This window comes from Peromyscus maniculatus, chromosome 19, assembly GCF_049852395.1.
Source record: "Peromyscus maniculatus bairdii isolate BWxNUB_F1_BW_parent chromosome 19, HU_Pman_BW_mat_3.1, whole genome shotgun sequence".
Taxonomy (NCBI): Eukaryota; Metazoa; Chordata; class Mammalia; order Rodentia; family Cricetidae; genus Peromyscus; species Peromyscus maniculatus.
Window position 1 is genome coordinate 41,570,076 of NC_134870.1, and position 144,179 is coordinate 41,714,254.

At 38.3% G+C, this 144,179-nt stretch overlaps 1 protein-coding gene and 1 pseudogene across 1 annotated transcript; one reads left to right on the top strand and one right to left on the bottom strand.

The window, feature by feature from the left end:
- Nucleotides 1-10,320: 10,320 nt before the first annotated feature.
- Nucleotides 10,321-48,604, top strand: LOC102909623 (mitochondrial dynamics protein MID49-like; annotated as a pseudogene).
- Nucleotides 48,605-130,856: 82,252 nt separating this feature from the next.
- On the bottom strand, nt 130,857-132,112 carry LOC102928446 (pseudouridine-5'-phosphatase-like). Its single transcript, XM_006987471.4, has one exon. The coding sequence runs from the start codon at nt 131,968-131,970 to the stop codon at nt 131,269-131,271; it is 702 nt and encodes a 233-aa protein (XP_006987533.1). The 5' UTR covers nt 131,971-132,112; the 3' UTR covers nt 130,857-131,268.
- Between the last annotated feature and the right edge of the window lie 12,067 nt (nt 132,113-144,179).

Here is a 144,179-nt window from a genome sequence, read left to right on the forward strand (position 1 = left end):
CACCCTTCTGTCTGTAGCAAATTGAATAAGAGATAAATCTTTATATTGAGATGAGGAGAACAGCATCTAGTAATTCAGATCCTCTGATGGACCACAAGCAAGGCTAACCTACTAATAAGTACTTGAAACATCATTTCCCTAAGTTTCTTAAGTTATTCTTCATGAGACATGGCCTGATGTTAACGCGTGTATGTCTAAAGTCATCTATGAATTGTCTCTTGGCCCAGTTAGCCAGATACCAAACTGTTGGTGAGGATAGCATTTTACATTTGGTTTGGAATATCTTCAGGCTAAGCAAGCCTGCCTCACTTCTTGGCATTCCTTCCCACACTCCTGACTCTCTTAGCAAGCTGTGCCTCATATTATTGTGTTTTGGTGGTATTTGAGTTGGAAAGCTTCTGCTTTGCAAGAGAGTACAAAGAAGGCCCAGACACACAGGGTTCAAGGAAAGGCCAATTAAGTGGGTAGGTCACTATGCCTGTGTCTCATAAACACATCTAATAAAAAACAAACTGTACATTATGCTCTTTCAGGCTTGACATCCACTATTGCAAATTTATACCACAAAACTATAAAGCCATGATTGCTTTTTCTTATAAGATATGAAAATTCAAAGAATCTTTTCTGTGTGATTCACAGTATCATAGCATATATCCATCTGCTTTTCAATTTATTTGTTTAATTTGAAATACCTCCCTTCAGCATAGCATAATAGATGAAGTACTTAGAAATCCTGACACAAAAGTATCTAATATTTTTGTTTCAGCTTAGCAATGTACAATAAAACTACAGACAGAAGCATTAGGAGCTGAATTATTCTGAAATTGGTCACATAGAATTTCCAACTACTTGTCAGAAGATTTTGAGCAACAGATTAACCAAGCAATGCATATATTTACATGAATCTGAGAATCATTTTGTAGCTTCCTGCAGCTAAATATACAGGGCCATAACAAGTCTTACACAACACTCAGATCACTTCTACAATTTAAGTCCCTATTTTCAATAACTCCAGACAATAGCACAGACACCAAAATATCCAATCTGTGTCAACAGCAAAGAAATTCCATTATCCCTCTATTCAGAAGTTCTTGGTTGCAAACACACTAGGACACTGTACTATCTCCTAGGAGCAGAAAATATACTTCATTAAAGCATGTAAGCCTCAGAATCTCTAGGAGAGCTTCAGAGACAAGCTTGAAGGTCATTCTCCCTAGGACAAGCTGCAAATGACAGAAGACCATGGTAGTGCTAGCAATACCATGAGGCACAGAACCACAGCTTGCACCGAGGTGACTCCTTCAGTTCCCAGCACAGTGCCTCTGAAGGCTATCCTTGCAGTCTACCAACCAATGAGGATCAGATTATACCCAGTACTTGCGTTCCACTTTACTGTCCTACAGGGCAAGACTCTATGGGGTGGTATATCTGATCAGCTGAGCCCAGACAATGTGTCTACATCTGGCTGCAGAGGGTAGTAATAGAGAAAGGAAGTTCTGGGGTTCTACTAATATAGGAGGTAAATTCATAGGTACTGTCCCCAATACAGAAATGTTCAAAGATGCAGAAGAGCCAAGTAAATGACTAAATTGTGCAACAATCCACTAGGCAATAGAACGAAAAATGGTGGGGAAATATAAAAACCATGGCTTAAGAAACACAATCTTGTAGACTTTGTAGTCTGGTTAAGAAGTAGGACAGAAGTCTACATCAGCAGTCACATGATGTATGTAATTACCGACTTCGTATGTGGCACAGAGGAGATCAATACAGGTCCCTGGGGGCTGTACCAACAGGAAATGCCATGAACCGGAGGTCCTGAAGGCTTCAGGAGGAAATGTCCAATTTGACATGTGAGGAAAGAATGGGAGTTCAATACGGACGAGAGTTTCCTGTGGTGAGAGGAAACACATGTGATCCTGGTCTGTGAGAAAAGAGAAGGCGGTATGTTTGAGAAGGTAGAGAGAGCTAGGCATGCTCTTCTAGGTTAAGGTCAGAAAGTTGGGGCACAGGATGTTAAATAAGTTCAAACAGTAGGTGATGCTAGATCAGAGATGCCTCACATCTTCATCTTGAAAGCAAATGTGGAAGGGTTGTGAAGGAGAACTCTCAGACACTCCAATTTGTTCTTTTATGCACTCATTCCAGCTGCTCTGTGGCCAGTCAGCACCAGGAGACTGTGGGCACTCGGCGGGTCAGTGAGAGATGGTAGTGCAGAAAGCCAGGGCCACTTTGAAGTGGGTTCTGTTGTCCTTTCATCAGTATGTAGGTTCTGTTGCAACCTGCTTTTCATACCTGTTATTTTGCACAATTGAACCATGCACATGCCTAAACATTATTTTATGATTTTCAAGAAGCTTAATGCCATAAATGCTTCTTTTGGAGGGAGCCTGGGATGACGCTGCACAGTGTTTGGAGTCCACAGCCTAATGCATTTGGACAAGCTGAACCCTGAAAATTAGAGTTTATTATAAAAATGCATCGTGTTTTCCAAGCAGTAGTGGATGACTAAGGAATTGTGTCATTTATCACTTCTTTTCATACTTCCATCTGAACACAGCTTTTCTCTGGTTGTCATATCTACTAACTCTCTACCAATTAATTCTCAGTTAATTTCTGCATAAATAGAAATTGCTATGAGAATTTCATTTTTTTTCAATGACTTGAAATTCAATTAGTACTGGAGATTTCCTTCCACTAAAGTAACCTGAAATAATGGATGAAAAAGTGAGGTTCGGAGCCAGGAAAGCAGATTTTAGTTCTGTGCTTATCACTTCCCTGATAGACAACATTTTGACAGTTATTCGGTCTCTCTAGGCTTTGGTTTCTGAACTGCAAACGAACATAATGAGGCCTCCAGTTGAGCTGTGATTATATAAGAGGTGTTTCATCAAAGCAATTTGCAAACTGGAAGACTATAGGAACACATTACTAAACTTGAAGATGATTTACAAAATAAACAAGGGAGCTATGCAGAATTCCTGGGTGCAGGACAACAAAGACATCACCCAGAATTTCGGCAGGATGATGATATGCACAAAAGCAGAGTCCTGAATGGCTTTGATCTTTCCTATTTTCTGTCTATGCCAGAATTTTCTTGCTGGTCTTTGATCTCAAAGCCTGTGAAAACCCCATATCAGTCCACAGCAGTCTCCCTGATCAGTGGCATAGTCCATAGGTGAGTCACGGTGGTAAACTTGATGGAGAGACAGAGTGAATGAGGCATACCTCTTTACGGAACAGTGATACTCAGGTGCCTCTGACACATTGTTAGTTCTGTTACATTTTCTTTAATTTTTCATCAGCCAAATGGCAACGAATTAATAATACTCACTTTCAGGCACATGATCATCACTGATCCATGTGAGACTCTATCACTTTGCAAAGTGCTCACAAATGTGATTTTGTACTTTAAACTTTGAAAATCTGTGTAGATCTCAACCAGTCTCTAATTGTTTTGGACCAAGCACTAACTTTTATTTATCTATGTACGCATCAGTTGAGTGTCTACCTAATGTCCTATGGAATATATTTTTCCAAGTCTTACTATGTACTCTATCCCAATTGCTACCCACTGTAAACAGTATTGTGATGAATATCTTTTAATAGTCAATACTATAAACACATCTAAAAATGTTTTTGAGATAAATACTCGGGCATAGATTTGCTAAAGTAGAGTAAACATGTTTGCTTAACATGCCTGCATCATGCTAGACTGTCCTTCAGAATACCAATACCAGTATCTTGGTCCATTACACTTCTTGCAAGGTTGTCTGAGTCAACACTCAGCATCGTATGATTTTATAATTTCTGACATTTCAATATTGTTAATTTAGCTTATATATCTATCATCCCCATGCCTTTGGTTACTTGCTGGCTTGGAATTTTCTTTAATTTCCTTGTTTAGACTTTTTACCTGTTTTCTTATGGTGACTGACTTATCCTCTCATAGGAAGTTCTTTCTCAATAATGTCTTGATAGTTAAAACAATAAAAAAGCAATGATTTTAGTAAAAACAATTAAAAAGCCAAATCAGACTATAAGGATTTTCAAAATTTAAAGCAAATGTCAACAACCACATAAATCACATTGGTAAGTACTTTAGCAAAGGAATAAATATCACATAATGGTTGCCTTGGAAAAGGGTAGAAAATGGAAAAATTAAACTTAAAACCAGAGGCTCTTACATGGATTGGGTTTAAGTGTATGGCTGTGGATATACTCCCCAACCAGTCATCCATTACCTTGGCCTGTGGTGTTCTTCATGGAATGGAAAGCCTTAATTTTGATGTACTCATATTTCTTAACCTTTTCCTTTACGGGTTTTCCTTTAAGTTTTTGAAGTATTCTCCATTCCTAGATCATAAAGATTGTCTCATAAATCTACTTCTATTAGCTTTGTAAGTTTCCCCCTTTCTACTTAATCTTTGATCTATCTGGAGGGCATACTTTATGTGGGTTATATTGTGTAGGGCTCCAATTTCATTTTTTTCTCCACATCATCAGGCAGTTTTCCAAGAAAATAGCACTTAAGATATTTCCATTGATTTTTGTGGTATTCCTTTACGGTTTGATTAAATTCCACGTATGCACAGGGATTTGAGGGTATATGATTTTCTCCCATTTACCTCGGACCACCAGCACATGACTTCGATTACTTTAGTCTTCTAGAACATTGTAATATCTGGCAGACCAAAAACTCTCCTTCTTTAAGACATCTCATCAGATAATAGGTAGCTATGGACTCCGTTGCTCTCTATAAACTCTCTGTAAGTTTATTGAATTTTTCAAAACATCTACCTGAAATTTTTGTTGAAATTATATGGCATTTAGATACCAAATTGAAAAAAAAAAACATCATCTTGTATCGTAAGGTTATTACATCAAGAAGCATGAAATGTCATCTCTTTATTTAGATAATCTTTTATGTCCTTTACTATAACTTTAACATATGTTTAAAGAATGATTTGAAATTTGCGAATGAAGTTAGACTGGTGGACGGGGCATTCTTTTAATATCATGTGGGAGCAAAGGCTATGCAGGATTGCTATGAAATGTGCTTTGTTTGCAACAGATAAAATGTCCCAGAATTCATGAAACTATAGGCTAGAGGTTTGTGTCTACTGGGACAGATAATCCCCAACCACCAATGTGCCAGATTTATTGTGTTTCTCTGTTGAATCATATTTACATGCCTTACTTCTTAAATTCTCTTTGACTTGATTCATCACATTCATTTGCCAGGGTTTCTTTTTCCCCTTAGAACTAATATATATTTTTATATTTACACAAAGATCATGACTATTTTTGAAAATTATTTTTTAGCACTTTTTCCATATAGGTCTTACAGATCATATGCTTACTGTAACTCTTGTGTACTTTATCTTTTATTGTGATTAGGAACAGCAGACTAGCTTTCTGACTGCTGCTGCTGAAGAAAAACGCTATTTATTCTAGTAGGTTGATAGAACCATCACCTTTGCTAGACTATCATATTGCTTCCCCTTTTGTCATCTCCAAATTCTGTTAGCACTTTCAGGTAGAAAGCCATTGTGAAGGGCTGTCTACAAAGGGTCACAGACTATTGATTAAGTAGCTCAAAAACCTAGATAAAATGTACAATGTTACAGAAAAATGTTAAATGCTAACATTACACTTGATTTTAGAGATAGTTCTCTTGACTTTGGCTGTTAGTCAAAGTTCATATTGATGGTAATAAAAGACTTTCATTTTGAGGGCTGGTGAGATGGCTCAGCAGGTAAAGGCATTTGCAGTCAAGCCTGACCATCTGTGTTTGACCCCTGACATCAATTTTGATGCCCGACATCAATATGGTGGAAGTAAAGAGTTGAGTTCTGCAAGATGTCCTCACCTCCATATGCACGGTGACATGCAAAGGCCACCTCCCAAACACAAATAACCGAACAAAAATAAATAAATGTAATACTTTGATATTGATTTACCATTATTTGATACTAATTTATACCATCTGGTGTAACATGCTTCGGAAATTACAGGACACAGACACATCAAGAATGAGGGCACTGTGTGAAGTCACACTTGTTGGAAATGGATCCTTAAGAAAAATGTGCCTTGAAATCCCATGTAATTTTCAGAAAGTTTTACTAACTTCAGAGGCAGGAGAGATTCAGATCCCTTGACAAGGAGTCAGGGGAACGGAACTGAAGTGCTAACATCATTAATCCTGCTGTTCTGATAGTTTTTAAACTCTCATTTTATGTTCTTTGTGTTTTTTTATTTTAAGCCTAGCCTTTAACAGCTGAGCCATCCCTCCTGCTCACTTTGTCCTTTACTCATTTTCAACACACTGATGTGCAGTCAACAAGCTAATATCAGAAAAAGAGTCACCTTGAGGAGGTAGGATGAAACCCTCTGGTGTGGATGGATAGTTGAGCTTCTTTGGGTCTCTTTTGAGCTAAATCAAAACTTTAAAATTATGATTATCAGTACAGTGTTTGAATTAAAAGCTACTTTGGTGCCTTTTCCTGACTCTCTCTCTTTATGTGTGTGTGTGTGTATGTATGTATGTATGTATGTATCTATCTATCTATCTATCTATTTAATCTCCATTTGTTTTTTGAGAGTTTTATTTGTTGTTTCTTTAACTGTATATAGTAAAACCATAAAAAGCCTTACTAAAAGCTTAACACTCTATATTCTCCCACCACTGAGATAATAAAAGTCAGTGCTTGGTGTGAATCTTCTCATATTTCTGTCTTTCTCCTTATTTTTCTCTTTGTCTTACACACATAGAGTTATGTTTTTGTTGCTAAGTTTTTTTGTAACAAAAATATGAAGTTATACTATCCCTAACTATCATTTCTTTAAAAGTTTGGATAAATTTTAAGCTATATAAATAGATAGATCCAAATGTAATTCTTTTTTTTTTTTTTTTGATTTTTCAAGACAGGGTTTCTCTGTGTAGCTTTGCGCCTTTCCTGGGATTCACTTGGTAGCCCAGGCTGGCCTCGAACTCACAGAGATCCGCCTGGCTCTGCCTCCCGAGTGCTGGGATTAAAGGCGTGCGCCACCACCGCCCGGCTTTTCATTTTTTTATTTTTTTTATTTTTTTTATTTTTTTATTTTTATTTTTTTGTAATTCTTTTTAATAGTGCAAATACATTTATAATTCAACCACTCTCCTGCTGATGAAAAAAATTTAATGACTTAGAAAAAGAGTTTAGTAAATCTGGCCTGTTGTCCATTTTTATGAAAAAATTTCTATTAAAATATTGTTGCATTACTCATGTACATATCAAATGGTAGTTTGTCATAGAGAACCAGAGATAAACTTCTACAGAAAATATATAGCTTTAAAAGCTTAAAATCTTTTCTTCCTTATTCTTTAAAGAAAATCTTTGTTGACACTTGACCTAGGTATTGTCTTCTGTCACATGACATAATAAACCATTTTATAATATATACTTATATTCTGGCATTTTTACATCTATATTAAGTTAATTCTATAACACTTACCCAATAATAAGTGACAGAAGATTCGATGTTAGTGTCAAAGGTGCATGTATTTTGTTTTTTTCTTTTTTTTTCCTTTTAAATTTTTCGAAACAGGGTTTCTCTGTCTAGTTTTGGTGCCTATCCTGGATCTCGCTCTGTAGATCAGGCTGGCCTTATACTCACAGAGATCTGCCTGGCTCTGCCTCCTGAGTGCTGGGATTAAAGGTGTGCACCACCACCGCCCAGCCTTTATTTTGTTTTTTTAAAAATATAAAATCACATTTTTCTTTCAAAAAGGTATTAGAAATTATTATTATTATTATTATTATTATTATTATTACTTTGGTTTTTTGAGACAAGGTTTCTCTGTGTAGCTTTGGAACCTATCCTGGAACTCACTCTTAGCCCAGGCTGGCCTCAAACTCACAGAGATCCGCCTGCCTCTGCCTCTAGTACTGGGATTAAAGGTGTGCACCACCACTGCCCAGCCTAAATTTTTTTTTAAAGATTTATTTGTATTGTTTTTAATTAAGTGCATGTGTGGAGGGGGTGGCATGGTGTGTGTGTGTGTGTGTGTGTGTGTGTGTGTGTGTGTGTGTGTGTGTAGGGGGGATATGTGCATGACTGTTTGTAGGGGTAAGTGGAGTATATGCATGTCAGTGTGGTGCCCAGAAATAACTTAGGGTCCCCTAGTTGTAAACTGCCTGGTGTGGGTGCTGGGAACTCAAACCTGGATCTACTGTAAGAGCAGCAATATTCTTACCTGATGAGCCATCTTTCCAGAACCTGGAAATTTAATTATTACTAACAATTTACACAGTGTTTAATCTGTCAGCACAGGATGCCATTACTATATATTGTTCCCAGTTGGGTAAGTAAACACACAGCTTGACACTGCTGTTTATGTTAGATTTCCCTGCAGATAAGATAGCTCTTGCATTTCAAGAATATTTTCCTTTCACTTGTGTGATTGAAGTATTTTTTTTATCTACTCTTTGCTTTTGACTTGATTTAGCATGTCTTTTCGATTCTTTTGCATGATTGTTTTATATGAGCTGCACTTCAAATCTACAGCAGAAACTTTTGTGTGTTCCTACTCATCCTACCAGATGGCTTTCCTGATTAATTCATTCAAAAATGATATCACAAAAATAAAATTGATAACAACAAAGAACTATTTCCCAGATAACAGTGTAACTGTTCTCATACAAAGTTGATTTCTCCATACTTGACTTCAGAAAGGAAGAGCAGTTTGCAACTATGCAATATAAAATGTGACCATTCATCAGTGCTCTTGGGCTGTGGATGGCACAGCCAGGCTCTTGCAAGTGACTTAAGCAATTTTAAAAAACTGTTTGAGGAAAGGTTGTCAGGATGAGGAAATAAATACACTTACATGTTCAAATTTAAGTGAGGATAAATAGCAAAGGCTATTTTGGTATAAACACAGTCCATGGCATCTTTGGGACACACTTACAATAAAAATGATTATTACCTGAAATTTAAGTGTAATTGCATATTAAGTATTTTCTCTGGCCAGTCTTAGGTAAAAATGAATATTCATTTACTACGAGCGAAGTAGCTCATTTATAAAAAATTTTATTATTAACCTATTGCACTCCAAATGGTGTAAATTACATACTTATTATTTACTGACAGATATTATTTCAAAAGATAGCCGTTGTTCTCAAAACGCATAAAGAATCAAAAGTTTTATGGCAAATATCTTTTACAACCAATAATTTAAAGGCTTTAACCATTTGCTTTTCAAAAAGAAAATCCAACCTAGATAAAGTAATATAAAAACCTACTACTATAGAAACTTTCTAATATATATATATATATATTATAATAAATAAATTATATATATATATATACAGGATGACTATATCCCTATTGGTGGCTAGCAAATAAAAAGCCCAATGCTAGGAATGGGTTACATCTTTTGGTGTTGTTGGCCAGTGAGGTCCAATAGACCTCTCTCACAATACTATTGCCATTGCTCTTGGTCCCACCCCTAGCAGAGGCATTATTGGTAATTGATAGCTGCTGGGAGAGGGAAGGCTAATTTTGTTTAGGGGTCAGGCCCTACATATGACCATACCAGTAGATGACCATATACCAAAGAGTATGTGGGCAACACTAATGGGACATGGTTAGTTTTAGAAGAAAATGAAGACATAAATTTGCTTGTCTATGAGATGGTGGTGAATCTTGGAGGGGTTGGAGAAGGGGGTTGAATATCAAAATATAATGTATGAAATCTTAAAGATTTAAGAAAAATATAAAAAAGAAGACTGATAAGAAAGAGTCATCTTCTTAAATCAAACTTAAACTAACCGACTAATTTATGATTCAACTCATCACTGGAAAAGAATTTGTTAACTCTGTATATTATAGTCTTTACAGCAACTTTGGAAGATGATTAATATTTATCCCTTAATACAGATAAAGCAGAGATATTAAGAAGATTATTCAAGGGCACCAGGGTTCAAAACAGGTAAACCTGACCAAGTCTGTCTGAAGTGCATGCACTCATCCCACCTTCTACTACAAATGGCCCTGTGTGCTCGATTCTAATTTTTATTTAATTCTGATCCTTAGCCATCTATTTCCATGTTTTACCTAAAGCAGAGGGTTTGAGAATTGAGGTCTCCCTTTACAGCCTCCATAGCAGCTGGAGCAAGTCACAGGATACTGTTCTTGCCAGAGAAGCATAAATATGAGTCATCAGGGGCCTCTAGGAAATCTGTTTTCATGATCAAAGGGATCAATGTGAATTACTCTTCTTTCTCCTTGGAACTCAGAGTTTGTGACAGGAGACAGAGCTCTTGCCTTGCGACTATGAAGGAAACAAAAGCCATGGGGGATGCTTCCAATCCTCATGTTGACATAGAGCAGAACCTACCTCTTGGCTTCTGTGAGGTGAAGGTAAAATTACTTGTTCAGCTCTAGTCTATTAAGGTGTTAATTGGCCTTTCAGTACAAATTATTTGGATACTAATAATTCTTAATAAATTAAAACCCAGCTACTAGGTACTGATACTTAATATTTTTACACTTGTTGATAGAGATGTTTCATAATTTAACCATAAAACATCTTTGTGTGGTAGGAGTTCTATGCCCACTTGACATAACTAGTTCAAAGAAGCCCAGAAGTTTATTCAAATGCTAGGTAAAGTTCATGGTAAAGTTGAAATGAAATATTTATTTATTAATTGTAATTATTTTGCATTGTTTGAGATTGATTCTCCTTATGAAGTCCACATTGGCCTTGAACTCAATTTTTTTCTGCCTCAATTTCTACAGTGCTGGATGATAGGCACATGATATCAGTCTCAGCTGGCTGATCTCTTTCAAATATGTGGTATCATTTATGTAATGTTGAGATAATGGTCTGCTCATGTAAAAGTAAATTTTTGGGATTTTTGGGGGGGGCACAACCATTTTATAAGAAAATTTCACTTACCCCTTATATTTATATTGTTTAAATTCATTGAATACATTAAACTGGCTGTGGGATTCTCATTTTATGTAGAGTTCTCTATGATAGAGAAAATAATTCATCATGGAGACATGACATCATAAAGTCTTAGATCCAAGGAACATTAAAAGCAAACTATCAAACAAGAAAGTATAGAAATGCTGTGTTATAAATGTCAATAAATGCAGACTGTGATAGCAGTCGTCAAGTCTCACAAGGGCCAAGGATGGAAAACGTGTTTCTGGAGAATTTCACAAATGTGATTTAACCTGACTTCATAATACTGTAGTGGCTGGCAATCCGTCTTCATGCAGAGAGTCCTCAAGAAGAAGAAAAGAAAAATAAGTTGTCATCTTAAGAAAAAAAATGTACTATGGGAAATAAAACAAAATTGGCAAAGGGCATCATATTAACACTTTCTGCAAAGGCATTACAAAGTCAAGAAGACTGGGTAACTGTTCATTTGCCCACGGTCTCAATAGGATACATTCCTCCCGGCTCTAAAGAGATAATGAGTATGCCAATTATTTTTTTCAGGGAACAGGAGCAGAACAAGGAATTACTGCTGTTTTCAGATGTAATAACGACAAGCTGAACAACTCAGAAATGTCATCCTCCAGTAGTCGCTCTTATTTGAGCAAAGAGATGTTAATCACAGGTGAGTCTTGCCAATGGCTCTCCGCGGAGTGAAGTCAGAGTTCGTTTGCAGTTCAAGCATGAGGCTCTCAAATCAAATCTGATATTAACGAGGTACCACAATAAGGAGACTGGCGGCCACCATAAATCTCTTTTGATTCCCAACTCAGTTGTCTATTTGTCCTTGTAGGTAGAGAGCACGTATTTTCTCTGCTTTCGGGACAAAGTAATTCAACTAGATGCCAGCGGCTGAGGAAGATAATGCTGATTCATGAGCTGCTGTGGCCATGCAGTAGGCCTTCTGACATAATCATTTCTGTTTATTTTGTACATTAGCAATAATTTCCCAAGCATCACATTCAGTTCATATCTATTAAACTTCTGGAGGAAGTGAACATAGGTATTCTCCTGGCTTCAGTAGTACTCCGTAGGTCATTTTTTTTTTTAAATGGTGGCTCATCTTAGGCTTTTGCTTTAAGAATTTAAAAATATACACAAAATTTTGGAAGAGGAGAAAAATAAACAGCCACAATCTAGATTCACTAAAAGCATGGTTTTGCCAAACTTGATTTCATTTCTCCCTTCCCCTTGCTAATTTTATATTTGTACAAATACTTATTTTCAAAGGGCTCATCAAAGTGTTACACTGTTACTATAGTGTAACCTCTAGATATTGATTTATTCTTAGATCATCTACTAATAATACAGCTTTTGTCTTATATGACCACAATGTCTCTTTCATACATCACATTCAAATTTCCTCAAATGCTCCAAATTATTTTGTTAAGTTATCTTATTTCTTTAATGCAGATGCACATATTGTATCCATGTCATCAGCATCTTTACTTTTCATGAGAATACTCTTGTCTTTTGTATTTTTCTGAGCACAGTAGGAACCTCAGGGCACCTGTCTTGAGTTCTGTGCTACACTCTGTGTTGGATGGTCCTTCAGTACTAGATCCATGTTACAGATTTTGGCATGCATGCTATGTGGGTAGTGCATATCATCACATCATGTACAAGTGCTAAATATTTACTGTCCTTGAGAATGAAAGTTCACAGAGGAAGAATACTCTGCTGTCACATGAATGTTTTGTTTCCTCAGTAGCATTTTATGTAAAAGCTTTAGTATTCATAAATGATGTCACCTCGAATCACCTTTAGCTACAAGTCAGTAATTTACAATTATATATTTTCCTAAATTAATGAAGCATAAGAAAGAGCTTTCTTCTCTCCTTTCTTCCCACTTCTCATTAAGGATTTATATTCAATGTGATATAATCTGGTACCATCATGTTTTTGTTTTCAATGCTCAAACTCTCCCATTTTGGCAGGTGGAAGCTGTAGCTGGATTCTTAAAAGTTCTTATTAATAAAATCAAACCTGAGGCGAGTTATTTGGGTCCATGCTGGTAGATCAGAGAGACAGAACAAGCCACAGCTATCTCACCTCGCTGGATCCTCATCTGGTCTTGTCTCCTAGACTGGAGGCCTCTGAGTCCTCATCCGGAATGGGTCTCAGCTGAGCTGAACTGCTGCTTCAAAGCCTGAATGCTTAACCAGCCAAATGCTACTAGTTTCTGGTCCTCACGCCTTATATATCTTTCTGCTTTCTACCACCACTCCCTGGGATTAAAGGCTGGCTTTCTTGGATTAAAGGTGTGTGTCACCATGCTTGGCTATTTCCAATGTGGCCTTGAACTCACAGAGATCCAGAGGGATTTCTATCTCTGGAATGCTAGGATTAAAGGTGTGAGTGCCACCATTTTCTAGCCTTTGTATCTAGTGGCTGTCTGTTCTCTGACCCCAGATAAATTTATTAGAGTACACAATATTTGGGGGAACACAATACCACCACAGGAAGCCTTTTCATCCTCGCTTCTGCTACTCTTTTGACACGAGCCCATTGGTCTTTCTGAACTGTTTTGCTTTAAGGCTGCACAGAATATTCCTTATTTAGTTTGTACTTTCTTGCCTCGGCCCTGGAGTCAGCCATATAACCCCAGTTATTCCTTGAAGTGTAAGCTAACGTCTCTGTACTAGACTCTGAATAAATATTCTAAATTTGGTTGGACCGTCAAGGGTGATAGCACACTGCAAGAGGGTGTGAAGGGATTTATTCCTTACATGGTGAGGTTTTGAAGGGAGAGCACAGCAGTTCTCCCCAGCTGCTCTCAGAGTGACTGGGTAAAGCAAACTGGTGTAGAGTCCTAGAGCGCTAGAGGGGTGAGCATGGCGTATGGGTTGTTAGACACAGTCAGGAGCTTGTGTGATTAGAGCTTTCAACTACCAGTGTGGGGTTTTTTCATGAACCTGTGTGGAGATGTTCAAAGTGGGAGATGGGAAGGTGTCCAATATCAGCAGGCAAACAACAGAAATAGAGTCAAACTGGGCTACATTTCCAGTCTTTACTTCACTGCTAGGAGACAGGCACCTGGAACACAGGTGCTATGTGATCCTCAGTATCCTCACAGGGAACCTGCTAAATATATTGAGTAAGAACATTGGGCCGGGCGGTGGTGGCACACTCCTTTAATCCCAGCACTTGGGAGGCAGAGCCAGGCATATCTCTGTGAGTTCGAGGCCAGCCTGGTCTACAGAGTGAGATCCAGGACAGGCACCAAACCTACACGGAGAAATCCTGTCTTGAAAAACAAACAAACAAACAAACAAAACAAAAGAAAAAAAGAACATTGGAATTTCAGACTCTCTAGAAGAATTATCATCCCTCTATACATACATTGCCATCCAGCCATTAGTTTCCTCCAAGGTACTTGACATTTTCACATTGCTTCTAAATCAGTTATGGACAGGGCAATCATTTTTCTGTTTATAAAATCAGCTATGTAAAGGCCATGTGCTCTTGTGATGTCAGAGGTTCACCATAAGGTCACAATGTAAATTTGTCTTTCAGTCAGGACATTACGATGACTTTTAGAGCCTTTATAGTTCATAGGAAATGTTAGATTACAATAGCTCATCATTAAATTTAATAGAAGTATTACATATAAGTACTCAGAACATAAGTCTGTAGATCTTCATAAATGTAATTATGATAATAACAATATTAATGGAAGCTAGCACTTATACATCTTCAAGTCCCAGGAACCTTTCCAACTATATTACAATCATTCTCATAACAATTTATTAATATTAATAGTGTTATTCTAGTTCTGAAGTAAGGAAACTTGATAACCAGAAGGTTAAACCATGTTATCACACCTCCAAATGGAAGAGGATTGAGGATTCAAACACAAGACAAGGAGACAACACTAAAAATTTAACATTTCAAAACCACATATTTTAGTTCTAAAAAACAGAGTACAGACTAGTTTTACTCAAGCATAGGAAATGTCTGGTTCCCTCTCAGTTTAGTCAGGATAAACTTTTATTCTATTCTACTTAAAATTTACCTCAAAATATAAGAAGCTGATCCTCTGAGAATACAAATAGCCCAATAAACTAAACACTGGCTAGACAAAGCTTTTGTACTTCTGTAAAAAATTGAAATTCAGTCATGACTGCCTTGCTGGGGTCTCAAGGGAAGTAATTTTTTTTTTCTGTTGAAACTCAGATACAGTTTACCACATAGTGAGATAAGAGAGGCATTGATTTCCAAAGCAGCCAGAAGGGATTAAAAGAAAATGTGTTCAACTTATTTTTTTCACCTTCAATTTTCGAGATTTCTCAGTATCATGTACAGTACACAATATTTATATGAGCCTTAATTTTTCTGGATACTTTCACATTGATAACTTTTAATTTCTGCATTAATCCAGCGCTGTTGACAAAAAATTCCCACGCATGCACATACAATCAATCTTTTATGGGCAGGCAGTCCTCACACTGAAGGACTGTGTTAGCTACTTTTATAGTCTGTCCCATTTCCCCTTGGCCTACTGCTCTACTTGTGCCATTGATGGCAACCAGCTGTGCATCTTGCATTTGACAAAATGACATCTCAGGAGTGCTGCCTTTCACCCGAGCTCTGCTCCTGGTCACTCTGTCCACTAATGTTTGGCTCACCTGGGTCATGTGCAAATGTGGCACTGAGGGAGCACTAGCAGCCCTGAAGTGTTAAGATCAATCCACGTGAGTCTATTTAATGGGTAATAGGGATTTATTAAGATATAAATTGAGGAAATACACTCACGAATACAGAACTGAGTGAACAGCTGAAGTCGTCCTTTCTTCTGTCTGGGAGCAAATGCATCTGGCCGTCCAATCATGCCAAGAAGAAGGTGACCCCTCTCCCTTTCCCTTTAAGAGCTCACATATGAAGGAAAGAAGCACAACCTCTTTTGGGCCATATAGCCCAAGGTCATGGGCAGAGCAAATACCACTCCACCAAAGCAATCCTTGATCTACTGGGAAGTGGAACATGTTTCCTTTGTTCCAAGAAGATGACTCTGAAGTGTATTCTGTACAGATCCAGTGGGACCCTGGGAGCATTGAGTCTCACCTCCCCATTAACATGCCAGTAATAGTGTATTCTTGAACATCATTCCTTCTTCCTATTTAACACTGCTCAATTATTTGTACTCAATGGGTTTTATTGTATTTGGCTGTAGTCATTAATAAATAGTCAAAATTTATATCAAAAGAAGTTTCAGGGGAATGATTCATCAAGTCTTTGTGGTAGGATTTGTTTAGGAAGAAATTCAAACCAAGCCATAGAATTTAAGAAACAGACAGTTTGTGTTGACAATACAATTAACCAACTAGGTCTTTTCTCTACTTATATAAACTAAAAGCATAGGTATCTTAAGACAAATTCACCTGTATTTGGCATTAATTGACACTAATATATATTTACATATATATAAATATATAAAAATCACGATTTTTATGAAGCTCAACTTTTAAATAAAAATGTTAATAATAATAACTATTAATCTTTATTGAATGCTTTTATGTATAGACTCTTTTATTGCTTTAAAGCAGTGGTTCTCAACCTTCCTAATGCTGCGACCTTTTAATACAGTTCCTCATGTTGTGGTGACTCCTGACCATAAAATTATTTTATTACTACTTCATAACTCTAATTTTGCTACTGTTTTGAATCATAATGTAAATATCTGATATGCAGGATATCTGATATGTGACCCCCAAAGGGGTTCTATCCACAGGTTGGGAACCATTGCTTTAACAACATATGTTGGCCCATTAATCTTATGATCTATATACTATAATTGTATAATAGATAAGAGAATGGGATATAGAAGGGGCTTTATTTTCCAAATCACAGAACCAGTGAGTGGCACTTCAGGGTGTAACCCCCATAACCATACTCTTGGGTTCACCCACTTCAGTATTTCTGTTCACTGTTTGATGCACTGGAGGGCAGTGACAGTAGAGGAAAAGAATAAGCATTTCATACAGCATCTGGTGGACATGAAATTGTCATGAACATTATCAACAACAACAACAACAACAAAAAAAAAATGAAAAATGTAATTGAATTCCAATGGAAAAAATGGCAGCAAACACTCCTTTTCTGTTTAGTCTCTGTAGGTTCTTTTCTTGGACCCTGCCCTTGCATTGCTCTGACTTGTTACTGCTTTCTCTCTCTGTCTTGTTCCTGGCTCCCAGTCATCAACTTGTCCCATTTTTTCCCTTCAAACCTCATTTTTCTCAATGGCAAAGCCGTTGACAGTCCAGCATGAGAAATGTCAGAGATAGTTGATTCTCATGACGTTCCCTTCAGAGTTTCACTAGAACAAATGTTGTTTGTAGAGTTTGGGGCAAAGCACTCCAGAATACATGCATATGCTTAGCGTTCATCAGATCCTTCGGTACGTGAACAGGGGCTTCTCAGCAATCCCAAGGAATGATCCAAAGGGCCTCCCTGCCACGTTTTCAGACCAGGAGGGTATTAAACATGGTAGGTAATGTGGGTAAATCACCAAATAAATCAAACAAACACTTTCTTTGAATCGTTGAAAAGACCTTCTCTTACTTTATAATTAAAATTCTAAATGCTAACTGGTTCATCTTAACCTTTCATTGCAAATGACAACCACTGAGCATAATTTGCATATTCCAGAGAATCCTAGAGAGAACTTTCATTAAGGTACCTGACACTTTCTCTGATCATTGTATTTTCCACAGTGGCCAAGAAATGCCTAACTATAGTCTGTATGTCTTTGTCAGTGTGGAAAAGTAGTGCATGTAAATAGTTGAGTGACTGGTGATTAGGAAGGCTTCTGAATGGCTGGTGGTTATGAAGGAGTCTGTAGATGGCATGTAGAGTTTCAGAATGGGTATGCTTTGTCTCCTTGGTATAGACAGAAGTCTGTCCCACCCTGTCACTCAGCTGTTCAGTCCAAATTAATATATATATTATTATATATATATAAATTATAAACTGATATATATAAATTATAAACTGTTTGGCCTATTACTCAGGCTTATAACTAACTGGCTCTTATGCTTAAATTAACCCTTATTCTTGTCTTTGTTCAGCCTCATGGCTTGGTACCTTTTCTCAGTCCAGCATTGTCATCTTACGTCCTTTGCTTCTGGCTGACGACTCTGTCTCTGCCTTTCCTCTTCCCAGCCTTATCGTAGTTTGATCACCCAGCCTACACTTCCTGCCTGGCTACTTGCCAGTCAGTATTTTATTAAACCAATAGGAGTGACAAACCTTTACAGTGTATAAGAGCATTATCCCACAGCACCTTGGTCAACACTAAATTATCCTAAGTTTTAGGAAAATGGTATCAATGATGCTTTGACCCTTCTTTAAAATGAAGCACATATGAATTAATTTAACATCATGTAAGTTAGGTTGTTTTTACTAGAGAAACATTCTCAGACATTGTATTTAAATCTGCAATTTAATATCCTAAGTAGGAATCATTAAAAAGTGGTTGGTCCATTGACCTGCCTAGTATTTGCAGTAATTTTAGTCTCACTGTGGTCAGTTGCCCATTCTGGTTTGTGAATAATAGTCAATTAATAAAAAAGAATCTGCATATAAAGGGACTTTAATGTATGCACATCTCACACTGAAATATCACACCAGCTGAAGAATTTACATTTTGTTTATGGCTTGTTTCCAATGAGTAACCAAAGAAAAGGTCAAACCCTCATGGCTCATAGGGTTGACTAGTACCCAGAATAAATGGTATATAGATTTGCCTATTGTCAAGAATACTAGCATCCTATATCTTGGGAAGTACTATTCTCATAGTACCAATCCATCTCAGTGATAATCATATGATTAGGCCACAGTTTTAACCTTATGTTTCCTTTAGGTTTAGTTAACTAAAAAAAAAAAAAAAACAAACAAACAAACAAAAAAACCAAACAAAACAAAAAACCTGATCCTATTAAACATTATGAAACATTGTGCTGCTCATTTTTAAACACTTGATTTGCACAATACTTCAAAGAATGAAATACAATTCTTAAGAGGGGACATTTTTTTAACACCACTTGAAGAGAATGTTCTTGGTACAGAAATCTAAAATATCATCAGGTTTTCCCCTTCCTTTAAGTGACTCATTTTTTTTTGTTAATAGTTATAGGTTTAAACAAATTTCTATTTCTTGCTTAGAGAGACCTGTACATATATATCTCTTCACAATGACATGACAGTTCTTCATTGATTATCAGCAAAGTCACCCAGAATGTGTCTCAGAATACTTTATACTAATCATACCTATCCATGATCAAACCTATTAAATCAATTTCCCAAGCTCAGCTGGTCTCAAATTCTCACATATAAAGCATTTTGTGAGGTCATTTCTCATATTTTATCTCACTGTTCAACAGAATAGACCTAAAAGGACTTAAAAAGCTTCCTCCTATGAATTAATCATGAGCATTCCTGGGGACAAAAGAGAATTTCACAGGAGGACAAAACTAAGTGTAAAAATGGCCACTTGGTAGAAACTCTCTAGCTAAGAGATGTACGGCCACTTAGTCATGGGAAGCTCAATTCACTAAAGTTCAAAAATAAGTGTTTACCTTAAAAACCCAATTCAAGATAGTAACAGCTTAATAACCGTCAGACTGCAGGGGTGATGTACAAAAGCTAAACAGGAGGTCTAACAGAGTAGCTGGTATTTGGGGCCAAAACAAGGTCATCAAGCAAAGATACCAGCAAGGGGCCCAACAGGCAACCAGATTAGAGGATACCTACTCACCTGGTGTGACTCATCCCCCCTGGTGGGCAAAGACCGATCATGGCTCCCATGTCTGGCAGGGAACTTTCTGAGGTGATCAAAGCTTTCCTTCCAGAAGCTTTGATAGCTATCTAATTATGTGTTGTGTGGTGATATTTTATTTGTGCTGAAATGTGGTGATATTTCATTTGTGCTTTAATAAATAAAGTTTGCCTGGAGATCAGAGGGAAAAGGCCAGCCATTATAAGTAAGCAAAGAAGTCAGGCAGTGGTAGCACATGCCCTTAATCCTATCATTTAGCAGGCAGGGACTCTGTGTTTTCAAAGGCTACACTGGAAACAGAACCAGGTATGGTGGCACATGCCTTAATTCCAACATTAGTTAACCATGGAGGGCTGGAGGTCTGTACAGACAGAAAGTGACAGAGCTGTGTAGGAAGAGGAAGTGATGTAGCTGGACAGAGAGCAAATCAGATGGCAGAACAGCAAGGCATATGTGCGTGGGTAGACAGGAAGTAATTCACTTTGGAAGCTGTCGAATTGGTGAGGTAAGGTTGGCTGGCGGCTTCCCCTATTTCCCTGATCTCTCTAAGGCTTTCACCCCTATATTTGGCTCCTGTTTTTTATTTAATAAGACCATTTAGAAATTCATCTACAATTGGGGCTCACCATGAGCCACATAGACCTAAGAAAGTTTAAAGATTCTGGATGTACAGAAATGGAGCCTCACTGGGCTTCCTAGTCTCACAGTCTCATGCTAGCAGCAGTGCAAACTGCTGCTGGAGAGATGGAGCTGGCCACCAGCCACCATGAGCTAAGCCAAATGGCTGCGGATTCCCGCCGCAGTACACAGAGGCATCTCCAAGCTGCACAGTGTGGTGCATGGTGGATTTAGCCTTTGCTAGTACAGACAGAAAAAAAAAACAAAAACACACAACCAAAAAACCAAAGATTTCTGGGCTACACGCTGCTTTAATGGAGGCACTAGACTCACTGCTTCTGAGAATAGGTGGTATACATGGCTCCCAGAGGCAGAGCTGGTGATAAATGTAGTTCTACCATGTTGGAAAGCTGAGGTAAGTGGAGCCAGCAGCCAAAGCTGCCATTTCTGTCCTAGTCATGCTGCAGTTTAAAGCAATGGATTCACAATAAAACAGATTCAGATGAAATAAAACCCTAAACAGTTTACAATGTGTGTAAAAGTATACGTAGGCTTGCAAGAAAGAGGATGGACAGTTATATAAAGAAATAAATAGTTTTTAAAAATAAAGTCTTTAAAGATACAGTAAAAGTAATATAAAAAATAAGCCATGTAAAAATGGAAATCACACAGAGAGTCTGGATTATATTGTCTTTGGGATTTTTAACTGCAGAAAGGCATTTGATTGTAAAAGCTGTTGAGTTAAGCCAATATATACACCATATATATATATATATATATATATATATATATATATATATATATATATGTATATATATGTATATATGGTATCTGGACTTCAAAGTTTATGTCTAAGGATATATTACTTTGGAAAAGAGGTTTTGCTTTTGCTTCTACGGAGGATGAGGACCTGTGGATTGCTTCCAGGCTAATATGGTTTGACCAAGAAAGACCCCCTGAGAGGCTCAGATGATCCAACATCCAAAAACAGCATCTGGCTCAGAGAATACATCATCACAGACTATTCCAGTAAGGACATGACCATAATTCTTAATTTTCTCAGGATCCCATAGGAATACAACACCCTCTATCAGCAGGAAGTAGCCTAGAAAACTATGCCCACATTTCCCAAAAAATAGATTACAGATGTTTGTCTTTGTTTAGGTAGTTGGTTACAAATTGTTATTGGTCATAATCAATATCTTTCTAAAAGAAGAAAGGGGGATATGGTATGGAAATATATGATATAGATATGATAGGATGAAAGGGTAGATTATTGAATCTACTTTTAAAGAGCAACTTGTTTCACATTGCTATCGATTTTAGTTTATTGATACAAATTTAGAGTTGATTTTGTTTCTCTCTCTCTCTCTTTCTATATATATATATATATATATATATATATATATCCTACTCTCATTTAAGGTATTATGTTTATGTTACTCATTTAAATTATAATGAATAATTAAGAAATACATATTAATAATTAGTCTTTTAGGATACTCAAACTTATAGTCATGTTAAGTTTTGTAGGTATACATAGATATAATTCAGTTAGGTAGGTAATCTCCAAACACTTCAAAGACCTACAGAATATGGCATTTAAAATGTTTTAAAAACTTAGACTTTCTGGACAGTGTGACACATCTGCTCCTGACAGCACCGACTTACTTCCAAGAGAAAGATGGGCATTGGAGACACTTCATATGGAGTTTATCTTCTTCTTGGCACAAAATGGCCATTTGGGCAAGAAACTGTTCTTGCCTGAACTGCTTGACAAAATGTTGTATCAACTGGACATGCAGGACCCATAGGAAGGTGACCACTGAACTTTGCAAGGCGAGATGGTCCTTCAGGTTCCTGCTTTGCAGAAGAAACTGCCAGACATTCTACAGGATACAGAGAAAAGTGACTGAGAGACTCTAGGGCTGTAGGCTGAAGAATGGATGTTCCAATGTTACAGAGGAATTTTGGATGGCTGTCCAGGCAGACAGCTGTCTCTGTCATTGTAGATTTTTGGAAGTTGCTTACAATGCTCTTCCTTTTTACTTAGGTAATATTATATCCTTCTGGGGTCTTTCATGTAGTTGAAAACTAGATAGTTATAATTTTCCTTGGTTATGATAAAAGATAAATTATATATGAAGCTTTAGACTCACAAATATATGATAGATAGATAATTTTCTTTAATTTTGCCAAATACAAATAGACTAGTTTAACTGTAATTCTTGCTTGATAACTGTTTTTGTTATATGTTTTACTATGTTAAAGTTAAAACCTTCCTTTTTAATTAGACAGAAAAGGGGAAATGCTGTGGGATAATGTCCTCATACACTGGTTTAATAAAACACTGGCCAGTATCTAGGCAGGAAGTATAAGTGAGTGAGCAGACTAAAGGAATGCTGGGAAGAGGAAGGCTGAGTCAGGAGTCGCCAGCCAGACACAGAGGAAGAAAGATGTAAAGGCAGAACTGAGAAAAGGTACCAAGCCACATGGCTAAACATAGGTAAGAATTATGGGTTAATTTAAGTGTAAGCACTGGTCAGTAATAAGCCCGAGCAAATGGCCAAGCAGTTATAATTAATATTAAGCCTCTGTGTGATTATTTTATAAAAGGTTGTGGGACTATGGGTGAGAGATTTGTCCTGACCGTGAGCCAGGTGGGACATAGAAAATCTTCCAACTACAGTGTTGCCTAGACTCATTCTGGGTTTCTGGATGGCAGACAGATGACAAGTGAGGATGAGACTTCCATAGCTATCTTTCTTAACTGTAGACTGCTGTTACTTACAGGAACATTCTAAATAGAGCTTGAAGTCACCTCATAGAGGAGCACCTACTATGTGCTGATATGTTGTGCTAATCCATATGGGTTTAGACTTAGCTGTACTTAACTTCATCACCTTTCTGTAACACTACTACCTTTTGGTCATGTCTGTCAGTATGACATATCCAGTATTACCAAAAAGGTGCCGGAGTTGCTGGTCCTAAGTGATTTAATCCAGCCCTGCTTAAACTTTAATGTGCACACAACTTTCCTGGGAGACCTTATTGAAATTCTGTGAGTCTGGGGTGAAGTCTCAGACTTTGCATTTCTGATAAGCTCCCGGGTAAGAATAAAATTATCCCTGGATATTTGTTGCTCCAAGGACATAAGACGACAGAAAATTCCTTCAGACCACCAATGATCTCACAGAGGTGACACACCAAGGCACCACCTGTTTGTTTAGCATGCCTTTCTCAAGCCAGGAAACAGGATGCACCGTAGCCAGAATTAAAGAGGAAGAGTTTGTCATAACTTATCGCCAAGCTGTATCCAGAGGAGGGCTAACAGCACCAGACCAAATGCATCCTGAATCCTGTTAATTAATCGGAAACAGAAAATCTTCAACAGCAACATCTGAAAATTTTTAAAAGCTAGATTTATAATTCTAATAACTTTTGATAATTAATTGAAAATCAAAATAATTAAAAATAAACGTGCTTCTGTGATATAACTGACTCACGCTGAAATAACGTGATGGTTCAAAATACATAAAAATTACCTGTTTGAGTGTATACCACCCACTCTCAGCAGACTCTCTAAGATCAGAATCTAAGGATATTTGACATGATTTTTGTCTCCTTACTTATTCTTCCAGGTCTCGGATCTAAGCAGTTCCCTAGAGTTTGAGATTCCATGCTCAATGTCTCACAAAGGCCAGTTGGATTTGCCTCAGAACTCCTTAAAAGTGATGTAGAAGGAGCACACCAAAATAAATGTAAGGAAATTTGAAGTAAATAAATTATCAAAATTCAAAGAGGTAAGTATGAAGTATGGAAGCAAAAAACACATCAGAGGCCACCAAAACAAAGTTGTTTTGTTGAAAAGTTTCATGAACTAGAGGAACTTTTGGAAAAGCATGTCAAGGAGAAAGTGGAGGCGATCCAGGCCTGTGAGATGGCTCAGCAAGGAAAGCGCTGGACTCAGGGGTCTGACAGCCTGAGGTCCACCTCTGGGTCCCACATGGGAGGAGGAGAGAACCAACAAAGCAGTCCTCTGACCTCCAGAGCTATGACTTCTAATGAGCACACCTGCACACTACACCATACACACACACACACACACACACACACACACACACACACACCACACCACACACACACACCACACCACACACACATACACACACACACACCACACCACATGACACCACACCACACACATATACACACACACACCACACCACATGACACCACACCACACACACATACACACACACACACACACACACACACACCACACGACAGCACGCCACACCACATGCCCCCCCACAAGACACATATACACATATCACATGTTATAGATGAAAAGGAAACTAAATACAGGTGGAAATTTTAAAAGTAATAACATACAATTATGTTTAATTAATTTATAAAATTGGTATAGTCTTACAATATTAATTTCTAAAACAAAAACAGTCTTATAATAACTTAAGAAACAAAAGTAGCTATTCTAAATCTTCCACTCTAATCCTCATGCCCCACCAGAAAAAAAAAAGCTTCAGCTCCTGGAGAGGTTGTGGAACTAGGGGAACTCTCCTCCACTGCTGGTGGGAATGCAAGCTTGTACAACCACTTTGGAAATCAATATGGCGCTTTCTTAGAAAATTGGGAATCAATCTCCCCCAAGATCCAGCTATACCACTTTTGGGCATATACCCAAGAAATGCTCAATCATACCACAAGAGCACTTGCTCAGCTATGTTCATATCAGCATTGTTTGTAATAGCCAAAACCTGGAAACAACCTAGATGCCCTTCAACTGAAGAATGGATAAATAAATTGTGGCACATATACACAATGGAATACTACTCAGCAGAGAAAAACAATGACATCATACGGTTTGCAGACAAATGGATCGATCTAGAAAAAAATCATCCTGAGTGAGGTGACCCAGACTCAGAAAGACAAATATGGTATGTACTCACTCATAGGAAGATGCTAGATGTGGAACAAGGATGACTGGACTGCTACTCACATCACCAGTGAGGCTACCTGGAAAACGAGACCCCAAAAAAGACACAGAGAAATGGATGAGATCTACATGAACAGCCTGGTCATGAGTGGGAACAATGAAGGGCGACGGTCGAGGGAAAGAGAGTGGGAGATCCTAGCTGGATCAAGAAAAGAGAGGGAGAACAAGGAATAGGAGACCATGGTAAATGAAGACCACATGAGAAGTGGAGGAAGCAGAGAGCTAGGGAGGCCCACGGAGATCCACAAAGATACCCCCCACAAAAGACTGCTGGCAATGGTCAAGAGACGGCAGGAACTGACCTACTCTGGTGATGGGATGGCCAGACACCCTGTTAGTTGTGCCATAAACCCCATCCAAGGAAGGTCTGAGGAATCTGGATGCAGACATCCACGGCTGGGCCCCTGGCGGAGCACTGGGAGTCTAATTAGTGAGAAAGAAGAGGGTTTATATGAGCGAGAATTGTTGAAGCCAAGGTTGGATAAAGCACAGGGACAAATAACCAAATGAATGGAAGCACAGGATCTATGAACCAAAGGCTGAGGGGCCCCCAACTGGATCAGGCCCCCTGAACGGGTGAGACAGTCATTTGGCTTGATCTGTTTGGGAGGCAGCTGTGTGTTGGTGCCGGGTCCTGGGCTCGTTGCATGAGTTGGCTGTTTGAATCCTGGGACCTATGCAGGGACGCTTGGCTTGGTCTGGGAGCGGGGGACTGGACCTGGCTGGACTGAGTCTACCAGGTCGATCCCGGTCCTGGGGGTAGACCTTGATCTGGAGGAGGTGGGAATGGGGGGTGGGGTGGGGGGAGGGGGAGGGGGGCGAGAGTGGGAGAACAGGGGAATCTGTGGCTATTATGTTGAACTAAATGGTGTTGTAAAATAAATTTACTAAAAAAAAAAAAAAAAAAAAAAAAAAGCTTCAGCTCCAAATGGACTCATAGATTCTACCAAAGTTTCAAGACGCCTAATCCCTATCCTTAGTAAATTAAAGAAATATTTGTCAATTTAACTTATGAGATTAGTACTTTCTGATATCAATTGAAAAAAAAAACGTATGCAGTGTCTAAAAATTTCAAAAGGAGGGCAAGAATAGGATTCACTCTTCCTCATCTTATTCATCTCTAGACCTTGCCATTATAATCAACCCCACAATCACTTTTCCCAGCAGCCATTTGCCTGAGAACCGTTCTACTTACTAAGCTCTGCTGGTCCTTCTAGTTAATGAAGCTCTTCTCTTTCTCACTGCTTCTAGCTGGCTCCATATCCTCATGTCCCTCATTACCCAGTTTAGATTCCATAGCCTCAATCACTCCCCAGCACACACTTTCAAATCCCACCCCAGCAGTGTGGGCTTTGCCTGTCCTGAATAGCTGCCACAAAGCCTTTCTTCATTCAAAGGAAAAGCTTAAAGAACTGGAGGTGGGAAGGCAAAAACATCAACCCTGATCCAAACCACAGCCACAGCAACTGCTCTACTTAACTGAGCATCCCACCTGCCCTAGATTGGGGTAGATAAATAATCATTAGTTTCTAGATGATACCTTTAGAGATAAAATAGATTGTACAGATAGAAAATATAACCACTAGTAAACAGTGAATAAATAGATACAAAAGAAGGTGGTATCCTGTGGCTATTGAGCAAACCAAATAGAATGTTACTGTTTACAACAGACAAGAAAATCATGTAACTAGAAGCCAGCATGACACGCTCAATTCCCCAGTTCCACAGCCTGCTTGCTGACTCTCCGTGTGTAGCCTCACTCCAGGCTGTACATCAGAGTCTATGTGAGTGGGAAGCACATGTAGCAGTGAGGTTAATAAAGCTGTACAACATGAAACTTAGCAAAGAGTGGGACAACCAAGATGATCCTGTCATCATAAAACACGGTGAAGAGACTCAATATAAAAAAATAATAATAAAGGCTACACAGGAAGCAAAAGAATAGGTTCAAATGACTCTATCAAAGCTTAAAACTTTAGCATATAAAATGATAAAATCAATGGAGTGACCAAGGAGTCCATAGGAAGGGGGAATATGTTCCACATTTATATAGAATAAAGGTTAATATCATAGAATAATGATGACTCATCTCATGAACAATAATTATACTCAACAACAATAACAAAAAACAATTAAAATATGGGCGAAATATTTAAAGAAGCATTGCTCTAAAGAAGGTATACAGATGTTGACCAACAAACACATGCAAAGACATTCAATACTACTAATCATTAGAGAAACACAAATAAAACAACAATGAGTTGACATTCACAAACATTAGGTAACTGCTATCTAACAACCAGAAAGTAGTTATTGGCAAGGATGCAGGGAGATTTTGGAAATCTTGTGGGTTTTGTGTGTGTGTGTGTGTGTGTGTGTGTGTGTGTGTGTGTGTGTGTGTGTGTGTATGAGAGAGGTGGGGGAGAGAGAAAATGTAAAATAGTTTGACCACTGCATAAAATAGTACTTAGGCTCCCCCCAAATTTAAAGATAAAATTACTACACAACACAGGAACCTCTGTGAATATACCCTAAAGAACAGAACAGACAGATCTCAAAATGGACATAATATTGCCATTCACCAGAGTCAAAGTGTAGTGTAACATAAGTGCCATTAACAAGTGAGTGGATAAACAAAGTGAGGGAATTACATGAATGAAATGTTATTTCTCTGTCATTCTGATGCGTGTGATAGTATGGATGAACCTTGGAGACATTATGCAAAGTGGAAAAACCTCTCATCATAAAAAGACAATCGGTGTGTGATTCCAGCTGCTTGGAGACCTGAGAGAAGATGAACAACAGAAAAAAGTGGGGTGGGCCTTCTATAGTCTGCAGCAAGGGGAGAGTGGGGTGATTGTTGAGTGGCTTTTCACTTTAATAACTAAAGAAAGTGTGGAAACAGGTGGGGGTGACATCTCCACCTCAGTGTGAATGTTCTTAAGGCTACTACACTGTACTCTTAAAAAAAAGGGTGAATGATTTTAATGCATATTTGCCAAAACTTTTAAAGTCATCTTTTAAAGACTAAGATGTGCAGATCACGAAAGAACACTGACCCATTTGTCTAGTGAATCTCATGAGATGCAGCCAGACGAACTTAACACTCTTCTCCTTTACCATGTCCTCATAGTTCATTTGGTAGACATGGGAATTTGTGATCCATCAAGGTGACAGAATTTTGAGTGTACTTGCTATGGAATGGCTAATCCTAGGGATTCTGACCTGGGAAGAGACCAGGAACACGGTAGGATGAACTCATTATAAAAGGGGATGAAAACTAACTGCTACATTTTGTGAGAATGGAGTCTCCAGATTACCAGGATGAATGGACAGGTACTGGGGATTGTGGAACAGATATACATAGAGAGTCTGAAGGATAGACTCTGAAGCACACAGCACTGTCCATGGACACTTAAGCAACCTTGTAGCTTTTGCATAATGATAACCTTATACATTTTAGGACTGCCTCACCCCACTTCCTCTGGGGAAAAAAAGATTCTTTTTGTTTCTTTCATGCTTCATGGTCATTGCCACCATCAAACACCTTCCTTCCTTCCTTCCTTCCTTCCTTCCTTCCTTCCTTCCTTCCTTCCTTCCTTCCTTCTTTCTTTCTTTCTTTCAAGCTACAATTTTTATTAACAACCCTGGAACTGATACATTAGTAATTCTTTTTTGTTTTATTGCATTTTATAATCTCAGAATAACTTTCAGACACATCAAGTAAACCCTCAAATTATCCCTCTGAAGGTATTATTTTCCTTTTCTCAGTGGGGAGAATGAAACTCAGAGGTAAAGTGAGGTCGCAGTGGGTAAATGATGAACCAGGATAAGCACTTAGGCCTTCTGATGTTCTGTCTCTGAGCATACTCAGTGACATCCATTCTGTATAATACACATTTCTCCTGTGATATCGATCAGCTGTGTCTTGTAAGTTTTTATAACCCCTCTCTCTATTACATGCTTAAATACTTGAGTTTTTATAAGATATTTCTGCCTTGTCACTAGACTTTCTCACATGTACCAACCATCATCCTAAGATAAAAGTCACTGCTGGTAGGAATGCAAGCTTGTACAACCACTTTGGAAATCAATATGGTGCTTTCTTAGACAATTGGGAGTCAATCTCCCCCAAGATCCAGCTATACCACTCCTGGGCATATACCCAAGAAATGCTCAATCATACCACAAGGGAACTTGCTCAGCTATGTTCATATCAGCATTGTTTGTAATAGCCAGAACCTGGAAACAACCTAGATGCCCTCCAACTGAAGAATGGATAAATAAAATGTGGTACATATACACAATGGAATACTACTCAGCAGAGAAAAACAATGACATCATGAGGGTTGCAGGCAAATGAATGGATCTAGAAAAAATCATCCTGAGTGAGGTAACCTAGACTCAGAGAGACAAACATGGTATGTACTCACTCATAGGAGGATACTAGATGTAAAACAAAGATGACTAGACTGCTACTCACAACTCCAGGAGGCTACCTAGAAAACAGGACCCCAAGAAAGACACAGGGATCACTCAATGACAGAGAAGTGGATGAAATCTATATGAACAACCTGGACATGAGTGGGGGTACTGAAGGGCGAGGGTCAAGGGAAAGAGAGCTTAGAGGAGCGGGAGATCCCAGCTGGATCAAGAACAGAGAGGGAGAACAAGGAATAAAAGACCCTGATAAATGAAGACCACATGAGAATAGGAAGAAGCAAAGTGCTAGAGAGGCTCACAGAAACCCACAAAGATATCCCACAATAGACTGCTGGCAATGGTCGAGAGACAGCCCGAACTGACCTACTCTGGTGATAGGATGGCCAAACACCCTAACTGTCATGCTAGAAATCTCATCCAATGAATGAGGGAACCGGATGCAGAGATCCACGGCCAGGCCCCGGGTGGAGCTCCAGGAATCCAATCGGTGAGAAACAGGAGGGTTTGTATGAGTGAGAATTGTTGAGACCAAGATTGGAAAAAGCACAGGGACAAATAGCCAAACGAATGGAAACACATGAACTATGAACCAAAGGCTGAGGGGCCCCCAACTGGATCAGGCCCTCTGGATAACTGAGGCAGTCGATTAGTCTGAACTGTTTGGGAGGCATCCAGACAGTGGAACTGGATCCTGTCCTCAGTGCATGAGCTGGCTGTTTGGGACCTGGGGCCTATGCAGGGACACTTTGCTCAGCCTGGGATGAGGGGACTGGACCTGCCTGGACTGAATCTACCAGGTTGAAATCAATCCCCAGGGGAGTCTTTGCCCTGGAGGAGATGGGCGGGAGGGGGGAGGACAAGGGAATCCATGGCTGATATGTAAAATTAAATTAAATTATAAAATAAAAAATTATATATATATATATATATATATATATATAAAGTTACATTTAAATTTTGAGAATGATTGCATATAAATCTAGGTTATGGTATTGTTACCAGAATTATAGAGAGCCAGAGCCATGACAATCCTAACAAGCTAGGCTTAGTCAACCATATTCCACAGACCAGTTAAAGTGATAAAGCAAGGAAAGGACATTTATTCTATGTGGCCAGTTTGGAGAGAGGGAAAAGGGGGTTCAGTGACACCCACCCCCTCAAAGCCATCATCTTCATGTTTTCTTCTCGATGAGTTTGATTCATCCCCCAAGGTCTGTGATGAAACCGCCCTGGTGATAATAGAATATTTGGGGGATCTAATAATTGAAGGACTTTTCTTCTTTTTTTTCTCCTTCTCTTCCTCCGTCTCCTCCTCCTCCTCCTCCTCCTCCTCCTCCTCCTCCTCCTCCTCCTCCTTCTCCTCCTCCTTCTCCTCCTCCTTCTTCAACATTTCAAAATGCAGTTGTAGGAATTGGTTTGGCAAGTGTGGACTGAGAAGATTCAGTCTATATTTGAACGTTATCTGGTCACTGATCCTCAAGTTGCAACTTTGTTTGAAGCAGGCACTATTCATGCTGCTCTATTAAGAGTGATAGATCTACTAACAGTGCCAATATGTAAGTGAAGAATGAGTTCTCATTGGTTAGGTTCCATACACACACACACACACACACACACACACACACACACACACACACACACACACAAACTGAGGACTTCAGCTTGTAGTTTAGAGCTGTTAAGCTGTATCTGCCAGGTGGAAGTCTAGGTCCTGCAAATGGCATTATTAGTGACATAGTAGTCTGATATTTCAATAACAAGTAAAAAGAAAATCAAAGTATATTATTTGATTTGTTACCCTTGCTTCCTACTTGGTGACTCCCATAGCCTTCAGGGTCTGTGTTATCACAAAAGCATTTCTTATAGGGAGCTTGGGAGGTACCATCTTGCTTGAGTCCATACTATCTCACCTCTCATCATAGCAGGGGAGAGCTGAAATGCATGTCAAGGTACTGAACTATCAATGGATAGTGAATAACAGAAAACTAATAATGATAAAAATATATCAAATATGGCTCTTGTATGAATTAAGAATTTTTAGTGACTTCACATCAATTAAGACAAAATACAAACAAAATAGTCTGGGAAGAGCTTCACAGTTTTTAGTTGCAAATGTCAAAAGTATCTTTCAAAGAGAGATTGTACCAGTTTTGCTTTTGACAAGCTTTAAATACATAAATGTTCAGTTCTTGATGCAACATGCTGAGAGCAGAGTCTATGCTTCCGGGATCATGGACATGTCAAGGGATCAAATCACCTGCTGTGCACTGTGTCTGAGGTGAGTGGTGAAGGAAGAAGATCCTGACATCATACTCCTGGGAAGTAGAATGGAAGGTCTCCACAAAAGCAAGGATCTGCCAATCGAAGCCATCAGGCAGCTGCCATAGATCACAGAGGAGAACCTACTACCATCACTTTACTAGATCAACATAAATTCCTGACTGTGTTCTAAATACTTATCCTTGGAACATGGATAAGTGTAGCTCTGATCCCTCTTCAAAGAAGCTTTTCTTTGCACCATAAGGATACCATCACAGAGAGCTGCAATTAGGGAAAATACGGAGAATAACTGACCGTGATACCCAGCCCCTGCTGATAACATTTACAACACAACTCCTATACTCAAGACACAAAGGACATCATGGAAGAGGGTACGGAAGAGGGTAAGCATCAGAGGTCCAGGAAGCTGCTGTGAGATTGTGCCATCTAGCTATGATAGGGAAGCTGCACCCATAAAATCTCAACAACATGGCTCCCTAAACAAGACCTGAACAATTCCAATAACAGTTAACAACACAATGTAGATAGGGAAAATATCATTGGGCCTCACCCCTACATGCAGAGTTAACAGGCAATTATAAACTGCTGAGAGAGGGAGAATCAGGGTTTCCCAGGAATGAGACCTCTGAATGTTTATCCAATACCGAGTAGTCAGCCCTAGAAATGCAGATTCAGGCAATGCTGAATGTGACAGGGGGAGTGGGGGGGCTCAGCAGGTTGTGTTTATATGTTGATTTGTTTATAAGGATATGTAACAGCAATGGTTAAAGAAGTGGGAATGAATTTGAGAGGGAGGGGTAGATATGAGAGATAAGGATCGAGAGAAGAGGAGAGAGAGAGAGAGAGAGAGAGAGAGAGAGAGAGAGAGAGAGAGAGAGAGAGAGAGAAGACATACAGAAAAAGATTACTCAGTTTTCCAGTGTTAGGTCTTAATGATCTTTTCTTATTTATTAAAAAAAAAAAAAAGCTTGTATTTGATGAAAAAGGCACAGGACTATGGGAGCAAATTTCTGTTCCTAAGAATGCCTTTCTTCTCTATATTATTTCTTATTTTTGTTAAATTAAATGTGTTTTGAGATCCAACCCCAAGATTTCTTCTACCCAGGTTGGAAAAACTTAAAACAAAAACAAAAACAAAAACAAAAACAACATGGTTTAGAATTTGTGCCAGACAAATGCTGTAGGGTGATGACTTCTGCAATGGGGTACACGGGCTCCTGACCTTGCTTGTATTTCTTCACTTCTCTAAGTTCAGTTTCCTGTCTCTAAGAGGATCCTCAAAATGCTTACCTCTCCTAATTGTTGGGAGCAAGCGCTGTGTCGAATCTCTATGAATACACAGAATATGCCATAAAAATTTCAAAGACTGGAGTTAAAGGAATTTAGGAACATTTACAAACCTTCATTTGGTTTCCTGTATATGTTCTGAGAAGGAGGAAGATGGGGAAGAAAATGAAAAAGAAAAGTATCAAAGCACAGTGCGCTAACTTCATAGGTTTCTTACAATATGTAGCTACTTTCATAATGTCATTTCTAATATTGAGACACAAATTGTGATAGAGACAGTAAATTAAGTACATTAATCCATCTCATCAAGTAAGTATTACATGGCCCCACTTAAAGATGAGAAATCATTTTCTTAACAAAGGAGGAACTTGAAGTCATTTCACTGCATTCTCCAATGCATGGGTTAATGGATTGCCACCATATCTTCCTCTCCTATTCACTTGACATAGGCCCTGTTTCAAACTAGGACTTACTTATACCATTTAAATCTTTTCCAATTATGATTAGATGAAAATAAACCCATTGATATATTGGGTCAGTCTTCTGGCCTATCTTTAAGGAAAATTTACACATGCCACCACAAAAAGGTAACTTCACATGAGCTCTGAAGACTAAGCTGTACCAACTGGCAGGTGACCAGCTCAGTGACCAAGCTCAGTAGCTTGTAGGAGAGACCAATGTTTGTTATTAGAACATGAAATGTTTGAAAAGATGGTTATCAGTTAATGTACCCAGCACAACAGCACCTGGAAAGGCAAATGAACTCAGAAACCAAAGAGCCATTACAAGCAACCAGGGTTATTGCTTGCATGTTCTTGCTTCTTTCCAGAACACTTAACTTCCATCGTGTAAGAGTTCAACCCTTTCTAGTTCTGGGAGACTTGAATGCCTCTAGTGAAATGCGAAGATAAATGAAAATTTAATAGCTTTCCATCTGCAACACCTGTGCAGATAAATTGTACAAGGTTTCAGACGAGTTGAAGAGCCTCGATGTGTTACAGAGGAACAGCTGGTCCAGTCAGTCCTCATTTGCTGAATGGATTCTGTGATCCCAGCTTGGTGTGGAAATGAATCTCCAGGAAGGTGCCTAACCCAGGGCATCCATGCAAAAAGCATCTGTCATCTAAGCAGCCCAGGGGACATGTTTGCCCTCTTGGCTCTGGAAAATGATGAGAAAGGCTGCCACCTGACAGAGCAATGCTGCTACCCAATATGGACTTTCTGAAGTGACACAAATCTCCATTGCCAGCAGATCTGGTCCAGGACCAAAGTCATGTACCCAACATATTCTTTGTAATAAGATGAATATTTGGTTGGTTGTGATGCACTTTGCTTCTGTCTCACCAATAGGTCCTTAAGCATTATTTTATTTCTTGAGAAGATGCATTCTAGGTGATTGTTCTGTTCTTTCTTCTAAGTCTGTAAATGTGGTCCAGAGTAAGAATGAAATAAGAAAGAAAAATAGGCCTTGTTTATGAGGAGAATTAGAAACTTTGAAATAACCTAACTACATGCACTGTCCTTGCTTCCTCTAACAATTATCACAGTGTATGCTAACACATGTTACAGAGATAGAATATTTTTTAAAATAAATATCTCTTTTGTAAGTACTAATCTAAATATCATCACCATCACAACCATCCTCATAATTTTAACTGAAATTTTTTCTGAGATCTACTCTTTTACTCCTTTGCTAATTTATACTCACTAATTACCAGTGAACCAGACTGCCACAAAAGATCTGTGTCAGGAATGCCCAGGAAAAGCAGGGTAACTACACATACATAGCATGTGTTCACACTTGCTCTTCATAACTAATGAACCATACACCTGCAAACCCATATAAGGATTACCTCTATACTCCATTCCACCTGTCTTCACATTGCCTTACTCTTCTTGGCTTCATCGTCCAATTCTAGATCTGTTCCCATCCTTTGGACTTATCACCCGAGGAAACCTTTCTAGGCCCCTCTTAAGTCTCTATGATGGGATTTCATATTTCATAGTAGGACAAAATTAAATGGAAGAATGTCACCAAAAATTTTGGTTTATGAGTGCCCATTCCTAAATGGGACAACCGTATTGGTTCCACTACCACTAAGGCTCAGGGAACATGGCAAAAAAAGAAGCAGAAACAAGGTAGGGGCCAAAGAATGGGGAGGCTTGCCATGACATGATGTCTGATGGACATGATGAGGCTATTATAGTCATGAACTCACACAAGCTGTGGTTACCTCAAAAAGCCTACACAAGATCCAGCCAGCCAAAATTCTGGCATTGATGGGAGAGAAAATTTCCAGGTCCTGTCATATGCTGAGGAGGTATTGGCAATGAGCAGTTTCTGCAGGGTGGGATGGAGAATCATTTCTTTGAGGTCACTGGTAGGTATCCCATGCTCTAGTACAGTGGTTCTCAACCCATGGATCGTGACCCCTTTGGCGGGGTTGAATGGCCTAAGACCACCTGCATATCACATATTTGCATTACAGTTCATATCAGTAACAAGGTATAGTTATGAAGCAGCAACAAAAATAATTTTATGGTTGGGGATAACCACAATATGAGGAACTGGATTAAAGGGTCATAGTATTCCGAAAGTTGAGAACCACTACTCTTATATATGGTGCCTCACCCATGCACAATGGTCAGAACTAACTGAATTTTGTGAATTTTGAAAATGAAAATATATGGAGTTGGGGGAGCTTGTTTAGATGGACATGGAGATTTGCAGGGGGAAATGTTACTAGATATGATCATATTTCACTGTGAACATGTATGAAACTCGCAAACTTGAAGAGAAATGAGAAAAATCAGCCTATGTTAGACTATTTTTAAAATTACTGTTTGATAAAAAGTATTTTTCTAAATGATGGTTATTTAAAATGATGATTATGAGAGAATATACATTTTTAGCGATAAGCAGATGACACATGGTTTTCTATGCCTCCACTAAAATCTGCAAGTCAAATAGTTTAGTATTTGATAATCAACATAATGATCTCAAAATGATGGATAGATTATTATGGATGTCTTTCATCCACAACAGTGACCTCTAATTTTTACCTAGTGCTATTCTCACTACTTAACGATTATTCCTACACCAATCTTTATACTTAACTTTTAAATTATTATTTAAGCATTAGATACAGATTAAGAACAAAGTGGAATAAATAGGAAATTATATCTCACTACTGTTTTCGGACAACTAATAGTTCCCACTTGAACAAATTGGAGTTTACTTAATGCCAAGTTCAATAACAGTGCTCTTGTCCGGAACTCCAACGTCACGCTCTACTTACTAGTTCATTAGATTCCTGGACTTCAGCATGCAGAACCTGAGTTCTGTCATTGAATCACTGTGACATTAGCTTGGATTGGCTCAAATTCCTTTGAGAATTTCTTAGTGTTATTTATTGTTTGCTTTGCTTCCATTTGATAAAGTGGCAATAGTTCAAATCAAATCTGCAGGTGGATGTCTTCATTTTAGAATTGGACTCATTTAAGTATTTATCTTCAAGTTACATTTCTAGAAGTTCTAAATTTTCTGAGAATTGTTTCAAATCTTGCATCTGGCTCATTCAGTGCAAATGTTAAATATTTAATGTACATTTTAGTGCTTTAGGAATATACCAGATGCACTAACACATACGTGTTTTCATAAGAGTCCAATACATTTTGTTAATATCTTTCCAAGATATTTTGTGGTTACTGCATGCTTTAGTTTATACCTCAGTACAAAACTCTTTCTGAAAATTTATATGTGTGAACTAATATCTAAAAATGTTATTTATTTTTTAAATGATTTTATTTGTATAGGTGTTTTGCCTGCATGTATGTCTGTGTGCCATGTGTACACCTCTTGTCTGAGAAGACCAGAAGAGGGAGTCTGATTCCTTGGAACTGGAGTTACAGGTGGTTGTTAGTTACTATGTGGGTGCTGGGAATTGAACCGGGATCTTCTGGAAGTTAAAAATCAGTGTTCTTAACTGCTGAGCCATTTTTCCAGCCTCTGTGTTTTAAACATCCGAGACTGACTTTCTTATTTCTAAATATTTGTAAGCAAGTTTCCACATATGTGGAAGGTTCTATGAATGTCTATATGCTAAGTGATGCACATGGTTATTCTATAACATGAGAGATGGTCCTAGTGGTGACAATATGATACAGAAAGCTTTTAGAGCCAGGCTGTGAGGACTGCTGGCCTTAATAAATGGGTTACACATGTGTGCATGTGTGCGTATTCCTGTGTTAAGGATATACATACATACACTTGCACTTAGGTATTTGTAGGAGGTCTTGGAGAAATCATGTGTTTAGCAACTAGTTTTAAGAGGAGAAAACATTAGAAAGCTCTTCTGAATTAAAAATATATGATCTGCTGTGAGGTCTTATCATAACCCCATTGCCTCATCGAAAACCAGCCCAAAAAGTATTCCCCTGTGTTGTAGGGGGACAGGATTGCACACACAGGTCTGGACCAGAGAGAGATTCGTGTGGAAATTTACAAGTATTGCAGTCCCCTCACTGTTTATTTCCAGAAAGTCTTTCACTTAGTTCAGCCTGACCTGAAACTCAAGCTTCTGGGGTCCTCTATCACACCCAATGTGTTTTTTCTACTTCTAATACCCTGTGGCCCATTTCTCAGGCAGTACAACCCACTTGATCATCACTGATACCACTTTAGAATTTTTCTCAAGATAGAGGAAAAAACTTGTCTAGGAAACCAAACATCTGAGATGGAGGTTTTGAACTTGTGTGCTCAAATAATCCTCCCCAATGAGTCTCCCATTAGATTCATTATATAATATGTCTAATATATAGTTTCTGAAGTATTTTACTCATGGTTTTGCTTAACCTTAGACAGTTTGGGAGTCCATTCCCATTATAATTTTGTGGATATTTATTTGGCTTTAGAAAGAATTATAATTTAGTTAGAAGAAATGTGTTATCTGCAATTATAATTTTAGGGTTAAATTAATGATGACTTTGTTTCACATGATATCTACCTTCTGTCATGTCCATATTTGTTCTTTTCATCTAATCTACAATTTAAAATTTTTACCAATTTATCACTTTAATAAATTACATAGTATTATTATTATTATGCTTTAGTGTCTAAAAAGATCTATTATGGACAAAAGCATTAATGCACATATGCAAAATGTCAAATCACTTGAGTAAATTTTTAAGACATTAAAATTCCATATAATTCTTTCTTAAGGAAATATTTGACTTTTAAAAAATTACACATTAGCAAATCTACAAATAAGTAAATAGTGGACTGAGGATATAATTCTGGTAAATATATAGGGTAGAACTAGGTACTTATCAATTTATATAGAGTGATATCCACAGCACAAAGAAGATCTCCTAATATTTGGTCCAGTGTTTGTATAAAATTGCGCTTTTGTCATGTGACCAGATTTCCATATCTTTAATTCACACAGGACTTCCTTTGGATTTTCTTCACCTGTACTAGTCATCATTTCTGCTGTCATTGTATGTATCCCCTGCTCATTTTTTAATTCATTAAACAATACTGGCTGAACCCTTGTGATGGTCTAGGCAGTAAGTAAGGCACACTGAAGTTAGTAGTGGATGGCAGGGCAGACTGCTTCCTGGGACATAGATCTTCCTTCTGTCGTTCGATAGTACTATGGAGACAGATTCCTACCTAGATGAAGAGTCCAGTGGTTGCTTGCCCTTCTTCTTTATAACCTGATCTTAGCAATGTGCTTTTTAGGACACAGCATATCCAGTGTACACTGCTGTACTGCCCTGGTCAGGTGATTGGTCGCCATATGGACTCCCAATGTCACCCTCATTCTCATTTGAAGTCCAGTTCTTGTCAATTCCATAATGCTGCTGCTCCCATATCAGTTGGCTGACAGCCTTGATAGAAATGATTTTTATCGGCCGGGTGGTGGTGGCGAACACCTTTAATCCCAGCACTTGGGAGACAGAGGCAGGCGGATCTCTGTGAGTTTGAGGCCAGCCTGGGCTACCAAGTGAGTCCCAGGAAAGGCGCAAAGCTACACAGAGAAACCCTGTCTCGAAAAACCAAAAAGATAGCTACATCTTGTCTTTGTTATGAGAATCTTCTGGCTATTTACCCAGGAAAGGGGATTCTGTTACTACTAAAAGTGTGTATTCCTTAGGATTGACTCTAACCACTTATTCCTGATAGTTTTTATTAAGAAATTTTTTATTCCTTTTACATACCAACCATAGATTCCCCTCTCATCCCTTCTCCCACTCACCCCCAGCCTCCCCCACTGCAACCCCCCTGAATCTCCTCCTCTGAAAAGGTAAGGCCTCCCATGGGCAGTCAGAAAAGCCTGATATATTCAGGTGAGGCAGGTCCAAGCCCCTCCCCTGCATCAAGTGGAGCTCCAGGAGTCCAGTTGAAGAGAGGGAAGGGGGATTCTATGAGCAAGGGGCATCAAGATCATGATGGGGAAACCTACAGACACTGACTTTTTCTTGTACCTCTGTTCCATTGGTGACACATCTCAGAAGCTGAGGGGCAGCATGTATTCTAACACATATTTATTTGAATGCTGCTTTGGTAATCTCCGCTGATGAAGTCTGGAGTACATCCTTTCTCTTAGGTCTCAGCATCAGTATTTCATGGAAATGATGAGCAGCTCTTGTCAATTTACTTGGGAACGTTGTATTTCTGTTTAAATGTTTTTTTTTTTTTTTTTAAGAGTTGCTCTGGTTATGGTGTCTCTTCACAACAATAGAAACCCCAATGAAGACAGGAGGGGGAGGTAAAGGATAGCCATACTATACAGACCCTTAGAGGCCTGGTAACAAGAAGAGCTAATGGGGAGGGCATATAGATCTCCCAGGATAAGGGAAATAGAAGAGAGCTCTGGTGGGTGGATTGGGAGCAAGTGAATGTGAGAACATGAGGGATCTGGTTGGGGAATAGATAGAGGGGGAGAGTGCTGAAAGAGATGACCAGAAAGGTGCAATTCAGGGTCAGGTAGAGACCCAGGGCAAGAGAAACTCCAGGAATCTACAGGGATAACCCCAGTTAAGACTCCTAGAAATGGTGGATGCACAGCCTGAACTGGCCATCTCCTGTGACCAGGAGGGACTTCCAGTGGAGGGATTGGGACATGCAATTTGTATGTATTTGGTTTCTAAATAACAGATTGGTAGTTTTTCCATTTAATTGCTTATGTCATATAAGTATGACATAAACAACGTCATATAAACATATTGGAGGTATTTGTCATATAAATATATTGGTGGCATTTTCATTTCATTGTTTATTAACAGTGCCCAACACTGATGAAGAGAGATGGTAAAGCAGATGAAGCCGAAGAGATCACTTCTCAGGGGAAATGGGGTCATTGACACAAATGACTGACCCAGCCCAGACCGAAGCCCAGAAATGTTGCTTAGCAAAACTGAAAAATATATGGTGGAATATTTTTGTCTGCTTCGTAATTCTTCTGTGGTTACAAATAATAACTTTTCACCTTTCTGAATTTGCCATTAGTAACTCTGATCTCTGAATATATGAAATCTGAATTTTCTTCATGGTTTTCTTTCTTCTGCCCTTGTATTTTCTAATCTACATTTAATTCTGATGATATGATTGTACTTATTCTCAATGATTATGCAGTCTTGTTTTAATTAGATATTCCATATAGAGCAAAGTCTGCCATTAATACTGTATAATGTAATAAAGAGCATGGACTCAATATCTGGTTTATATTATTAATATTTTAAGCAGTAAAATGTATAATTAAAAATTATATCATTAATGTAGTTATCTCTATCACCCCAAGACCCAGAAATTGTTTTGTCTACCCAGATGCAACATCATGTTTATTTGCTTTATAAATATTTCATATGGAAACATAATCTTAAATGAATTTCAATATTCAGTTTTTATTATATTTTGTTACAAAATTATCAGATATTCTTAAATAGCTGACCTTTCATTGATAAACGTAAGTTCTACATATTTATGGCATCCAATATGGTGTCTTGAAATACCAATTTCTAGGAAATTTTATGGAATGTGATACATTTATTTTTAGTTTACTGTGTACTAGATGTTTAGCCTCTACAGAAGCCATTTAAATCTCAGACTCAGTCCATTTCTGTGCATGGGAATAAAATCCACTTCTTTCCCCAGGGGAAAGAGAACAGCAATCCCAATAATCCCACAATTTAGGAAAAAAAATATATATGGATAGCAAGCCAGGAAACATCTAGAAGAAAACAGATGAAAATAAATTCAATAGGTTACATTTTACTGGAAGAAAATTGTCATCTTGGACTAGAGTTCTGTCAAAAGGGACAAAATACAAGCAAAATTTAGTATCATTTATTGATTATTGATGACACTTAATTTGAACCAAAACATATGGGAAATTGAGGCAAGAATACACTAATTTGGTCCAGTCCCACAGCTTTCTTAAAACCAAATATTCAGACTTTAATTTTTTTAGTCTAAGAACTAATTACTAATAGAATGTTCAAATATATTAATGTCTTTTATACATTCAAAATTTAAATGCCATTCAAGAATTTAAGATGTTTCTATTTTTGATGTTTTCATTCTAATTATTTAAAAATGATTACATTTCCTCAGAAATGTACATTTGTGTGTCTTAATCTATATGCCTGGAAGTGAGGACATAATTATTACCTTTAAATTTAATTTTCCCTAATCTGATGCTTTTATTTGTGTGAGTGAGAATCTAGATAATATTAATAGAGAAAATGAGAATCAGACTTTATCCTTTTGGAGCTTTGCACATTTTACTTCAGTTCACTAGATTTTATACATTTTATATTGTAAAATATAAATTCACACACATACTCATGACTACTTGAAATTTTATGTTTTGGCATAAATCAAGTTATATCAATGTGGCACTATTTTGGGGACAGGTTGATATCTAACTATGTACTTTGAACCAAATAAGTTTAATATTAATTTAATATTTTGCTAATCTTATTTTTAACTTTTATCTGTCTCAATATCTCATGTTTACTATCAATTGAATATAATGAAACCAGAAAAACATTTCATTTATTTCAAAGTAATCATTATTTATCAGACAGGTTTACAAAGTAAGCATACATTATGCAGATAATGATTAAAATCTTGCTGATAATGGCAAATAAATTTGTAGCAGCTTTTAATAGTTTTTTTTTCCTAAAAGAAATTTACATCTCTAGATACAACATTCTGGCCATAGCTCTTCCCTTTGGGCAACTTTGATTTAAATGATTAACTTTCATTTGTTCTCCTTGTATGAAATGGGGAAAATCAAAATATAGATCGACAACCCTTTCTGTAATTTTATTTCTACTTTGTGCTGACTCAGTTTTCTTTCACTCAAATAAAATATCTATACTGGTTGTAGTAAAAATCTACTCAGGATTATTTGGAGGAAAAAGATGAAGTTTGTCCCTGAAATTAACTCCTATGTATTACTCTCCTTGCTCCTCTTTCTTCCACTATCAGTTAAGAATTAGAATTATTATTTGGATCATTGTCATGCATCCAACAAGCAATATCTGCTAGTGAGGTGACTGACTCCAGGCCCAAATCTTACATGGATATTTTGGGTTGGATCATGGCAGCTACTAGAATTTGCCTGGCAGACTTCATATGGAGTCTATCCTTCCCACAGAGATCCCATGGACATTCTACATTGCAGGTTTCTGGAGAGCATTCCAAAGACCCGGGGCTCTGTTCAAGTATGTATCTGTATTCCAGATCCAGGCACCTCTGCATACGTTTGGCAGTCTTTAATGTAGTCTATATAATAGACTTCTTTATAAGGGCATTTGCTTGTTTACTTTTTCTACTTGGACGCAGTCATTCCTAGTCTCCCTCAGCCCCACATCTTACTGGTATCTTGTTTGTGGGTACATACTGATGACTTCCTGGCAGCAATTCCTTCTCATTCGTGCATGTACACCTGACCCTTTCCTGGGAGTGTCCTGTGGGAGAGCATGGAATGCTGGGAGCTGGCACCACTTTTTGATGCCTGCTTTTTATACTGCTACCCTAAGTGAAAAAAAAATTCTTGTTTATTTCTTTGTTGTTTGGCTTGTTGTCTTTAACCAGTGTCAAGGTGAGTGACCATTGTGATACCCTTGACACATGATAGTGCTTTTAAAGGTAAAATTGTTCTGAGGCTTATCTAATAGACGGATGGAGAAAATCTGGGTCAGATTTGGATGCTGAGTCCTGCCAGGCTAGCTATTTGACTATATGTAAGGGAGGAAATGGTATCAGGAATGCTACCATTACACATTAGTTAACTTCATTTGCTGTATATAAATTTCTGTTACTACATACCCAAATTGGGCTTTAACTGTTGACAATGAACAGTTCTACTGATCTCTGAAATGTCTGAATACAAGTAGTTAGCATTTGGTAAATAAAATTCCTAGAGAATTTTTTAGGTTTCCTAGGGAATTTTTTGAGGAACACAGATTTTTCTGGAGCATTGTCTTTAGCATAAACATAAGCATACATACATATGTATGCATACTAATTTGTAGCTGGTTCTTGGAATAATTGCCATGTACTGTGAAAAGCTATATATACATTATGTAATCACTTCAACAAATATGGACAGCAATAGTATAGAACAGTAGCTCTTACTATTGCCTCCAAATTGCCTTTGAACATGGCAAGAATGAAAGAGATAATATAACATTCTTTAGTTACATAGATTCATAATGAATTCTATTTGAATCATAAGCCCCATCATTCCCCAAAATGTCATACCACACATAAATAAAATGAGTTGTGTGGAAAACAAAAATTCCTTGATAAATTTGATTGATAGCAGATTCAACAAATGCAGCTTCAGGTAATTTTGTTGGTGATTATTAAAACATTATATCTGTAAGTAGTTTTCCCTTTATCATGACTTACATCATATCTAGTACAGTTCTTGTTAACAACATTCCTCATAATTTTCACCAGTCATACCTTAAAATCTTCCTTGTTGAGATCCCCTGTGAGCATTGGTCTATAGGGTAGAATCATCTTCTGGTTTATCCACGTAGCAGAATGAGATCATGGGCAAGAGAGAGTACAGGTGTGATGCATTCATGCCTATGAGCAGCTCTAATCTAACCCAAAGTATGGACTGAAGAGCACACGTCTATGCTTGTTACAAGTTCAACAAGATTGTGAAAGTTCATGGGGATTGTAGTAGAGGGAGGATCCACAGATATACTGTTGGTTAAGACCTAGTGATTGGAAGACTACTATAGAATATGACAACTCTGTTGGCTATGGATATAAGACCACCTACCAAGTTACACTGATGCTCATTTTTTTTTGAGACAAGATCACTGTCAAAAAATCTTACCTGACCTTGAACTCCTTATGCAGCCAAGACTCATCTTAAAACTTCCTGCTTTCATCTCCCAAAGGCTGGGATTACAGGCATGCAGCAACATGTATACTTTATGGAGTGCTAAGGACTGAATGCAAGGCCTGGTGAATTTTAGGCAAGTACTCTACTAACAGAGCTACACCTCCAATCCTGATCTTTGTTATTATTATAAAAAATAGGAATGAATTGGATCTTTAAATATCAAGTTCATATTTTTCTATATAAAAATGGTTAATTTCTGTGCTTTTGAGACATGCTTTGCCACTAAGGTCCTTATACCTATTTTATTATGATATAACAATCAAACTATTCAGGTCAAATTCCTCATATCTTATGTGACATAAATCTAAGAATTTTGCATGAGAACATCACACTAAGTGAAATAAGCCAGGTACATAAAACTAAATATGAAGTGTTCTTACTCATCTCCAGAAACTAAAACACTAATCTCTCAGAAGTAGGGTCTGAGAGTGTAGGAAGACAATGTAAGCAGAATAAATTAATTGTGGTGTTCTATAGCTCCATAGGGCAACTATAGTCTACAATGATCTATATTTCAAAATAAACACAATAGAAAATTTTGAATCTCCCAAACACAGAGATGATTAATTTTGAGAATATGGAACTGTTACTCTGATTTGATTGTTATACACACATATATTCAAATTGACATACTATGCTGCATAAATGTGAATAAGTGACAATATAAAAGACCAAAACTGTTTTATAAAGGATGCAGGGGATTTTAAAACTGACCTGTGTGTGTATGCTTGTGTTTGTGTGTGTGTGTGTGTGTGTGTGTGTGTGTGTGTGTGTGTGTGTATTTACGTAAATGTGTATGTACTTGTGTGTTTGAATATATGTAGAGGCCAGATGTCAATCTCAGACATCATTCCTCAGGGACTGTCCACTTTTTAAAAGTTGATACAGGGTCTCTTTTTGGCCTGGAACTCACCATGTAGGCCAGACTGGTTAGCTGTAGAGCCTCAGGGATCCACCTGACTTTGCTTCCCAGTGCTCTCCCAGATCTCCCAGATCATACTCTTGTGTTTACCTGATCTACTGAGTGATCTGCTCAGTCAACATGGACATTCTTTCCATGCATTCATTTGGTTTAATTTTGTGTCATTTATACTTGATTGCATTGTGGAAAGGCATCGGATAAATGCTGCTAATTATCTCTAAAGAACATTCGAATGGTAATAAAGGCTAACTTTAGGAAGTACACAGAATACTTGTGCTATTTTTAGAGAAAACTGAACAGCAAAAGGAAAATCAAATGATGTAATGTTTTCAACATTATTCTTGTATTTAGAGAGAAGTTTCCAATGCATTCATTCTCTTCAGAAGTGGTGGGAATTTCAAGGCAATCATGAATCCATTATGAAGCACTTTAGTGTGTCACTTAACATCAGGGGCAGCAAAAAGGACAAACGTGAAAGTCTGAGTGTGTTTTAGGGAACCAGCACTAAAAAACACAAACTGTTAGGAAACATGGATTTATTTTTGTTTCCAAGATAATGTTCACTTCACTAAACATAAACTGAGCTGGATAAGCCTCAAGTAGAAATATAGGCTTACAGCCACTCAGGTAGGACCAGTTTCTCCCATTAATAGTTATAATAGTAGAAGTCAGGTTGACTTTGGCTGTGAGCTGGGTGTCCATGTAGTGTGTCATCCAAGTAGAACGTGACTCTGTGAAAGGGGGGCTTGTGCTGATCATTTTTTTTTTTTTTTGGTCAACTTGAAACAAACTAGAGTAGTTTGGGAAGAGGGAGGGAGCCTCATGTGAGAAAATAATTCCATCCGGTTAGGGCATTTTCCTGGTAAATAAGTGATTGATGTGGGAGGGCCTGCCCACTGTGCATGTTGTCACTCTTAGGAAGATTGGCCTGAGTTGTATAAGAAAGTGGGATATGCAAACTGCAGGGAGCAAGGCAGGAAACAGCATTCCTCCATGGCCTCTGCCTCAGGTCTAGCCTCTAGGTTCCTCTCCTGCTGGAGGTCTTGCTCTGATTTCAACCCTTCATGATGAACTGTGATCTGGGGGTTGTAAGTTGAAATATACCCCTTCCCCTCCAAGGTGCTTTTGGCCATGGTGTTTATTATAGCAAAATGAAATATTATAGGACAGGCCTTCCCCATCACAAAGTCTGTAACCCAAGAGGACTTCGTTAGGTTACCTGAGACATGTGCTCATTCTATTTATAAGGTGCGACAAGGCATCTTTTGGCAACCTTTAAACATTTTCCTCAGTTAAATATATTCAATTAAAAATAGTTTGGTTTATGGGGTTCGGTTCCTGGGGCTTGCATGTTCAATTCCCAGGCGGGTCCTGGGACTCCAGGGTCCTTCCTACTCCCTGCATGCTCGGGTCGGGACGCTGATGCCGGGACGCAGGGAACCAGGGCAGAGTTCTCCCAGAAGCAGAGGAAGCAGCATGGTGGAGAGGGCCTGGACCGTGTGGTGGACTTCCTCCTGGCTAATGCTCATTTGGCGCTCGGTGTGAGCAGGGCTGCAGTGCTGGGCATTGCCACCCTGTCTGTAAAGCGGCTTTGCCATGGCCCCCGATGCTCTGATCTGTGTCACTTGGTCTGCAGCTCATCGACAGGGCCACTAGCCCTCGGGGTGAGGGTGAAACCAAAGTGGACGGCGGGAACTGAGCCTGCTGAGAGCCACATCACACCAACAGCCCCCCCCCCCCGCCCTGCCACCCTCAGCCAGTCCATATCTCTCGTGTCCCCCTCACCCTCCGCCCCAGTGGAGCCCACACCCACTCATTCTCAGAAGACACCAACACCTCAGCTCAGCTCCCCAGCGCCCCTTTGCCCGATGTTCCAGGAGAAGCTGCTGGCATTTGAGCGCAACCACGTGATTATCCCAGAAGCCCACGTGACTTTGGTGAAATAGCTGGCTGGAGACATTGCCTTGGAGCTGCAGGCTTACTTGAGGAGCAAGTTCCCAGAACTGCCCTTTGGGGCAATTGTACCAGGTGGGCCTCTCTATGAGGGGCTACAGGCAGGGGCTGCTGAGCCCGTGCGCCTGCTAGCACCTCTGGAGTTAGAACCAGGTCTGTGGAGCCTGGTACCTGGTATGGACACCGTAGCCAGGGAACCTTGATGCTGGGCTGTGCGCAGGACCCAGCTGGAATCCCATCCCCGTGGGCACAGCCCATAGGACTGCTTCCTGGTGGTGGGGTTATCTTTCCTCCCGTGTCTTGTTGGAGCTGCTATGGAAGGCCCCGGCAGCCTCTGTCAACTGGCCAGCCATTGGTAGCCTACTGGGATGTCTGATCCGGCCCAGTGTGGCTTCGGAAGAACTGCTGCTGGAGGTGCAACATGAGTGCCTGGAGTTCCTGTTAGCTGTGCTCATGGTGGTCCCTAGGGCCAGCACAGATGACCGTCATCTGCTGGCTTGGCCCCTGGAGGGGCTGGCTGCCAATCTCTGGCTGCAGGATCTATGTCCGGTAGAGGCTGCCTGTTCGCGGGCACTGGATGACCGGGATGCTGGCACTCGCCGGAGGTTGTTGCTGCTGCTATGTGGTGTGTGTCGTGGTCATCTGGCTCTGGTGTGCCTGGGCTGGAGTCACCTGATCCAGGTGGTTCTGCATCTGGGGCAAGAGGAAGTGGCCTGGACTAAGGAGGCCTTGGGGGAATCGCTTTCTGCAAGCCCTGGAGTTTCTGATGGGTAACTTGGAGCAGGCCAGCCTGCCCTGTCACTTCAACCCCAGCGTGATGACATTGGCTAACTATTGTACTGTGGTCTCCAGGTCCCTGAGAGCTTACTCTAGGTAAATGAGGACTGGGATTGGCTTGTTTTCTGATGCTGAAGAGCAGAAGCCACCTCCCTCCCAGGACACTGTAGAGCGGGGTTTGCTTTATTTTAGCCAGAGTGGAGGGGAGGATCCATTACCTAGGCCCATGGGTGGGCATGTGCCTGGGTGATGGTGACCAGGATTCCCAAATCCAGAGAGTCTGGGTTATTGTCACCTAAAGTGGCTAGTCTGGCCTGGCTTTCGGTGCCAGCCACACTGATGCCTCCTGGCCCTCTAGGGTTCACTTAGGATCTTGGGCTCAGTCTATCATCACCAGCAATGAACTCACCAAGAGTGAGACATGGCTTTTGATTTCCTAGGCTTCCCTAGGCAAAGGCTGGTTCCAACTTTTTGCCAAGAAGGAAACCTCATGTTCTTGCTTGGGTAACAGCCCCAGGATCCTGGAGACACACACAGCTGGTCATTAAGTCTCTGGGGCTGGAATCACCTAGTGCCCTGGAGAATAGCTTCTTAGCTGTTGAAAGATGTTTTCCTGATGGTCATGCATTTGTTTTTCTGGTTGAGTCCTCAGGCCCTGAAGTGGAAGGTGTCTCCCTTGCTGCCTGCCTTATGCCCCAGGGAAGGAAGGTCTTGTTTTCCTCCTGCTTGGTGGGTTTTCTCTGTAGGTCACAAATTACCTCTGGGGGAGCTGAGTTCTGTGCTGCCTACGTAAGGCTGTTCCATAGTGGTCCCTCCCAGAGCCCTGGGTGCAGCCCTGGCCTCTGCAGTGTGCCAAAATGTTTGATAAATGTCTGTGTCCTGACCTGGCACCCTGGTTAAGGTGGCATGGCTGGAGGAGGGAGATGAGCTTCCCTGCCAGGGGGCCTTTCTATTTTAAGTACCACTCCTCCTACACACACACACACACACACACACACACACACAGAGAGAGAGAGAGAGAGAGAGAGAGAGAGAGAGAGAGAGAGAGAGAGAGAAGTGGCAAAGCTATGCCTTAAGGATGTGAATAAAAGGAGAAAAATGAAAAAAATAGTTTATGGCCTATGAAGGGAATAATATTAAGGAGGTAAAACATTAAGAATTTAATGCATATGTATGATATTCCTAGAATACTGTTGTTCAACACAGAATAGGTTAGGATTGCATCTAAACATGGAGTGTTTTGAATCACAGAACAAGTTTTATGGGTGTATGACTTTATACAAAACCATGCTTCATGGGACAGTGAGAATACAATGTTTTCAGAAGGTGAATTAGTCACAATGGAGCAAGAAAATGTTGGCGCAGAAATGACTAATCAGAACCTTGTCTAACAAGGATTTCACTAGACAGAAAAGCAAGTTTTTCCCAATACATCCAACAAAATGAGAAAGATGGTGCCACATATGGTGAGAAAAGAGAAAAGTCAAAAGTCACACCTATTCTTGGCAGGATGTATAATGAATTAATAGTTTCTTCTGGAAAATGATGGGCATTATTAGCTGAACCTTTCTATCCCAACAGAAATGTAGTCATGTGTTCCCTAAAGGACTTGTAAAATGTTTGCTCCTGTATGGTTCATAATACCCCAAATTGAATTGTCTAAATATCTACCAGGAGGAGGTGCAGAAGGGTTATATTTTGATATGGTTTCAACAAAATGCTATCAAGAAATGACAACAAGATGAATCAAGCCTGCTGTCAACAATGTGGATTAGTGTTACAAATGTAATCCTTGACAAAATAATACAATAAAAGCTTATAGTGTATTAAGATTCTATCTAAAGGAATGAGCAAGCCAATCCAACATATGATGTAAGTTAGAAGGGCTTTTAGACCAGTGTTAACAATGCTTCCCAGGCATAGTAATGAGCACTTGCCTGAGGCTGGGAAAATTGTTTCTTGGCTCAGATGCTTATTTCATGGGTGTGTTAAGTGTTTGTGAAACACTAATCAAATGTGGTGCCTCATTTGTTCTTTTTTTCTCATGTAAATTATTCTTCAATAAGTATTTTTCTTAAAGTTTCTTGACTTCTTGTCTAGTACAGGATGAAATTCTAATACAATTCAATAAATACCATTTTAGGCAATGGTGTCTTAAAATATACAGAAACATTGATTAATTTTTAGTTTACAGGAATAACAGAATTAGGGAAAATGTGTTGGACGGTTTTATATCAGAACATGATATGATTATTTTACAGTTCAACTTTACTTAAAGAATAAAAACTAATCATATTTTAGAAAGTCTTGGGATTATAGGAAGATGAGAAAAATGTAACTCTTTTGTTGTACATGTAGTACTGGTGAGCTTTTCTAATATTTATTGCATTTCTTTTTTGTATAACTTGCCCATATTTGCTTTAAGATAGTTTATTTTAATTAAAAATACAATAGCAAAAGTTTTAAGAACTGTTTTCTAGATGGTATCAATAAGAATATGTTGAAAATAATTTCTGGTTATTATTTTAATGGAAAAGGAAAGCAATTGCCAGTGGCATCAATTTTGACTGATGGCTTATTAAAAACAAATAATACAAAATGTAATTTCTATTGCTGAACTGAAGTCTGGAGCCAGGTTTTACTCAATCATTCCTAATGCATTTAGAAATACTCACAGATACATTATGTCAAAGACAATTGAGTCTTAAAATCAATCTTGTCCTTTAAAATTGTAAAAAATTAGGTTCTGTACTCTGAACTCTTCTTTTGAAAATCTTTGCTATATCTAAAAACTTTCATGACTCAAATTAACAACAAAAAACAATACAAAACAAAAAAGCGAGCTTGGATTTGAGACATAGTTTGGTGGTAGGGACCTCGGGTTGGCCCTTAGCATCATACCAACAATCAAAAAAACAAGAGCTTTAACTATCTAAGAAGAAAACCCTGTACCAAGCAAAGCAAACCTCATTTTTAATTGTTATTTGGTTAGGAGGGGTTGTCCAAATGACCCCAAAGCAATGTAGGCTATTGTTTCTACCCCTGGTTGTCTTCCAGAAGTTGAAGATAAGACCTCATTGCTGAAGATACCACACATTTTGGATATAGGACTTGGAGGAATTAAGTTGTAACTGACCTGGAAGCCTGATTTGTGTAGACAAAATTCTAAACAGTCTTAGTAAATAAGAAACACAGAGACAAAGACAGGGGTAATAGCTGAAGAGATCAGAGAATAAGCAAAGAGCCACTGACTACCCTTTAGCATTTCCCACATGAGAGGGTTTCTTCCTGCCTAACCTGTGCTTTCATTGCTTTCCTGTTCTGCCTTCTCATTGGCTCTAAGCCCAGCCACACAACTTCCTCATCACCGTCTGTCTATACAGACCTCCAGGTCTCTACGGTTGGTACTGGGATTAAAGGCTCGTGTCACCACACTTGGCTGTGGCCTTGACCACAAAGAGACTCTGCCTGCCATGTGATCAGATTAAGTGCGCGGTCTACCACTGCCTGACTTCTGTTCCTGGCTCGCTATGACCTCTGATCTCCAGGCAAACTTTATTTATTAACATACAAATAAAATTACATTTCAGCACAATTAAAATATCACCATGGATTTGAATTGATTTCAATTTTAATTTTATATTTAGTAAGAGAGGACTAGCTCTCCTCCCACTGGAAAGTGCTATGCAAACTGCAAGGGAAGAAGAATCAATAGTCCTACTCATCTGTAAGACCTATGAACCACAACAATGACCAGCTTAGTAAGATATAGCAAATGGTACAACAGTGATTCTATCGTGGAGATAACCAACAGCTGTCTTGTTGGATTTAAGGCCATAAACCTAGCCAAATACTTGTGGGAGAGGAGTCAGAGGCCCTAAAAGAGGGCCTACTACTGCCATTTTCCTATGCCAATACAATTTCTAATTGTATTATAAAGAATTGTCTTTATACTAAAAGGTCAGTGTAGCTCTCACCCCTCACTGAAGAAGTTTCTTTTTTTTATAGCAGATAGGCTGTTATAGAGATCCACAATTGGTCAAAATGCAGATAATAAGTGACTATTATTATGACTACTACTATGGAGTAGCCAGTCCCTGTTCACATATACAATGGAACCTAAGGCTCAGTGCATCATGCAAGAGAAGGTGAAAGAATTTAAGAATCAGAGGATCAGGTTGCCTACTGCTGGAGAGTATCTTCTAGACAGGATCACAACATGACCGTGGTTGGAAAAAACAAGGGAAGTAGAAAAGAACCACCATTTGAAAAGCAGATACCATGACTGGAGTTTCAAAACATGTCTAACAATGAGACAGACATAACTATCAGCAGATAATGCCGTTCCTGTTGACGTTGTGTGAATGCAGAAGTTTCTCCCTGCAAGGATCAGTCTTCACAACACAGCAATAACTAGACTCCTTTTCTTCTTCATGAGAACATAGGGAAATAGAAGATTCAGAATTTTTTACTTTGTAGGAAAGAAATTTTCAGAAGTCCTATAAATCTGTGTGAAGTTGAATGTTTTATTCATCTGTGTTTCAGAACTTATCTTAGTGTATCTGACAGCTCTTTACTTGTTCAAAACTGGGTGTTGTAAATAAGATAGTAATAAATACAATCAAAGTAGTCAGTCCTGAAGAAAGATAAAGGTCTCATACATGTAACATAGTCTTGAGGTTATTTGACAGTTCATCAGTGAAGAGACACACAGATGAGAAAAATATTTAAATTTCTTGTTGGTATGATTTCAATTGGATATAAAGTTCTGACACTAACAAAGACAACAAAACTCAATGCCAGTGTAAATGAAGCATGAGAAAGACAGTGGCTAATCTATGTTTTTCAATGCAAGGAATATTTGAAATTAATGTAACCAATAAGACCAATAATACAAGCGACAGACAGCTTGTGCTGGCGAAGATGTGGAATAAGGAGAACACTCATAAGTTGCTGGTGGGAATAAAAACATGGGTAGCCACTATGGAAATCAATATGGTGGTTCCTCAGAAAATTTGGAATTGATCTACTTCAAGAACCAACTATATCACTCTTGGGCATATACCAAAGGATGTTCCGTCTTACCACAAAGGACACTTGCTCAACCATGTTTATTGATGCCCTATTCATAATAGCCAGAAACTAGAAACAACCTAGATGTCCCTCAACTAAAGAATGGAAAAGAAAATGTAGTACATTTACACAATGGAATATTACTCTACTGTTGAAAAATGACATCATGTAGTTTGCAGGCAAATGGATAGACCTAGAAGAAATCATCCTGAGTGAGGTAACCCAGACCCAGAAAGAAAAATATTATATGTACTCATTTATATGCAAATATTAGCCATTAAGTAAATGACAAACAACCTATAGACCTAGAGAGGTTAGGTATAGAGAAAGGGAATAGGAGAAACATGTGAATATCCCTGGGAGGAGAAAATAGAATAGATTTTATGGGTAGACTAGGGGAAGGTGGGGATGGGAACTAAAGGATCTGGTGGGGAAGGGAAAGAGAAGTAGGGTGAGAGAGAGAATGTGGGAAGAGAAAGCTGGAATTGAGGGGCATTTAAGTGAGGATATGGAAATCTAGTATAGTAGAAATATTCTAAGATATATGAAAGTGATCCTAATGAGGTATCCTAGTAAGAGGGGCTACGGAGTCCCATCTGGCCATCTCTTTTCACCAAATGAGGCCTCCTGTAGCTGGATTGGGCTGCATTCAATTGAGTTGTTGACCAACCAGGCCCCATGGAAATCCTTAAACAATCCCGGCTGTTGGGAAGAGAATGGGTTGCTCTTCACAATCTAATGAGTTGCTCTTCACAAACTGACAGTATGGCCCAGTGTCAAGGACACCACTTACACAATTTATCGAACATGGAGAAGTAGAGCTGGTGCCTCCATGGAGCCTTCACCCCTACATTCTAGTGTCTTTGGTGTGGAAAGATTCTCTTCAGGCTACCAAAGGAGAACTGTAAACACTAACCCAGCCACAAACCTTTTGACCTACAACCTGTCCTCCCTGCAAGATACACGAGAGCAACAATGGCACAGAACTTGCAGGTGTAGCCAATCAATGTCTGTTTTGACTTAAGGCCTAGTCCTTGAGACAGAACCCATACCTGACACTGCTTGGGTGACCAAGAACCAGAGACTAGATATTTCAGAGACTTAGGGTAAAACCAAACACTATTGGTCTAAAAAAAGAGCATCAATAAAATGACTCCTAATGACATTCTTCTCTGCTCATGGATCAGTGTATTATTTAGTCATCATCAACGAAACTTCATCCTGTAGCCGACAGGAATAGATACAGAGACCAATAGCCAGGCATTACACAGAGAGATAGTCCTTGGAACACACTGCTCTAAATGGGATGTCTCTATCAAATCCTTCCCCTCAGAGCTCAGGGAACCCTACAGGAGGGGAGATGGAAAGAGTGTAAGAGCCAGAGGGGATGGAGGAGCCAGGTCCTAGAACTCAATTAAGCAACATGGATATGAACTCACAGAGACTGAAGCAGCAAGCTCAGGGTCTACACAGGTCTGCACCCAGTCCTTTGCATATATATTATAGTTACTATCTTAGTAGTTTTATGGGACTCCTGAGTTTGTAAAGGTATGGCTCTCTGATTCTTGTGCCTGCTCTTGGGGGTCTTTTCCTTCTGTTGCATTGCCTTGTCCAGCCCAAATGTGATAGTTTTTGCTTTATTTTATTGTGTATTAAAATATCTTATATTTTGTTTTGTCATATTTGGTTGTTATCTCTTAGAAACCTGTTTTTTTCTAATGAGAGACAGAAATGGAGTGATCTGGAGAGGAGGGAAGGTGGGTAGGGACTGGGAGTAAAGAGAAAAGAAACTGTAATCAGAATATATTGTTTACAAAAAGAATCTATTTTCAATAACAGAAAAACACACACATATACAAAGTGGGCATTGCCCTTATGTTGTCAATGTGTTCTTTCATTCCAAGGAGATGAACTACTCTGATTTAAATAGTCATCTTAATTGCTTGAAAGTATATTCACAATAAACACCTGCTAAGATTGATTGATTGTACCCTTAAAAAAAAAGAAGAAACTAACACAGCCAAGTGAACTGGAAATATAAATTCCTTAAAATTAGTTAGACACTTGATAGGGGTTTACTTTTTCTTCTTCTCCTCCTCCCCTTCACTTCCTCCTCCTTCTTTTTCTTCTCTTTATTTGACACTTAAAAGTAAGTTTGGCATCAGAAACAAATTGTGATACTTTTTGAGATTTGTGAAAACTATAATACTAAGAAAAAAGTTCAATCAACTCTGCTATATATAGTTAATAAACTTGTCCTAGAGATATAGCCAACAAACATATGAGAAAATATAGGGTTACTGCAGCCTGTAAGTTTGTTATTTGGCAACATTTAGAGTTTTAGTTGAGTTATTTTCCACTCTAAATAATTATCCTTTCTACTTAATTTTGGATATGTAATTATGTATTGTTTCTTAAAGAAGCCCTCTGAGATAATAGGTTTCAAGCCTCATTAAACCTGAATCAGTCCTCATGTTTAAGGATCTTTTTCTGCTATTACAGTGGATGATAACATAATTTGTTTTTCAAATGTGAACAGTGTTGAGAGTGAAATTGTAATATGAACAACTATAGGTTCTATACTGCAATGATCTCCAACAAACCGGAAGTAGGTCATCTTCCTTATCTAATTCTCCTTGAGGTAAAGATTTGATAGATTGTACAGAAAGGGGATCACTTGTCTCTTGGGGTGCATTATTATCATTTCTGAGGTTATAGTGACATTGAAGTCTCATTGAGGAGAGTTGCTTCCTTCTAGCCAAAAGAATGACATTTTCTTCTAGGTAGAATTGTGTCAATGTCTCCTCTCTTAAGAATTAATTTTGTTGGGCAGATCAATGATCAAAATGATGAAGGTGAGTTTGCCTTAAGCCATGCTAAAGAGATAGAAGGAATAATTTGTCCTCTAATGAGATAATGTATTTTCCTTCTTAGAATTCTGGCCCCTAAGGATAGTCTCTCCACGACCCACTATCAGGCTCTGTTGAATCTTTGTTTCTGAGTTTGAACTCAGAAAGCTGTAACTGTCCCTTTTAATTATCTTCTTTGTATTTTGGATGTTAGTCAGAGGCCAAGCATGCTTTCTGGGACACCTTGGCCTTCCCGCCCCCCTCTTTTCTCTAATGCTCTTCTCCCTGACATGTTGCTTGTCTCTACACCTAAATCAAATGGCATGGCTCTTCCTCCCTCTTCATCTCCCATTTATAAATGCATGATAAACTTCTCGCTAAAACTCACCTTTTGTGGTCTGTGAATTTAATTTTTTGAATTTGTGGTTGTTTTGGTGATCATCAAGTTTCTAGGACCCTAGATTTCCAAGTAAGTCACCAAAGACGTGCCAAGATTCCTGTATCTCTTACCATTTAGGTATAAGTTGAATCTCATGCTTATCTCCCCCTGCCCCCCGAACTTCCCGAACATTCAGAGGTAAGTTCTGTGTTCAATTGCTGTAGTTTCTCATACTCCAGCATTTATTTTCTGCATAATTCTTTACCCCAGTTCCCCAAGTCTGTGTTATATAACCTCACTATGTCTCTCCCATGTTCCCTTAGCATTTATAAAGTGGCTACATAGTTTCTGAAAAGTTTTCCCTATTGCACATTGCTTTAAGGTATATATGGAATTTAATATCACATGGAAACAATATTTTTAAAAAGCCTTTTAGCAACAACATTATAAACAATAGCTACTATATACTCAGCAATGTTACTCTTTCATGTAAATTGCTTTTAATCATTATGTTATCCCTTTGTGGTAAATTCCCAGGTTCCACTGCCAGTGAGACTAACCAATGACTGGATTAGCTGCAAACTGTTATTAACTTAAATTTGCTTGAAGTAGCACAAAGAAACCATTATTGTCTACCATTTACACATCAGATACAGAATAATTTAATACAATGAACAATTTCTTAGAACACAAATTATTGCCAGTTTCACAATCATGAACTAAATTCATTTTTAAATAGAAAGCTATGCATTCTTTTAGATACTAGACATGTATACCACACATATGTACATACAGCATACACATATAATTTTTGATGTGTACAGTGTGTGCACATGTGCACTTGTGGCCTTGTCATTTTAATTGTCCTGTATTTCTGTGAAATTAAATCATGCCATCTTGGTAGTGTTACTGCTATAGCAATTTAGCCAATTAGTTGCAGCATTCTTGGGTTTGATAGAATCAGTGAAACTTTCCCCGATGAGGAAAAGGATTGCATTCACTTCCATAAATTGTAGGAGTCTCCTATTAACTCAGAGAGACCCTGTGGCTTTGAAGAGTAGCGAGGACCTTGCCAGCCTTGGTTAATTTTAGAATATTTTCTTTTTGAGGAGCCATCTATTTACTAATTCCCCCTTTAGCTATAGGTGCTGACTTTGGTGAAACTCATTAGCATTGGTAATTCTTGGAGAATATGTTTTCCAGAGGAAGACTTTAATGTGGATCTACATCTTGCAATATAAGTCAGGAGAGCAAAGTAGAAATGTCTGAATACTATATTTCTAATATTTCATCCAAGAGAATGAATTCAAGTACTATCTGAATATGCTGTGACAGCATATTTTTCAGGTGAGAAAGATAAATTAAAAATATGGAGCTGGGCGGTGGTGGTGCATGCCTTTAATCCCAGCACTCGGGAGGCAGAGCCAGGCAGATATCTGTGAGTTCGAGGCCAGCCTGGGCTACCAAGCGAGTTCCAGGAAAGGCACAAAGCTACACAGAGAAACCCTGTCTTGAAAAACAACAACAACAACAACAAAAAAAAGGATAAATGCAATAGGAAGAAAACATTGAGAAAATTAATAATCTTTTACTTTTAAAGTATATTTGTCCATTAATAGTTGTTCTGTGAATACTTTCATGTTTTAGTTGGTCATCTTGAAAGTTATCTCTCCCAGACTTTAAGGTAGTAAAACTTCCACCAATAAAACTAAATGATAAGGTTAAAGAAACAGTAAATAAAAGCACAGCAACAATATACCATACAATTGTAGAAAATGTTTAAATGGTAGTAAAAGATGTGAACAGTAGTTTCCAAATATCAACAGGGGTTGGCTTGGGAGAATCCAAGTAACTTCAACTTCTGTTCAGTGGGTGTTAGAGAGGGAACCAGGGGTTGGGTTAAAAAAGGCAATGTTTCCCAAAATATGACTAGTAGCTCCACTCCGGAAGGCAGTAGAAGGAGAGCCATGTGAGTCAGGGAGAGAAGGTGGACATCTCCAGAAGATTAGAGCCCTTCATGGGGACTCGGAGATGCTTGTACTTCACCATTTTGGTTGACTACCAAATGGACATAAAACTGTAAGGAAAAAACTACACACTCCAATAAACACACACCACTAATTATCTCCTGCAGCAGACTGCAGTGTAATCAGGGAGAAGACGGAAGATGAAGTAAATAAGCAAGAACTCAGGAGAAGTGGGAGGCAGACATCGCTTATGGAGATTCTCAGCTGCTGCTTCACGCCTCCACCTTCAGATGCTGAATATAAGTGCAAAAAAAAAAAAATCCAACCCCAAACCAGATTGTGCATATTTTTTTCTCCTCTTCTATTGGAAAGTGGAAATAATGCTAAGGATGAAAGAACAGCTGAATGCTAGAGTCATGGTGAATAGGTTTGCTTCTACCAATTAGGTTAGGGGAGTGCCCTGTTCAGGGGCTGCTGCTGCACAAGGCTGGGATGCATCCCAGACAAGACAGGGCTGTACACTGCTGTGAGGTACTTAACATCATTTGGAAGGGATGAAGCCCACAGAGTCCCAGTGAGCCCCTTTTCTTCTGCAGCCTCTTGTGTGCTATAGATATCCATTTCTCAAGAGCAGCTCAGGGGAAAGAGTCAAGGGAGAACTCACCCACACTGTTTCACTCCAAGTACGTCTACACAGAGCTGACAAGTTGCCACGTTACATGGGAAAAAGAAGAAAGAAAAGCCAGCGTATGAAGGAACAGGGGGTGACTTTATCTAGAAGGAAAACAACCCTCGGATTTACAACACCTCACTGCCAGTCTCTGAGCCCTTTCCAGTAAGACACCTGTTAGGGGAATAAAATAAAATAAAAAAACAACTGAGTTTAGATCTTTGGCAAGATTAGTGAAGAATCTTTGAAGCTAAACTCATTATTGAGAACAAAAAGGATGAAAGTCAGTATTAAAGAATGAAAGCAATTTTAAAAGTAGTTTTAACACGACAGATGTAGAGTAAAAAATAACAAGTTTGCTAGATAATTAGATAAATTCTATCAAAGAAGCCATTATTCATATTTGTCGTAGAAATCACAGCATGTTTCTCACTACATCTTCATAAAAAGGCATGATTAAAGAGATGCCATAGCCATTTCATTTAACTTTCAAGTTCTAAAACATCACTTTCAGGGATGGACAAAACTCTTTTGTTCAAGGGTGCTGGAGAGATGGCTCAGCAGAGAGGAGCATTTGTTACTCTTGCAGGTGACCTGGGTTCAGTTTCCAGCACTCATATGGCAACTCACACCTGTCTGCAACTTCAGTGTCAGGAGATACAACATCCTCTTCTGACCTCTGTGGACACCAGGGACATATATACAGGCAAAAACCACTCACATGCATAAAATAAGCAAAATACATATATCTAAAAATTATAAAACCAATTTGTTCAACATATTCTTTCTCTTGAGATTTATGAATAGTGAGTTTTCAAATTTTGCTTCTGTATGTGCACTACTGAAGGCATGCTGTCTAATAATTTCTGCTCATTGTTCACCTTGTAACAGGAATAATATTGCCTGGAGGAAAAGTAGTAGAGAATTACACACTCCATATCAGCAGTGTCACCAACTGAGAGAGACTTGGGAAAGGCAATATCTCTTGGGTATCTTCTCTTTTACAAAGGTATAAATACTTGACCCATTGAATCTCCAGAGAAAAGAGTTTAATCATCTTGGATCCTAGTGTTTAGTTTTTTTTCTTAACTACTAGTACTCTCTAAAATACGTTAATGATTCAAAAAAAAACTCTAAAAGTCATGATTCTGAGAAAAGGAACAATATGGGTAGGAATGCTGTTAATCAGGATGGGAGGGAGATAACAGAGGGTTAGGGTGGGAAAGAATAGTTAGAATATACCATATATGTGCATGAAATTGTCAATTAACAAAATTAATAAGTGAAAAAACAATGACAACTATAGGGTGGAAGAAATGGAGTGATATGGCTTATGTAAGTCTTGACATTGTTACAAATATGTGAGCCCATCAATAACAAGGAAGTGTTAAATGGTGTCCAGAGGCTGCAGTGAATAACATTCTTTGATTATACTTGACATTTTCTACCCTTGATGCTATTATTCTCACTAGGTTTGCCTTATTAGTTACTATTTGTTGTCATTCATTTGGTTACATAAGTGTCTTGCAAGGAACATAGAAACAAGGAAGAACAAGTAGAGGAAAAAACAGGCCATATGAGAGATAGTCAGTTTGAATTAAAAGTATTAGCTTATATGAAGACATTTAATGTCACACACATCAATGCCTTATATCTATGACGTCTTAATGAAATATGTTGTGCTCATATTAGAACAAATGACATTATAGTTCAAAATTTTCAGTTTATATCTATATTTTAAAGACAGAGGCCATTGACTGAAGCCCATTAACTTTTATTCAAGGCTCTAAGAAGACATTGTTCTAGCTCATGGTAGAGATGGAGAAGTACCAACCAGGTGTCTCTTCAAAGAAGGATTTGTTGCCGTAAGGAATTATTTCAGCTGCAGGTGGTAATCTCACATGAGATGATGCCTGAGTCAACACATTCCAGTGATTGATGGGGCTGTCTGTAAAGACCTGGCCAGTGAATCCAAGTGATGATCACTAGTGATGGACCTTTTAGTTCCAAAGTGCCTTGTATGGTAGACAGGATATTTTGGCTAATGCAACACATTGGCTTCTCTGTGTATCCAACCTGGCCTTGTTTCTCTCATATCCATAGGCATTAATCAAAAGGCACTCCTTATGTATGCGGTGGCATAGCCATGTAATTTCAGCATGAGGGAGACTGAAGCAGGAGGATAAGAGTTCCAGTCCTGCTGGGGTTATACAGGAAGAGCCTACTCCCTGGGCCACAAAAAAAAAAAAAAAAAAAAAAAAGTGTGTGTGTGTGAACCTAAAAGCAAGATATCCCTTAATATACACAATATATAGTAACCACATATATTAATCTTTTCCACATTGATTACTATATATGAATATATAATTTTACATGTCTCTCTGTGTGGAAGCCCAGAATTACTTCTTCTAGTCTAATTTATACCCTTGATACCCCCTCCCAGCAGAGATAATAAAATGCTCACAATTTTGAAATGCAGAGACAATAATTGCAACATATTGCCTCTTAAAGATTCTTCCCATACATTCACCCTTTATTTGCTAGCCTATGAGCATTCAAGATGAAGTAGCCAGTATGGAAATAGTTAAATATTTCAACAACTGACTGTGTCCTAAGAGTAGTTTGTTCTCAGTAAAGTAATACAGTAAAGTGTATTAGCCCTTATAGCTAATACAGAGCCAGGTTTAGGGCAGGAGCGTGATGCCCCATTAAGTTAGGAGCTCTTATGCTGTGGGATGGTCTGTATGTCAAATAAAACACTGATTGGCCAGTGGCCAGGCAGGAAGTAGGTGGGACAAGGAGAGAGGAGAATTCTGGGAAGCGGAAAGCTGAGGCAGAGAGACACTGCAGCCGCCGCCATGACAAGCAGCATGTGAAGACGCCAGTAAGCCACCAGCCACATGGCAAGGTATAGACTTATGGAAATGTATTAATTTAAGCTATAAGAACAGTTAGCAAGAAGCCTGCCACGGCCATACAGTTTGTATGAAATATAAGTCTCTGTGTTTACTTGGTTGGGTCTGAGCGGCTGTGGGACTGGCGGGTGACAAAGATTTGTCCTGACTGTGGGCAAGGCAGGAAAACTCTAGCTACACTCTTACTCCCAGAGAGGAAGACATAAGCACATGTACAGTTTTCCAGACGCTCAACACCCCTTGTGGAAGGGCACCACCCTCACTGATCTACAGTCTATACTACTATGGAAGAGTACCTGTAGCTCTGCCCCCAAGAAGGCCGCTCTACCAGCTTTTCAGGTAAGTGTAGGAAAATGCTTCACACAAAGCAGACAAAAGAAATGTCCTTCACTAAGCAAATAACACCTTTACTGAGAGACCAATTTCTTTTTCTTTTTTCTATTCTTTTTGTCTTGCTTCAGTTTTCTATGGCCAATTGGAGCCTTTCCCTATGAACACAAAATGAAAGCAGTCGGGTGTGGGGTGTAGAAGGAAAAGAGAGAAACACACAAAAAGTGTTTTCTCCTTTTGTGGTTAAAGTGTTAAACAAACACACAGACATCCTGATAGAGTATGTGTCAGTTTTCAGTACAAGACAATTTAGACATCTCTTTCTAAACTCAGGATCTATATAGAGACATCAGTAAAATTTACTGAAAAAGCAAGAAGACATTCTAAGAAATTTGAGCAAATGTGCCTGTGTGTCTCAGCTTTACTTCAAGAAATAACGGAAAACTAAAAACTTCTTAATTTCTCAATGATATTTATGAACACAATGCCTGATGAAGGTGTGTGAACATTTATAGTCCCTTGATATTGCTAAATGACATCTTAACTTACAACAAAAATCACACAAAAACTCAGTGTTTTAAATAAGCTCATAATTTCACACTGGGCCACACTCACAGCTATCGTAGGCTGTGAGCAGGCAATAGACCTCAGTTTGGACATGCCTCGATGAAATAGGACAAGTGATATGTCGATACATCCACTTATCAAATGTGAAATACTTTTGTATGTGAATATCTTTGTAGCTGAGCAATGTGTTGGCTCTGAGTAGACTGGAAGTGTTACACACAGAACATGAAAGGGTGGGAGAGGAGAGAGCAAGAAAGTGAGAGGAAAAAAACAGCAATTTGCGGAAACTGTTATGAAATGTGAGCTTGTCCTTTTAACTTTTCTTATTGCATAAAAATTCAGACTCAATGTTTGGAAAAGAAGAAAACTATCACCTTAAAGGCAGAAGAAAGAAACACAAAGCTTCAGCTATAATAAAGTAGCTGTGAATATGCATTTGCATAACAGAGTCAACATTGCACACATTGTATGGCTCCAAAAGTGGCCCCGAGTTCCTAAATGGCTATAGGAAGTGGCTGCAGAGAGAAGCAACCAATTTGCTGCCTTCTAAAATGAACATATCATTAAGCAAGGGGTCTGAGCCCACAGAGACTGTAGTAACTCTTTTCCATAGCTACCAAGTACGTGACAATAACAAGATCATAACAATATTGTATGGATATAAAGTTGATTTGGTTTTTGACAGGTCAATTGCAAATTGATTTTTTTTCTTGCAATTTGGGGCTGCAAATTAATATATCAATACCATTTATGTTCTAGTTCCTCTCCTGTTGCTGTGATAAAACACTCTGACCAAAAACAACTTAGGAAGGACAGGTGTCACTTCCAAGTCACAATATGTCATTGAGAGGAGTCAGGGCAGGAGCTCAAGTGGAAACTGAAGACATCATGGAGAAAGGTGCTTATTGGTTTGCCCCCTGGCTCATGCTCAGCTGGTTTTCTTATACAACCCAGGGCAACCTGCCTAGGGACGGTGCTGCCCACAGTGGGATCGATTTTCACACATCAATCACCAATCAAGACAATCTGTCACAGACGTGGTCACAGGCCAATCTGATTGAGACAATTTTCCAATTGATATTTCCCTTTCCCAGGTGACTCTAGATTGAGTTGTCAGTGATTAACTATGACAGCACTAAGATACTATTTGTTGAACTGTAGCTCTATGGAGTTTATTTGTTGCTCGCTCTCTGTCTCAGTTTCCCCCTGCCTCACTGTCCTCTGTCTTTATTCCTAAGGTATTTGAGGTACTTATTTTTTTTCTTTCTCTGCAGAAAACTAAGTATAAAGAATATCATAGATATTCATAGCTATAATGGAACACCTTGCATGGGGAATAATTTGTTTAGGACCATCCAAGACACTGTCTACCTCTCTGTGTTAATGTCTGCAGTTCCTTTATTATAGCTCAAAACCCTGGTTTCTCTTATAATATGCAGATGATAGTGGCAGAGAAAAACAACACACTATCATTTTTTTTAGTACTATAATCTGAGTTAGCAGAGCTGATCTTTTCTGAAAAACATCTTTGGAAAAGATAAATGAGAAAAAAATGTGCAGTGTTTAAGTCCCAAAGTTTTGAAAGTAAAGTCTTGTTTTTCTCTAATAAAAAAGCCTGTATTAAGGCTGGGCAAGGCAACCTAATGAGGAATAGGATCCCATAAGCCAGTAAAAGAGTCAGAGACAGCCTCTGCTCCCACTGTTAGGAGTCCCACAAGAAGAGCAAGCTACACAACTGTAACATTCATGCAGAGGACCTAGGTCAGTCCTATGCAGGCTCCCTGGTTGTCGGTTCAGTCTCTACGAGCTCTTAAGAGCTCAGGATAGATGATTCTGTGGGTTTTCTTGTGATGTCCTTGACCTCTCTGTGTCCTACGATCCTTCCTCCCTCTCTTCAGCAGGATTCCCCGAGTTTGGCCTAATGTTTAGCTGTGGATCTCTGCATTTATTTCCACCAGTTGCTGGATGAAACCTATCTGATGATGGTTGGGCTAGGCACCAATCTGAGTATAGCAAAATATTGGTATGTATCATTACACCATGTTTTGTATATCCATGAGAGGCCTGCCCTTTTCTGAATAGAGGTGGAGGAGAAGTGGGGGGGGGCGGGGCAAAGAGGAGGTGGGGGGAGGGGCTGGGAGGAGAGGAGGGAGGGGAAACTTGTCAGGATGTAAAACAAACAAATAAACAAATGCACCACTGATTATTTAGAATGACTTCCTGAGGAAGGGTACCTTGAGAATAATTAGGGTATAACTTTTTATCAGTTAACACTTACACAGAATTAAAATGATGTTTTCATCACATCTAGACTCCTTCTAATTGTGAAGTGTTTTTAAACACAGTTAAAAGTCACATATTCAAAACAGATTTTGTAAACACGTTTGACATATTTGTTTCAGGTCATTTCATGTGAAAACACATTGGTTATGTGTTGACTGTACAGGGGCTCTCAGAGATGAAAGCCTCACACCTGCTTCTGGCACTTTCGCCCCTGTGCTTGGGCGGATTAGTTTCTTCTTCTGCTTACATCTTTGTGTATTCACTAAGCTCACCTAGCCTCACCATATGCTATTGAGTTGGATGTTTTTTATTATTGACAGCAACAAGGGCACACATGCATGCGCATCTTACCTTTTTCACTCAGTATTGTTATTAGAGCATATCTTCATGGATTCACGAAGTTCTCTTCTGTTACCTCCTGAGTAGCTCTCCATCACCTGAACATGCTTTGATGTTTAATCCTATTCAGTTTTAGGCAGCTACAGTGGTTTCAATAATTTGCTGTTATAAAAACCATGCTACGTGTTCCTAACACATATGTTAGATTTCTTTCAGTTACAGAGAACCTATACAAGAGAAGAAACTAAGAGTCAGAGTGAGTGTGAGCATGTAGTGTGTGTGTGTGTGTGTGTGTGTGTGTGTGTGTGTGTGTGTGTGTGTGGTTTGATTTATCAGTTCTCTCACAGAAGACTAGTCTAGCATACTAGACTCACTGTAAACTAGCATCAATTTACAGTACCACTAGAAGTAAATTAAGTATTCTATTTGCTCAAAAAAAAAAAACACTTAGAATTGTCCAATATCAAAATGTTTGACAGTGTGACACAAAAGAAGATGTGTTAAGGTAATGAGAATGAGATATTCAATTGCTAGACTTACATTTTGTTAAGGCAGTGTTATTCCATACGTTCATTAGCCTTTTGCTATTTACATACCCTGTTGATTTATAGCTACTACATCACTTCTTGTGATGATTTGTATTATTTATTTGTGCAGTGTAGATATGAATTATTTGCCAGGTTATGGATTGTAAATGGCTTCTGACTTAACATTTAACTTCATGCTAGGATACTTCTAAGCACAGAAGTTTGTTCATTTGTTTTAGTACAGAGGTAGAAAATGATCCCATTGTTCTTAAGCTTATCAAGCTTTTCCTTTATAGATTATTTTTTTTCCTATGCAATCTTTACAAAGCCTAAGGTTGTTAATAATATCTGTTTTCCTTTTTATCTAGGGCCTTTATTGTTTGTTTTATGTACTTAGGTCTTTAATCTGTTGAGAATTTCCTTTTCCTCCTGAAGGTAATAGGGCCTCGATGTTTTCCACTGTGACTAGGCATCTTCCCTTTAACACCTCCTGCATGGCTCACATATTTTCTTCTATTTCTGCCACACACATTTTCCCATTTGTTCTTTAGGAGTATTTCTGTACTTTCTCTTCCAGCATTCACAACAAACTATTAATTAATATGGCTTAAAGTTAAATTACTCACCAGTATTCTTTAAAGGTATCTTAGCTATTTTTAGTAATTTAACTTTACATATTAATTTTAGAATTAACTAGTGAAATTTAGAATTGCAAATATTACTTGGTCATATTTGACCAAGTAATTCCATGAACAGTTAAAGTCACAAGCAACCAATGAGCAACTTTCAAGGTCCTCAATTAATCAGAACGTGTTATATGCCTGCATGAAATTGTGAAAAGAAAGAACAAAATTAAAAAAAAATTACTAAGAACTTCTGTAAGTGTGGATGGTGGAAGAGAGGGAGTGCTTCTGATTCAGATTGTACAGGTGCTGTAGAGCTCTAGATTTGTAGAAGAAATAGAACACTGAGTTCCTCAGAAAACCAAACAAAATTGACAACAACAATAGGAACAACAGTCCTCAAACCAGTCATGTGAAACTCTTGACCTCTAGAGGCCCTATGAGAGCATGCTTGAGCATGACATCTTTACTGTGTATTGGTCATTTGGCCTAGGAATCCAGAATATTCCATGTTTCATGAAGTAAGCCAATTGTTTGCAAGCAAATTGACTTCTGGTAAATAAACTCCTTCCGGCCTATGCATAGTGATAGTGTTCATTTTAATCTTCATTCACGTGTATTTATTCTGTGTCCCTGCTGGGAGAATATGTCTAATTAACTATATGCTTTACATAGAAAGTGGTATACAGCTTTTGCTCAAAGCAATAGAGTATCATATTTATTTAAAACCTATTCTATCATAAAATCAAAACATGACTTTGTTCTTAATATTAATTTTACATTCATTGTATTTTAATTCCATTTCTTTACCTTGTAAGTTGATATTGATTATCTTTTTCAGAAACTGTAATTTCCATGAATCAAGTCATCCACCTGACCTAGGATGTTCAGATTGGCATGTTACAGGCATTTTCTTCTTTGAAAATCTGTTCAAAATAATACCATTCTCTGGAGATCTAACTCTGGATTTGCATTAGCTAAGATTTAAAGTTTCAGATATGGCAGTAAGTTAGATGACAGCTTTGTTGATTAACATATTGTTTTGTATTTTTCTTTGCAAATGAAAGGTTCTCTGCCTGTGCATTGGTTTCTTGCAGGACAGGTAGACTGGGTTACCCCTGGGCTTTGTATAGGACCTATGTGAAATCCCTTGGTTGTGTCAGCACTATTCTAAAGAAGCCATCTCCACTTTCCCCATACTAAAAATATCAGTAAGGTATGTGTGTGTATTCACATTTCACATTGTTTGAGAAACACTTGCAAATGTATAAAATAAATTATAAAAAGTCACAAGAAATAAAAAAAAAGGCAAAGAAAAAAGAACAAATGAAATACACTCAAGAACATGGCTCCCATTAAATTATGTCACAAGGTCTTCACTCCTTCCAGGAGGTCACCAAAAGTTTCACATCAAATATCATCTGCATCTAGTGAGTATTGCCTTAGGTTTTCCTACAGAGGAAGGACTGAGTAGAGTGTGACCTTCTGGATGCTGTTAATTCATAATGCTACTTCACTCTCTGCAAAGGTTATTTCAATTTATAACTCAGCCACTCTTGTATGAAAATGTCTATTTCTCCACATATAATCTATTTCTTGTTGTTCTGTAATTTTATTAACATATTATTTAATATCTGTCTTATATTATTACTTTAGTCATTATTAATTGGTTAAAAAATACAAAATTTTGTTTTCACTCATATGACTATTAAAGCAGTCAAAATGATCATAGAATGTTATTTGATATTTTATGAATTTTCTCCCAAATCAATACTTTTTCTGTAACTAAGACACCTGTCATTCTCTTAGTGATTATCTTTTAAATTGCATGATTTTATATAATATATAAGGACAATAGCCCATTTTCTGTCCCATATATTAACATACATTAAATGTTTTCTCTGAGAACATGTGTTATAATTTAATTTCCATAGTTTAGTATCAAGAGAGTGGAAACTGAACGATAGTAAAATGTTTGGATCCAGGGCATCTTGGGGTTATTAGGATAAGATTCTGCCGTGAGGGTGGAGTTCTTGCAAATGATCGCTTTATAAGAAGAGGGAAAGATATCAGAAGACATGCATAGATTTATTCTCTTTCTCTTGCTTGGTGATTCCTAATGTCACCTTGAGCTTCTGAAAGCAAGAAGACCATCCCTATATATGGTCCCTACCTTTTTTTGCATGAGAAACATGAGTCAAAATATACTTCTCTTCTTTATAAAATGGTTTGCCTAGGATATTTCATTATAGTAATACAAAGTGTAATAATAATGAAAATTAAAATCTCGCTTTTTCTTTTATTATGCATGATTTTTAAAAAAGATGTTACTTTACTAATATTTCACTTTTCTTTTGGTTTGGTCCAATAAAAGATTCCTTTGCTATTTCTATCATTATTACCAAATTCTTGTGTATTACATTCAAATAAAGATTACATAAATATTTATGTATATTTTATTTTATTAATTTTGTATTGTTACATAATTTTATGTACAAATCTTGAAATTTAAATCTATGTCTGCATACATGTAGAAGTAGTTTGACATAAACGGGGAATCTTATACTATTATGATTCCAAATGTTCAGATAATTGTACCAACAGGAGTCATTGAGTAATCATTCTTATGAAGTTGAAATACTTAATTTAGAATTGTCTTCTGGACTTTTTATTCTCTTTTATTAATGATATACTAATGCTAGAATTTTATTTTTTAATGATGTCTGATAATGTTTGTAAACCTCTGTTGATTTTATTGATAGTATTTTCTATTCATGTCATGAAGGTGTAGTGGGCATTCATTGTATGAGAGAGGAAGTGGCAGGCTCTACAGAAATTTGCCTTAAGGCCACATTTTCATACAGAAGATAACCATGGGATATAATCAAGTTTACATGAACTCTATTGATATATAGAGCAAGAAATACTAACCAAAGACCTAAAGAGAGTCAATATGACAAAGCTTGTATGAGAGGTAGGCTTGTGAATAGATTTAAGCTAGAAAGTTAGTAATAAGTGAATTAGAAGGGCCATCTTTCTCCGGAAGAGATGAGCACAATCATGTGCAGCTTCCTAAGATAACAGATGGAGATGGAGTATTTTGCAAATGCAAAGACCACTGGCTTGGCTGGAACAGAAAAGGCACAGCAGGGAGACCACAGGCTGAGTCTGGTCCAGGGATCACACTGTTCATAATTTAAGTCCTATTCAGATAATTAAAGAAAATATGAACAACAAGAAGCCTACTGAGTTCACTTTTGCAAGAGAGAGATACTATGGAGTTAATATGGCTTCAACATAAAAGATTAACTTGGTGGAAACAAGATGCACATATCCCCTCCCCCATACACATAATTAAACACAAAACTAACCTTAAAACAAGAAAATTAAAAAAAAATCAGTTGCAAGCATGTTAAAATTAATATACGATAAAGTTACTCTATGCTGATAGGGACAAATGGCCCAGTACACAAATGCATTTGGTACAAGTTTTATGCCAGATGATAAATGGTTCAAAGGTTCACATGTAAAGCCATGAGCTTTTAGAAACTGCTGAATGTATGTGGAGTGGCTGGTGAACAATAAGTGAGCTCTTTCAGTCTCACTGTAAAAAAGGCCTTTCTTATGACCCCAAATTCAAAGCCCACCAACACAGCAACAAGTGTTTTTGTCTGGTAAAAATGACCTGACTGTAGTAAAATAACCACGGTAAGGAGACTGCAGGGATGGCTGGGAAAGCTCTTGCCATGCCAACCCAAGGACTAGAGCTTGTGTCTATTCTACCGATAGAAACAGCTGGTTGTGGCAATTCTCCCCTGTAGTCCAAGTTCCAAGTTCAATGAGAGTCCTTATCTCAAAACATAAAGTGGAAAGCAAGAGAGGACACTGAACTTCACATCATCCTCTAGTCGCCCCATACACACACACATACACCAAATATGTACACATGAAATCCCTACATAAAACACCGAAAACCAAATAGCAAACTGGGAAAGCACACACCATAGCTTACTTTCCTCTTGTATAAAGGGTTCTTATTGATTGGTATTGGAAAGAAACAACATAAACACAGGAAAAGACATTATGGGGAAACAAAAATGCAAATGGCGCTGAAACAAATGAAAACACATTGATTTCACTCAAGACATTACAGTAATCAATTAAGCCGAGAGTACCCACTTCAGCTGTTTATAATAAAATTGCTATAATATGGAGATGATTAGTGTGAACCTGAGCAAGGATTATTGGAAATTCATCAAGTGTTTTATACTAAAACAACACCAATCAAAACTGAGATTGTGTTTTTCAACATCAACTTGGCAGAAATCTGAGAGCTTTAACACACATTTGTGAATTCCTTGGGGAGAAGAATACCTCCTTCATTTGCTGTTGAAACTGTAAACTGCTACATCTTCTGGGGATACCAGTTCTAAATTATCTATCAAAATTTATAAAGCATATAAACTTTGAGCAATCAGTTCTGTCTCTGGGAATGCACACAAACCTATTTGTATATTTGTTCACATATGAGAAAATGTTATGTGTATGAGGTTATTCATTCTGACATAGATCATAGTAATAAGTTTAGAAACAAATTTAATTATCCTTGAATCTCTGTGTTATATTTACATAGTAAAATATGGTACATTATGTGCTGATCTGGTAAGATCTTCAAGATAAGATTTTAACAAAAAAACCCACAAATGCAAAGAAACGTGCACAGCACCACTGGTACAAAAGTGGGAAATAATTAATTTGATTTACTGCCATTTACTTAGAAACTTTTCTAGTGACTCAGAGTAAAACTTTCACCCTGTATAAGAGCTAAGAAAAAAGGGGCAAATGTAGGCAAGACAAAGTAGCAGACAGACAAAATAAAGTCTGAGATCTAATGTAAACATATTGCTTTGTTCTGGAGTTTTTTACTAAATAAGTAAACTATAGCACTCACAGGGAGATGGTCAACTCTGAGAGATGGTAGACATGTGAATCGGGTTCACTGTAGCAGCCAGTTTTTCTTTAAGAACATTCATAATGTTATATCATATGCCACAAATTTATACAATAAGATGTTTTCTTAGTACTGTTCCACTGCTGAAGAGACACAATGACATGGCAACTCTTATAAAAGAAAGGATTTAATTCAGGCTTGCTTACAGTTCAGAGGTTTAGTCCATCATTATCATCATGGTGGGAAGTATGGCAGCAGGAAGGCAGACATGGTACTGGAGAAGTAGCTGAGAGTTCTACATCTGGACCCACAGGCAACAGGAAGAGAGAGAGAGAGAGAGGGAGACTCTGGGCTTGGAGTGAGTTTTTTGAAACCTCAAAGCCCACCCTCAGTGACACACCTACTCCACGAAGACCACACCTCCTAATCCTTTCAAATAGTGCCACTCCCTGTCGACGGAGTATTCAAATCTATAAGCCTATGGGGACCATTCTTACTCAAACCACCACAGACATGTCTTACAAAAATCTTTCTAGAAAGATATACAAGATTCTAATAGAGCAATACCTACTTCCATGTATGGGGGACCAGACAGTTGAAAAACAGGATGGAAGGAGATTGTACAATGTGTGTATAGGGTTTATTGCACTTTACTCTTAGAAACATGTATCTGTTTTCCTAGTAGGTGACCTGGTAGAAGCCCCTTTAACTACAACACTGCTCAATAATGAGCCCTTCTCTCAATGGTCAGATAGTCTACAATACCCAATAATCCATGAATTGGATACTTGGAAGTATAGAAACAGAAAATGCAAACCTACACAGGATAGATAAAATGCTTTAGGTCTGGGAGACCGAAAAGAGATGGGAAAGAGATCAACAAAGGGTCAACACCTGAGTAAAGATAGGATGTCCAAGGATGCATGAGTACCAAGACCTTTTGTTAGAAACCAGAGTGAAAACAGAAACCAAAGAACTAAGAAAGGGAAGAATAGATTGTTCACTCTGGTTTAAATAAGCAGTATTAGAAAAAGTGATGTTGCTGGGCTTAGATTACAAGGCAATGAATCAAAGGCTAAAAAATGATTTTTAGTTCATGAAAGTAGGAATGTATTGAAAGATCATCAGAACTAGAATAATAACATAAAACAATCCCTTTAGTTATAAATCTAACATCAGTATTTGCAGGTAGGCACTATATCATACTACAGAGACACTTGTATGTACATGTTTACTGCAGTCCTATTAACAACAGCCAAGAAATGAAGCCAGTCTACATGCCTATAAATATATCGATGGTGGATGGATAAGAAAAGATGATATATATGTATATCATATATCTATATGTTTATATGCACACATTCTTATGTACATTAATATGCATTTCAGCCATAATGAAATCAATTGTATAACTTTAAAGATAATGAATAGAGCTAGAGATTATGTTAAGTGAAATAAATGATACTCAGAAAAATAAACATCACCTGCTTTATCTCATAGGCAGAATATAAAATAAACACACAGTACAAACATATGAGGAAAATATGAGGGATTGTCTAAAGGTGGAACAAGAGAAAGGGTTGTGATAGGATCAAGGAAAAAGGGAAACAATAGGGGAGAAAGGAAAAGGAAATACAGTCTACTTTAACTCATGTAGAATCTAGATTTAACTATGTGTATATGACATAGAAGTTAAAGTGGGACTGTTTCAATGGTGCAAGGAAATCAGCTAAGTATACAATAAGGTAAGAAGTGTGAATATGAGCAAAGAAAAAATAAAAATATATGAAAATAAAACAATGGAATTCACTGTTATACATCCTAACTAAAAACTTAAGTATGAGAAAACGATACAAAGTAAAGCTGTAGGAATAGCTTGGTGATAGTAAGCTGCAAGATCCTAGCTTCAATTCAAGATCCTACCTCTTGCCCCCTTTTCACACAGAAGTCAAGGGAACTGGCAAGCAGTATCATCTGGGGTATGAGGAAATAGGACTTCAAAAATCTGTTTTCTAAATGAGTGAATAAATGAAACCAGGCGTGCAGAAACAGAAAAGATTGGGGGCATTTGGTGGGGAGGGCAATGTGAAAACCTGGTAAAGTAGAAATTTCCCCAGAATCTACCAGGGTGACCATAGAGAAGATTCCTAGTAATGGGGAATAAGGAGTCTGACTGGCCATCTTCTGTAACCAGGCAAGACTTCCAGTGGAGGGACTGAGACATCAACCCAGCCACAGAGCCTTTAAGCTATAATTTGTACTGTCTCTTAGTACCACCTTGGGTAATGGTGGAACAGAACTTGTGGGAGTGGCTCACCAGTTACTGGTCCAACTTGAGGCCCATGCCACAAGAGGGAGGCCATGCCTGACACCACCTAGATGGTCAGGAAGCAGAGGCAGGACAGCTCGGAGCCTTGGGATAGAACCAAATATGACTGTCCTCCCCCCCCACCCCCCAAAAAAAAGTCAGTGAAATGATTCTTAGCGATATTCTGCTAAACTCATAGATGGGTGTCTAGCCCCATCATCCTCAAGAATGTCTTCATCCAGCAACCAATGAGAGCAGATATAGAGACCCACAGCCAAATATTAGGCAGAGCTCAGGGAACCCCACTGAAGAGGATGGGGGAAGGACTGTAGGAGTCTGAGGGGCCAAGGACACCACAAGAACATAGCCCATAGAATCAACTAAGCAGGGGTCATATGGGCTCACAGAAACTGAACCGACAATCACAGAGCCTGACTGGCCTGAGCTAGGTCCTCTGCATATATGTTATGGTCATAACATAGCTTGGTGTTCTTGTGAGACTCCTAAAAGTGGAAGTGGGGGTATCTCTGACTCTTTGGCCTGCTCTTGGGACACTTTTCCTCCTACTAGGTTGCCTTGTCCAGGATTGATACAAGGGGTTTGTACCTAGTCTTACTGTAACTTGCAAGGCCTTGCTTGGTTGATATCTCAGGGGGCTGGCTCTTTTCTGAAGGGAAAAAGAGTAGTGGATCTGGGAGGGAGGGGAGGTGGGAGGATGAAATAGGAGTGCAGAGAGGAGAAACTATGGTGAGGATGAAATGTATGAGGAAAAAATAAATATAATGATGATGATGATGATAAAAGAAACAGAAAGGATGGACTGTGTTTTCCTATCCTAAAGATTCAAAAGTAGCAATACTGCATTGTATGTAGGACTTTTGCTGCATCATCAAACCTATCCTGCCACTTGTCAAGGCTGGATTCACTTCCTTTCCTAGAAGGTCACTCCTTCCCTGATGCTCTTAGTTAGACAAAAGGCAGAATGAAGGCATTACAGAGGGATGGGAAAGGGAAAGTGACAGCCTTTTTGTTAAGTAGCCTGCTGTTAAAATTGTGAGAGCTACTGTTCACTGGAAACTTCTTGAATCACAGGGACAATGTTGCAGTACATTGCAGAATGATGGGCCTTGTAGGAGCTTGATGGTGGATTCTCAGTTATTCTAGATGTGGGTTGGAGTCGTTATTTGTATTTGTATCAAAAAAAATCAAGTACAGAATAAATCAGGAAATTCAGGAAAAGAGGGAGAAGAAAAAAGGGAGGTCTTCATTTCTTAGTCACACAGCATGTAGCCCTAGGCACGGTTAAGATGCTGGTATTAAATGAAAGATAGCAGAAAGATGCACACACCATCCACTCGGACTTCATCCTGCCTCAGAGTATGGACCCAGACTGGCAGTCCCTCTATACAAATGATCTGGGACCCTTCCTCTACCTTGAGACCTCTTTCTATTGGTACCACCACACAGAACCTGGTCCACCACAGACTCATACAAGCTGTCCCTCCACCACCATTCAAGAATCCTACTCCAGCTGAACATTTACATGAGGCCAGGCTTGACCTGGACATGTTAAGGCAAATCTCCCAAACCAACTATCTCTGTCTCCTTTCTAGCTTTGGTAGTCTACTCCAGCTGACTTACCACAAGTGGCCTGGCCCAGCCAGGATGGAATAAGGCAGCTCCATGACTCTCAACCACATCTCCTCCCTGTAGGCTCCCCCAAGAAGCCCATTCTGCACTCACCTCTACAGTCTAAGCTGTGGGCTGAAAGCACATAGCAAAAGACAAAATCAACAATTTATCTACAGATGCTCAGGTCTCATTGGAAAGTCACAAACAATATGATGAGCCAGTACTGTTTGCCTCTCCCTAGAAGCACTGATCCCAGAGTGATAGTCTCCAAGGACAATTACCTAAATGAAATTCAAGACACAAAACTCAAAAGAACGCTGGGCGGAGGTGGCACACGCCTTTAATTTAATCCCAGCCCTCGGGAGACAGAGGCAGGCAGATCTCTGTGAGTTCGAGGCCAACCTGGGTTTCAGAGTGAGATCCAGGAAACGCACAAAGCTACACAGAGAAACCCTGTCTCGAAAAACCAAAACCAAAACCAACCCCCCTCCCCCCAAAAAAAAAACCCTCAAAAGAACAATTATAAACATGCTTAAGTCGTCAAAATGATTCAAAGAAGAGATGAACAAACACATGACTGAACTGAGAGGAAAAGAATCAACTAATGGATTCTGGGAGAGGGGTGGGCACAGGATCTAGAAGAGGTGGACCCCGTGTTGATGTCACCAGACTTGACTGGATAATTCCAAACCCATAGTCACACAGACAGTGGTAGTTGAACTTTGTGGGACAGAAGATAAGACAAGGAGCTATGAGAATGAGAAAGAGATTTGTGAGGAGAAAGGGGATAGCAGGGGTGAGAGTTAAGCAGAAAAAGAAGGGCAAAAACATAACCAGAATGCATTATATACATGAGTGCAATTGTCAAAGACCAACTTTATTAATAAAAACAAGCAAAAAGGAGGTATAAGGAGGAAAGAAAGCAAAGAAGGGAGCATGGGGTGATAAAGAGGGAGGCCCTTAACAGAAAGGAGGAAAAAAGAATGATAGAATGAATAGAAGTGGAGAGGGAAAGAGATGAAGAAAAAGAAGAAAGTAGTTTCTTGCTTAGTGCTTAGCACTCAATTCTCAGCACCATGACTAGTCTGCAAAGACTGCTTTTTGCTACAAAAAGAGGTTTCTTTGACCAAGGCTGAAGAAAGCACTAGTCTGTGGAAAACCTAAGTACTTAGGAGGCAGCTTGACAACATGCTCGTTTAGCAAAACAGAAGCAAAAGGTTCACCCTAGAAGCTGGGACCTTTCCCAGTCACAGGTGTTTCACCCTTCAAGACTGCAGGAACATCACTGAAGCGGGGGGGTGGGGGGGGTGGGGGGGGTGGGGGGGTGGGAAGAATGTAAGTGTTGACGGATAGGGAAGAAGACCACGAAATGCTGCGTTTTAGGAATGAAATACCAGTTGTACTCATGAACTCCTTAGCATCCACAGTTGCCTGCAGAGGGCCTGCATAAGACTGGGCCTATTAATATTCATAATGAATGGGGGAGGGACTTAGGGGCCCAGCCCCTTCCTAGGGAGCTATTGTCATTGATGGCTTCTGGGGAGAGAGTCATTGTCTGCCTTGATGTAGGCACTGGTGGTTGCTATGTCTCAGTGGATAGCTCTATACCCATGGCCCCTCAGGAAGTTCCTGGTTAAAGCTAGTATTTCACAAAATAAAAGCAAAATACAATGCTATGATAGCGGAGGAGGACTTGTTGGATGGAAGAGGGTTATTGTTAGGAGTAGGAGAGACATAAGAGAGTGGAGGGGTGAGTGCCCCCAGGATGTATGTCATATATACATGTGTGAAACTGTCAAAGAATAAATGAATTTAAAACCAAGAAAAAGGAAAAGATAAAAAGAAAAACGATGCTTTTTGCTGTTGTTGTTGTTGGAAGGATAATATGCATTACCCTGACAAAGAAATTGCCATTTGTTATAATTTATAGAGGAATTACCTGTATCACTGGTCTTATTGTGTCAACCTTATGAAAGCAATCCCTTTGGCTGAAATCAATGTGCAATGAAAACAGTTTATGACAAGGAAGTGTAATGATCAGGAGAATATAGACTGTAGGAGGAGTCTTGGATCAAATGGCTTACACTTCCTGTTTGATTCAGCTGATACTGTTTGCAGGTGGGAGGCAGAGGCCTTCAGTTTTTGCAGTCATTGTCAGATCCTGTTTCTATGGATATTTTAATCGGCTGCCATTGGGTAGTCAATGATGCCATGGGAACAGCATTCTAATAAAGTCATTTTTTCTCAGAAGCAGCAATTTCCTTTGTTCCCGCAATGTGACAGACCCACTGACAACTTAAAAATCCCCCCATATATGTCTAGATGTGAATGCCATGGTACAGCTCCTCTCTTGCAGAGCTAGTAAATAGGAGCATTATATTTCTAAACCATAATCTTTTAGTTAATAGAACAAAGAAGTAAAATAAGATAATAGCCAACATAAGGTGCGCAGTTTGCTTTCACCTAGACTTAGTCATTAAAATCACATTGAATGTTCCAGTGTGTCTTACTTCCACCGTTAAACGATTATATGTCCTAGCTGAGAAGAGAACCCACCTCCCCCTAACACTCTGTACATTGTTCTACCTGTCATTTCACTCCACTCCACAGTGTCGATTCGATACTGTTGAGAATCATAGTCGATCTCAGACACAGCCCACAACTTGCAGCAGGCTAGAAGGGGTTACCAGCAGATGGAATGAATATTTCAGTAATAAAACACATCTTATCATGATGTATTTGTTGTGTAACATTGACTACATGTTGCTGCCTCAGCAAATGTTATTGTTCATTGGGAGCAAATATTTTGAAGTGCTTCACAATTTATTATATGTGTATATATAAACATGGTTGATATGCAAACTGGATCAGCCCTTGGAAAGCTGAGAGCTGATTCTGGGATAGTACAAGATTCCTGTGGGGGGGGGACATTTGTAGCAAATTTCTTGCAGATGCTCAAGTCTAAAAATGCTCACAATAAAGGTGAAAGAAGCGGGCAGGAGGATTAGACACAGTGGTCACCCAGGCAAGGGAAATCTTATCTCTTTCTCCATGGCCTCCTGTTAGCTCCAAATTTCTTGGTAGGAGAGGGTTTTGTTGTAATGCAATAGTACTGGCAGAGGCCAGGACATATATATTAGAAAATTCTATGGCAAAATACTGTTTCAACCCAGGGGCACTTTTCTTGGGGGAAGTTTTGGGGCATGGATGTAGAGAAGGTTAATGGAAACGATGGATATTATAAAACCCTTTGAAGCCATTTCATGGTATGGTGACTACTTTATTGACTGCTACTCTCCTGATTGATAAAGATAGTTCATAGTTTCATTTGATATCTCTCTCTCTCTCTCTCTCTCTCTCTCTCTCTCTCTCTCTCTCTCTCTCTCTCTGTGTGTGTGTGTGTGTGTGTGTGTTTTGGTATATCTCAAGCAAAGTGTTTGTGTATTATTTCTTTCCTTATATATAAAATGCAAATGAAATGTTATACAAACAAATGTGTCATTAACAGAACCTTTTAGATTTCACTCACTGGATTCATTGTGGTTCCTGGATTCAGAATAATTTATGGTGAATTTGGTGCTTGCTGATTCCACCAATTTCAATGTGAAAAAACTCTGAGGCATAGAATCCCTTTGGGCAATCTATTAGTGCTGTGGTTTCTTCCATTATCTTAAGTATTTGTGTGGGAGACTGGGTTCCCAGAGGTGAATGTGCTACAGGCCCGGAGTGAGCTGTTCCACTGTGGACAGGGATGAAAACAAACAGACCGAGTGTAAGACTCAGACAGCACAGGCTAAGTTACAAATCAATAGGTGTTTTCTCAACCAAGTGCTGTAGCTATTACTCAGAGGAAACTGGTCTTAACAGACATCCATTCTACTTGGCCTCAGACTTATTTTGTTGAGTCTGTCCTCCTGGAGTTTTGCACATCTTGGAGTTTTACTCTAAAAACATTTTTCAGTTTTTGTCAAGAGACAAAGCTGAATGGTTTTCTTCGACAGAATAGCGTATGTGCACTGGAAACTTCCATGATGCCAGGGTAGAAATAAGGTACAATGTCTCCCCAGCTTTTGTCATTGCCCCATGCCCTCACATGTCTTTGGATTTTTCTATATATCCAAATGTTATAAAAGTACTAGAGTCAAGCTAAAAGATCATCCGTAATCTCTATCTGAGAGAGGGAGAAATCCAAGTGGCCAAGACCAGCAAGCAGTCCACCCGCAACTGCTGCCTAGAATTGGAACCATGGTATCTCAAGATAATAATTCATCAAAGTAGCATTGGCCTTGACATCTGAGCCTCCCTGGGCAGTAGTCTTGGGCGGATAAAAAGGCTAATCATGCCTCACTTTGAGAAAGAAAAATGGGAGCTGTGTGTAGTCCTGGTCCATGCATCATCACCATTTTCAGGACAAGTGAAATGTCAAGGCTAAAATACCCTCCGGCTATCTATAAAAGAATGTAAGCCATATACACAGTCATGACAGAGTTTTGAAATATTACTCAATTGGTTCTCCCCATCAGGAAAAAAATATTTTCTGTCCCACATTTATCAAAAAAGTTACTGAATTAAAAGTAGAAGTATGACAACAGAATGGTATCCTGTCCAATTTAATGAATGTGCAACAGTCCAGTCTAGCTAAAAAAAATGTATCATATTGAAACTGGAAGGCATTTCAGCATGATACTTGATATTTCCACTTTTTTACAATTAGTATTTTGCTTCTTATGCTTATATTATGCAATGCTGAGACATTGTATTTTGTTGTTAATAATTCTACAAATGAAACTTCTTTCCACAGAAGAGAAAACTATTTTAATAAACTAAAGGATGTTTTATTCTAATTCAAAAACCTCATGAATTATTAAAAGGTCAATAGTCAGATGTAATATATAATAAGTGGAATTATAGAGAGAAATAATTTTTGAAAAAGTGGTTGAAGTGCAAATGTTAATGATTAGCATTTAAACAGGTAATAGAATTATACCTTGCTGTTGCATGTGAGCCATGTTTAATATCATTATATTGAAATTTTGAGAATATGGGGCTGGGGACAAGATAGCTCAGAGGTTAAGAGTGCTGGCTACTCTTCAGAGGATTCAGGTTCAATTCCCAGCACCCACATGATGGCTAAGAATCATGTGTAACTCCAGTCCTAGGGTATCTGCTATTTTCTGTCCTCTCCATACTTGGTGCTCACAGACACATGTAGACACAACACCCATACACATAAAAAATAAATAAGTAAAATGTAAAAAAGAATATGTATGTTTATTGTTGAATAACAAATTCTATAAATTTAAATTATTTGAATCAGCATTTAATTCACTTCAGATACTTCTATCGGTATTTAGAGTACAATGAAAAATAAATATTTCCCGATTTCAATGAATGTCTAACTCATTAAAAGTAGTATATGTTTCTTTGATATAATCTTCCTTCCTTCCTTCCTTCCTTCCTTCCTTCCTTCCTTCCTTCCTTCCTTCCTTCCTTCCTTCCTTCCTTCTCTTCCTCCCTCCCTCCCTCCTTCCTTCCTTCCTTCCCTCCTTCCCTCCTTCCTATCTCCTCCCTTCCTCCACTCTTTTGGAAACAGGATCTCATGCAGCCTAGGCTGGCTTCAAACTTTCTGTGTAGCTGAAGATAACCTGAGCTCCTGATCTTCCTGCCTCTACTTCCCTACACTGGGATTAGAGGCATGCACCATGAAATCCAATATATGTGGTGCTGGGAATTTAACCCAAGGCTTTGGGTATTCCAAGCAAGCAATCTACCAATGGAGTTACTTCTCCAGTCCATAAATACTACTTTTTAAAAAAATAATAAAGGTTATTTCATAGTTTCAAAAAGTCATCTAAAAATATTAAAGATTGGCACTAAACAAAGTTGAAGACTTTGGGCTATCCCTGAAAGATTTTTCTCTATATTTTTATGTTTTTAAAAATCAGAGAAAGCAAAGAGCCTCTATCTTTATACTCAATAGGGAACCAAGGAAATTAACAGCTTAGTAATGTTATTTATTCTACCTCAGTCATTGACTTGATTCTAAAACCCAAAATCTATTTACCTTACAACTTATCACTTCAGCTTTCTAAGACACAATAGAGCTCATTTAATGAGCTAAGTTTTTAATTCCAGGAATTATAGAAGAGGAGGAAAATGGCAGGGATGGTGTCCCACTCTTCCTTCTTTTCTTCATTCTAACACCCATAATACCTTCCCTTAAGGATTTAGAGCTAGTATCCAGAAACTTAACTTAGAAAATTCATGTGAATAATACTGTTAAACAAGGAGAGTTCTTATAAAGTCACAACTTAAGAAAACAGTCAACAGGACCATCTCCTGAGAACAATTATAGATTTCGAGTTTAGACACTATCATGTAAATTATAGTATCCTCAATTCACACAGGCTCATCTACCTCTTCTATGTTTCCATGGCACTTTCTTATTCCTGAGGTAAGGGATTTTTTTCTTTTTATTTTTTTTTAAATTTTATAATTTAATTTAATTTTACATATCGGCCACAGATTCCCTTGTCCTCCCCTCCCCGCACCTCCCCCCGCCGCCTTCCCCCCAGCCCACCCCTCATTCCCATCTCCTCCAGGGCAAAGCCTCCCCTGAGAATTCAGCTCAACCTGGTAGATTCGGTCCAGGCAGGTCCAGTCCCCTCCTCCCAGGCTGAGCCAAGCATCCCTGCATAAGCCCCAGGTTCCAAAAAGCCAGCTCATGCACTGAGGACAGGTCTCAGTCCCACTGCCTGGATGCCTCCCAAACAGTTCAAGCCAATCAACTGTCTCACCTATTCAGAGGGCCTGATCCAGTTGGGGGCTCCTCAGCTATTGGTTCATAGTTCATGTGTTTCCATTAGTTTAGCTATTTGTCCCTATGCTTTTTCCAATCTTGGTCTCAACAATTCTCGCTCATACAAACCCTCCTCTTTCTTGCCAATTAGACTCCTGGAGCTCTACCTGGGGCCTGGCCATGGATCTCTGCATCCAGTTCCCTCAGTCACTGGATGAGATTTCTAGCATGACAGTTGGGGTGTTTGGCCATCCTATCACCAGAATAGGTCAGTTCAGGCTTTCTCTCGACCATTGCCAGTAGTCTATTGTGGAGGTATCTTTGTGGATTTCTGGGGACCTCTCTAGCACTTTGCTTCTTTCTATTCTCATGTGGTCTTCATTTATCAGGGTCTCTTATTCCTTGTTCTCCCTCTCTGTTCCTGATCCAGCTGGGATCTCCCGCTCCCCTAAGCTCTCTTTCTCTCGAACCTTGTCCTTCATTACCCCCACTCACGTCCAGGTTGTTCATGTAGATCTCATCCATTTCTCTGTCATTGGGTGATCCCTGTGTCTTTCTTAGGGTCCTATTTTCTAGGTAGCCTCCCGGAATTGTGAGTGGAAGTCTAGTCATATTTGTTTTACATCTAGTATCCTCCTATGAGTAAGTACATACCATGTTTGTCTTTCTGAGTCTGGGTTACCTCTAGAAAATAGCTTGTAAGCTGCCAAGCAAGAGAAAGAAACATTTAAATAGCCCTGACCAGTTGTAAAACCTATAGTCCAGAACAATTACCTGTATGCAAGATGTATATAAAGGAGTAATAATGCCACTCACATGCTGGTGGCAACCAGCAGCTTTCTCAACTGAAGTTAAGGCCCACTCAACAGGAATGAAATCATGCCTGATACTGGAAACCTAGCCAGTTCCCCAAGGCTGGTGAGGTTGTGGATATTAGAAAAGAACCTACTAACAACACTTGCTAAACCAGCATAACTCCTTACTATATATTCTCAATCTTATCACTATACCCACAGATAACTGTAGCCACTACTGTAGCCTGTCTCTACATTAAATAGAGACCATCACAGAAAACCACAACTGGATGCAATGCAGAGATCAATAGGTTGTGGGGAGCCTAGCCCCCAAAGGATAAATCTACATCACAGCTCCTGCAACTATGGCTCAGAGAACATCATGGATGGGGGGGGGGGTGGAAAGACTCTAAGATCTAGAATACCAGAAAGTCTTTTGTAAAACAGTTTCTCCTAGAAATAGCAGCACAAACAAGACCAGAACCGTGGCAATATCAATAGACATGCTAATGTGGAAGGAGAAATTTCTGAGGGGTTCTACCCCTTGCTGGGAGCAGGAGAATTAGTCTCTCCCAGAGATGAGCTACCTTATTGGCTGACCAATCCTGAGTGGTCAGCTCTGAAGTTATAGATGCAAAAACAACACCAACAACAATGAAAACAGACCCAGCAGGTTCTGTTTATATATATTTCTTCATGCTCATATGTACATATGTGCATATATAACAATAATCATCAAAGAAAAAGACATTACCAACTTGAGTGTGTGTGTGGGCATAGGAGAAGCTGGAGGGAGGGTATCAGGGAGACTGGAAGGAGAAGAGGAGGAGACAAGTGATGTAATTCTATTTCAATGAAAAACATTAGAAAAGAGACAGTCGTTGAAGGGTTGAAGGTTTTCTTTATTTATCAGCTGTGTCTGCTCTTAGTATAAGAGCTGTGGCTATGGATGCAAATATTAACTCTGCTGCCAAAACAATGACATCAATTAATCTCCTGGGAGGCACCTCAGAGATAATGTTATCCACTGTATACCTGCCTAGGGTGTTCTGAGACAGATGAAATGCAGATTCATCTCAGAACTGGTTGACTCTTTGTGATGCTTCTCCAATAGACCTTTTCTCAACATCCAACTCTTACTTATAATGTGTCCTGATCATGAGCCCAGCAAAACCTAAAGTGCACCGTCCACTCTAGTAGCTCCCTCTTAAGGATAGCCAGTGGGTTTGAACTAGTGAATTGGACAAATATTATTGAAGAGCATTCCAAAGTATAAAAGATTTAGGTACCACAGAAACTAAATGCCCCCATACTGAAATAGTATCTTACTTTGCTATAGTTAATAATTATTTATTGTGTTTGATTAGATTGAAGGGCATTTGTTTTTGTAAAGTCCAGCAAGTTAACAGTACATAATGGGTCATTCAGTTCTGTTTTACAGTTGTCAATTTCAAGGCACTTTCATTAGTTAATAATTGAAAATTTCTCCACGTTTCATAGGATCTTATTTCTCACCACCACTGATTAAGTAAAACTAGCTAATAGCAAGACGCCTTTAGATTTCCCGTGTCAAAGTTTATGTACATTAAAACACAAGTCTTGAGGGGGGGGTCTAGTCAGCAGGGGTCCTCAAGGCTCTGGCTGGCAAGAAGACAGCCACAGCCTGCCCGGTGCCTTGTGGTGCGGGACATGTGGGCTGTGTTATGATAAGGAAACATATGGCAGAGAAATAGGAGAGATTAGAGAAGCAGAATGGTTGATGAGCTGTGGAAAGATGCAGAAAGGAAGGAATGAAGACGGTGAGGAGCGGGCAGATGTTGGAGGTCTGCTTGCCACCTGGGGCCATAGTAAAGGTGGTGAGTAGACTGAGGGGGGAGGTCTGCTTGCCACCTGGGGTCATGGTGATGTCCAGTCTGGGCTGCTGCCAAGGGCCATGTCTGGGTCTCTGGTCCTACAGTAGCCAGGGCCTGTGTTGATGTCCATGGCTCCTATTGTGATGAGTGCCATGCAGATTCCAGTGGGATAGGCCACCTCCTGGAGCCCTATTTGGGTTCACAAGCCACACTGCCTCTGGGGCGCTACCTTTTTGGGGATCTGGGCAGCCTTTGCTGCCCCCTGGGACCATGGTGACAACCAGGCCTAGGCTGCTGCCAAGGACCATGTCTGGGTCCATGGTCCTACTTCAGCTGAGGTCTATGTTGATGCCCATGGTGCACCCAAAGGCCACTTGAAGCCTGGGGTCTGGGCCCAACCTGTGTCTTTGTTGGTGTCCAGGGGCTATGCTGCTGCCAGAGTCAACCTGATCTGAGTGGCTGTGGTTACCACCTGGAGCTAGGATGTTGACCAGGCCTAGCTGCTGCCTAGGCCTGAAGCCTGGGATCTGGGCCAGAGCCTATGACTTGGCTGGAGACTGGTGGCCACATCGTAGCAGGGGCCATATGCACATGGGTGGCCTGTGATGCCACCCGGGGCCATGGTGTTATCTGGGCAAGGCTTCTGCAGAGGACCATGTCTCAGTCCATGGCCCAGCTGCAGCTGGGGTCTGTGTTAATGTCTGTGGCCTGTGTCACCTCAGGAAGCCTTAGCAACCATGTCAGATGAAATCAGAAGGCCATGTTGAGATGGCCCTGCCCTTTGCTGGCCCTGGGAAAGCTGGCCTTGTCTCTTGCTGGACACTACAGCAGGAGAGCTGGCCCCTGCACTCAGGAGAGACAGGTCCCACTCCTTACCACAGGTGAGGGTGAACCCACCCCGAGGGCATGCATGTAAGGGAGCTGACTGTGGCCCTAGTGGCCCGGACTGACCAGCTTGGCTACCACTGAGGCCCACAGCTAGTTTTCGGTTGACCAACGCTAGCATCTACCCCATCTGGGATCTGCTGGAGCTCTTGAAGGGACTGGTCCTGTGGAACTGATAACCACAAGATCTCCAAGACTCAGGGAAACAACAGGAGATCCCAGAGGAGTTCCGGTGAGGATCCCATGAGGATCCAGTGAGGATCCAGTGAGGATGGTGGACCAGAAACCAGAGGCCTTGAACCAGACCTGTGACTCAATGCAAAAAACATTTGCTAGGAAAGCTGATGGGACAAAGGGGTATACTATTATGACACACGGAGGCCCCCAATGCCACCAGGACAAATGAAGAGGTGTTAGAGAGGCAGGAAGGAAGGAGAAGCAAAGAGATTTCACTGTTGTTTTTGTTTTGCTTTGGTTTTTTGCTATGTTTTGATTTTGTTTGCTTGCTTACTTTGTTTTCTTTTGTGTGGGGGTGCTGCAGGGGGTGAGGGGAGGATATGGGGGGACCAGGAGTTAAGCAGAACTGGGATACATGACGTGAAATTCCCAAAGAGTCAATAAAGAAGTTTAAAAAAATTAAAACAAAAGTCTTAATGTGTACCTTGAGAAATGTAGACAGCGGTCCATATTTCAAGACAGACATTTGCCATATTCTGATTTAAAATTATATTAAAATTAAACTTTGACTTCTATGGTAGAGAGGGAATTCTAGTTTCTTTTTTACATAAGAGAAAATCCAGAAAGGATTCAAATAAGGCAATCTTGAAATAGTTGTTCTATATTCATTATAAAAATATTCCTAGCCGGGCGGTGGTGGCGCACGCCTTTAATCCCAGCACTCGGGAGGCAGAGCCAGGCGGATCTCTGTGAGTTCGAGGCCAGCCTGGGCTACCAAGTGAGTCCCAGGAAAGGCGCAAAGCTACACAGAGAAACCCTGTCTCGAAAAACCAAAAAAAAAAAAAAAAAATATTCCTGATTATCTACTGTATATATTTAAGATTCTGTTTTCATTCATGATTAATAATTCTACTCTGGTCATTGTGCTATTTTGGTATGATCAGAGTACAATGCCAATAAAACAAAAATCCTCAGTTCTTTTTTGTTGTTGTTTGTCTTGTTTTTGGAGACAGGGTTTCACTTTTTGCCCTGACTTCTTGGGACTTAGTACACAGAACAGGCTGCCCTTGAACTCACAAAAATCTGCCTTCCTTTGCCTCTCAAGTACTTGGATCAAAGGCATGTGCCCTTATGTCTGCCTAAATTCTCAATTCTTGAAACTATAAACTATAAATACCAATATTTCCTGACCATTTTGAATCTGCATAATAAATTGTGTATTTAGTATTCATATTACATACATAAATATATAATTATTCATAGCATGTTATAGAGCTTTTCCACTTTAGAAATTTCTTGAGTTCTCACTTAAGAAATTTATCTAGCCCTTTGAGAATTTAGGAAAATGTGCAATCTATTAAGCAGCAGAAAGCAATTAAATCTAGTTAGAGTTATTCATTGAAAGATCCCCTAGATGGCAGGGTACAGGATGAAGTCAGTGCTTGGATGGAAAACAGTATTTGGAAAAAACAATGTAATGAAAGTAGAAGAAAAAAATTACCTTAGTTCAAAAATATTTGATTTTGCCTTTGAGAATACTTCAGATTCAATGTCTACATTCTATTGATCTATACAGAGTAGACTGAAGAGATTTCTTATTATGAACAGATTTTACAGTCCTGTAAGTTTTGTTAATATGTTAATAAATATCACTATGGCAGAGAATAAGGGCTCTATAGCACTTCATATTTGTGAATTTTTGTTATACCTGAATCCATGTCTCAAGAGTTCCATAAAAGAACATGATGTTTTTTTTTATCAGTAGAGACATTCTTTTTCTCCCTTTTAGAATCTAACATTTTTGACATTTGTTGTTTTTTCTTTTCTATTAATGTAACATCATATTCTATCCCAAACCACTCAAATAGAAATAGAATTGGAAGCTATTAAGCATTATTCTACGTCAAAGTTGGTTCTCAAAACCTATTTGTTTCATGAAGGAATCAAAGCCAGATATGATGTTACAAACGAAGTTGAACATGGTGGGAGGCTGTTTAATTTATACTCTGCTCTTTGAATTCGGCTGGCAAAGTGCTGATGACACGGATAAATTACTTTTTACTTTTTTATTTGATCATGGAAAGACATTGATCTCTTTCCTGCTTCTAATAAATATGCACAGCTGATAATAATTATGTATTCTGAAGGTAATACTATCTGGGAAGCTACTAAGTCTTTGCAATATCATGAATATTTTAGTAATTCTGCTCACAGGCTCTCTTGCCTGTTCTAAGGCGGTACATTGTCTCCTCCTACCATCAACTATCTGAAATCTTGCCCCAGGTAGTTCGGAATTTTCATGGACATACAGTCTCATTTTGGAGCCAAATTCAAAGTTATAAACTTTTACCTAGGTTGTTATTTCATTTATCACCACCCCCTTTTTGTTTAAGAATTACACTCATATGTCTCTGTTCAGTATGATAAACACATTTCTCTGTGGCTCTTGCTCTTGGTCAATTTGAGATAGATAGATAGATAGATAGATAGATAGATAGATAGAGAAAGAAATTTGTCAATATTGTGAATTCTGCCTTTGACATTAAAAAGTAGAGTTAAGTGCTGTGGAATGGTGGTTTTTTGTGTTTGATCCTTGATGATGTTGTGTAGCTATTTTTTTTTTGGGGGGGGTCTGCTCAGCTCCCACAGCCCTGTGGCCAGCCACTTGGACCCAAGTAAACACACAGAGACTTATATTACTTATAAACTGTATGGCTGTGGCAGGTTTCTTGCTATCTAGTTCTTATATCTTAAATTAACCCATTTCTTTTTTTTTTTTTTTTTTTTTGTGGTTTTTCAAGACAGGGTTTCTCTGCGTAGCTTTGCGCCTTTCCTGGAACTCACTTGGTAGCCCAGGCTGGCCTCGAACTCACCGAGATCCGCCTGCCTCTGCCTCCCGAGTGCTGGGATTAAAGGCGTGCGCCACCACCGCCCGGCTAAATTAACCCATTTCTATTAATCTATAAGTTGCCATATGGCTTGTGGCTCACTGGTGCTTTACATCTTGCTTCTCATGGTGGGGGCTGGCAGTGTCTCCTGACTCTGTCTTCCACCCAGAATTCTCCTCTCTGCTTATCCCACCTATACTATACTTCCTGCCTGGCTACTGGCCAATCAGCATTTTATTTATCAATCAATCAGAGCAACATATTCACAGCAAACAGAAAGACATCCCCAGCAGATGATGATGATGATGATATAGTGGTCTAACATTTACTTCCAAGCAGATAAATTCTTAGTGCTTTATTTATTTTGTAAATAATCTATTTTAGTATTATTTGAATCAAGGATGATTTTTTTTCAGACTAAGACCTTGCTGGGTAAAGAAAGCAGCTACATCTGTAGTGACACAAAGATTGGCAAGAAAATTACTAACTTTGAATAAAAACAGAGGTTTAGAATGGTCCATTGAACTTGAAACATTTTATGGTTGGTTACTATCTGAGCTTTGAAGTAAGAAAATGAAAATTAAGTCATACTTCCAACTGTAGACCATATAAATCATTTCCGTATGAAATATGTAAGAACATTTTTCCAAAGTTCAGTTGGGCATAACTTTCACTTTCCTCATGTATGAACTTGGTCAGGGTGTGACACAATATGACTTATATATGGTAATGTCTGCCAACAAGTAAGCATACATACATACATATATTCATACATACACGAGTCCAGTATACATGGCAATCATTATACATATGAGCCCAGTATATGTGGTAATTACTGTGAATGAACATATATACTTCATGAAAGTGTGAGTGTTGAGATCAGGTTAGGTTCTACTTTCTCTTACTTCATATTGTATGAAACAGTAATTTTTTTTCAGGCTGCACCTTATCCCAAAAGACTACATTTTACAAACAGCCCTGGACTCCATTTTGAAGGCAGACTGACAAAAAACTCTGTCTGGCACCAACCATGTAGTCCAGACTGATAAATAATCTATTCCTAGGAACAGAGGGTGCCACCTTATAAGTTTATCATGGTGAATAGAGACTGTAGAGTCACAGGGGTATATTAAAATCATGTCTGAAAAATGGGCCCCAAAATATATCAACCATAAGACCAAGGAAAGTTATAATTCCCTCATGTGGACCCCCATAAAGTAGAGGATACCTAGCACTGTGATGGATTGGCTCCATATCAACCTGTCATCTGATACCTGATGTTTCCAACAAGGACCTATAGGCAGAGAACTCCTGACCATTTCTGGGGCTTCAGCTCAGCTGGACACCCCATTGTTGGCTTACTTTGCTGCTCTTTGTCCGTCCACCTGATCTCCCCCCTTGTACCTCATCTGTTATTCTTGCTCTGGAACCAGTCCTGCCCTTTCATCTCTGCAGCTCCCTGCATCTTTACTCTCCCTTGCTCTAATCTCTATAGCAACAGCTTCTCCCTGCTGTGGGTTTGGGTTTGTTATATTATCAGTATAGAATAGATTGCATTTCTTTCTTTTTCCATTTAATTTTTTTGAGAATTTTACATACAAGTGTATTATTTACATCATCGCTCCCCTTTTTCTTCCTTCCCTCCAATTTCTACTGTGTCCCCTCCTCAAATTAATGGTTTCTTATTATTCAATTATTTTACATATATATGTGTATCAATACAATATCTAACTCAATAAATTATTTAGCTTTAAATGTTAGCATTCAGTAATGCCAAAGAATTTTAGAGCTCAGATCATCTCAACCTACCTATCTCAACCTACCATGATTACTGTGTAGGCAGCCAGCCATTCATTTACATTTACTTACTCATCCTGCTTTCTTATAGCATCTGGGACAACCACCCAGGGTTGACACCACCCACAATGACTAGGCCCTCCCATACCAATCACTAATTACAAAATACCCCCTACAGGCTTGCCTACAATCCAATCTTATGGAGGCATTTACTCTGATGAAGTTCCCTTTGACTTTATCAAGTTGATATAAAACTAGCCAGGACAGTGTATTAATCAGGGTTCTCTGGAAGAAAAGAACTGACAGTTTTAGTCTAACAATAACTATCTTTCAATGGAAAGGCCAAGAATCTGGTTCTTGGTCAGTCCAGAAGGCTAATTTGTCTTGTCTTCAGTTTAAGTTGAAATATTGAAGGATCTAATCCCATCAAAGAAAATCTGAAGTATCAGGGCAGATGAACTTGTCAGCAAGAGTGAAGGCCGACAGGTAAAACCTCAAAACTTTCCTGCTTTTATGTCCTTTTATGCAGCCTGCCACAAGAAGTTATGGCATACGTTTATGATGGGCTGGAAGTGATCTCAACTGATCCTGATTTTGGGTGGGTCTTCTGATCTCAACTGATTCAATCAAGAAAAATCATCTGTAGCTGAAGTTTTCCTGGTCCTGCCTGGCTTCCATGGCCCTGTGACCTCTTGGACCCAAGTAAACACACAGAGGCTTATATTAATTAAAATTGCTTGGCCATTAGCTCAGGCTAACTATTGACTAGCTCTAACACTTAAATTAACCCATAATTCTTGTTTATGTTTAGCCACGAGACTTGGTACCTTTTCTCAGCTCTGCCTTCATATCTTGCTTCCTCTGTGTCTGGCTGGCAGCTCCTGACTCAGCCTTCCTGTTCCCAGAATTCTCCTCTCTGCTTAATCCACCTATACTATACTTCCTGCCTGGCTACTGGCCAATTAGCATTTTATTTATCAACCAAATCAGAGCAACACACATTCACAGCATACAGAATGACATTCCCATCAATCATCCTCAGGTGAGTCCAACTATTTGGGTTTTAGTTGATTCCAGATGTAGTCAAGTTGACAACTATGATGAACTATTACAGATGGAGATGAGAACAATCTATTTTCCTTAGCCAGTTGGAGGTTCTTTGGACACTGACGTAGAATCTGAAACAAACCAAATGTCAGCTCCAGTTCCGCTGAACAGAATACAACTCTAGCTGGCAGACTAGTATGTCAACAGGCTGTAAAATGATTGGATCCAGTGAAACACATATCTGGATGAACCTCTAACCACCCACATTATAGATGCATGGAGTACCCAGACATGTTATTTGCTCTAGCTAGGAAAAAGAGTGGTTGTAGGATCTTAAATAAGTCTACTAATTAATAAGATGTTTGATAAACACAGAGCATTCAGAATCTCAAATATTTCTACACATATTAGCTCATTACTTAATCCAATAAATAATTATTTAAAATTTAAAATTGAAACTAAAATCAAATATAATTGAAATTAAATTCATAGTTAATTAGGCAGAAACTGTTATTCCCATACCATACCACTTTAACACACCTAAGATCTCTAAACTAGTAAACAGCAGAGTAAAAATATGAATCTCTAAAGAATTGGAGTACATTGTTAGCCTGTATGGTTCTGAATACATAAGTCTGCAAGATCACTAACCTATTTAACATAATACAGATGACACTGGTCCCACTAATGGATCAAGAAGGTCAAATATTCTTAGCCAGGAGTACTCAAGCATGCCTTTAATCCCAGCACTCAGGAGGCAGACACAGGCAGATCTCTGAGTTCAAGGTCAGCCTGAGCTACACAGTGAGACTTTGGTGTGAAAATAATAATAATAATAATATCAACAACAATAATAAAAGAAGATTAAATGTTTTCAAAACCAATTGCTCTGTAATAAGACTTTATTCAAAAGTTTTGAACAAGCACATTAGCAGAGGTTAAGAAACAAAACAACCTAATATGAGCAAGCCATATTATATTCTAGAAGACAATGAAAACAGGACCCTGAGCTAATTGGACAGGAGCAAACATGAATGTAAAGAGTATAGGTTTGGGGTCAGATGTTTTTTATTGTATAATAATTTTATAAATGTATATGGTGTGTTTTAATCAAGTTCATCTCCTATTACCTTCCTTCCAATTCTTCCTCTATCCCCACCACCACTATTCCTTCCCAATTTTATATGTTCAGTTTTGGTTGGAAAGCAGATAGCCTACATAGATTTTTGTCAGTGGATGTGGAGACGCACAGAGTTTTCTTAGTGAGAACTTACTCAGGGTCCAAGAATCTGAGATTGCTTTACCCAGCAGCAGGGCTGCATAAGGAGATGATTTGACTACGGGCATGGTTACCAGGTGTTTGGAAGGGCCTACACTTGGCTGTGTGGTGTGCTTTGATCTAGTAAGGGGAAGGTCTTTTGCCCCACCCCTTGGCATTGTTATAAAAAGGACTTTTGACCTTTTGAATAATGGAAAAGGCCATTGGGTATTGACCCAGGTCCTTCAGAAGCTATCCTTTGTTTCTGTCTTTCTTCTCTTCGCTGTCTTTCTATCTAACATTTTCTTATCCTTCTCTTCTCCTCCTAAGTACCCTAGAAAATGTGGAAAGGGTAGAAGCTGGACTTCCAAGGCTTCCCACCAGTGGAGGGCGGGGGAAGATAGAAATTATCACATGTAGATGGAAATTATGCATGCAAGGAACATCAGATCAACGTTTCAACAAAACTGAAACTATGCCCAGATACTTTGGGTTAATATACTAACTTAATTTTTTCAGTCTTTGAAAGGTCACTGAAGCCCAATGGAATGAGAAAAACATCAGGGAAGTATGCTACAGGGAGACAATGGATATTCCTTGCATATTAGTCAGGCTGCAGGTGTGAGTAGTGTTTAAAACAGGCTTTAGGGGAGTTGCTTGTGTCAGAATATTTTATCAGAGTGACAGGAAAGAAACTAAGATGTCTAATAAAATAATCTCCAAGCAAGAGAAAGAACTGGATAACACAATAGTAGAAATTAGTTCTCACTCTTACAAACATATGTTCCTTAGTCATGTATTTTTACCAGGTCTTTAATCAGAAGCAACTAAATATCAGGTATTTATTAAATCTATCCAGTATTAGTTTGTAATATGTTCACTGCTATGTCTATAGTTGGATTCTAAAACATGGTGTGTGTGTGTGTGTGTGTGTGTGTGTGTGTGTGTTTAAGTTTTGGGGGCCAGCTCTCAAATAAATACATGGACACTTATTCTTACTAATAAATGCCCGGCCTTAGCTTGGCTTGTTTATAGCCAGCTTTTCTAACTTAAATTATCCCATTTCTTTTTAACTATGTTTTGCATCTGGGCTTTTTTACCTTTCTTTATTCTATGTGTCTTTCTTTCCCTCTTACTCAGTGGCTAGCTGTGCAGCTGGTTGGCTGGCCCCTGGTGTCCTCCTCTCCTCCTTTTCTCACTCCTCACTTGCTTCCCTAGATTTCTTCTCCTATTTATTCTCCCTGACCAGCAGCCCCACCTATTTCTCTCTCTCCTGCCTAACAATTGGCTGTTCAGCTTTTTATTAGACCAATCAAGTGTTTTAGGCAGGCAAAGTAACACAACTTTACAGAGTTAAACAAATGCAACATAAAAGAAGGCAACACATCTTTGCATCATTAAACAAATGATATTCCAAAGAATCAATGACTGTACCACATCCTAAACTAATATTCCATAACAATGGCTACATAATTCCACACAATCTAATATGTGTTCCCTGAGCTGTGCAGTTTGCTACCCTTGTTAGTGATGGAATGTAGCCCCTCAGGGTTTGTATTTGAATTTCTTTACATTTGAGTGTGTCCACTGACTGAGGCAAAAGTGATGCTAGATTGCTCCCAGTAATTACAGAAATAAAGTTCCCTTCAGCAGCATCACTTACATTGTGATGTGCTGTTCTCAACTGGCACTGTCATTTTGTTTATGTGTCTGTTCATTACCAAAACAAATGTAATTTCTCTTACTCACAGACTTCTTTCACATGTGACTGATGTTCAAGCACCTATTTCTGGTCTCATTTTTAGACAACTGTTTTTATATCTTTTTGAAATTTTGCTTTAGTGATATACACTCATCAAAATATTGTTTTTTTTTTCAGATGGGCACTTAAGTAGGATAAAGTGAAAGAGTACATAAGATCAAGCTTAGAACAGACTTATCAAGCCTACCCAGTGGCTTCATCACCTAAAGAGCTGTGTGTATTTGTGTGTATAAATAATTAGGAACAAAATAAGAGCCAGCTTTCAAGTATTTGAGTCATCACCCATCAGTTGTAATTTACATATGATTGCATAAATATAAGCAAGGCTAAATATCATTCCTTCTAATCATGGCATGTTGCTCTGTAGTACCTATAAGACTATAAGATTTAGGTAAAAACTCTTGGTATGATGATGTTTTGTTGCTACTGAGAGGAAAACACCTGATTAATTTATTTGGCAGTGAAAATGTTTGAGAGAGTCAGTCATTTCGGATTCTATAGTTGGTATTCTCATGTTGATATTTTAAATGATATTCTCCCTATATCTTCATTTGTTGAGCTTATTAATTAGAATTATATTTAAATATGTCTCTGTTTAAGAAAGTACATGTGGGTAGGTATGCATATACATGGAGATCAGAGAACAACATTCAGGAGTTACCTCTCTCCCAGTACTATATGGTGACCAGGGTTTTTGATTTGGTGGATAGTAGTTCCACCCACTGTGGCATCCTGCTAGCCTTTATTAATTAATTTTTGAAATTAGCATATAAAATCTGGTATTGTGATACATGAACTTAAATATTCAATAGATTAGTTTAAGGCTATTAAGAACCATGCCAATGTTGAATGCTGTTCTACTTCATTGAATGCTTATATCAAATGATGAATCAAGTAATCAATTCATTAGTAATTGATCAGCCAATCAATGTATTGAAGATTAACTGTATTTCAGTTATGTCACTAATTTTTGGTCATTAAACAGTCTAGAAATGAAGGAATGATTTTGTGGGCTAAACTTATTGTGCCATTTTTTAGTTGGGATATATTCAAAATTTCATTCATTTTATTGTTTAATTTATAGTATTTCTCACATCAGTATTTTAGCTGGGATAATTATAAGCTCATAATTGTTATCTTCATAAGAGTATCTCTGACAATCAAAATCTGGGTTGGGCAAACAGATGATAAACAAATCTTTATGCAGTGCGTGTTAAATTCTAGTAACAATAAAGGTGGCCGAAAATGATACAGCATCCTAGAGTTTGGCAGAAATGCTGTTTCAATCACTTCAAAAACTGATTCTACAATTTGAGTCTTTTATTTCAGTCATTCACAGCTCAACTTATGTCAAATGCTAGAAAGGAGCTAGAGAATACTAGAAAGTGAAAACATGCAAGCTTTCTGTCTGTTTGGGTCTGTGATGAATTTGGAAGAGAAGTACTAATCCAACAATAGTTTGAATATGTGAAAACTTAGAACCACAATGAGTTTCGCATCCCTTACCCACATCCATTTATTTTCCTGGTGACTCACACCCACACACCATGCCCTCAGAGTGGATAATGTGGCTCTTTTATGCTTGCCTGTGGAATTCTTTAATCAATCACCCAAAAGAGAAGAAACTTTCTGAGGACTTAGAAAGTAAACTGAATGAACTCCAGGGGCAAAATCTTGGCTTAGGTCAGTCATCAAACTAAATCTACTGCTCCCTCAATTACATGGATCATTGCTTGAACTTTCTACCTGGTGACAGTGGCAGGAACCTTAACACTTAGAATAAGATAAAAGAAAGAGTAGTCATTTTTCAAAGATGCATGAAAAAGACATTTCTTATATACCATAAAAATCTGGTTTAATTTTTTCAAAACAAAAGTAAAATACCAAATGAAAATATAAGCACATTTTCTTTGTAATATCAAGACATGATAATCTGTAATGCATTGTAAATTGTTGCACACTTAAAAATAATAGTCTCAAACTTAATAAAGATGATAATTTAGAGAAAAATAAGATTTTAATTATAAAGTAATTTATTTTTTAGATTTATTTTATTATTATTTAGGTATATGTATGTGTGTCTGAGCGAAGCACATGCTAAGCATGCTGAACTCTTATTAAAGTTATTATTGACTTGAGTTTTTACTTTTGAGATCTTTTGTGTTCAGTTCTATAGCCTATTTGTAACAATGTTCTGTTTAGTTTACTACTTTAATCCATATTTACCATATGTTCTGTAAACATTTGAAAATTATAATTGAACTATAGATGTCATAGATTTAAAAATAAACTTTTGGGGAGGGGCTTGGGCCTGTCTCAACTTGATGTGCCAGACTTTGTTGACTCCCAATGGGAGAATTACCTTCTCTGAGGAGTGGATACTTTGTATTTAATATTATGTGGGGAACAGTTTTTTGAAATTTTGTATGGAACTAATTGTACATGAAAGATTGATCTTCTAAAAGTGAAAAATGATCTGCATTTCAGGTAAATATTTCACCAGTTTTTATAAAGATATAATCAGTATTTTTATTGTCTTATTAAATTTGCTGTGGATATTGCTCTATATATAAATAAAACACTGATGGCCAGTGACCAGGCAGGAAGTAGGTTGCCAGGCAGGAAGTAGGTGGGACAAGGAGAGAGGAGAATTCTGGGAAGCGGAAGGCTGAGAGGAGAGATACTGCAGCCACCGCCAGGAGAAGCAGCATGTGAAGACGCTGGTAAGCCACCAGCCACGTGGCAAGGTATAGATTTATAAAAATGGGTTAATTTAAGATATAAGAACAGTTAGCAAGAAGCCTGCCATGGCCATACAGTTTATAAGTAATATAAGCGTCTGAGTGATTATTTTATAAGTGGATTGTGGGACTGCGGGGCTTGGGGAACCTGGAGAGAAGCCCTCCAGCAACAAATGGCGCCCAACGGCTCGAGTTTCCACCTTAAACCTGAGAATATTTAATAACCAATTCTAAACAGAGCCAAAACCAGGTTCCTGCTTCTTGTCTCATACGGGCAGCTAGACGCCACAAGACGCAGGTTTCAACACTGGCGGGTTCCTGGCGTGTGCGTTTGACCGGCAGTATGGCGGGAATGAGGTATCTGCCAGCGGCACATTAAGCTGTGTGGTAGATTTAGTCTTTACTAGTATTTAAAAAAAAAAAAAAAAAGGTTTCTGGGCTACACGCTGCTTTGATAAAAGCTTAGACCCACTATTTCTGAGACTTGATGACTCCCAGAGCTGGCGGAAAACGTACCACTGCCATGTTGGGAAGCTGAAGTGGGCGGAGCCAGCAGCCATAGCGCTGTTTCAGTCTTACAATGGTACAGTTTAAAGCAATAGGCTCAAGGTAATATAAAAAATAAGCCACGTAAAGATGGCTACCACACAGAGAATCTGGATTATGTTCTCTTTGATATTCGTAACTAAACAAAAACATTTGATTACAAAAGCTGTTGAGTTATGCCAAAATGTATATTTTAAAGATACCTTCACTTCAAAATTTGGATTTAAGGATATGTTGCTTTGGAAAAGAGATTCTGCTTTTGTTTCCACAGAAAGCCAGAGGCTGTGGATTTGTTCCAGATTAAGATACATCAGGTTTCACCAGCCAAGACCCCCTGAAAGGTCTCCGATGACACCATGGCCCAGATGATCCAACATCCAGAACGTTTCAAGGCAACTGGCTCCCACAATACAGCCTCAAGGACTACCCCATAGGCCTAAAAATTTTCTTTGCATCCCCATAAGATACAGCGCCCCCCTCCAGCAGGAAGTAGTAAGAGATGCTACGCCCAAATTCCCAAATATACCAAGCTGGCTTTGGAGGTGGAATTGACTCACTCCCCCTCTAAACCCAGACATATTGCTTTAAAAAAAATGGTTAAGAGATTCTTGTGTCCCAAATCAGAAGAGCCCTCTGGTGTGGGACAGAGAAAAACCAATATTTTTATTTAAAACAGGTTGATTATAAATGTGATCTCTTTCTAAAAAAGAAAAAGGGTATATGATTAGATATATAGGAGGATATGGAGATGATAAGATAAAAGGGTAGATTAATGAACCTACTTTTAAAGAACAACTTGTTTAAAATGTTTTACATTGGTATAGATTTTAGTTTATGTTTAAAATGTTTTACATTGGTATAAATTTTAGTTTATTGATACAAACTTAAAGTTAATTTTGTTATACTGTATATATATATATATATATATATATATATATATATATATATATATTTCTATTCTTGTTTGAGGTATTATGTTTATGTAACTCATTTAAAATTGTAATGGATAATTAAAAATAGATTAATAATTAGTCATCTATGATAATCATATTTGTGGCCATGTTAGTTAAGTCTTCAAGATATACATAGATATATTTCAGATAGATAGGTACTCTTCAAACACTTCATAGACCTAGAGAATATGGCATTTAAATAACTTAGAATTCTGTTGACACGAGACACAATTGCTCCTGGCTGCACCAATTTGATCCCGAGAGAATGTTGGGCTTCTAAGACATTTCCATTGGGAAGTTTGTCTTTTTGGCACAAAATGGCCTACTGGGCAAAGAACTGCCCTTGCCTTGATGGCTGACAGTACAAATGCAATGCTGTCCTTTCTGGACAAGCCGAACACAAGGAAAGCGACCACTGTACTCTGCCAAGACAGGGTAAGACGGTCTTTCAGAAATCCTGCTTCTGAAAATGGTCTGTCAGATACTCTAGGCCTGTAGCCAATTTGAATGCACCAACAATGCTGAGAAACATTAGGTGACTGTCCAGGCTGCCAGCTGTCTTGGTCTACTTTTGCAAGATTCCCGAAAGTTGCTTGCATCCATCTACCATTGCTTAGGTACCATTATGTTCCTTCTCAGGTCTTTGATGTGGTTGAAAACTAGATAGTTGTAATTTCCTCAGTTATGATAAAAGATAAGTTAGACATAAAACCTTAAACTCACAAATATAAGATAGATAGGACATCTTCTTTAATATTGTAACTATAATTCTTGCTCGGTAATTGTTTTGTTATATGTAATTTTACCATTTTAAAGTTAAAACCTTCCTTTTTAAAAAAAGAAGAAAAGGGGAAGTGCTGTGGATATTGCTCTATATATAAATAAAACACTGATGGTCAGTGACCAGGCAGGAAGTAGGTTGCCAGGCAGGAAGTAGGTGGGACAAGGAGAGAGGAGAATTCTGGGAAGCGGAAGGCTGAGAGGAGAGATACTGCAGCCACCGCCAGGAGAAGCAGCATGTGAAGACACTGGTAAGCCACCAGCCACGTGGCAAGGTATAGATTTATAAAAATGGGTTAATTTAAGATATAAGAACAGTTAGCAAGAAGCCTGCCACGGCCATACAGTTTATAAGTGATATAAGCGTCTGAGTGATTATTTTATATGTGGATTGTGGGACTGCGGGGCTTGGGGAACCTGGAGAGAAGCCCTCCAGCAACAAAATTTAGATAGCAAAAAGAAGGCATTCTAAATTAGAGATTTCATGGCCTTCATTTAATGACTAAATAAATTACTACCTTCTCATAAAAATTTTGTGTTATTCCATGCACTATGTTTCTAATCCTAAATAGGTAAGTTTAATTTAGAAAATTTTAGAAAAGTACCTGAGTGAATATTTCCAAAATATTAGCCATTATCTCTATAGGTATAGATCATAGGTCACTGTGTTTATGCATTATACTTACATATCACATGTAATATATTTTCCAAATTTCCTAAAATAAAATGCATTATGTTTGCTATCAAGAAACTTTATGTTTAGGTAGCTCCTCAAACACTGTAAAAATTTAAAACTATTTTAACAGTTACTTTGCTGCTTCCAATTACTTCCTTCCCAGGTCACATTTGATGTGTGAGCTACATTATCAGGATTAGCACATTAAATTGCTATCAGAGGGCCTGAGGGCTGAAATTGCATAGATCCCATCAGTCCTCTGCTCTTGGTTTTAATCTGTCTTAGCTCTTGCTGTAGTTATCAGCTGATGAATCTCTAGTGCTGGCTGTTTTGTACTAAAGGCTGAATCATTAAGCAAAGAAGAGTGATGAACATCTTCCATCAGAGTCTACTCACAAAGCACATTTGGTCTCCACTGTCCCCATGGCACTCCTCCTCTGGGCCAAAGTCATTATCCATGAGACAAAGACTTTTTTTTTCTATTTTGAAATAAAAATGTATGTTTCTCTACAAACGAAACAAAACAAAACAACAAAATCGTCTTTCGCTTACTGCTGTGTAATGAATCCAGTATATTATAGTGAAGCTTTGTCTCTGTGACTGCTGTGACCCTGAGAATGTAGCTTTGATATCAACCTTCTTGTACACATTTTAATTCAAGATGTAGTGTCCGATTTACCATGCAACCCCTTTTCCTGTATTTTCAACACAGCCTAATGTCTACAAGCTACTTCCCTGAAGCATCGTTTGTCTTTCCTGCTTTGTTTTTTCATTGTTATTCCTAGTGACAGTTCTTTGACTCCACGTTACATCACCTTTCATTTCTTTGACAGCTTTAAAAGAGTCTTTTCAATAATGTCTCCAGTGTTACGAACTCTCTTTTTCTTTGTATTTCATGGCCATTCTTTGTGGTCTTAACACACCATGTGATTCATGACTCTTAATTTCCTTTAGAACAATCTCAGCTTTTAAAGGGGCAGCCAACATTCCCCAGAAATTTATGTCAACTCATTTTTTTTTTCTAGACTCAAATCTCTATCTCTTACTCTTTCCTATATGACAACATAAAACCAGAGGGAGTATCTCCTGGCTCATATTCTCTATGTCTTTAATGGACTTCCTTTGAAAAGTACAATAAAATACTTTCTCTCTTCCCCTTTTATCATTATTTCTAGCTCATCTCCATTTGTTTGGAGTCCCCAGAGAATCACTCCCTACCAGGGACTCCAAGCCACCACAAGTGGCTAGAACCTAAGGAGGCCACCTATGTCTTCCATCTAACTCTCCAATCTGGTCTCTCTAGAGTACTCTTAGATCTGCCTCTGTATGCCCACATCAGCTCCTTCTACTATCCAACATCTATCAGCTTCACAATCACTGCCATCCAGGGCCAGAGCCAGGGTATCCTACCTCTGCCTTTGTTTGTGGAGCTAGACTCCAAGTACTTCTTAAGAGACCTCCAGATTCAGTCTCCTTCCCCAACATGCTAACCTATGATCTACCCCATGAACTGTACCAATATGGAATTGCTTGGAATCTGAATCCAGAGCTCAAACCTGAACTTTGTATCTGGGACTAATGAGAATCTGAACTCTAAACCCAGAGTAACTACAAGACAGAAAACCAAGAATTATTCTTCTGGTCAGAACCTGTCAGATGAGGCAACTAAATAACCCAACACCCACTCAATAAACATGGCACTGATACCTACACAGAGAAACACTACAAATGTCAGAACTTGAGATACAACGATCCCTGGGACAAAAAACAGAAACACAAACAACCAAGCCAGTATGCCTCTTCCCAGAACCAAATATGCAACCAATTATGTCCCCAGAAAAGCCACTAGGGTGATACACAGACACAAAACAATGAGTTAAAAACAGCAATTATGAGTATGTTCAAGAACCCTAAAGAGGATAATGGGTAAGTGTTTCAATGAAGAATGTGAAAACACAAGCAAATAAGGAAAATAATTCAAGATAGGAAAGTAAACACACACACACACACACACACACAGAGAAAGAGAGAGATAAAGAGAGACCCAGAGAGATTGGCACAGAGACACAGAGAGACAGACAGACAGACAGAGACAGACAGAGAGAGCATGGCAAACGGAAACATCAACATGAATAATCTAGGAATTCAAACATAAAGGTCAGAAGTAAGATTCACCAAAATCTTAAAGCAAATAGGAGAAAGAATTTCAGGTCTTGACGATAAGGTAGAACAAATGGGTTATTTAGTCAGATTAAACATTAAATATTTAAAAGTCAAGGCACAAAACATTCAGGAAATCTAGGATACTGTGAAAAAAACCAAATCTCTTAATATGTGTAAAAGAAGGAGAAGAAATCTATGACAAAGGCACAGAAAATATTTTTTAACAAACTCATAAAAGAAAAGTTCCCTAATCTAAAGAAAGAGTTGGCCTATCAAGGTCTAAGAGACATAAGAAAAAAAAATAGACAAGGCCCAAAAAGAAACTCTGTACAGTGAGACACAGTAATCAAAATGCTAAATGTACAGAACAAAGAAAGGAAATTCAAAACTGCAAGGAAAAAGACCAAGCTATATATAAAGGTAGACCCATTAGAATGATACCTGACTTTTGAATGGAGTCTCTGAAAGCCAGAAGGGCTTGGATTAATGCTCTACAAGCAATGACAGACTGGGGATGTTAGTTCAGACTACTGTACCTAACAAAACTATCAGTCACAAATGATGGCAAAAAATTTTAAAGGTAAAATATTAAAAATTTCTGTCACCAACACAGCTCTACAGAAAATACTAGAAGGAAAACTTCAGTCTGAAGAGGTTTACTACATGCAAGAGGACATAGGAATAAATAATCCCAGAAAAGTTACTCAAAAGAGTAAGAAAAAACCACTACAATTCAATATAGAAATTAATAAATGCTACTCAATGATAACTGTTAATATTAATAGTTTCAATGCCCAATAAAAAGATACAGACTAACTAATTGAATTAGAAACAGGATCCTTTTTTTTCTGTATTCAAAATACACCTCACTATCACAGATATTACCTTAGGATGAAAAGGATGGAAAGATATTCCAAGCAAACAGAACCAAAAAGCAAGCATTCATAACTATTTTAATATATAACAGCATAGACTTCAAACCAAAGTTAATAGAGATAGAGAAGGACACTACATCCTCATTAAATGAAAATTCCACCAAGAGAATATGACAGTTCTAAACACTTATGCACCAAACACAAGGGCACCACACTCATTATAGAAACACGACTACAGTGAAAATCACATCCTGGACCTAACCTAGATTAAAATTGCATATTTTTTTTTTTTTTTTTTTTTTGGTTTTTTCGAGACAGGGTTTCTCTGTGTAGCTTTGGGCCTTTCCTGGAGCTCACTTGGTAGCCCAGGCTGGCCTCGAACTCACAAAGATCCGCCTGCCTCTGCCTCCCAAGTGCTGGGATTAAAGGCGTGCGCCACCACGCCCGGCCTAAAATTGCATATTTATCCTAATCACAGATTAAAATACACAGAGGAAAGAATTTCAGGTCTTCAAGATAAGATAGAAGAAATGGGTTGTTCAGTCAGATAAAATATTAAATATTTAAATGTCAAGGCAGTGATAGTGAGTACTTTCAATACCTGACTTGCACCAATAGATAGGTCATCCAAACAAAAACTAAGCAGAGAAATACTAGAGTTAAATAATATCTAATAGACATCTACAGAACATTCCACCCAAACACTAAAAAAAATATTTTCTTTTCAATAGTCCACAGGACTTTCTCCAAAATCACCACATATTAGGATATAAAGCAAATCTTAGCAGATATCAGAAAATTGAAATAACACCATGAAAAGAATGAATAATGAATTAAGAATGGATAGCAACAACAATAGAAATGGCAGAAAGTATATAAACTCATGGATGCTAAACAACTAACTGCTGAATGAAAATTGGGTCGAGACAGAAATCAAGACGGAAAACCATTTTATGATTGAACGAAAATGAAAATGTAACATACCTAAAGCTATGGGAGCCAATGAAGGTAGCTTCATCTCCCTAAGTGCCCACATAAAAAAAAACTGGAGACATATAATATTAATAAATTGATGACACTTGAAAGTTCTACAAAAACAAGAAGAAATAATATCCCCAAAAGAAAAGACAGGAAGAAATCAGCAAACTTGGGGATGAAATCATTGAAATAGAACAAACACTGATACAAAGAATCAATAAAATGAAGACTTGGCTCTTTGAGCAAATCTGCAAGATTAACAAATTAATGAAAGGAGAGAGAAAAGTAAGGGGGGAGAAAGAAGGGAGGGAGAGAGGAAGAGAGAGAGAGGACCCAACATTAATTAAAAATTGAGAAGAAAAGGAGAACATTACAACAGACACTGAAGAAATTCAGCTAATCTTAAGGACATACTTTGTATTTGCTGGGTGGTGGTTTAATCCTAGAACTGGCAGAAGCAGGTGGTTCTCTGTGAGTTTGAGGCCAGATTGGTCTACAGAGTGAGTTCCAGGACAGCCAGGGCTACACAAAAACTCTGTCTGGAAAAACCAAAAATAATAACAACAAATAACCAAAACAAAATAATAACAACACAAAACCTGTATTCAACCAAAATGGAAAATCCAAAAGAAATGGGTCAATTTAATGATACATGTTCTACCAGAGACAAATCAAGATGAAATAAATAATGTAAATAGATCCATAATTCTTTATGAAATGGAAGAAGTAATTAAAAATCTCCCAACCAGAAAAGGCCCAGGACCAAAAGGAGTCAGCACAGAATTCTACCAAATTTTCAAAGAAGGAATATTTGCAATACTCCTTAAATTACTCCACAAAATAGGAGATAAATGAACATTTCAATTTTTTTTAATGGATACAGTACTCTGTTAGCATGTTTGCTTGCACACTGGAAGAGGGTATCAGATTTCATTTTAGATGGTTGTGAGTCTCCATGTGGTTGCTAGGAATTGAACTCAGGACCTCTGGAAGTACAATCAGTCCTCTTAACTTTTGAGCTCTCTCTCCAGTCCCATTTCAAATTCTTCAATGGAGCCACTATTATCCTGATACCAAAACCACACAAAGACAAAAAAAAACAAAGAGAGAGAGAGAGAGAGAGAGAGAGAGAGAGAGAGAGAGAGAGAGAGAATATAGACTAATATCTCAATATCATACTTATAAACTGAACTCAAGCTGTTTTATTAATATGATCAAGCTGGCTTTATTCTAGAGATGCATGGATGGTAAACCAATAATCTATTGTATAAATAGACTAAAAGACAAAAACCACACGATCATCTTATTAGATGCAGAAAAGGTCTTTGAAGAAAAAAAAAACGCTCCTTCAGGATAAAAGTTTTGGAGAGAATAGGGATACAAGGGAGAAAGCTGAACATAATAAAGGAAATATATTTGCTGTATAAAGAGAGAGAAACACAAAGAATTTTCATTAAGATCAGGACAAAAGCCGGGCGTTGGTGGCGTATGCCTTTAATCCCAGCACTCGGGAGGCAGAGCCAGGTGGATCTCTGTGAGTTCGAGGCCAGCCTGGGCTACCAAGTGAGTCCCAGGAAAGACACAAAGCTACACAGAGAAACGCTGTCTTGAAACCCTCCTCCCAAAAAATGAGGTCAAAAGAAAGATGTCCACCTCCTTTATGCCTATTCAATGTAGACTTGAAGTCTTAGCTAGAACAATAAGATAATTGAAGGATATAAAGGAGATAAGGAAGAAGTCAAAATACTTTTATTTGCAGATATGAGTTTACATTAAGGACTATAACAAAAAATTTCTACAGATGACAAGCACTTACAGCAATGTATCAGGATACAAAATTAGTACCCATAAATTAGTAGCCTTCCTATATACAAATAGCAAATGGATTGAGAAATAAGTCAGGGAAATAGTACCATTCATAATTGCCTTGAAAAATACCTTGAAATAATGTTAGTCAAGAAAGTGAAAGACTGATATAATACAAACTTTATAATAATGATGTAAGAAATTTAAGAAGACACCAGAGGATTGAAAGATCTTCCATGTTTATTGATTTGTAGAAAAAAATATTGTGAAAATGGCCTTCTTAACAAAAGCAAAGACTCAATATAACTCCCATCAAAATTCCAACAAAATTTTTCACAGAAATTGAAAATCAATCTTACACTTCATATGAAAATACAGCAAAACAAAATAAAGAAAAACAAAACGAAACCCAAGATAGCGGAAACAATTCTAAATAATAAAATAACTACTGGAGGGGTATCACTATCCCAAATTTCAAGATGTATTAGTGAGTAAAGAAAGGATGTGGACTTATATGCATGGGGAATTGGGGAGGAATTGGGGGAGGACACATGGGGGAGAACTGTAATCAGAATATGAAATAAGTCTATTATCAGTAATACAATAAAAACAATTGTATTAATAGTGTCTTTTGGGTAGCGACCAACAGAGGCCTCCACACAATTTTCTTATTCCTGGTAGGACTTGTGTGGATATGTTCACTGTGTAAAATCCCACTAAGCTTAAATTTTTTGATATACACATTTTTCTGTATCTATTATCTTTATGGCAAGAAGTCTGACAAAAAAAAAAAAACCAAAACAAAACAAAAAACAGAAGGCAACTCACACCTGGTTACTATAGCTCTGACTCCCCAATGGTGACCTCTGAGCAGGTTTTATCTCTGTCATTTCACTTGAAGTCTTGGTTCATCACTGTTCTCACTTTTGATAAATACCAGGCATTTACCCTTATTCTTTCATTGATAGAATTAGTAAACATATTCATTCATTCATCCAACATATATTGTTGAGAATGAACCCCAAAGCCCCCTTCATATGATTTAGATTCATATTTAAATAAAATAACAAATAGGTAAATTATTATATATTGTACACTATATTGTGACAAATGCTTTTGAGGAAAAATTCAATTTACTGGAGTGTTTTAAAATACAGTGATTTTCATGCTGCCTTGAGGTTTCTGGGCTTATGTGGAAGCCTGATTGGAAGTATTGGTGTTAAAGGCTAAACCAACCTCCCTGCCTAAATTCACTCACCAACTAATATTTTTATCTCTTACATATAAAATACTGTCACATAAAGTTCCATTTGAGCAAAGCACTCTATAGATTAAAGTGAATTCAGCATATCTTTTGTGTTCTAAAACATTTCAGCTTCCCAAAGTGATACAGTGTTTGTAGTTAGTTTGTAGATGTATATGTCAGTGAAACATATTTTGTATTTTATGTTTCTGCCCCATCATTATAGGGCATAAGCACAGGTACATTTTATTGTGTTGGATAAACCTCATTAGCTCAACCTCTAATGACTGTTGAATGACCTTTGTAAAGACAGCAGTGTGTGCTGTGTGCATTTGTCGATGTCTAAGTAATGGACTCATTAGATGATTAAGAGAATTGTGTCTTCAACATGATTTGCTTTTGTGCACAGCTGCTTAACCACGTGGAAAGAAGCAGCCATTCTTCTGAACACAACACTTACTTTCAACAGTAAATGCTACCTTGTTTCTCTTAGCTCCCCTTAAACTAATCTGGAGGTGCCACCATTACAGGTATGAAAGACATGGAAAAATCAAACGACGGATTCATTTTAAAGGCAGAAACTGTCCATACTGAACAGCGGCAAGAGTTATTAGGAAAGACAGTTGTTGTCAATGCCTAACTGAATCAGAGGTTTGAACAGTTTGAACAGTGATTGATAATGATATCAATGATGTAAAGGGTATTATATGCTCAAAACAGTCTAGGAGTCATGTAGCACATGTTTTATTAAAAATTCTCTTTTTCATCAGAAAAATTTATCTCTAAGACAGATTTAAGTGACTATGACTGTATATTATATATTATAATATATAAATTCATCAAAAATGTGAACTTCTTGCTACTCTGGATAGTTTATTGTTTATTCTTCTAATTAGTGGTAGAATCTTGGAGAATGGAGCCCCAAAATGAGGGAGATTAAAGTCTCATGCAATAGCCAGCTTTATTCAGAGTGTTATAGAATTTATACTCTGAGGGTTAAGAAGAATCACATGAGTAAAGTGTACAATCTCAAGGACAAGTCACATGTGGCAAAAAATGTTTACATAGAGGCATATAAACAACAATAGCCAGTTGCAATGAATAGTCTGAGGTAAACTCACCCCTATCTGATACACCTTAGAGGGGCATGTAAGCATATTCCAAGAACAATCTGTGGTTTTGAAGAAAGTAGGTCACAAGACTCTCGACTTTTCTTGTAGTTTTCTCACAAGCTCTAAAAATTCGTATTGCATGACTCTATTCTCAGACCGTGTTCTGACAGTTAACTGGTTAGAAATAGGGTATTGAAAAAAGAGAAACTGGAAAGAAGGAAAAATATGTGTATACTTGGTAAATATAATTGGAAATGGGAAAGGACAGTAGAGTAAAAACAGAGAAAATGTGATTAAAGCAAATATTAACTTATATTTTAAATACCTTTCATATGTGAAATTAGTATAGCTCATACACTTGAAGACAGTGTACATTGATACAGAATTTCACATAAGTACTAGGGGAAACATAGTAGATTATTTTGCTATTTTATGAGGCTTTTAGAGAAAGTAAATTGTTATTTGCTTTTTGTTTTGTTTAAAGAAAATGTGGCCTAATCTACTCTCATTTTTATGTCATAGGGTAAATGGTGTTTATGATATAGGGATAGGACTTTTCCCCTTAGGAAATACTTCATAAGTAAATATTAAATGTTAACTTGAATATGCAAATGGTAAGGTCAGAAAACCTAATTTGAAAATATTAACGTGATTTCTCTTCTTATAAACTATAATTTGTAACAGGATCCATTTTTTTTGGTATACAGAACTGCATTATTGAATATTTCTGAACAATTTAAAGTGTTTAACAACCAGAGGAACAATAGGACTTGATAAAATGAATTACATTTAACGATTATAGATTTTACTCCAGTGGAATACAAATAGAAACCTGATAATGGGATTAACAGTCAAGAATTCTCAGTAAGATATTACTGAAAAAAGTTTTATGAAATCTGACTCAGCTGAATTTTAAAGCACTTGTGAATCCATGGCCCTACAAAGACTAACCGTTTATCTGGTGGTTAGTTCTTAAGTGTGGTACCCCAGTCATCAGCATAAGCAGTAACTGAGAATTTGTTAGAAATGCAAATTTTTAGGCTCACACTACACTAGTCAATCAAATCTTCCAAGAATCAGGCCTAGAAGTCTAGGTCTTCACATGCCTTTCAGATGATTCTTCTGTTTGAACTGTGCTACAATAGACTGAGCTACAGAATGTTCTAGTCATGTGTACATTTGCATAAGCACACACAGACACACAAGTCTTGAAGAATCAACTTCCTAATGAATTGTCTATATCATCTATACAATGAATTATATTGTAAATGTCAAAAAAATACACCAGGACACAGCCCCCCCCCCCAAGCCAGTTCTAAATCCTTATATCTCAGTAGTCAACTGAAAGCTTTCTCTGGGAAGCCCACACATTCATTCTTTCTACCCTACTTTCTGCGATCCAGTCCATATGGCAGGCTCTCTATCTTTAAGGTGTCTTCACTCTTAGGTGTCAACAAACTTCAAATTTGGTGGGAGAAGAAAGGGCAAGGATTAAAATAATTTTCATAATATAGTCAATGATACACTTAGAAAGGAATGTGATAGAACCTCTTTGAGTTATCTTAGAATGGTATTTTAGAGCCTTGTTTTTGAACTTTCATCAAATACCAGAACAATGAGACCTAATGCTGAATTAATAAAATGTAATCTATTAAGCCTAGTATTACTTTTTCAGAATTATTTCTCTCCTATTGAGAAAAATCTCATTTTTTATTATACTTCCTAGGTTAATATGGAATACCTTTCAAATTGTCTTGTACCAGCAAGGAAGAAAAAAAAAAAGGTTGTTTCTTCAGTGTGTAATGCTTAAAAATGTAACTCCGTAATGTGTTTGCACTTTTTTCACTTCTTCTTGAGTCAGGATCTGCAGAGTCAAACCAAAACTGTTGCAGTGCTTTGCTCGATCCACACAGGTTATTTGAAGTTCTTTTCTTTTTATTGTGAAGACTATAGGCTGAGTCACAGACATGATGACAAAGCCACAACCACACCGACAGCATGATGGCAGAGAGGATTATAAAAGGACGGTTACCTTGAAAACCTGGCCAGGGCTGTGCAAAGGCTTGAGAACATAAGCCAGTTAAAAAATGTTTTTTTTTTTTGTTTTTTTTAGATTATAATATAATTACATTACTTCTCCCTCCCTTTTCTCTCCAAATCCTCTTTTGTACTCCTCCTACTCTGATGCCCTTTCAAATTTATGGCCTCTTTTTTGTAATTGTTATACACACACATACACACACACACACACACACACACACACACACACACACAGAGAGAGAGAGAGAGAGAGAGAGACAGACAGACAGACAGACAGACAGAGATTTGTAAATATATAAATATTAACCTGTTCAGTCTGTATAATTTTCCTTATTTGTTTATGTTTTTGGTGCTGACCATTTGGTGCTGGATAACTAATTGCTGTGCTCTTTCTAGGAAAGCCTATTTTCCTGCTCTCAGCATTCTTTAGTTTTATGTAGTCCTTTGTTTAGGGTTCTTACTGTGTTTATAACTTGTATGCCAAATAGATTCAATAGGTAATAACATAATTATTTTAGTTAATATACTTTCATTGAGTCTTAGAATTCAAAATTGAATATCTAATCAATTAAATCTAGGTAATTAATTCAATTTTATGATAAAAGTAAAAATTGGGGGTATGTGTAAGTAGTGCCTACTGAAGTGAGTGTGTGTGTGTGTGTGTGTGTGTGTGTGTGTGTGTATGCCAAAATCCTCACTATATTGAAAAAGCACATATTTAACTTGGAACCATATTAAAATGTTTAAAACTTCAAATTTTAAAGATCTGATTTTTTATATATTGAATATAGTCATTCCAAATCAAGCAAAGCATTTACATCCTGGAGAAATTCAAAACTAGAAATCGCGGTCTTAAAAGTCTGCTGAGTACAGAAATACCTCCTCTCCCAAAAGTTTTATTTCTTGATTTAACTGTGAATAGGTTAATTAGCAATCAGATACCCAAGGAAGATTTGTTCTTCTGCTAATTACATTTTCCCCATCATGAAATGCTTAGACCATTGCAGGGCTCTTGCCTCATTATATGAGGGCTTCTCATTTCTCTCTCTCTTGAGCTCTGAGTCACTGCAAATCATGAGAATTAACATTTTCTGTGAATCATTGTTAATATTAATTAAATGCTTAAAGAACGTCTTGAGGATCTGTAGAAATGAAATTGAATTAAATAAAGGACGACGAACTAAAGAAATTTCAATTTGTGTAAGAAACTCCTCTATGTGTGCCTTCTAATAATTATTTTTTCAAGTAATGGGCATTTCTAAAGAATCTTCATTTCATAACACTCCTGGAGAAAATAAAATAATTTAGTTATTATGGAGCTAAAAGAATAGAGCAACATGCAAGTAGCATAGCATTTTAATTCTTTCGTTTAAGCTCTAATCATATATATTAATTAGCATCCCAACCATTTTGATGTAGTATTTAATTATTAACAACTAATAAAATAAATCATTCATTAAATAATAAAACAAAAAACATCTGCATCAAAGAAGCTTGCAATTTTAATACTGTAACTGAAGGAGGAAAAAATATGCTTTTAATTAATTTTGTCTTGCCTCCCCAATGATTGAAGACTAGGATAAATATTGTGAATTTCTTTAATCACTGGAAAATTACCTGAAAGAAAAGGAAAATTAACATATGCAAAGTCCCTAAATTATGCACACATTGGACTAATTATAATTTCAAAGATATTACATAATTCCTAAAACACTAATTTGTTTCTTTAACTGCTATGCTTATATGCTTACTTGTTCCTTTAACTGGTATGCTTATATGCTTACAAGTTGAGGTGAACACTTCCTTGATATCTGCAGTCTTCCCAATATCTTGACTTTTTATTTTTTTAACTTTACCTCTGCCACCTTCAGCTTCATCTTTCTATTGCAGATGCTCCAGGACCATCTTCATGAGTAAAAACCACCTGATTCCTGCATTAGTGCTGGGAACCACTGACATCTCTCTTTTCTCATACGAAATAACTCTCTAGCTGCTCAAGGTACACTGCATTAAATCCTGTCCCAGTTAATATACTATACACAAATTCACATACATCTCTGTGTTTCTTGGTGATTGGTAATAGTAATTACAATGACAGTTTTAATTATTGAAGACTTAAAGGGTTTAAAAGACTGAACAAATTCATATTAATTAAATAAATAGTACCATCCTTTAAAAATTAAGATTTTGTTAGAGAAGCTTCAGGCTTACAACAACTCTAGCAGACAGTTTGTAGAGTTCAATATACTACTTCTTAGGTGCTTAGTTTCCCCATGTCTGACATAATTCCTTCATGTGTGTGGTGGTTTGGAAGAAGTGGTCCCCAAAGGGAGAATCACTATTAGGAGGTGTGATTTTGTTAGAGTAAGTATGGCCTTGTAGGAGGAAGTGCATCACTGTGGAGGCAGGCTTTGAGGTCTCATATGAGCTCAAGCCATACCCAGTGTCTCAGACCACTTACTTGTTGCTTGCCTATCAAGATGTAGGACTCAGCCCTAGCACCATGTCTGCCTGAATGGCACCATGATGATCATGGACTAAACCTCTGAAAACATAAGCCACCCCAACAAAATGTTTTTCCTTTATAAGAGATGCCATGGTCATGGTGTCTCTTCACAGCAATAGAAACCATAACAAAGACAGAAGTTGGTACCAGGAGTGGGGTATTGCTGTGAAAGTCCTGATCCTGTTTTTGTTTGTAGTAATATGGACTTTGGTATTTTGGGCTAGGAAAGCAGTGGAATGTTTTAAGCACTGCTTAATGGGGCATGCTGGTAGGAGCATGGAAGATAATGGTGCTAAGAATGATTTGAACTATAGAGTGCTGAGTCAGCAGGTTTCAGAGGAGAAGAATTATAGTATGTGGCCTAGAGATCATTCTTGTGATATTTTGGTGAAAAAAGTGGCTGTCCTTTGCCCTTGTCAGAAAAGTCTGCCTGAGGCTAAAGTAAAGAGTTTTGGATTAATTCCATTGGCAGAGGAAATCTCAAGACAGCCTAGCATAGACTCTGTCATGTGGTTATTAGTGGTAACTCTAACAAGGATTTATAATGAAATGGAGCAAGCTGAGCACGGTAAATTACAAAATGCAAAACTTAAGGAGAAAAGGAGCACCAGGAATTAGAATGTTCTAAGCCCTGTGCTAAGGAGATAAACAGATTAAAAAATGGATTAAGGAGAGTGGTAACCTCTGTGCAAGATCCCACCTGGCTAAGTTTCCAACTTGTGAAAAGGAATTTTAAAAAAGCTTAAAACTAGTTGTGGTGGTGCACACCTTCAATCCCAGCACTGGGAAAGCAGAGGCTGGCAGATCTCTGAGTTTGAGACTAGCCTAGTTTACAGAGCAAGTTGCAGAATAATCAAGCTTCGGCAGTGAAGGAAATCATGGAAAACATGTTCAAGCCCCAGTAAGCAGCAAAACTTGGTAGCTTCAAGCACATGGATCTGGAGTTAAGGAGAGAATAAAAGGGCTAATAAAAGAATTTGCCAGTGGTGATGTATTATGTCCCCCAATATACTGTGTCTCCAAATAAAATTTACCTGAGGATCAGAGGTAAAAGCCAGCCACTATATTAACATAGAAGCCAGGCAATGGTAGCACACACCTTTAATCCTATCACTTAGGAGGCAGGAATCTGTCTCGATCTCTGTGAGTTCAAGGCCACACTGGGAACAGAGCCAGGCATGGTGACACACGCCTTTAATCCCAGCACTAACCACATAGGTCTGTACAGACAGACAGGAAGTGACAGAGTTGAGCAGGAAGAGGAAGTGGTATAGTTGGGCTGAGAGAGCAAATGAGAGAACAGAACAGAAAGGCATATAGGCATGGGTAGACAGGAAGTAGCTCCCTTTGGAAGCTGTGGAGTTGGTGAAGTAAGGTTAGCTGAGGCTTTCTCTATTCCTCTGATTGCTCAGGTTTTCACCCCTATATCTGGCTCCATGTTTTTTATTTATTTTTTTTATTATTTATTTATTTATTTATTTATTTATTTATTTATTTATTTATTTTGGTTCTTCGAGACAGGGTTTCTCTGCGTAGCTTTGTGCCTTTCCTGGAGCTTACTTGGTAGCCCAGGCTGGCCTCGAACTCACAGAGATCCGCCTGGCTTTGCCTCCCGAGTGCTGGGATTAAAGGCGTGTGCCACCACCGCCCGGCCATGTTTTTTATTTAATAAGACAATTTAGCAATTTGTCTACATTTGCCTCTGTGACTAAGGAAAGCCACTGAGGCCAGGCATATGTTAGGGGTGTCTCTGAATGGAGGCCTAGAGGGGGCTTTGCATAAAGCTGTGAAGTTAAAGCCTGGATTGTCTTGAAGACCTCAAGATGTTGGAGATGCCAGAGCTACGGGATACCTGCTGAGGAGAACTGCTAACAGGGAATGGAACCAGCCCAATAGAAAGAATTGTGCTACAATCAATAAAACTGATAGGAGTTAGAGATCTGAAGAGTGCTTTGACATCAGGCAAAGAGATGCAGAGTTTGGAGTTCACCCAGCTGTTTTGGCCTTATTTGGTCCAGTATTCCCTCACTATGCTCCCTTCCCTATGTTTTGGAAAGGTGATGTATATCCTGTGTCTTTATGTTGGAAGTATGTGATCTGCTTTTTGATTTTGATTTAATAGGGATTACATCTAAGAAATTGCATGAATCTCAGAAGAGACTTGGAACCTTAGATTTTTGAATAAATTTGAGACTGTTATAAACTATGGGGACTTTTGAAGTTGGATTGAATGCATCTTTGCAATATGATATTTTGGGAACCAGGCGGGTAGAATGTGGTGGTTTGGAAGAAAATGGCCCCTGAAGGGAGTGGCACTATTAGGAGGTGTGGCTTTCTTAGATTAGGTATGGCTTTGTAAGAGGAAGTGTGCCACTGTGGAGGCTGGCTGTGAGGTCTATATATGCTCAAGGAAGGTGTTTCAGACCACTTCTTGTTGCCTGCCTATCAAGATGTAGGACTCTCAGATCCAGTACCATATCTGCCTGCACGGCACCATGATGATAATGGACTAAACTTCCGAGTATATAAACCACCACAATTAAATGGTTTTCGTTTGTAAGAGTTACTGTGGTCATAGTGTCTCTTCACAGCAATAGAAACCCTGACTAAGACAGTGTGGTTTATTGGTACAACTGATAAGCCAGTTTTGACACACAATGATTAGGTGGATCACATAGTTTTCCTTGGCATTCCCTCTGTGGGCTATGGGTTTTGCTAAACTCCTAAGGTTGTACACATACCATTTACTTCAGAGTTATGTGGGCTTGACTGACTACCCTCAAGTCTGTGTTCCACAGCCTAACCCTCTCCCATTTCCCAGAACACTCTTGAATCCTTTCTGACCTTTGTTGTTTTTTGTCTCTATTGTACTTGTGCCTTTTCCAGAACGCAATATATTTAGATCCTACAGAACATAACCTTTAGAAACTGACTGATTTAGCAATGTGCTCTTAAGCTTCCTTATGTTGTTTTGTGCCTTGATAAAGCTGCAATTCTTTTCATCTCTTCCCGTTTTTCAAACAGCATCCCATTGTATGCATGTACCCACTTATTCTAAGCTAAGAACATGTTTTTGCCTAGTTTTTTTTTTTTTTGGCAATTATCAAAACACTGCTATAAACATTTGTGTGTTGGTTGCTGTGTGGAGAAAACTTTTCAGCTTATTTGGGGAGATAATTGGGAGTGCTTTTGTTTGATTCTATAGCAAGATTATGTTTAACTTTGTAAAAAGAAAAAAGTAGAACTGTTTTTCAGTCTCACTGAATTGTTTTACACTCTCATAGATAAGCATCTGTTGTTTTTCAGTTGGTATTGATAGGTTTTTTCCCTCTAGTTTATAGGAATTTAATCATCCTAATAGATATAATTGTTTATAACCCAATAAGCAAATTTTCATGTCTATTTTCTAACCATTCATCTTTAGTGGGTGTCTGTTGTGGTCTAATTTTTTGAGTTGGGTTGTTTTCATGTTGAACTTCAGGAGTTTTAAGTGTTCTTTGTATATTTTGAATACAACTTCTTTGTTGGGTGTATACTTTGATAAAGATTTACTTCAAAGCTGGGCGGTGGTGGTGTATGCCTTTAATCAGTACTTTGGAGTACTTTGGAGGCAGACCAAGTAGATCTCTGTGAGTTCAAGGCCAGCCTAGTCTATAGACCGAGATCCAGGACAGGTACTAAAAATACACAGAGAAACCCTGTCTCGAAAAACCAAAAAAAGAAAAGAAAATTCAAATCTGGAGCTTTTTTCTTTCTTACTATTGTCTTTCATACAGCAAAAACCTTAGCTTTAATGCAACCGAATATCTATCTATCTATCTATCTATCTATCTATCTATCTATCTATCTATTGTAATGTGTCATGTCTGAAAAACAACTGTCACTCTAGGACCTAGGCTGTGGGAGACAACCAGTCCCCAGGAACCCCCATCCATTGCTGCCCAAGTTGCCATCCAGCAGGGAAGACTCCTGTGGGCAGGATCCCCCACCCAAACCCTTTATCAGACCTTGAAATCTACAAGACACATGCCTACCCAAAACATACCCATCCCCCTGAGACCACAGTGGCTTCCTGAGACACAGAATCCACCAGCTGCCATAGAACCAAGAGGTGAGTGACTCTTCTCCCATCCAGAGTCCCACCTCTAGGACCTAGGCCCTGAGATACAACCAGTTCCCAGGAACCCCCACAAACCTCTGGCCCAGTTGTGGACCAGCAGGGAAGGCTCCCATAGGCAGGCTCTCCCACCAACCTGCCCCCATTGGACCCTGCAATCTACAAGACCCATTCTCTACCCCAAACCTACACATCCCACTGCAATGCCAGTGGCTTCCTGAGACGCAGAATCCACCAGCTCTCATTGGACCAAGAGTGGAATCCTGAGACACAGTATCTGCCAGCTCTCATTGGACTAAGAGCTCTCATTGGACCAAGAGATTCTTCCTGAGACACAGAATCAGCCAGTTTGGACTGGACAAAGAGCAGTTCCCTGAGACACAGAATCTGCCAGCTCCAATTAGAACAAGAGCTAAGATTGGACCCAGTGTGGCCCCCTGAGACACAGATACAACATGCACAGATTGACCAAGAGCAGCTCGCTCAGACATAGGCACCTCTAGTACCTATTGGAGGAAGCGATGGATAGATGCCAGTGCAAAAATATATACAACAATATAAAGAGCAATATGGTATCACCAGAACTTAGTAGTCTACAACAGCAAGATCTGAACATCACAACATAGAAGAAGCAGAAGAAAGTGACCATAGAAATAACTTTATAAAGATGATAGAGGTCTTTAAAAAGCAAATAAAAAAATTCCTTAAAGGAAAAGACATACAAAAATTGTAAGAAATCAACAAATCCCTTAAAGAAAGTGAAGAAAATCCAGAAAAAGCAATTAAACACGTGAAGGACCTGAAAATTGAAATAGAAAATGAAGAAGACACAAACTGAGGGAATGTTGGAAGTAAAAAAATCTGAGTAAATGAACAGGAATTACAGGTGCACGCATAATTAACAGAATACAACACATGGAAGAGAGAATCTCTGGTGTAGAGGATACAATAGAAGAAATAGATTTATCAGTCAAAGAAAACATTGAAGCCAAAACAGTCATAACACAAAATGTCCATGAAATCTGAGACATCATGAAAAGGCCAAACCTAAAAATAATAGGGATAGAAGAAGAAGAATAAATATCAACTCAAAGGCACAGAAAATATATTCAACAAATTCATGAAAGAAAACTTTCCCAACTTAAAGAAGGAAATACCTATGCTGTGGATATTGATTGCTCTATATGCTGTGAATGTGTTGCTCTGATTTGGTTGATAAAGAAAAATGCTGATTGGCCAGTAGCCAGGCAGGAAGTATAGTATAGTATAGGCGGGACAAGCAGAGAGGAGAATTCTGGGAACAGGAAGGCTGAGTCAGGAGATGCTGCCAGCCACCACTGCCATGAGAAAGAATATGTAAAGTACTGGTAAGCCACAAGCCATGTGGTAACTTACAGATTAACAGAAATGGGTTAATTTAAGACATAAGAACTAGGTAGCAAGAAGCCTGCCATGGCCATACAGTTTATAAGAAATATAAGTCTCTGTGTGTTTACGTAGGTCTGAGTGGCTATGGGCCCAAGCGGGACTAGAGAAAATTCCAGTTACATACAAGAAGCTTATAGAACACCAAATAGACTATACCCCCCCCCCAAGTCTCCTCACCACCTAATAATTAAACCACTAAACATAACGAATAAAGAAATAATATTAAGAGCAGCAAAGGAAAAAGGCCAAGTGACTTATAAAGGCAGACCCATCAGAATAACACCTGAATTCTCAATGGAGATTCTGAAAGCCAGAAGGTTCTGAACAGATGTAATGCAGACACTAAGAGACCACAGATGCCAGCCCAGACTAACATACCCAGAAAAACTTTCTATCACCATAGATGGAGTGAACAAGACATTCCAAGACAAAACCATATTTAAACAATACCTATTCACAAATCCAGCCCTACAAAAAGCACTAGAAGGAAACTCCAACCTAGAGAAGTTAGATGCACGTATGAAAACACAGGCAATAGATCCTGTGTTAAACACAGGAGCAAATCCCAAAGAAGGGAAAGACACACACATTACCACCAAAAGATAACAGGAATTACCAATCACTGATCATTAATATCCCTTAATACAAATTGTCTCAATTCACTTTAAAACAACAACAAACACCACAGGTTATCAAATGTATACAAAATCAGCATCTACCCTTCTGCTACATATAAGAAACAAACCTCAACTTCAAAAACAGACACTGCCTCAGAATAAAAGGCTGGGAAAAGATTTTCTAATCAAATGGACTTAAGAAGCAAGCTGGTGTAGCTATCCTAATATCTAACAAAATAGACTTCAAACTAAAATCAATCAAAAGAGATAGGACATTACATACTCATCACAGGAGAGATCCACCAAGATGAAGTCTCAATTCTGAACATCCATGCCCCAAATATAAGGGCACTCACATATGTAAAAGAAACATTACTAAAGCTTAAATCACATATCAAACCCCACACATTAATAGAGGGAGACTTCAATATCCCAGTCTCACCAATGGACAGATCTGCCAGATTGAAATTTAACAGAGAAGTAAGGGATCTAACAGATGTTATGACTCAAATGGAATTAATAGATATCTACAGAACATTCTACCCTAACAAAAAAAGAATATACCTTCTTCTCAGCACCCCATGGAACCTTCTCTAAAATTGACCACATACTCAGTCACAAATCAAACCTTAAAAGATATGAAAAAAATTGGAATAACCTCCTGTATTTTATCAGACTACCATGCTTAAAGTTAGATGTCAACAACAACAAAAATTACAGAAAGCCTAAAACCACATGGAAACTGAATAATGCTCAACTGAATCACTAATGGGTCAAGGAAGAAATAAAGAAAGAAATTAAAAAACTTCCTAGAATTCAATGAAAATGAAGGTACTACATACCCAAACTTATGGAACACTATGAAAGCAGTGCTAAGAGGAAAATTCATAGCAATAAATACCCATATAAAGAAGTTGGAGAAATCTCATACTAGTGACTTAACGGCATATCTAACAGCTTTAGAACAAAAAGAAGCAAACTCACCCAGGAGGAATAGATGCCAGGATATAATCAAATTGGGAGCTGAAATCAATAAAATGGAAATGAAGAGAATAATGCAAAGAATCAATGAAAGAAAGTATTGGTTCTTTGAGAAAATCAACAAGATAAGCAAGCTCTTATCTGAACTAGCCAAAAGGCAGAGAGAGAGAGAGAGAGAGAGAGAGAGAGAGAGAGAGAGAGAGAGAGAATACAAATTAACAAAATCAGAAATGAAAAGGGAGACATAACAACAGACACTGAGGAAGTCCAGAGAATCATTAGGTCATACTTCAAAAAACTGTATTGCACAAAATTGGAAAATCTAAAAGAATTGGACATTTTTCTGGATAGGTACCATATACCAACGTTAAGTCAAGACCAGATAAACTATTTAAATAGACCAATAATTAACACCTAAGAAAATAGAAACAGTCATTAAAATCTCCCCCCCCCACTCCCCCCCCAGAAAAAAACAACACCAGGACCAGATGGTTTCAACATAGAATTCTACCAGATTTTCAAAGAAGAGTTAATACCAATACTCTTTATATTGCTCCACACAATAGAAACAGAAAGAATGTTACTAAACTACTTTTATGAGTCTACAGTTACCCTGATACCCAAACCACACAAAGATGCAACAAAGAAAGAGAATTACAGACCAATCCCCCTCATAAACACTGATACAAAAATACTCAATAAAATATTGGCAAACTGAATCCAAGAACACACCAAAAAAATTATTCCCCATGATCAAGTAGGCATGCAAGGATGCAAGGATGATTCAACATACAAAAATCTGTCAATGTAATTCACCATATAAACAAATTGAAAGAAAAATACCACATGATCATTTCATTGGGTACTGTAAAAGCCTTTGACAAATCCAATAGCCCTTCATGATAAAGGTCTTAGATCAGGAATACAAGGAATATACCTAAACATAATAAAGGCAATTTATAGCAAGCCAGCAGCCAACATCAAATTAAATGGAGAGAAACTCAAAGTGATTCCACTAAAATCAGGAACAAGACAAGGCTGTCCACTCTCCACATATTTATTCAATATAGTACTTGAAGTTCTAGCTAGAGCAATAAGACAACAAAAAGAGATCAAGGGCATACAAATTGGTAAGGAAGAAGTCAAACTTTCACTATTTGCAGATAATATGATAATATACATAAGTGACCCCCAAAATTCTACCAGGTAACTCCTACAGCTGATAAACACCTTCAGTAATGTGGCAGGATACAAGATTAACTCAAAAAATCAGTAGTTCTCCTATATACAAATGATAAATGGGCTGATAAAGACACAATATCCTTTACAATAGCCACAAATAATATAAAATATCATGGGATAGCTCTAAGTAAAGGAAAGACCTGTATGACAAGAACTTTAAGTCTCTGAAGAAAGAGATTGAATAAAATATCAGAATATGGAAAAATCTCCCATGCTCATGGATAGGTAGGTTAACATAGTAAAAAATGCCAATCTTACCAAAAGCAATCTACAGATTCAATGCAATTCCCTCAAAATACCAACACAATTCTTCACATACCTAGAAAGAACAATATTAAACTTCATATGGAAAAATAAAAAACCCAGGATAGCTAAAACAATCCTTACAATAAAGCTACCTCTGGAGGCATCACCATCCCTGAACTCAAGTTCTACTATAGAGCTATAGTAACAAAAATAGCTTGGTATTAGCTAAAAAAACTGACATGTGGACCAATGGAATTGAATCAAAGACTCTGCCATTAACCCACATACCTATGAACAACTGATTTTTGACAAAGAAGCCAAAACTGTACAATGGAAAAAGAAAGCATCTTCAACAAATGGCGATGGCATAACTGGATGTCAACATGTAGAAGATTCTAAATAGATCCATATTTATTGCCATACACAAAACTCAAGTCCAAGTGGATCAAAGACCTCAACATAAATCCAGTTACACTGAACCTGATAGAAGAGAAAGTAGGAAATAGTCTTGAATGCATTAGCACGGGAGACTACTTCCTAAATATAACACCAGAAGCACAGACACTTAGAGCAACAATTAATAAATAGGACCTCCTGAAACTGAGAAACTTCTATAAGGCAAAGGACACAGTACATAAGACAAAATGACAGTCTACAGAGTGGGAAAAGATCTTCACCAACCCCACTTCAAACAGAGGGCTGATCTCCAAAATATATAAAGAATTCAAGAAACTAGACATCAAAATACTGAATAATCCAATAAAAAAATGGGCTATAGAGCTAAACAGAGAATTTCTAACAGAAGAATCTCAAATGGCGAAATGACATTTAAGGAATTGCTCAACATCCTTAGTCATTAGGGAAATGCAAATCAAAATGACTCTGAGATACAATCTTACACCTGATATAATGACTAAGATAAAAAAAAAAAAAACACCGAAGACAGCTTATGTTGTAAAGGTTGTAGAGCAAGGGGAACACTCCTTCACTGTTGGTGGGAGTGCAAACTTATACAGCCACTTTGGAAATCACTAGGGTGGTTTCTCAGAAAATTGGGAATCAATCTTCCTTAAGACCCAGCTCTACCAACCTTGGGCATATACCCAAGGAATGCTCCATCATATCACAAGAACACATGCTCAACTATGTTCATAGAAGCATTATTTGTAATATCCAGAATTTGGTAACAACCTAGATGCCCCTCAACTGAAGAATGGATTAAGAAAATGTGGTACATATACACAATGGAGTACTACTCAGCAGTGAAAAACAATGACAACATTAAATTTGCAGGCAAATAGATGAAGCTAGAAAATATCATCCTGAGTGAGGTAACCCAGACTCAGAAGGACAAACATGGTATGCACTCACTCATAAGTGGATACTAGATGTAAAGCAAAGGATAACCAGACTACAACCCACAGTTCCAGAGAAGCTAGCTAACGAGGAAGATCCAAAGAGGGATGCATAGATAACCCTGCGAAGGGGAAATAGATGATATCTCCATGAGTAAACTGGGGATGAGAGGTGGCAATGGAGGGTAGGGGATGGGGGATGAGAACATAAGGGAATGGGATGGTCAAGATCAAACAGGGATGGAGTGGGAGAACAATTTAAGAGATACCATGATAGAGGGAGACTTCATGGGGATAGGGAGAAACTGGGTGCTAGGGAAGTTTCCAGGAATCGCCAAGGATGACCCCAGCTTAGACTACTAGCAACAGTGGAGAGGGTGCCTAAATTGGCTTATCCCAGTAATCAGATCGTTGAATACCCTAACTGTCATCACAGAGTTTTTCTTCAGTGACTGACGGTAGCAGATGCAGAGATCCATAGCCAAACACCGGGCCGAGCTCCAGGAGTCCAGTCAAAGAGAGAGAAGAGGGATTCTATGAGCAATGGAATCAAGGTCATAATGGGGGAATGTAGCAGGAGTCTTAAACGTTCTTATTAATAAAATCAAACCTGGGGCCAAGTATTGGGGTGAATACTGGATGATCAGAGAGACAGAACAAGCCACAGCTAACCTCACCAGGCCAACTTCTCAGCTGATCTTGTTTACTCAGACTGGAAGCCTCTGTGTCCTCATATCCGAATGGCTCTCAGCTGAACTGTGCTGCTCAAAACCTAAAAGTTAACCAGCCAAATGCTTCTAGTTTCTGGTTTTCACGCCTTATATATCTTTCCTTTCTACCATCACTCCCTGGGATTAAAGGCTCGCTTTCTGGGATTAAAGATGTGAGTCACCATGCTTGGCTGTATCCTTGAACAGATGGATTTCTGCCTTTGGAATGCTAGGATTAAAGGTGTGTGCTACCACTGCCTAACTTCTATGTGTAATATTGTGGCTGTTCTGTCTCTGACCCCAGATAAGTTTATTAGGGTGCACAATATTTTGGGGAACACAATACCACCACAGGGGAAATTTACAGAGACAACCAAACCAAACCAGTGGGAACTCATGAAAACTGTGGAGCTTGCATAGGACTAGACTAGGTCCTCTGTATAGTAAGACAATCATGTAGCTTGATCTGCTTAAGGGGACCACTCGAAGTAGGATCAGTATCCATTCCTGGTACATGAACAGGCTTTTTGGAGCCCACTACCTGTGAGGGGATACCTTGCACAGCCTTGAGGAGGGGGAGGGGCTTGAACTTGCCTCTACTAAATGTACCAGGCTCTGCTGACTCCCCATGGCCTTACCTTCTTGTATGAGGTGATGGGGAGTGGTTTCGGGGGAAGGGAGGCTGGAGGGATGAGGGGGATCTTTGATTGGTATGTAAAATGAATAGAAAAAAAAAATCTTGAAAAATTAAAAAAAAACTGTAAAATTTCAGGAAGGTAAGATTGTGTTATCTGCCTGAAATTGATAGTTTTGTATTTATGTTTAGGATTTTGGTACACCTTGAGTTATTTTGTGGAAATCTGTATATATAGTCTATTCTGTTTGCATGAAGGTATCTGGTCGATTGTTTAGAAGACTATTATTGATCTGATTTACCTGCATTTGGAGGAGATATATATATATATATATATATATATATATATATATATATATATATATATATATATATATAACATGCTCTAGTCTATTCCTTATTGTAGTTGAAATGCACCAGCACACAGAGATAACACTGTTTTCACCCTAAGAACCTAGTATGGCTTCTGGAAAGAAACCTATAATGTATACCTTCTTTTTCAAACTGGACCCCCAGGGGTTGTCAACTGTGAACTAGTCCAAACTCAACTTGTGGCTGTTTCCCACTTACTACTCAAGCATTTCCATCACTGGCTCCAGAGCCTCTCACCCCAGACCAGCACCAATTCTGTCTTTACTTACCTGTGCTGTGTTCATGGCAGGGCTCTGTCCCATGACCTGAACTTTCTGATGGATTTCAGCAAGTTTGCTAATTGTCAGTTTGTTCCATTTTTTTCTTTGTTGTTTTGATGACCTCTGAGACTTTATGCTCCAGAGCAGACTTGGGTATTCATTATTATGTGGTCAAGACAAATAAATAGAAGTAACTGAGTTTTAGACTTGCTGAAATCTGAAGAGCTTGTAACTTTGTTTTCCTTGTATTTTATATATTAGAGAGTGAAAAGCAAAAAGGCCTCATGTAGACAAGAAGAGTAGCCAATAACAGGGTAAATACAGAGAGTAAGATTTCACAAATAGAAGAATATTAAAGAAAAAAAAGCCTTTTCACTAACAGACATCTGTCAGCTCAATCCTGTTCCCTGTATGGAATGAATCTCCCTTAATTCATCTCATCTGTTCTGGTGCTGGAATATGTTCCCAGAGAGATGCATAAAAAAATCACGAAAGCAATCAGACAAGCAAAGTCTGTTTCTATGCCTCCTAAAGATTCCTTCTCTTCTTGACTTACAACTTCTTGGACAGGGTACTGCCCTCCCTGATCTTAGATCGGTATGGTGTGTTCTGTCTGGGCCTCTCTAAACATTTTATTAGGTCTCTTTCATGTCCTGTAAACTATATGCTACTGAAGTTTTTGAGTGAGCCTGTCCTTTTTTACTTCCTACCAAAAAGTATTAACAGAGACGTCTTCACTGCTTCTCACGGGCTCAGTCATGTTTCATGAAGTGTTATATCCCATCAACGTCACCTCGTAAATATTCCTTAAGTGATCTGTTTCTCTTTCTTAGTCTTTCACAATCGCCTATATAGCTGAGTTACCTCTATTCTTCCTGATTTTTCTCTAACTCATTCTCCACACTGCACATCCAATTATCATGTCAGCAAACCTCAGTGTTCTTCTGAGTCTTCAGAATTGTGGCTCCTCCTTATGGCCTCTCAGTCTTTATATTCTCCCTTACGCCTTTCTCTAACCTCACTCCCCTAACACTGTCATTCACTCCTCACATTCTAGTCACTGGCTTCACTATGCACTCATTAGATTTGCTGTCCAAGTCCCCACTAGAGCTCCTTATCTGATATCAAATCATTATTCATCTTAACATGTACCTTCTAGCAACTCCAAGTTAGAAGCCTGCCAATGCTTCTTTTTGTCTTTTTCCATGTCTAACTTCTTTTTAGCAACATTATCACTTTATTAGTCTGAGTCTCAAACACCAACATCCCTTCAGCCTTCCTAAGCATCCCTCTCAAGCATGTAACCAAGTTTCTCAGCCTAAGTACCCAATGTCACTGCTTCCTCCTGCCTTCCTTCTATTCTCACTTCTCCTCTCATGCTCAGTTCTCTGCAGAACTTCCAAGCAGTCACAGGGAGGTCTCCTAGTTTCTTATTTCCTTCAACTTTCCTTTGAGCATCAATGAGAAAGTGCCTCTGAGCACTAGTCTAATTGCATCATTTCATCTCTTAAGAACTTCCATGAAAACACAAAGCAAAAACTAGATCCTCAGCCTGATACTCATAACACTTATCCATGTAACTGAGATATTTCCAGACTAACTCCTTGTTCTCTGAACTCAAAGCTAAGACTTCAGTTGAGTTTGGTATACACATACACTATTGCTTCCTATGTTCACACATGTCTCAGTCTTCTTCACAGAGACATTTCCAATCCTTTCCTTCAAGGACTTTTTAATTACTATCATCTTTCCAGAAGCCTTCCTGACAATGAGTTCATGAATCTGAATAAATACAACACTGGGAGATTTTTGCCTCTTCTTATGGGGGGTGTATCATCTTTCCTATTTCTATTTATATATTTAACATACTATTTTTCCTAGTAGATAACAGCAATCCCAGTAGATAAGTTAATTTCTGTAAATATGCATGTCTGTAATCAAGGTGATTGGGAGAGCACAGTAATGTATGTGTTACATGTGCTAAGAAGCCTTGTGGTACAACTTTGGATGTGGAATGGGTCCAAGTCTTCTCTTAGGAAGTCTGTTGCCTCTCTGGCCCATGTATTTAAAGCAGTACATTCTCTTCCAAAGCCCAGCTACTTTTTACCATACCACTAGGCTTTGTCTATTTCATATTATTATCCCTATTTGGAAGTGTTTATATGCTTATTATTTTCTCATATTCTAGATGGAATGATCCTCGATGGTGGGAAATTGGTCTTATCACTGTCTTACATAGTATACATGGTTGATAACCAGCAACTATTGAATGAATGAATAGCCAAATCAATGTCTATTCAGATCTATTTTAAAAATCTAAGATGGAGATGACTATATCTCAAATAAAGACAATCTGAAGGATAAAGACAATCTAACAGTAAAGTTTAGATGGGATGCTGAACTGTGCTTTCTGCACCCAAGAGGGTCACTAGTCTCTGGGCATGGATACTGAAGTGCTAACCCTTTCCCTAGAAGGCTAGGCCCTAGAAGAGGCATGCCATGACAGATTATTCTTTATTTTCCCTGCTGGTGGCATCATTTCCCAGTTGAAGGTATAGCAGAAGCGGCTGTTGCTAAAGCAAAGTCCAGTTAGGTAAACTGATGGGAAACAAGCTGGCAGCAAAGATGACATCAAGTAGGAAGAAGAAACGCAAGACTCATGATAGAAAGAGTTTGGCATCTATTTAGTTCCCAGAAAACGACAGAATCCCTTGCTAAAACTGCTCCTTTACCAGAAACCCAAAATTAGTGTTAGGCAATTTTTGTTAGTCAATTGACTCTAAATTGTGAAGCTTTGTGCTCTAGTTTCATACCCCAATAAATTAGCATTCACAGTTTTTTAGGATACCTGAGTAGCTTGGTTTAAGTGTGTGTGTGTGTGTGTGTGTGTGTGTGTGTGTGTGTGTGTGTGTGTGTGAATGGGTATGCATGTTATTAAATAATTTCTGACAAGTATATACTTCAAAGTCTCTCTGGTATAGACTAGTCTCATTATCCACAGCGCTCCATAGAGTCACATTAGAGAAAAGTGAGCAATTACTCTTAGAGGAAATACAGGGTTAGGTTCCAACAAACCTTCAGTCATATCCTTGTCAAAACAAAACAAAAAATAAACATATAGCCTTGTTTTATGTGTGTTTCTCCTTGATGACACCTTGTTTAATGTATTATTGACTTGTTGACACTGAATTCACAATTAGTAGCACTACAATCCAGCCTGGGTAGAGCATATCTGATTCATATTTTCTTCATAAGGACAGCACATGCTTCTCATGTCTTGCAATACTATAAACAGAGGGTTTCAACCCCCCTAATGCCGCAGCCCTTTAATAAAGTCCTTCATGTTGTGGTGACCCCCAACCATAAAACTGTTTTCGTGACTACTTCATAACTGTAATTTTGCTGCTGTTATGAATAGTAATGTAATTTGTGTTTTCTGATGGTCTTATGTGACCCCTGTGAAATGGCTGTTTGATGATCCCCAGAGCGGTTGAGACCCACAAGTTGAGAAACACTGCTATACAACAATCTAAACAGATATCCAGCCAACCAAAACACAAATGTGTGAAAAGGCTGAGAGAACAAAACTGTATACAGGTTTGGATATGCAGGAAAGAAAGTGGCATAAGATATTTTTTCCTCTTAAAATTCAGTTTCTAATTAATTAAATAACTTTTGTTTTCACTTTAATTAGATTTATGGTTTATGAGGAACTGAAAATATATACACACTAAATATATGTAACTACAATTGCTTGTAAATTACTTTCTATTTCCAAGAATAGTAATAGGAAAAAAATAAACAGAACAGTAAGTTACCCTTCTCTAGCTCTACCAAATGCAAACTCAAACATCTTTTTTCAGGCCCTGTCTCTGAATTTTTGTTTTTCTGAGTATTTTGGAATGATTGTCATGATATACTGCTTTTTCTTTCTTTCTGAAAAAATGTACAAAAGATTTTACTTCACTGAGTTAATGTGTAAGAACACTAGTAAGATGTCGCAGTTGGTTTGGAAAAGAATCCAAAGAGTAGACCAATGTACAGGCCATTGAGAATGCTAAGGTGAGTTTACTGAGTGGTGTGAAGTAGGTCCCCATCCAGGGGCAGTCAGCAGCACTCAGTCCATCAGAGGTACAGATGCATGTGCATCGCAGGACTGGAAAAAAGGATTAACAACAATAAATTGCAGAGTCCTCTGGAAGGGTGACTTCAGCTAGGAGTGGGCAGTGCTCCTGTATTTTGCATTTCAATTCCTTTCATGATTTTACTCTGGCAGATTGTAGCTGAATTCCAAAGGCTAAGCCAATCTATAGAAGCATAAAGGTAACAAGAGTGTCAGTCCAGTCCTGCCAAGCTCTCAGTCTTACCAAACAGCTATCAAAAGTAAACAATAAACAAACAAATTTACTTAGAAAGTGTAATATCAGGGACTGGAGAGATGTCTCAGCAGTTAAGAGTGCATTCTGTTCTTGCAGAGGATCTGTGTTTGCTTCCCAGAACTGACATCTCTCAGCTTACAACTGCCTGGAACTCCAGCTCCAGGGAATCTGACACTCTCTCTGGAATCTGCAGGCACCTGCACTCACATGAACATACCGCCCCCCCCCCACAGACACACATACATACAAGTAATTTAAAAATAAAACACATCAGTTTGGGAATAGTGGCACATGCCCTTAATCTCAGCACTCAGGAGGCAGAGGCAGTTGGATCTCTGTGAGTTCAAGGCCAGCCTGGTCTACAGAGCAACATCCAGGACAACCAGGGCTATATGGTAGTGCCCTGTCTCAATAAACATACAATTTACTTATTATATATATTTATATATATTATTTTTACATATAAGTATATAATTTAACTTTATATTTATATGTATAAATTGTATAGACACACATATTTATTATAAGTATGTAACAAAATAAATTTTTAAAATACAAAATTCATATTCATAAGTAGTTTTTCTGAGCTAGAAACATTCTTCATTATAGGTTAGGATGTACATGGAAGGTATATTGCGTAGACACATTCAGTAAGACACTGAGTAAAGTTCCAATAACACACTCAAGCTAATGAGCAGACAGAATGACCATCTCATTCATCAGTTAGCACTGCACTGTTAATGCCAACTCTGAAGGACTAGAAACAATGTGTGTGTATATATATATATATATATATATATATATGTATATAATATAGATGTACATGTTTATATACACATATAGATATATAACCATGTATGAATAAGTAGTTTATATTTTCCAAATGTCAATGTTCACAAAGACTAAAATGAACAGGAAGAAAACGTTAAGTATGATTTTTATTGTATTTGGGAAAATGATATAATGTACATATATGCATATATATCCGTGAACATACACATGATACACATGTGCAGTCACACAGTGGGCATATTCATGTGTATATCCATGCACGCACATTCCCTTTGTTGAATATCCAGTCGGCTTTATTTTAGATGGTAACTGCAGATGGTCAGCCTGGGTTCTCTCTCGCTTTCTCTTCATTGTCCAAACGGGAACAAATCACAGAGGAGGCCAGGTAAATAATGGAACGGCCAACTTTATAGCCTGCAGGGACTATGAAGGTTACAATCTGGAGGCTGTTGCTTTTTCTAACTTTTCCCCTCAGCCATGAGGGTCATAAACCAGTCTTGAGTTCCACGAGGCCACAGCGGCATGTTCACCCTTTACCCTCAGTCATAGGCAGGCAGACCAAACAGCTGAGGCTGGAAGTCCTGTAGGGAACCCAGCACCAGGGTGGCTTTTTTCATCAGGTTGGTGCTCAAGTGTTTATCAGGAACCATGACCACCTGCATCCCGCAGGCCATGGCTGCCTCCACACCATTTGGAGAATCTTCAAAGACGAGGCAGTTTTCTGGAGCCGGGGGAGGAGAGAACCTCTTGGCACAGGTAAGAAATATGTCTGGGGCTGGCTTGCCCTTCGCTACCTCGGGATCATCTCCCAGAACGATGTGATGGAACAAACCAAAGAACTCCTTGTGTCTACTGGTCTTCATTTGGAAGGTGAAGGACGCGGAGCTGGTGGCCAGGGCAAAGGGTAGGTGCTTTTTCTGCAGGTGGTGGATCAGATCATTAGCTCCTGGCATGAGGGAAGCTGTGGGCAGCACCCCCTTCAGCATCGCTTGGCTTTGCTCCAGTAGTTCATCTTTGGCTATGGGCAGCTGCAGGGACTGTACTATGATCTCTGCGGTCTCGGGGGCCTTCTTCCCCAGGACCTGGGACTTGACATCCCAGGTGTATTTCTTCCCATAGCGATCACATATTTTTTGAATCACCTCGGTATATAAATCTTCAGTATTCAGAAGCAATCCATCCATGTCAAATATCAAGTGTGTAACCGGCCGAAACTGGAGCACAGGAACCGCCTCGGCCATAGCGGGGGTAGTGGAGGGGCAGAGCCCGGAGAGGAGCGCATGCCCAGACAGCTTGTCCTACGCATGCGTGCTGTGGCCCTCTGTGATACATTTCCATGGCAAGCAGACAATTCAAGAAGCCTGGAGAGTCATGAACTTAACAAAATCAGCTGGTACACACTAAACAAGAAGCGAGAAAGCAAAAATAATAATATAGGGGATAAAGCTAACATCATAATGCTTTATTTATGAACACCTTGGTCTCGTCATGGATTTAGCTGGGTGGTAGAAATGAATCCATCTGGAATGAATGAGGAAGCAAATGTGGAAGCCAAAGGATGGAGAATGCAAGGAGTAACTTCTTCCTTAATTGAACAAAACAGGCCCTGCAGTTTCATTCACAAAATAAAACAACATAAGACTATCAATTTAAAAACGAAAACATGGCAAATGTCTTAAAATGGAAACATCTCTGGGAAATTAAATTATTATTATTTTTTATCAAAAATTAGATAAAGGTAGTCTTTTCTGGTGAGCTTTCATAGATTTTTCTAGGGAGGCATCAAATCATTAAGGGGATTAACGTACGAAGAGAACAAATTCTCTTAAAATCTTAGCGATTTTCTGACCACTCCTGTTACAGATAACACATAGAAACTCAATCTCTTAATACTCAGCAGCAATGAGAATTTTGAAAGGATCTGCAGACATCAGAGCCCCACATATACCATTAACCAATAAAGTTAAATTGATTACTTAGGCCCCAAGCAATCCTAAATATGACTAGTCTCAGGGGACTGGAGGGATGGTTCAGTCATTAAGAGCACCTGCTACTTTTCCAGAGGACCCAAGTTAGATTCCGTGCACCCATGTAACTGCTCAAAAAGTGTGTAACTTCAGTTTCCTAGGATCTGACACCCTCTTCTGGTCGCTGCAGGTACTGCATGCATGTACACATGGTGCACAGACATACATGCAGGCTAAGCATCCATATACATAAAACAAAATAACAATTAAAAAAGGAATTGAGTGCTTTTCAAAGACTACATCATAGCAAGGATAGGTAGTAGTCACATCAAACATTGTAGACTAGTAACTTGATCATACAGTTCTTTGATTCTTGTGTTGTGAATTATGTGCAAAATGATCATAATAACCAAGCAGCAGCAGATTTTCAACAAATAAAAATCTATAAAAATTGTAAGGTAAAGAATGCATGATGTGCATGAGTCAACTCCAGGCAGTTTGAAGTTATTAAAAAAAATCCCAAGCCCCAAACCTAACCCCAACCAAGGCAATCACCACTCAACAGAATTATTTAAATTGGTTACAAAATTAAATATGTAAAGTAAGTCTTCAAAAGGACCAAGAGTCAAAGTGGAGTGCCACTAGCTACTGCATCTATGATTAGACCATAATAAGAAAACATTAAATACTATGCCAATATGCTAATTACACACTAAATATATCCATCAAAACATCACAGTAAAACCCATAAATCAGTAGTTATGTGTCAACTGAAACTTTAAAAAAATGAGTATGTATTTACATACACACATACATACAAATTATCCTTTTGTCAATTTCTGAGATCCTCAAAAAGCCATGGAGGAGAACCGCATTTGAAAAATAAAGTTTGAAAACAAATTTGTATGAGAAACTAACAATATGTAAAAAAATCTTTACCCCAAACTATAGCTTAATTAAAAAATTATAAGGATCATTCTTTATGGTATAGCAAATATTCTTCAAGTCGTATCTCAGGTAGCTGATGCACATTATTAAAGTAAAGCATAGTGTGTATAGTATTGTGCTCATTTTCCCCAGTGAGGAAGCAAGGGTAAGATATGAAGGTTATAGAGATGACTAATATGGGGGCAGTGTGTGGTCGTTTAGTGCATTAGGTCTGAGTTACAACCAAGACAACAAACTTTTTCTCTGATGTTCTATGTAGGGAAGAAAATCTATTCCTGGTACTTAGCCATAACATTCTACCTTCATGCAATAGTTCTCCGATTGCTTCATTTTCTTTGCCTTCTTTCGGAATCCTATTATTTTTTCCTAAGGCCTCTTATGTTTATCTGTTTTATTAATCCTGATCATTTTCCAACTGTTGCTGTTTTGTTATTTAATAAGCTGTTACAGGGAGCTAAAATCCATCTTACCATATAAACTGAATACTTTTGTAATTCACATATGTCATTAATTCTTCGAAAGCTTGCTGGATAATTATTTAGGCTTTGTGTTGTTCTTCAATGTTTTATGAGACTCTGAGTTAGTGAGCTTTGGTATTTATGCCTCTATCCTGCAAAATCACGGCCCAGGTTAGACTGAACTGGGTAAGTCACAAATCACCAGGGCATTAGCAAAAACAGCCACAGGCTCATAACTGAGTAGAGTAGACTAACAAATAGAAGTTGAAATCTAGAGTTATAGAGGCAATATTGGCTCAGAGATTTGCTTTGTTGGTCTGTGTTTTGTTTTAAAATAAGTTGAAAATATTGATATATCAGTAATGTTATGCAAGTGCACCTGAATCTCTGGTTTCTCTTATAAATTTAAACTTGACAATGATATGCCTATATTTTTCAGAGCAATGATGAAATTATATTGTAATAAAGTTTTCAAGGTCTTTTTGTTTCAATCCTACGTAGCCTGTTAACTCATGTATAACTGGGCCAGCAGGTGTAAATGTGTATGATTTTGCTTGTCATTTTGTGGACTCCTAATTTAAATACTCATGAGCTACAGTACCATTCCCTACGCATGCAGTGTAGGAAATTAAGAACTTTCTTCTGATTTTCTTTGTAACTTGTAGTCTTTAAGAGCTATTTCAAACTAGTTCTAAAACTGACCTACTTTGGAAATTCACTAGTTACTTTTTAACTGCCAAGAATGACACCAAGGAACACTGGAATTGACATCTTTGCACAAAATAGGAAAGTGAGCCCAGAACATACTATGACTGTCAAAATCCAAAGCAGATACCATCCTTTAAAAAAATAGTAAAAAATAATGAAAGGTAGTTAGTGTAATAAAATTTAATCATTCATTTCCAAGGGTTTCCATTTTGTATATGAGTAGAAAGTCTCCCTGTTTACTCTTAATATGCTCAGTTAAAAAACAAAAAAGCACACTTAAGTGTTGACTCTCCAAGGTTTTGCACAGGTAGAACTTGGATGTGATAGCCTGTGTGTTTACACTGGATGCCAGGCGACCTGTCTTGAAGAGGCATTTCAGATTGACACAGTGTTTTTTATTTGAATTACGCACTACAGATTCTTAAAAACATCAAAGTTCATGGTATCATTTTTATTGGCATTCTATGTAAGCAATCAAGAGAGTCTCAATTCATCTGACTTTTTGAAAGAAGTGGATATTATGGGTTGGTGAAGAATCCTCAGACACTACCCTGCTACCTCACTGCCTGGGGTTAGAAATCAGGCTGCTTAGTACTTGAAGCTTTAGTCACATTATTTTTATGTCACAGTGGAGAAATCACTTGGTAGTTTCTGTGCCTATGTCCTTTACATAACAACAGAGAAAAATCTAAATGTATTTGTGTGTGTGTGTGTGTGTGTGTGTGTGTGTGTGTGTGTGTATTAGGAGATAAACCTATATTTTTATGATAAAGAACCTCTAATGCAGCATAGTAGCTAAGAAAAATACAAGAAAAGTCTGAACCATGACTTATATCATCACACAAAGAAGGGGAGAATTCAAAAGGCAAGGCTGAATGTGGAGCCAGACAATTTGGTCCCAAGATTCCTCCATATTATCTACTAAGAGTTTTAGAAAAAAAAACATTAAAAATTAAAATCATATATACTGGAAGAGTTTCTTGTGGCTTTTGGAATTCATAGGGAACAATATAAAATTTAAGAACTTTTAAAAATTGCTACCTGTAGCTGGAGAGTTTCTCTCCAGCTCCCGCCAAGCCCTGGCAGTCCTGCAGCCCACTTATAAAATAAACACACAGACTCTTACATTATTTAAACTGTTTGGTCTAATGGCTCAGGCTTCTAGCTATCTAGTTCTTACACCTTAAATTAACCCATTTCTATAAATCTATACCTTGCCACATGGCTTGTGGCTTACAAGTATCTTGCATGTTGGTACTCATGATGGCAACTGGCAGTATCTCCTGACTCAGCCTTTCTGTTCCCAGAATTCTCTTCTCTGCTTGTCCCACTTATACTTCTTGCCTGGCTACTGGCCAATTAGCATGTTATTTATACAGAGTAATATCCACAACATCTACCTTTACCAATCAACCTTGGATTTCTCTGGAAGGACCACAGTATTTCATGGCTTCTGTACACACACACACACACACACACACACACACACACACACACACACATATTCTGGAAAAGTCTGTGCCTCCACTGGCATTTGTAGTTTTCTTTTGCATTCTCATCCCATACCGGTTTCTTACTGGGTCATTTTTCAATCATCCCCTCAAGCAAGTGCTCTCCCCATCTCTCCCACTAGAGAACTCAGTGTTCCCAATGTCTCAGGTCCTCTGAAGAAGAGTCTTTGTCTCCATGAGATCCTTCCCAGAACAAGAAAAGCCAAAGCAGAAAGCTACAGTCCTTTTGCTTTTTTTCTGATCTTTGCTTCTAATTCCTACCATTGCCTGCCTAACCCAAAGTTTCATAGTCCCCAAATAAATAAAAATAACTACCTAAAAACACATATTTATTTCTCTACTTCTAAAATTGGAATTCAAAGCCATGCCTGGCTATATTTTCCAATTAAACACTGCTCACCTGTCACACTCATCAGTTTTGATGAGGCATGCCTTGCAGAGCCTGAGACAGTGATATGGTGAATGGATTTACTGAGGGACCAATGGGTCTATCATCAGCAACAGAGAGACCTATGACAAAATAAGTGAAGGTTTGGGGTCTAATAGGATGCACTCAGCCAAGATCTTAGCCAGCGCCTGATTCTGAGACATCTCTGGAATACAAAGTAAGCCAGAGTTGTTCTGGTCCTGAGGCAAAGGGGGTTGTTGTCCTTCTGCATCTCCATTTCACTGTGGTGGAGGCAGGGGTGGACTATGTGTAGTTAGCTCCAAGTAGCCACAGCACTTGGGGCATACATTGCAGGAATAGTGGCATGGAACAGACTGAGTGCTCAAGGAAACCAACCTGAAAACAATCTATTTCAAATCTAAGTTCATCTTTTATCTTCCTTCTGCAACATGGATATAAAATATCAATTTTCCTTAGAGGATACAAAGTCTTATACTTTAAATGATTGTTAAAAAGCAGAAAATAGAAGATATTTACCACAAGATGTAACTTTCTTTCATAGAAAAATCTATTGTGAGTGGGAATATTTTCTTTATGCAAAATCTCCTGTGAAATGATAATATTTTCTTTATGTGATTAAAGGAATCAGTGGTTGAAAGACTGACTAAGTTAACACAGATCACACTTGATAGGTCTATGATTTAAGCCAAAGTTTACCTGACTATTATTTTTTCATAATAAGTAGAATATAAGTTCTCATTATCAAAATATACCCAAGTGAGTTTTTAGAACTGAATTAATGAAATAATGGTGTCTTAGCTACTTCAGCATGTGGTAAATCATAGCTGATTCATATTATCTGCCTTGTTTTGAAATACAAATTGATAACATATAATAAATGTCTGAATGAATTTTTAAACCTTGTGTTAGAGTATTTAAAATTTTGTTTTCTCTCTCTTTATGTTAGAAAACAAGGTTGTCAATGATGTGACTTCAGTGCCCATGTACTTCAGTCTTGCTGATTACCAGCAAATACTTTCTCTACAAAGACGGGCTATGATAGGGCATATATTTTTTTCTACTAAAGAGAATGATCTGGAAATTTAGCTTCCAAATGACTTGATAAGTCAGAAAGCCAATGAAGTATGTTAAATAGACCCAGAGGAAACATTTTCCTTAAACAGCCTTCTCTAAAACACTCATTCTTCAGATGATGTCCAGATTAGATCAACTGCATTAGGAGTCCCATTTTCTGAATGAAATTTTGAAGATGAAATGACAAGGTTTTCACTCCATTATTGTCCTCTTAAAAAGAAAAGCAAGCAGCCCTACTGTTCAATCTTCTCTGGCCTTTGGTATAAACCTATTATAGTTTCAATATGATTTTCCCAGCTGATATAACAGTTTAATCTTCAAGTCCCATAATTGCTAGTATTAACAGGGTTGAAATCCAGTTTGACCAGAGCATTTAGGTTGGGGTGTCGAAAAGGGATTAGATATAGAAGATTGAATTCTGGTAGCTTATTTAGAAGGACAGAGACCAAACTCAGACATAGATTAGCATGCCATGCTTCCTGTCTCTTGCCATGTGATGTCATGTGGTTCCCAGAAACTCCATCAATAAAGTTATCTTCTATGGAATCCTAACACTTGGTAGGTGGAGGCAGGAGGATCAGGAGTTCAAGATTATCCTCAACTACATAGCAAGTACCAGGCCAAACCTACCATATATGAAACCTTAAAAAAGAAGAGGAAGAAGGAGGAGGAGGAGGAGGAGGAGGAGGAGGAGGAGGAGGAGGAGGAGGAGGAGAAGGAGAAGAAGAAGAAGAAGAAGAAGAAGAAGAAGAAGAAGAAGAAGAAGAAGAAGAAGAAGAAGAAGAAGACGACGACGACGACACAGACCCAAGCAGCTGGCCAGCACCACCAATGCTGCCACCCACTGGACTCTGTTTCCACAAGACCCACTCCGAAGCACACCCCCACCTATCCTAGCATCCTCCCCATGGACAGCCCTCTCCTGAAATGTCAGTAGATCCTATAGGCACAAGCGCCACCCACACCAGTTTGAAGAACGGGTTAGTGACTGGTCTCCCAGCTGAACTGCCCCAATCTCCAGGTTCTAAGCCCCAAGGCACATTCTGTAGCCCTCCCCTCCCATCTCAGGCCCAGCAAGGCAGCTGGGCCCTGTCCCCAAATCCTGTGGAACTCCACTGCTCTAGTGGAGTCCCCAGCAGCCTGCCAGCACTTGAGAGATCTGTGGGCAGGGCACAACACCACCACCTCTGCCACTCACTGGACTGTCCCCATAATACCCGCTCTGTTGTCCAATCACACCTACCTCACCATCCTCATCTCAGACAGCCCTCTCCAGTAACATCAGCAGACCCTATAGGCTCAAGCACCACCCACACCAATTGGATGAACAGCAGCCCATATGGGCACAAGCACTACCTACATCAGTTGGAAGAACAGAAGGTTAAACACCAGTGTAAGAATACATTCAACATACCATGTTTGTCCTTCTGAGTCTGGGTTCCTGGGAAGAGGGAAGAGGGGATTGATCCATGATTGGTATGTAAAATGAATAAAAAATTCTTAATAATAAAATAGAAAGAAAAAAATACATTCAACAACATGGAGGGCAATATGGCACCACCAGAACCTAGTGGTCCTACAACAGCAAGACCTGAACATCCCAACACAGATGAAACAGAAGAAAATGACCTTAAAAATAACTTTATGAGGATGATAGAGGCCCTTAATGAGGAAATGGAAAATTCCTTTAAAGAAATCAAGGAAAAGACAAACAAAATATTGGAAAGAATCAATAAATCTCTTAAAGAAAGTAAATAAAAACAAGAAAAACAAACAAACAAATAAGTGAAGGAAACAGTTCAAGACTTAAAAATTGAAATAGAGGCAATAAAGAAAACACTAACCAAGGGAATTCTGAAAATGGAAAATCTGGATAAGCGAACAGGAACTACAGATGCAAGCATCTCCTGCAGGATACATTTTGCAGACACTAAGAGACAACGGATGCCCGCCCAAACTACTATACTCAGCAAAACTTTCAATCACCATAGATGGAGAAAACAAGATATTCCATGACAAAACCAGATTTAAATAATACCTAACCACAAATCCAGCCCTATATAAAGTACTAAAAGGAAAACTTCAACCCAAGGAAGTTAGTTGCATCCATGAAAACAGGCAAGGGATAATATCATACCAGCAACCCAAAGAAGGGAAGCACACACACACTACTACAACCACTAACAAAACTACAAAATGAAAATAATTGGCAATCACTGGTCATTAATATCCCTTAATATGAATGGACTCAATTTGCCTATAAAAAAACCACATGCTAACAGAATGGATATGAAAACAGGATTCATCCTTCTGCTGCACATAAGAAACACACCTCAACTTCAAAGACAGGCATTACTTCAGAGTAAAAGGTTGGAAAAAGATTTTCCAATCAAATAGATATAAGAAGCAAGCTGGTATCCTAATATCTAACAAAATAGATGTCAAACTAAAATTAATAAAAAATGAAGGGCATTTCATATTCATTATAGGAAAAATCCATTGAGATGAAGTCTCAATTCTGAACATTTATGCCCCAAATACAAGGGCACCCACATTTGTAAAAGAAACATTACTAGAGCTTAAATCACACATGAAACCCCATACACTAATAGTGGGAGACTTCAACACTCCATTCTCACCAATAGACTAGTCTGCCAGACAGAAACTTAACAGAGAAATAAGGGAACTAACAGATGTTATGACTCAAATGGACTTAATAGACAACTGCAGAACATTTCACTCAAACACAAAAGAGTATACATTCTTCTCAGCACTTCGTCTAACCTTCTCTAAAATTGACCACCTACTGGATCACAAAGAAAATCTGAACAGATACAAAAAAAGTTGGAATAACCCCTTGTATCTTATTGAATCATCATGGGATAAAGTCAGAATTCAACAACAACACAAACTATAGAATGCCTACAAACTCATGGAAACTGAACAACTCTAAACTGAATTACCACTGGGTCAAGGAAGAAATAAAGAAAGAAATTAAAGACTTCCTAGAATTCAATGAAAATGAATGCACATCATACCACAACTTATGGGGCATTGTGATTGCAGTGCCTAGAGGAAAGTTCATAGCTTTAAATGCCTACATAAAGAATTTGGAGAAATTTCACACTAGCGACTTATAACAACACACCTGAAAGCTCTAGAAAGAAAAAGAAGCCAACTCACCCAGGAGGAGTAGATGGCAGGAAATAATCAAACTCAGGGATGAAATCAACAAAATAGAAACAAAGAAAACAATACAAAGAATCAAGGAAATAAAGAGTTGATTTTTGAGAAAATTAACAAGATAGACAAACCCTTATTTAAACTAACCCAAAGTCAGAGAGAGAATATACTGTGGTGATACTTTATTTGTGCTGAAATGTGATATTTTATTTGTATGTTAATAAGTAAAGTTTGCCTGGAGATCAAAGGTCAAATAGCCATAAACAGAAATCAGGTGGTGGTAGTCCATGCCCTTAATCTTATCACATGGCAGGCAGAGTCTCTGTGTGGTCAAGAACACAGTCAAGCATGGTGATGTGAGCCTTTAATCCCAGTACCAACCATAGAGACCTGGAGGTCTGTATAGATAGGCAGTGATGAGGAAGTCATGTGGCTGGGCTTACAGCCAATGAAAAGGTATAACAGGAAGGCAATAAAAGCACAGGTCAGGTAGGAAGAAACTCTCTGTGGAAGCTACTGCTGGTGGTAAGCTAAGGCTAGTCGTGGCTATTGCTCTGATCTCTTTGGCTATTACCTCTGTATTTGGCTCTGTGTTTCTTATTTAATAAGACCGTTTAGAAATTTGTCTACAATATAGAAATGAATAAAACCAGAAATGAAGAAGGGGATATAACAACAGACACTGAGGAAATACAGAGAATCCTTAGGTCATACTTCAAAAACCTGTACTCCACAAAATTGGAAAATATAAAAGAAATGGACAATTTTCTGGATAGGTACTATATAACAAAATTAAATCAAGACCAGATAAACAATTTAAATAGGACACTAACATCTGCTGAGGTCTACTCAATGATGGGTGCTGTGGATATCACTCTGTATAAATAAAATGCTAATTGGCCAGTAGCCAGGCAGGAAGTATAGGTGGGACAAGCAGAGAAGAGAATTCTGGGAAGTGGAGGCTGAAGCAGGGAGACACTGCCAGCCGCTGTGAGGAGAAGCAACATGTTAAGATACCGATAAAACACAAGCCATATGGCAACTTATAGATTAATAGAAATGAGTTAATTTAAGATATAAGAACAGTTAACAAGAAGCCTGTTACAGCCATACAGTTTGTAAGCAATATAAGCATCTGTGTGTTTATTTGATAAGTGGGCTTTTGGACTGCTGGGGCTTGGCGGGACCTGGAGAGAAAACCCCAGCTACAAATGGGCTCCACCACACTTCAAAGCATATCTCTCCAAGGATCTGCACTCTCATATACTGATGACATCATTGGGGACACAGTGAGGTCCAGCTTCCACAAGTGTAGGGAAATTGGATTAAGGTGTCTGGAAAAAACACAGGTATCAGAGAAGTAAAGTATTCTTGGTGACAATGACAGACCCATCTTTTACCTTTTAAAATGGGTGGCAATAGATTTACATCTAATACTTCAATGTAATTTTTGCCTTTGTTTTAACATTTAGATTTTCTTCATTTTTATTTACATTCTAATCTATGATATTATCCAATTTTAACTTTATTTTGTGCTAGTTATGACAGAAGGCTGTAACATCAGTTGCAGAAAAGATTGAGGGATGATGATCATGAGTTCAAGAGCAACCTGGACAAATTAGTGCAATTCTGTCATAACATTAAATTATGATAAAAGAAAAAAAATAGACCTATAATCACTAAGGAAATAGAAGCAGTCATTAAAAGTTTCCCAACCAAAAATAGCCCAGGACCAGATGGTTTCAGTGCAGAATTCCACCAGAATTTCAAAGACAAGCTAATATTAATATTCCTCAAATTGTTCCACACAATAGAAACAGAAGGAACATTGTCAAATTCTTTTTATGAAGCTAGTTACCCTGATACTCAAACCACACAAAGATGCAACAGTGAAAGATAATTACAGATCAGTCTGCCTCATGAACATTGGTAGAAAAATACTCAATAAAATACTAAGAAACTGAATCCAAGAACATATTAAAACAATGTCCACTATGCCCAATTAGGTTTCATTTCAGAGATGCAGGGATGGTTTAACATAAGAAAATCTATCAATGTAATCCACCATATAAACAAACTAAAAGGAAAAAAACCCTGCATGATCACCTCATTAGATGCTGAAAAAAACCTTTGACAAAATCCAACACCCTTTCATGATAAAGGTCTTGGAGTGATCAGGAATACAGGGAACATACCTAAACATAATAAAGGCAATTTAAAGCAAGCCAACAGCCAACATCAAATTAAATGGAGAGAAACTCAAAGTGATTCCACTAAAATCAGGAACAAGACAAAGCTATCCACTCTCCCCATATCTATTCAATACAGTACTAGAGTTCCAGCTAGAGCAGTAAGACAACAAAAGGAGATCAAGGGGATACAAAGTGGAAAGGAAGAAGTCAAACTTTTACTATCTGCAGATGATTTGATTGTATCTTAAGTGACCCCAAAAACCCCCCCAGGGAATTCCTACAGCTGATAAACACCTTCAGTAATGTGGCAGAATACAAGATTAACTAAAAAAAAATTAGTAGCCCTTCCGTATAAAAATGATAAACTGGCTGAGAAAGAAATCAGAGACACAACACCCTTTACAATAGCCACAAGTAATATGAAATATCTTGGGGCAACTCTAACCCAACAAGTGAAAGATCTGTATGACAAGAACTTTAAGTCTTTGAAGAAGAAAAAAATTGAAGAAGATATCAGAAAACGGAAAGATCTCCCATGTTCATAGATGGGTAGGATTAACATAGTAAAAAATGGCAATCTTACCAAAAGCAATCTGCAGATTCAATGCAATCCCCATCAAAATCCCAACAGAATTCTTCACAGACCTGGAAAGAACAATAATCAACTTCATATAGAAAAATAAATAACTAAAATATATCTAAAATATATCTTTTATAGCTAAAAATATCTTTTACAATAAAGGAATCTCCAGAGGTATTTATTACCATCCCTGACATCAAGTTCTACTATAGAGCTATAGTGAAAACAAAACAAAACAAACAGCTTGATATTGGTATAAATATTGGTATAATAATAGACACATGGATCAATGGCATTGAATCAAAGACCCTGACATAAATCTGCACACCTATGAACATTTCATTTTTGACAAAGAAGCCAAAATTAGATGATGGGGAAAAAAAGCATCTTCATATCTATCACCATGCACAAAACTCAAGT

Coding starts and splice junctions, on each gene's coding strand:
- LOC102928446 (XM_006987471.4), bottom strand. CDS start 131,970: ATGGCCGAGGCGGTTCCTGTGCTCCAGTTTCGGCCGGTTACACACTTG.